The 122,703-nt window shown below is 37.7% G+C and overlaps 10 protein-coding genes and 6 pseudogenes across 12 annotated transcripts in view; 5 read left to right on the top strand and 11 right to left on the bottom strand.

The window, feature by feature from the left end:
* The first annotated feature begins 6,583 nt into the window (after positions 1–6,583).
* On the top strand, positions 6,584–11,752 carry LOC149017824 (4-hydroxy-3-methylbut-2-enyl diphosphate reductase, chloroplastic-like). Its single transcript, XM_089154231.1, has 10 exons — positions 6,584–6,998; positions 7,265–7,461; positions 8,288–8,467; positions 8,580–8,711; positions 8,826–8,900; positions 8,979–9,084; positions 9,170–9,264; positions 10,514–10,699; positions 10,826–10,912; positions 11,610–11,752. The coding sequence occupies exons 1-10, from the start codon at positions 6,728–6,730 to the stop codon at positions 11,673–11,675; spliced, it is 1,395 nt and encodes a 464-aa protein (XP_089010357.1). The 5' UTR covers positions 6,584–6,727; the 3' UTR covers positions 11,676–11,752.
* A 691-nt stretch (positions 11,753–12,443) lies between these two features.
* Positions 12,444–14,683, bottom strand: LOC149017823 (protein DETOXIFICATION 33-like; annotated as a pseudogene).
* A 1,023-nt stretch (positions 14,684–15,706) lies between these two features.
* Positions 15,707–23,216, bottom strand: LOC149017822 (cytochrome c biogenesis protein family). 2 transcript variants are annotated; one of them, XM_089152151.1, is made up of 8 exons: positions 22,737–23,216; positions 20,409–20,628; positions 20,209–20,320; positions 17,448–17,720; positions 17,046–17,311; positions 16,776–16,932; positions 16,432–16,515; positions 15,707–16,290 (listed from the first exon to the last, which is right to left on the bottom strand). In XM_089152151.1, the coding sequence occupies exons 1-8, from the start codon at positions 23,152–23,154 to the stop codon at positions 16,135–16,137; spliced, it is 1,686 nt and encodes a 561-aa protein (XP_089008277.1). In that variant the 5' UTR covers positions 23,155–23,216; the 3' UTR covers positions 15,707–16,134. The 2 variants fall into 2 exon arrangements, with proteins under 2 accessions (XP_089008277.1, XP_089008278.1); XM_089152152.1 differs by lacking the exon at positions 17,448–17,720.
* Positions 23,217–25,993: 2,777 nt separating this feature from the next.
* Positions 25,994–30,174, bottom strand: LOC149017821 (Zinc-binding dehydrogenase family protein). The gene is made up of 5 exons (XM_089152150.1): positions 29,812–30,174; positions 29,330–29,507; positions 28,111–28,277; positions 27,854–27,936; positions 25,994–26,884 (listed from the first exon to the last, which is right to left on the bottom strand). Exons 1-5 carry the CDS (start codon positions 30,031–30,033, stop codon positions 26,506–26,508), a joined length of 1,029 nt encoding a protein of 342 aa, XP_089008276.1. The 5' UTR covers positions 30,034–30,174; the 3' UTR covers positions 25,994–26,505.
* A 3,447-nt stretch (positions 30,175–33,621) lies between these two features.
* Positions 33,622–35,235, bottom strand: LOC149017820 (putative galacturonosyltransferase-like 1). The gene has a single exon (XM_089152149.1). The coding sequence runs from the start codon at positions 35,149–35,151 to the stop codon at positions 34,111–34,113; it is 1,041 nt and encodes a 346-aa protein (XP_089008275.1). The 5' UTR covers positions 35,152–35,235; the 3' UTR covers positions 33,622–34,110.
* Positions 35,236–48,856: 13,621 nt separating this feature from the next.
* On the bottom strand, positions 48,857–50,108 carry LOC149017819 (uncharacterized). Its single transcript, XM_089152148.1, has 2 exons — positions 49,988–50,108; positions 48,857–49,747 (listed from the first exon to the last, which is right to left on the bottom strand). Exon 2 carries the CDS (start codon positions 49,724–49,726, stop codon positions 49,037–49,039), a length of 690 nt encoding a protein of 229 aa, XP_089008274.1. The 5' UTR covers positions 49,727–49,747; positions 49,988–50,108; the 3' UTR covers positions 48,857–49,036.
* A 5,849-nt stretch (positions 50,109–55,957) lies between these two features.
* On the top strand, positions 55,958–57,372 carry LOC149017818 (fatty acid elongase 3-like pseudogene; annotated as a pseudogene).
* A 171-nt stretch (positions 57,373–57,543) lies between these two features.
* Positions 57,544–59,998, bottom strand: LOC149017817 (calcium uniporter protein 3, mitochondrial-like). Its single transcript, XM_089154230.1, has 2 exons — positions 59,271–59,998; positions 57,544–58,598 (listed from the first exon to the last, which is right to left on the bottom strand). Exons 1-2 carry the CDS (start codon positions 59,853–59,855, stop codon positions 58,176–58,178), a joined length of 1,008 nt encoding a protein of 335 aa, XP_089010356.1. The 5' UTR covers positions 59,856–59,998; the 3' UTR covers positions 57,544–58,175.
* A 1,724-nt stretch (positions 59,999–61,722) lies between these two features.
* Positions 61,723–69,186, bottom strand: EMB3111 (Tetratricopeptide repeat (TPR)-like superfamily protein). Its single transcript, XM_089152147.1, has 6 exons — positions 69,051–69,186; positions 67,479–68,327; positions 65,217–66,292; positions 64,805–64,943; positions 64,609–64,684; positions 61,723–62,754 (listed from the first exon to the last, which is right to left on the bottom strand). The coding sequence occupies exons 2-3, from the start codon at positions 68,248–68,250 to the stop codon at positions 65,289–65,291; spliced, it is 1,776 nt and encodes a 591-aa protein (XP_089008273.1). The 5' UTR covers positions 68,251–68,327; positions 69,051–69,186; the 3' UTR covers positions 61,723–62,754; positions 64,609–64,684; positions 64,805–64,943; positions 65,217–65,288.
* A 2,847-nt stretch (positions 69,187–72,033) lies between these two features.
* LOC149017815 (glutathione transferase GST 23-like) lies at positions 72,034–73,318 on the top strand (annotated as a pseudogene).
* A 4,951-nt stretch (positions 73,319–78,269) lies between these two features.
* LOC149017814 (glutathione transferase GST 23-like) lies at positions 78,270–79,816 on the top strand. Its single transcript, XM_089154229.1, has 2 exons — positions 78,270–78,628; positions 79,225–79,816. The coding sequence occupies exons 1-2, from the start codon at positions 78,320–78,322 to the stop codon at positions 79,585–79,587; spliced, it is 672 nt and encodes a 223-aa protein (XP_089010355.1). The 5' UTR covers positions 78,270–78,319; the 3' UTR covers positions 79,588–79,816.
* A 3,720-nt stretch (positions 79,817–83,536) lies between these two features.
* On the bottom strand, positions 83,537–84,212 carry LOC149017813 (cell division control protein 2 homolog D pseudogene; annotated as a pseudogene).
* Positions 84,213–91,912: 7,700 nt separating this feature from the next.
* Positions 91,913–96,949, bottom strand: LOC149017812 (histone deacetylase complex subunit). Its single transcript, XM_089152146.1, has 6 exons — positions 96,501–96,949; positions 94,621–94,747; positions 93,931–94,070; positions 93,742–93,804; positions 93,541–93,609; positions 91,913–93,007 (listed from the first exon to the last, which is right to left on the bottom strand). The coding sequence occupies exons 1-6, from the start codon at positions 96,699–96,701 to the stop codon at positions 92,936–92,938; spliced, it is 672 nt and encodes a 223-aa protein (XP_089008272.1). The 5' UTR covers positions 96,702–96,949; the 3' UTR covers positions 91,913–92,935.
* A 3,897-nt stretch (positions 96,950–100,846) lies between these two features.
* On the bottom strand, positions 100,847–113,071 carry LOC149017811 (UPF0496 protein At4g34320-like; annotated as a pseudogene). The gene is made up of 2 exons (XR_016173136.1): positions 112,062–113,071; positions 100,847–101,902 (listed from the first exon to the last, which is right to left on the bottom strand). The product of XR_016173136.1 is annotated as a UPF0496 protein At4g34320-like (transcript).
* Positions 113,072–113,174: 103 nt separating this feature from the next.
* Positions 113,175–114,132, top strand: LOC149017810 (UPF0496 protein At4g34320 pseudogene; annotated as a pseudogene).
* An 8,116-nt stretch (positions 114,133–122,248) lies between these two features.
* Positions 122,249–122,703, bottom strand: part of LOC149017809 (UPF0496 protein 1-like) — a 10,651-nt gene continuing 10,196 nt past the window's right edge. Inside the window, exon 3 of the mRNA XM_089152143.1 lies at positions 122,249–122,636. The gene's annotated coding sequence lies outside the window, so the exon portion shown is untranslated. The remainder of the gene's footprint in view (positions 122,637–122,703) is intronic.

Genomic DNA, 122,703 nt, shown 5'->3' with positions numbered 1-122,703 from the left:
CGTATGCATATTTGACCCAACCGATACGATACATTTCGATACGTCTCTTCATTGAATCACACTAAAATACATTAGTCAAAGCGATACAATACTCGATAACGGACGATACGTCTCTTAAAATCACCTTACCGATACGATACTCGATACCGATACTTTAAACCTTGCTCTTGTGCTTCTTAAGAGGCCCGCCCGCCCTAAGAACGTGGCTCTGTTTGTCTACAATGAAAAAGGTTCTAATAACCTGCTTTGCTTTGATCATAGTTTATTTCTCCATTTCTCTACTTTTCCTCCACCAACTCACTCACTCAGAAACGACGACTAATTCTTTTCTGCACTCATTTATCACTTCACGTTCACTTCTTTATATGATGAAGCTAAATTTTTTGACAAGAGCCTAATGAAACGGAAGAACAGTGAGAATTTGATGAGAAATACCTGACTGACGTTCTTACCTTCTCAACCAAAACAGAGTTCTTCAGTGGAGCAAGAAAAGAGAGATATTGCTAAGTCTGCATCCCACAGGTCTCCTTAAATAGAGTAGAGTCCGTGTGTCTTCTACTTATTTTAGTTTAGTTTAGTTTAGTGGTTGATGTTGTAAAATTATTTTTTGATGTTCGGACTTCGGAAAGTCGCTCGAGATTATCCAAAAATGATGTCACAAGTGGTGATTGCATATAAAACCTTTAAAGTAATTCATTTTGTTTGGAAACTGCTACATGGAAAGCTCCCCACACCCGCTCTTTTATCTGAAAGAGGGTGTAGAATCAATGATATTTGCTCACTCTGTTCACAAGAAAGGGCCACTACTAATCATATCTTTCTTCATTGTCACTTTGCCAAACAGGTATGGTCAAAGCTCAGAATTTGTTGGTGGAATCAATCCACAAATCTTATAGATCAGATTTCTCAGTGGTTAAATTTAGCAAGAAGAAACAATTCAGCATTGGAGGCACTCATACAACACTTACTCATGCTGTGGCACATTTGGATGGCTTTCAATAATGCTGTTTACTCTAGACCAGTGAGTAATCCATATCATATATGGAGATCTGCTCGATCAACAGCTGCAGAGCATCTAGCCCTTCATCAGCATAGCAAATCAAGAAAAGAGTTCAAAAGCATTAAATGGAGTGCACCTCCTTTGCATTACATCAAAATCAATGTTGATGGATCTGCAATCAGCAAGGGTTCCAACAGCTTCCAGTCAGGATTTGGTGGTATTGCTCGTGATCACTTGGGTCACACTCTCTTCACCTTCTTCTGTAAAGGAGGAAACTCACAAGCCATTCAAATGGAAGCTGCTGCAATTCGAGAAGGTCTAAAGCTGGCTATCTCTCTCAATCTAAAGCGAGTAATTATTGAAAGTGACAATGAAGCTGTTGTTAATCTGATTAACAAGAAGTCGGAGACTCCACCTTGGAAGATCAGTCATTATATACATGATATCTTCAGCCTTTCCTCTCTGTTTGATGTTTTAATTGTAAATCATACTCATAGAGAAGGCAACTCTGTAGCTGATAGATTAGCTTCTTATGCTGCTGCTTCTCAGGCATCTTATTTTTCGCTCTCTCCCCCCCCTTTCGTTCTTTGGCTTTTGCACTTTGATGTAATTGGTACTTTGTATCCCAGGGGCTTCTCTTTTAAATGAATAAAGCTCTTCACCAAAAAAATGTAACAAGTGATTGCATATAAAGCCTTTAATTAATTTAAACCCAACTTTAAGTCTATGTCACAACTCATGTGACAAGTGAAGAAACATACCTGACCCTGACCCTGACCTGCGTGAAGAAAGAAAGTTGTCGGTGGAAACTTACTCAATTATTTATAAATCTTATAAAATAAATATTTTTTATGTGACAAGTGAAGAAATTTTACAGAAGACCCCAGAGTGAAGAGAATCTGGATCCTCACCCCGTCAAACGTGGGGCCCACGGGTAAAATTAAAAAATTTTTTTGTGTTTTTTCAAAAAGTGTTTTCACCGTGGGCCCCACTGCTTTGTGTGGTCAGAAACCATCGGAGGAGCTGATCCGGACTCGAGTGAAGAAAGTGGTGGGACTGTGGGAGGGAACTTTCTCAATTTTAAAGTTAATTTTAAATCATATATTATTGATGGGACTGACGAGTGAACAAAAACATTAAAGACCCGTTGGGAAGTGAAGAAAATGAAGAAAGAGGTTGGGAACTTTCTTAATTTTAAGTCTTTAGCAACTTTCCTAAATTCAAAATCATCTTCTGTATTTTTCATTAAATTCAATGTAAATCATGTAAATAATGATGTCACTGACAATCACACTTTAAAAACGCGTGATTGCAACATTTGAACTAGCCACATGAAGGAGCAAATTTGATTTCCAACTTCTAATTTCCATCCAAATACTCAACCTATTCGAACCTTTGGCTGCTAGTGCATCATAATTCATAAGCAGGGCTAACAGAGAATTGACTCGTTTTGGATTAGGACCACATCACCATATCATTGCCTGCTGCTGAACTATGGAATGTACAAACTTCAATTTGTCCCCTAATGTTACTGGGAATGTATTCTTCAATTATATTTTACCCAGTAACTTCATTCTCATTAAAGTAATCCCTTACTTTATCCCATAGCATATGTTGAGGAAGTGACTGTTTTTCCACCAATCGCTCCAGAGGTTCGTCCTTACCCAACCAAACATTCCTCCAAAATATTGTGTTTCTACCGTTCCCAATAGAAGTATGACAAAGGGATCACATATCAATTGCCTCCTTGTAGAGAGCTCTCCAGAGAGGGAGTCATTGATAGAGGTTTTGAAAGGAAATGATCAACGGCGTGACCCATATTTATCCTTTAACAGAGAAGCCCATAAGGAATCTTGTCGAAAATAGCCACAGCCTAATTTACACATAAAAGCTCTATTCATTAGATCCAGCCTTTTGAACCCCAAACCACTTTCGTTTTTTGGAGAGCAAATGCAGTCCCAGTTAAGTTAACTGGATGGGTCTTTCTTTTTTGAGGGGTATCAAGCCAAATGAACGAGCGAGGTTCTCTCTATATCATCAGCATCCCTTTAGATCCAGTCGGTTTCTGTCCTTTAAATTGGGTTAGTTCATATTATTTTGTTCAAAACTACTACTTAAACCACCAAACAATGGTGTATTTTACTATTTTATCAACAACTAAAATCAACTTCTTCAAAAATAAAAAAATAAACCAAAAGTGAACTGTAAACAACCGTTTCTGAATAATTTTAAGTTTTCAACGTCCATTCTTCTATAGATACAAAAAAAAAAAAAAAAAAAAAAAAAAAACGGTGACTTATCCTCTCTTCAACTTACTGGGAAAACATAAAGAGAAAATTATTAGAAAGCCAATTAAATAACAAGTCGCAGTCAAGCAATTATGGAAAAAAAGAAGAAGCAATTAAGTATGGTGGCTCATTAAGCCTGGGAGATCAATATATTTTATGTTTCCTATAGCAATTTTCAAATAAGGAAACTAGTCAACAGAAACACCTTAAAGACAGAGTCCGGATCAGCTCCCCCGACAGGTTCCTGACCACACAAAACAGTGGGGCCCAGGTGAAAAATACTTTTTGGAAAAAATTAAAAAAAAAACTTTTATTTCATCTGTGGGCCCCACTGTTTTGTGTGGTCAGGAACCCGATGGGGTGAGGATCCAAATTCTTAAAGACAAACCCAACGCCAAAAACCTTATCAAAAAATTTTAGCTTCATCCATAAATAAGTGAAACAGAAGTGAAAAATGAGAAGAAAAAAGAATCACCTGTTTGCCAATGGTGAACTTATTTGAGTTGGTAGAGGGAAATCAAAGCAATGAGAGAAACCAATTTTGTAAGGGATTTCATAAACTTCAGGTGACATGTATTTCCTTTCTCAGTGAGTTTTATAAACTTATGTGCTGACAATTTGAATATGCTTTGCTTGGATTTTCATTGATGGCTTTCAACCTTTTCAAGCTATGTCTTAGTAATTTTGTTTCACAGGAAATCGACCTGAATGTGCTTTGCTTGGATTTCATGGATTGCTTTTGGATTCATAGATGCCTTGCCCTTTGGTAAGGTTTGTTTTCACATAGAAATGTATTAGAAAAATGAGAAATCGATTTTTACTTTTAAGATTTGTTTTCACATAGAAATGTCTAACTAAATAAAACTAATTAAATAAATAAATAACTATAATCAAACGTGAATTGTAATAACCGTGTCTGAAATCTGAATACATTTCTTCAAGGAACGATTTCTCGTTCGTTTCGCCTTGGTTCCCGGGCGGCAAACTGGGAGAAACGGCGAAATATCGCCGAAATTTCGGCGATATTTCGCCACCAGGTTTGCATCGAATTCAGAGATAATATGAAGGCGGTGGTTTTGGAGGCGTTATTCACTCACAAGAAATTCCAAAATTCAATAAATAATCTTACCATCTTTAACAATTTCTTCCATATAAGTTGAAATCCAGAGTAGTATTTCTCTAACCCTGCATTTCGGATTGCAGAGAAGAAGAAGAATGGAGAGAACAGGTCATAATCTTTCAATCGATCCAAAGAGTCGATTATGTTCCAAGACAAAGACTTACTATAGCCTTAGATCGCCGGTTCCACTTCCGCCGCAGAATCAGCCTCTCTCCACCGCTGCTCACGCTTTATCTGTGCTTAGAATCACCAATTCATCACCGGAAACCACTACTGTACTCATCGATGCAGCTACAGGTCGCCGTCTCTCTCATTCTGAATTCCTTCGACGAGTCAAAGCCCTTTCTATTAATCTTCAAACTCTCCGGAGGAGATACCGCCTTCATATTACCTCCGAATTCAATTATATTTATCGCCGAATATCGCCGAGTTATCGGCGATATCTCGGCATATATCGCCGAAATCTCGGCGATATAATGTACAAGTCGTTTCGCCCCCTGGTTTCTTTTTTCGCCAGGGGGCGAAACTGAATTTCGCCGAAATTTCTTTCCATGCATTTCTTGACTTTAAAAGGCAAAAACTTATCCTCCCTTCAATTAGTGATTTACTAGGGAAACGTAAAAGAGAAAATGATCTGGAAGCCAAATAAAGAACAAGTCCATCTGTGGAAGAAGCAGTGTCAATTGTTTCTTCTCCTTCCTCTCCAAAGAATCAAGTTCTAAGAATGGAAAATAAAATCCTATTTGGATATGAAACACAAACTAAAAAATTGCCTACAATAAAAATTAGGATGGAAAGCTGACAAGAGAGCAAATAATTAAGTTCAAGGAATGGAAAAAGAATCAAATTCAAATATGAAACATGGACTAAGAGAGTTGTGACTTGCAAGTAACAAAATTAGAATGGAAAACTGACACAGGGGAAATTTGGCTTTAGCCAGTCGTGACAACTAACTACCGTTCTCCCTCTTCTCAATTTTTGCTATTAACTATCTGTGTACATTCCACACACACCACCCCCCCCTCCAAAAAAAAAAAAATCCTACTTTCTGATTTTGTTTCTCAAGCACCTTTTTCGTTAGAATTCCAATGAAATGCTGTAATTTTTTGTTTTACTTCTTTTTCTTTTATTGGGTTCTAAGATATACTTTGATGTTGAAGAAATTAGCTGATGAGAATAATAATAATAATAAAAAGGATTGAAAAAGTCGTCACCTTTTTTTGTTGATATAGTAAAATTTCTTGTCATTTTTGAGGAGATTGGAAGAAGAAATTAGACAAAAATATTGATTTCATGTTTGAAAAGATACAAGATAGCTTGGGATTTAAGAAATAAGTTTAAACCAAGTAATGTGAATTGACTATAATTTAAAAGAGAAAAACCAACTGAATTGCCAAAGCAGAGTTGTTCTAGTGATGAAACCAAAACCAATTCCTCTTAATGAAGAGGTCGTGAGTTTGATTCTTATTGAGGCATATTAATATTTCCATTCCTGGCTTAATCCCGAAGGGTGGTTAAGTTGACAAAGACCAACGCTTCAACATAGGAGGTTAAAGTTCGAATCCCTTCGGAGCCGAGGGCGAGAAGCCCCTTTCTCTTGACGATGTAGTGAGTCCGGATCAGCTCCCCGACGGCTTTACCACCATAAAAACAGGGGGCCCGGTGGTGGGGTGATGAGAGGATTTTTTTTATTTTTTACAGGTGAGCCCCACCAAATTTGTGGTGGAAAAGCTGCCGGGGAGCTCCCCATCAGTGGTGATGATCCGAATTCCGATGTAGTCGTGGGCCGAATCAACGATTCAATTTCTAATCAGCCCATGCTTTCCACGGTTTTTTTTTTTTTTTTTAATGATGTTATGAAATGAAAGCCACGCTTTACACGATATTTGAAAATTGATTTATGTCCAGTGGAGAAAACACAAAAAGGAAACTTGCTCTTACCGAAGTGAAGACAACAACGACACGAAACGTGGGTATTTTCAATTTCTAATTCCGCGCAAGTGGTAGATTAGGTTAACTGAAAATGACTTCATAAAGTAATAACTGATTTATATATATAATCCATTGCTGAGTTGTCAATTCCTTATTTGTCCATTATAATGATTTTCCTTTTACCAAAAAATAATTATAATGATTTTCCCTCTAACATTTCAAGGAAGAAAGCAATTTAAAAAAAATGATCTGCTCTAATCTCATGTGCTAGAGCTGCTCACTAGTTCAAAGAAGAAGAAGGTTAGCGCTAAGAGAGATGACTCTGTAGTTTATTTTGAATAATTCTCCATTTTCAGATAATTCTCGCGGAGTAATATCTAGAATCAAATGGCGGTTTCTCTGCAACTCTGCTGTTTTTCAAAGGGTACTAACTTCTCCTTGCCGGAGAATCGGTCTGGCGTTCTTACTAGTTTCAAATTTCGGAAACCTTTGTCCGTCCGGTGCAGCAGTGGCGAGTCTTCGGAACTGAAAACTGGCGTGGAATCGGAATTTGATGCCAAGGTGTTCCGCAAGAACCTTACCAGGAGCAAAAACTACAACCGCAAGGGCTTCGGTCACAAAGAAGAAACCCTCCAGCTCATGGATCTCGAGTATACCAGTATGTTCCGTACCCTACTGCTTTTCTTTACTGTTCTAGTTATTCTCTCGTATGGATAAGATCATAGGTATAAGAAAGTAGTTGTGCGCTAGATGAAGTGTATCTGTGGTTCTTTTTCTTTTCTTTTTTTCCACCGAGAAAAAAAGTTGTCCAAAGTCACCATGCCTGTGGGGAACTTCTGGGTTCCCTGTTTCCTTCATTTTTTCATGTCTGATTTTGATGGCAATTGTGGCTTCTAATTCGACGTCCCTGTTGAGGAATTTCAGGTGATGTGATAAAGAAGCTAAAAGACAGTGGGAATCAATATACGTGGGGTAATGTCACGATCAGACTCGCTGAATCATATGGATTTTGCTGGGGTGTCGAAAGGGCTGTCCAGATTGCCTATGAAGCTAGGAAACAATTCCCTGATGAGAAAATTTGGATTACCAATGAGATTATTCACAACCCAACTGTTAATAAGGTACGTTAACCGCAGTTTCCCAGCTCTGTTCAAGGCTTGTAACTACGTGGAATTTTATTTCGCTTTTGTTAGATATGCTCTTATTTTTTGGACCACCAAGTTGGCTTCCAAAACTGAATTCTGAAAACATGCTTCTACCATTAGTTACCATAAATCTACCGCCTTCAAACAGAATTCCTATTGCTACCTTGCTTAGGTACAGAAGACTATGACCAATGTATTCTGGCACAAAGATTCTAACAACAAACTCTGGAACACTTGGAATTGGCTGTCTGTCAATTCCTCTTGTTCAATGATCTTAGGATACTTAATTCTATAAGGTTGTTATTCTAAATTTTTTTTTGGTATGCATGATGCTTAAGAGACTTTGCTTGCAATAGAAGTAGGGAACATTACACAATTCTTTTTCTTCTTTTTTTTTAAAGTTCATCTATTTGATATGAATTTACTTTCAGAATCTGTACTCATTCAAATTTGGAGTGGACAAGAAGTTACTGCCATATGAGGCACCTTTTATCCCCTTTTAGTATTCAACTAGTATTTTAAACAAGTTCTGTTTTTTTTTCAAAAGGTGATTGAAGTAATTCCTTTTACATCCTCTCTTTTTCTTATTTATTTATTTTTTTTTTTTGGGGGGGGGGAATTATTTTCCACTGATGCCATGGCACATGCAATTTTAGAGTATTTCTATTTGAGGTCCCTACAAATGGTGGACTAAAGACATTATGAAACTAATCATATCACATTTGCTTAGTAGATATACTTTCTTGAAGTGGCCTATTTATCTTTTCCTTGACGTTATAAAGCCTTTTAATTTATGGTGCAGAGGTTAGGGGAACTGCAAGTTAAGGATATTCCACTTGCAGATGGTAAGAAGCAGTTTGATGTTATTGATAAGGGTGATGTTGTGATATTGCCTGCTTTTGGAGCTGCAGTTGATGAAATGCTGGTTTTGACTGAGAAAAATGTGCAAATAGTTGACACAACTTGCCCATGGGTTACCAAGGTACTAGTTTGAAAATTTTGTCTGGGACAATGTTAATTACTTGGAATTTAAGATCCACAATTATTCATGTTCCCTTCTTTTTATGTTTACTCACTCTAATGTAATGTTTAAGGTCTGGAATACTGTTGAGAAGCATAAGAAGGGTGAATATACTTCAATAATACATGGTAAATATTCACATGAAGAAACTATCGCCACTGCATCTTTTGCAGGGAAATACGTCATCGTGAAGAACATGGCAGAGGTATAATTGTTCATGTTGAACTCATTTTTCCTGGATATCTTGGCTAATTTATTCACATAGACATTTATGTTTACACCTGGAATTTTAACTGTTTGGTGATCTCTTGAAAACCAGGCGATGTACGTATGTGATTATATTCTTGGGGGTCAACTTGATGGTTCTAGCTCAACAAAAGAGGAGTTTCTGGAGGTAGAAATAGAGCAATAGCTCACTTTCCTGATGATATCTTGGAACTTGGGGTTAAGCTAATTATTAGTATCTTTCCAGAAATTCAGATTTTCAGTTTCCATGGGGTTTGATCCAGACACTGATCTTGTAAAAGTAGGCATTGCAAACCAGACTACGATGCTCAAAGGAGAAACAGAAGAAATGGGTGAGTGCACCTAGCGTATGGCATTGTTTAAAAGTAAATTGTTATCTGTGATATATATAGGTTTTGATTTTGTGTAATATCCTAGGAAAATTGGTTGAGAAGACTATGATGCGCAAGTATGGAGTAGAAAATATCAATGAGCACTTCATAAGCTTCAATACAATTTGTGATGCCACCCAGGTACTTGTCTCCTAATGCTCTACTAGTTATAGCCTTGCAACAGATTTATTAGTCAGAGCATACCATGTTTTTATTTTTGACAACAATTTTGTTGTGACATGATCAGCTTTTATAATTTAAAATGGTATATCTGTCATGTCCAACTTGGCATGTCATTTGGAAAACAAGTAGTAAGTGCCATATCTTGTCTTGAAGAAAGTGATTTTTCTGAAGGGAAATAATAGAATCATTTTCTTGTGTGTGTTGGGGGGAGGGGGTTTGGTTATGGGGGTTTTGGGAACTTTGGGTAATTGAGGTTAATTAATTGAAGGAACTATAAACCAAAGAAAAAAGTAAGAACGACCATCTGGAAAACATCTTGATATGAAACTGACTTTTGTTATAGTGGATCTTAATCTCGTACTTCCTAGGATGAAGAATTTTTGTCGTTAAGGCAATCTCAGGTTTCATGCAAATTTAATAAACTTGGAAGAACTTTGTGTGTTGACCTGTGGAAACTTATGAGCTATGTGCTAAGTAAATGTGCACTGTTACATTTGTTGCTGCATAAAATATTAGGAGTTTCAGCATTAATTAAACAGGAAAATTTCCAGATTATTCATGATTCAGTGGCATTGCTGTAGTTTACATTTTGACATCAGATGAGCATGAAATGATATATAAGGTACCAATCTGTTTTAAGTGTAGGATAAAATGGGCCAGCACTTAGATATATTTTTTATTTTCTAAATTACAAGGATGTGTTTCTTAATTGATTGCATGCCCTTTCTACCAGATCTTTACCTTTTCCTTCCATATCCTTTTTCAAATTCTTGCTGGTCTCCTATTAATCTGCCATGCATTTTCTGAAGTATCATCCTATGTTTATTGTAGCTTATTGATTGGTGGCCAGCCCTATATATCAAGGATTATCTCAGTCAGGCCATCGTTTAGCTGACTGAGCTGATTGGAAGTTTGATCTTCCATGGTGATCCCACCATTCTAACTTAAGTAGTATCTTGTTTAGCTACAATACCTAGATGGACTAGAATTCATGCTTTCTGGAACAGTCAAAATGACTAATCTAGATGTGCCTTTGTATCAGAGTTTTTAAATTCCTGCCTAGAGGCCACCATTCCAACTAGAAGATGTAAATCCCCCCCTACACCCCCCCCCCCCAAAAAAAAAAAAAATCTCTCCATCTCCAACAAAACTGCCTCATCTGCAACATTGGACTGAAAGTCTCCTTCTTTCTCTTAAATAATTCCAGGAGCGACAAGATGCGATGTACAAGTTAGTGGATGATGAACTTGATCTAATTCTAGTAATTGGTGGATGGAACTCCAGCAACACTTCCCATCTACAAGAGATAGCAGAAGCCCGAGGAATTCCATCTTATTGGATTGACAGTGAGCAAAGAATAGGACCAGGAAACAGAATAAGTTACAGATTGAATGTAAGTTCTTACAGCGGGGAATGTTAACAGACTGAACCCTAATTGTTATGAACTCCTTTTACTTCTTGATGTTCATGTTGTCTGTTCACTTAATCTTCTATATTTTTAACAAAAACTTGTTAATAGCACGGGGAGTTGGTTGAGAAAGAAAACTGGCTACCGGAGGGTCCCATCAAAATTGGTGTCACGTCAGGTGCTTCAACTCCAGACAAGGTAATTCTCGTAAACATGGTATATCTGTTCTTCAGAGTATTTGACTTAGCCAAAGAATTCCTGGACATGAATGGAGGCATCCTCTTTTCCTTTTCTCTTACCTCTACAAATGTCTGTTTCTGTCCCTGTCCATGGTCAATTTGTTGCATTCTTTTTCTTTTTTTTTTTTCCCCAGTTGGGGGGGGGGGGGGGGACAGAGCTTTTAATTGGGAGGTTTAAACCATACTTCATTAATAAATCTATTAGTTGCTGTATGATTTGCATGTGCTTCTACCCCATCTTGTAGAGTCTTAAGTTATGTGAGAGGTAGGGTCTGAGTGGTTAGTGAATTAGGCAAAACTTGAGATCATTTACTGAAGCATCTGGTGACCTCTCCTCTTCTTCTTTTTTTTTTTTTTTTTTTTTTTGGGGGGGGGGGGGGGGGAAGGGCTGTCAATATAACTCTCCACTTCTAGCTATCCCAGGAAATTATTGTTAATTTTTTGAGGTAGGGGTGCCTGCGGCCATTTTGGGTAAAATATTATTGACAGATTGTCAATCTAACCTGTTGAGACAACATCTCCTAAACAAATGACTGTATCTGACTAATGTCTTCTTACCAAAATGTAATTTCCTTCCTTTCTTTTCTTGTTGTGGTTAAGCTTCAGCATGACTTATAAACTGTATTTCTGAATCCTTCGTTGCTTGATTTGGCCAGGCTGTTGAGGATGTTCTTATGAAGGTCTTTGATTACAAACGTGAAGAAGCCTCGCAGTTGGCATAATCTCAACTCTGTACCATTTTTGTTAATTACCTCATTGATGTAAATACCTGATACTGTGTTTCTATTTTCATCTTCTTTTTTTTTTTTTTTTTTTTTTTTTTTTGGGGGGGGGGGGGGGGGGGGGGGAGTGCAGTCAGGTTGACATGTAGAATTTATGGCAATCAGAGTTAAGCTGTAAGTTGAGAATTTTTAAACTCTGACAATGATCTTATAGTAGATGATTTTCATGCAATTAAGACCATCAAGTTCCAGAGTTACTTCTAAATTTATCACCGTTCTGAGACTGGATCTCCGCATTGATGAAATTGATTCCATGTTTTGGGACCCTTTTCTGTTCACCGTGTGCCTGGAGGCACCCCTTCTTCTTCCCTCTTGATCAGGCACCCTCATATAGTTGTAGTTGCATTTATCATTACAAGGAATTTCATCGTTGCTGTTAACTGATCACCCTTGGGAGGAGTACATCGAGGGGAGAAATTCTTCTATGTACAAATGTGCTCTTTTTTTGAATGAGCAACCCATGCATATTCATCCATCAAGAGAAGCTAAACAAGGTTAAGTACTGAAATAACAAAAGTTCTCTTAAAATTGTTAAGAATTTGCTTTGATTTTCCTCATTCATGCTAGGTCAGAAATCTGACTATCTGAGTTGTGTGTCACACTGATCTCTAATACTATGCTAGAAGTTCTAGTAAACCGTGCATAGAAACGTTCATTAAGTCAAATAACTTGTTTGACAGTTTGATTATATATATTAGAGCACTTAAATATTTCCCTCAGAATCATAATCTTTAGGGTTTGCCAAATCAATGTTCGACCTCCATCCCTGTTTTTCTACCTTTGGTATTCTTTTGCGTATTCCAGTTGATTCTGTACTATGCATTCCTGTCAAATTTCTGGGCTTTTGCCCTCAATTGATGACTCTCATCAGCTTTCTTGAGGTTCTGATGGGCCACCCACTGCTGTGACACGCTGCTTTGCTTGCAAAGCCTGCAGTAGAATAAATCCATTATTCTTTTATCTGCACATGGAAATGTTTACCAACTAATGCTTTTAAGTTTTGGGTGTTGATTTACACATGCTCTTTCAAAAAGGATTAATGAATCAAGCTATTCTACCTGCTCTTAGCATGTAAATAATGGCATTCCTATCAGACTTGCCAATGAGCTACATGAACTTACCTCTTTATACCAGTTGGTTCGACCCAACATGAACAGAAAAATAAAAGTCTGAAGAAGATTGTCTGCTTATATCCCGAACCATATGCCCTATGTAAGGATTCAGTCAACACAAAAGTGAATTGCTATCAATGCTGCACTGGTTTGATGATTTTAGTTGTGCCATCACTGTTCCTGTTGGTACCTGAACCCCAAAATTGAAATTGTAACCCAGTAAGGTACCAACAGGAAGTCCAAAAGCATAGTAGCACCAATATTTATGAAGGTCATTGATGACTGCCAACCTGCACCTACTGCAACCCCTGCAAATCCATGGAATTCCTCAGCCAAGATCATTGAACTGATGGAAGCATTAAGAAAAGGATAAGAAAATCTCCTGTGTCTGAAAGATTCACCATGGATGACAGGTTGGATGCTGTTAAGCAGAATGGTTGCAGCCAGAGGGTATGCAAGCATGGATGTCGCCCTTATGACTACAGGCTTATCCGTGAACAGCCGAGGGAAGTTCCCCGTGGTGGCCAGAATCGAAGCTGTAAAAAAATTCCAAACGATGATGGTATTGCTATAGCTACAATTACTGAGAACTTTGCAGCTCTTGGGTGTTGTGCTCCAAGTTCATTGGAGATCCGCACGCTGAAATTCAGGGAAACAAATGATGAAATGGGAATATTACACAGAAAGAACAAGGAGTCACTAATGCCTACTTTGAGTGAGTTGTATCTCACTTTCAGCTATGATCAGAAAGGAAAACATACTAACCTGACAGCAGCACTGATTCCCAGATTAACCTGCAATTTCTGGATTCTTCAATCTGCCAATTCAGAAGTATAATTGCTGTATAATACCAGAGCTCCAAGCTGACAGTAACGAATTGTATAAGCAAGAGCAAGATTCAATATGACTTCAGTATCAATTAGTGCCGGGTTGGTTGCTACTTACCATAGCATGATGGCTGAAGCGAGAAACAGTTTCAGAAAGGCTGCCAAGGGTTGGAATGCATAAAGGAAAAGCCAGTCCATGATTCTGGAAAGTACCCAGAAACCATATATACCATCTGTGCCAAAACAATCAACCACCATGTAATGTCTCCAGCAATGGCAGCTCCAACCATTCCATGCCCAAGTTTTTTCACAAGAACCCAGCTCAGTAACACATGCAAGGCCAAACCATCGAAATAACAGAGTCAGGTGTGGGCGAATAATTGAGGGATCGCCCATATGTCGAGTACTTGCCTGCCACCTTTGCTATGTTTTTGCTCTGATGAAGTAGATTCAAAAGTGGCGAGGGATAAGCAGTATTGCTGTGACTCCAGTTATGATGTATGATCTTTGCAGATAAAGACTCCCATGCATGTTAATTTGCCCAGCACCAACAGCTTGACCGGAAAGTGTCTCTAAAGGACTTCCCACTCCTAGCTATTTCAACATATCATAACATCAGATGGCATTGAATGTCAAAGAAATGGGAAGAGAGAGAGAGATGTGGGTGCCCATTCAAGTAAACAAGAACTGCAGATTAAAATTGTCCAAACTCCAGAGAGAAGATCAGTGAACTGCTTATTAAGCACTTACCATAATCCCATAAACAAACCCTTCGAGGACATTCTGAACAAGAGAGACAGCAGAAAGCTTGACTTCCCCAAGGTGACCAACGAATGCAACTGTAAAAAATCCAATAGAGAACTGAGAAATTGAAGCTAGAATTGTAGGTGCTGCTATATGCCACACCTTCCTTGATTCTTCCCAGCTTTTGTTTGCGACTTTTGATCTCATCTCGCCACTCAGAATCTCCAAAATCCTTTTTCTCAAGCCCAATCCGTTTAGCCTCCATTGGAAAACTCTTTAATCTAACACAGGAGAATCAAATTGCAGTACTTCTATCTCTACTTGTCTTTGGTTTAAATAATGAACTCTTTCACAGCTTCTCATGGATTAATTGTATAGACGGATTGCGTGCATGTGTTGCATGGCATTGGATCCTTTTTACTAGGATTGGATTGATTATCTGGTTATCTAACTTTATTTTGTGTCTTTCCATATATCTGATAGAACAGGTATCTTGCTCAAACCAAGAATTTTTTGGTTTCCCATTTTATCCCTTCCCCTAAAAGACGCTTTCGATCTATTCATTGAATACTTGAGTTTATAGTTTTTTTTCTTTTTACTGATCTAAATGGGTATCTCTATCAGGTAGATAAGCCCCAGTACTCCTCGGTTTTTCAATCCTGTTAGAAACTTAACAAAGGAGAGTTCATCATGAAAACGAACCAGAAAGTGTCCAAATCCCTATGAAGGACTCTTAATATTTATCTAGCCAACAATTGAAACTTCTTCTATTTGAATGATTATAAATGATGCCAAGAAAAACTGAAAATGTAAGGTGGATTGAACTAAGATTAGAAGACATAAGGTAGAACCCCAAAAAAAAAAGACGTAGAATCTGCTTGCATGCATTTGCCTTCCCCAAAAATGGTCATAATTTCTCTCATAAATTAGGTTTTTAAATATTACTGCATTCATTGTTGTTTAAATTCTTTTCACATTGAACATATAACTATCTTAACAAGAGCATATACTGCTACCACTAGTCTTGTTTAGCATTGCCAACAAGGGAATTCAGAAAGTTCATTCATGCAGTGTTTGAGTAAGTGGTTATAACCTGAATTTGACTCCAGTGGCAAATAATCGAGCAAGAAAGAAAAAATTTAGTCATACAATAGGGTGGATCATCCATGAGGACAATTGTTCAAAAAATGCCTGTAGCTCATCAAATGACATATAAAAGAGCCCAACTCAGTCTTGTAGAGCTTACTGATTACTAAATTCAAAGCAACTATATCAAATAGGAGAGCAAGAATATCGAAAATTCTGATCAAACCCAATCAAAGTGAAGAAATTCTTATTCAACAAATGGAAACATTGAATATTCAATTTCCCATCAGACATGCCGTGATGACGAATTACATATCACTGTTATAAAAATAAAAATTAGAAACAAAAAAGGGAAAAAGAAAGTTCTCCATGCAAGCTCCAAATATCAATTCTTGGCAGTATATGTTACACACATGATGAGAAGGCCACGGAGATACAACGCATATGATGTATATTGACAGTAAATGGTTCTGTTTGAACAATTCAACATATAAGACAACTGGGAGAAGAGTTGATGCACATCGGAGGAAGGTGAATTGATTTGGGGTGATGCAGAGTGGTCAGCTCGCAATTCCAAAAATGAAAAATGTTTTGCACCGACTTGTCAGTCCTACTTCTGTTCTCACAAAGCTAGTGAATTTTGCTTTCAAGGTGTTTAAGAGGAGACGATTCTACAATTTCTGGAACCATATCAAGCAAGCGATTCATCTCTTCTGGAAATTCAACCTTTGCTCTGTTAGTCTTTCCTCCAATAACCACTGTGGTTCCATCTTGCAAGGCCCAAATCTTCAGAGTGATTTTTTTTTTTTTTTGGGGGGGGGGGGGGGGGGTGGAATGCAGTTAGTATAACAATATGATCAGACACTAGAGACATCAAAGTTATAAACATATACAACAAGAACCCATTATCAAATCCAAGTATTTTACCTGTGAATGAGACAAGAAACTGATGCAAGTTGTAAGCATCAAAAAGCCAAACCCAGCATAGACAACCGGCACTCCTGGATCAGTCTGATCAGAGGATGGGCAAAATTGGATAGGATGTTAAACTACAAAATAATAGTCTGCGAAGAGAAACCCATAGTAAATATAATCAAGGACTTAAAGATCAGCATTGCAAACAAGCTCATAACTGTTTGTCTGTATCCAATCCAGATCATTCTGGATTATTCCAGTCCCACAATGATATAGAGTGGGTAGTATGAATCCATACCAATCTTTTAAACTATGAATCTGAAAAACAGAACTAGATTAATTAGTAAAGACATCACCTTTAAATCAAGCCCACTACTCCCAATGGCATCTACGATTTCAATTTTTATACCATTCACATCAATTGGTAGCTTTGAGCCAGGGCGCCTTACTCCAACAAATTTTCCCTCTTGATCATATATAAATATTGACTGAAGATCTCGAGCTAACATTGATCTGGAAATTTTCAGCGGCAGGGAGACCCAAAAAAAAGAATGAAAATTCAAGGTTATGCTTTCCCTATTACAGTTTCTCAAAAGTAACAAAAAAATCACATTAATGGAACATACATTCCCTGCACATTAGGAGAATCTGCATCCCCAACTGGCAGGAAGGTCCCAAAGAGCTTTTTGTCTCCATTCAGTTTCAAAGGTGCCACAGCCAAATTGAAAGGTCCTTCACCATCCTTAAGTATCTGGAGTGCCGAAAACCCCCAGTCTGTCTGGTACATAGTGATCCCTCCATACCTTAATGGGTCATTGACACTAATTGTTTTCCTCAAAACCTCCTTCCCATCAAGGTCAAATAGTGAAAGATCAGTATAAAACTGTGACACCTGAAAGGAAACAAGACACCATGTCTTTAGCAGATGCTATGAAAAAACTGATGCAGGAGATGCCATCATTTTGCAACAAAGAAAACTTGAAAGCTCAAGGTTGAAGTTCTATAGGAAACTAAGAAATATTACTGACCTCCCCGCTTTCATAATAGTCCATGTAAAATCTATTCACATGGACTTCAGTATTAAAAGTTCGGGCAGGAGAAGAAAGGAACCCTGTTGGGTTCATTACATCTCCCAGAATGAAGTTAAGTCCCTGAGGAACAGTGACTGACCCTTTGAAACTCCCTGCAGCGCTGAGAGTCCCTCCAGACATTATCAATAGCATGGCCAAATGTACCCCAATTGGGGCCAAACGGCCTGCCAATCCCTTGAAGGCATATAAAGATGGTCCTTTCAAGAAAACCTACAGCAATCAAACCACAAGATAAATAGCCAGAGACACATTTAAATGACTAAATAAAATGATCACAGTCCAAAATTGACAAAATAAACTTATCCCAGGATGATTTAGATCATGAATACAGAGATGCCCTTTTCCTATTTTTTATTAACAGAGTTCACATAGCAGACGCTATTTAGTTGGGATAAGGTTGAGCTGCTGTTGTTGCTTTTTTTTGCTGGATCAGCCCAGGCAGAATCATGACTGGCTCATTTTTTGTCTGGTCCAGGCACAGGATCACCTTGGTAAGAGACCAAATTCAAATCAGGTGATTTTCTGAAATCTGTCCATTGGTTTCAATCCTAAAAGATGCTATACATAGTTGAAGCCATCAGGAATTGAACCCGAGACTTCACTTTCATGTATGACACTCCAACCATGAAGTAAATCTAAGGCCAAATGGATTTTACAAACTGTTATCCCAAACATTTTCAAAGGAGAAAACAGTTAAAGGGACCATTTTGTCAATTTACTCACAATTGTATACTTAATTTTCAATTTACTTCGTTTTCCATATTTTTCCCATTTAGTCATTTATAAACTTCAATTCATGGTTGATTTGTTTTTTCTGTTTCATTTTTTAGTCTTCCCTTTTTGCATGCTGAAGTTCTTTGGGACCCTCATGATGTGCATTCCCACTTAACATAATGGAGATAGTAATCTAATGTCTTAAAGAGTTGCCCTTCAATGTTCTCCAAAAGCAAGAAGGAGATGAGGTTTTGCACATCAAAGGTTCCAGCCTCAATGGCCTCTCCAGCAACGGAGAGCCTAGAGGGCCATCATTGCTGATCTCCAAGCCGGTTACACTCCCCACTCTGTTTCTCTACTTCTCTCCCTCTCCTTTCTTCTCCCCCTCTACTTCTCCTCCTCTCCTCTTCTCTATTTGTAAAAAATTAAGAATAATAATAATAATAAAATAAGATATGCTCATTTTTGGGGTTGTGTTTCTTGCATGTCGAGGACTCTAGACTTTGATGGCATCTCCAGCCTCCAAGCCAATCCAAATTCAGATTCGGATCTAAATTCCTCCCTATGTTTCTCTTCCTCTTTCGCTCTCCTTTCTCCTCCCTCTCTGCTTCTCCTCCTCTCCCATTCTCTGTTCATTCAAAATAAAACAGCCGTTTTGGGGTTCTGTTATAGCATGTTGAGGGTTCAAGTACTCAATGGCATCTCAAGCAATGGCAGTGAATCAAGAGGACCACCATTGCTAATCTCTCTGAATCAGATTTGAACTCAAATCCGGATATGAACTCCTCCCTCGGGTTCACCTTTTCTTCCCCCTCTCTGCTTCTTTTCCTCTCCCCTTCTCTATCATCCTTCACCTCCCCCTCCCTTTCTCCCCTGCACCTCTACTTTCTTTCCTTCTCTGTTCTTCTGGTTCGCCCTTTGCTTCTCTCCCTCTCCTCCCTCCTTCTCCGCCTCTTCCAAATCCTATGGCTTCCCCCTTCAAGTTCTCGTTTCTGTCTGAGGGCAATGGGAAAAGCTTCCGTCAAGTGTTGAGGTTTGTTGGGACTGGTTGGTGATTCTTCCTTTTCTCTTGCCCTCTTTCTCAATCTCTCTCTCTTCCTTTCTTCCTCGTCTCATTCTCTTCCCTCTACCTTTGCTTCTTTTCCTCCCCTGGCCGTCCGTGTTGGAATTGGTGGAATCTGCCGCTCCACCGCTGGCTCACGTTGTCTTCCCTACTGTTGCTGCAACTATAGGCAATCCTGCAATACCCTAATGTCCTCTGTGATAGTACATCGGTCCTTGCTGGGATGCCATGCGCATTGCTGCAACTAAGGGTCCCCTTCATTGTACAGGAAACTCCTTCAGTCTAGCTTGGTCTAGTTGCTAGTGTTGTGTATTTTGCTTTATTGTAAGGCAATGTGCCACATGTTATGCTGGTGTTGTGGTGGTGTTGTGCTTTTTTGCTTTGTTGAGCCCTGTTTTCACCTTTGTATTATTTTCACTCCCATTTGGTTTATGAATTTATTCATTCATCCCCCCCAAAAAAAATCCATCAAACAGAACAGGATACATTTTTATGCTCTCATGTTGTTTTAATAGATCAGCTTCTATACATATGTCAGTGGGGCTTGATCTCTAACCGTAAGTCCATATTATATGTCACATAATGATTATATTTAAGTGGATCAACATATAATTGTCACTGTAGCATGCCATAAATGCAAATTAGACAGGTTTCCTTTCAACCAAATGTGCTAATACTAGCCGCACACATTCACATTTCAATGTTAGTTAGTTGATCTGATATATACGAAGTAGTGAGAAATTTGCTTAACTTGGCAAGCAAATCTGCATTAGTAGCCTTTAAATACTCCAACACATAGGGGTAACTTGATTCAAATTCGAGTTAAAAGAGTCAAAGGTAGGCCAAGAATGATTCTATGAGATGTGGAGAGGAGAGACATGAAAACACACACACACCAACAAAAAAAAAAAAAAAGAATACCTCATATCCAGCACCCATTAAAATTACTCCTAGATCATGCACAGATGCTCGGGGCAGAGTATCTGCAAATTCCTGTTTGAGGATAGCTTCAGCGGAATGCGAGAAAGACCATCTGCAGATATTGATTTATTCTTGTTAACTAAAGGCTTCTCCAAGTGGACCAGCTGAAGACATGATGAGATATGCAGAGGGAACAGGACCTTCGTGCAACCTTAACTAAGGGGATCTGTGTTGTGTAAGTGCAGGCCATAAGTGATGCAGCAAGTAAAATCAACATTCCGAGGAAAACAGGAGATGAGAACATGTGGTCGAACCCAAGCCCAAGAATCCATCTCCAAGTGAAAAATCCAAAGACAGGATTGTCTTCAGGGTACTTCTGGAAATAATAAGCTGGGGCCTCACCTTGGTCAATGGCAGTTCCTGCAGAACAAAAATAAACATAATTCCATTCATTTAAGGCAGTAAAATTCAGGCCACATGTAAGGGTGCAATTTTGGGACCAAACCAAACCAGCCCGTTTAGGCCTGAATAAAACCAAACCCAGGCTTATTGGACGAGGTATGGGCTAAGGGTAAAAAAGTTGATTGGTTTCGGGCTGGTTCATTCCAACTTGTTAGTGGCCCATTAGCCCGAGCTGAATGGACTGAACCACTACCCGGGCCAAAGCGTTAATTATACCCAAACTGTTATGATGCGTTATAATTACCTAGGGTTTTTAGTTTTTAAAATTATTGGAGTTAACATCACTATTAATCTTTTTTTGTCAGTAATGAAGGACATATGGACTCTTATTATTTATTTCCAAGTTGTGAAGTGTGGAAGTATAAGTTTGTCCCAGATTTTTGTTTGATAAGAAGTATTTTTGGAACAGATTCTCTTTATAGAACTTATGGAATATGTGAAAAAGGCTGGATATTATGGAACTATAAACTGTGTTGAAACAGTAGCTTTTTATGTTTCCATATTGATATCTCATTTGTTTTTTTAATAGAATTTTGAGTTTATTTTACTATTTAAGGAGTTAAAAGAAGTCAAAGAGTTTGACTTGTTTGGACCTTAAGCCTAAGAGGCAAGATTCAAGACCAATATAATTTTTATTTGAACTAGACTATAACGGTTTGATAGGAGTTGGTAATGATCAACCTGAACCCAAAGTGCACCCCAAACTGAAGCCACAATTTTGCTAATGGCCCATGTTTGGGCCTGATGCTATCAACTAAAAGCACTAAGCCTAAACGGAAACCGCCTCAGACCAAAGTTGACACCCCTAGCCACAGGCATCAGAGGATCAGACTAGGAACAGAAAAAGGAATGGTAAGTGCAAAATAAGAGCATTGATGTATGACCACAACAACAACAAAAAACTCAGCCTTATTCAAGCTCAACGTGGAGAGCTACATGGACCCAAAGAAAGAAACAATAGGGTTAAAAGACTCAAATAAAGAAACAAGATTTCTGAACCATTGAAGAAGCAACAAAATGTTATCACCAAGGAAGGATTACATTTTTGGTTTCAAAGTTTCAACACACTGTAATATCTTTAAGCAAAGCAAGGTCCAAGTTTTCTGATCATTTCCAAATTCAAATTACTTGAGTGCATTTACAGAAAGAAGGAAGCAAATATTTCCACATTAAGAAAAGGGAAATCCCAATGTACTAATTTAATTCTTTATAGATTTTATAGATGAGCCTCTGACAATCACAAGTACGTGCACATGTACTAATGTAGATAAATTATGGAGTTAAACTTATTTCCAAGAAAGAAAAAATTAGGGATTCAAGGAAATGATGAACCTTCAAGTGAAGACCTTCTGCTTTAAATATGCAAAATAAATTCTTAATTTCCATTGGTTCCCAATTCCCCAGACAAACGGATAGAAACTTCAAGATATGATGCAAGATGGGGAAAGGCAAGGTTTTCTTCAAGACTTGAAGAAGTACCAGTTCATCCCAAAATGGACCTGAACCCCTTCAACACAAGAAACGAAAGCTAAATGGATGATAAGAATACATGCAAACCAAAATTATCAGAAATAAGTCACTTATTTTCAAGCAGGATGGGGACTCTTACGTACAGAATAGAGAGAGGAAAGAAAGAAAAAAAAAAGACAAAAGGGAAATCAACCAAGAGAGGTTAGTAAATCCATTTCTTTCTTTTTCGTTCAATTCTCCAGTCTCCATCATTGATTTTGTCGCTTTTTTATATCTGTAAAGTACTGAGCTCAGTAACCATGGAAAACAGCTTTGCTGCGCTGCTCGAATTTTAAGCCCCAAAAAGAAAGAGAAGGAAAAGAAAAAAAAGAGGCAAAAACAGACGAAAACCCCAGTGAAGAAATATCAAAACCAAAGCTGACAAGGCCATACTTTAATAATCTAATGTTAGCCAATTTTGATGACAAATTGTGTTTCTCAGTCATGCGTTTCAGTGCAGAAAGACATATACAGAGATCCATGCAGAGAAAACTGGAAATTAGAAGCAAAACAAAGAAGCACAATGAAAAAAACCACTGGTAAGGAAAGGAGAATACCAAGAGCCATAAGAACTGCAATCACAAACATTTCACCAACAGCCAAAGGCAGATTAGAGAGAACTGTTAATAACCTCCTGGGCACACTTCTAACGAGCCCCATTATCGAAATTGTGCTCGAATTCCTGGATTTTGCCGGAATTTGCTTATTACCAGGGTCTTCTTCCGATAGAGTCGGTGCACCTTCTGAGAGGATGATTTTCTTGGAGATGGGCTTGTTGTTGCCATCTCTCAAAATTTTAAGCTTACAACAGATCCCGAGTGAGAGGCTTCTACTCCTGCAAGAAGTGTGAAGATGGGTGTTGAAGGAGAAGCGCCAACATTTGAAGGTCGATTGAAGAAGATGAGAATTGATGGCTTGGATCCCTGGTGTTAACTGTTTTGGGGTTTTGAAAAGGTTTAGACTCAGAATCTCCATGTCTATTCATCTCGAAAAAACCCCGCGGAAGATAATCTTCAGTTATACCAACGGTGAGGAGCGGGAAATGGCTGAGAACGGATAAGAAGATGAGATATTTTGCTTCGCCCTTTCAGCTCGCCGTGACTGGGTGGACCAGTTTGACTCCGGTTTAACTTTTAAACGTGTGGAAATGAATGGATCTTTGCAAACTCGGACCAGTTTAATTCCGGTTTAATATTCTATTTCACTCTTAAGAGCCTGTTTGGTTAAATGAATCCAGAGATTTCAAATTTCGATTCGTGACTCTGAGATTTGAGCATGTTTGGTTACATGAATCCAGAGATTTCAAATTTTGATTCATTGACTTTGAGATTTATACCCGTTTGGTAATGAAAATCTCTGAATTTATGAAATCTAAAGATTCATCCTTTTACACTAGAAACGTGAATCTGTAGATTTATAGGTATTGGGTGAAATCCAGAAGTTTCATTGCAATTATAAAGCGCTAAACATTTGCACATTAAAGTACATTAGTTTGAAATATGAACCCCTCTACACATGTTTGTGGAGCCTTTATAAGCGACCAGTTAAATCAGAGTGCTACAAACCAAACAAGTACAAAACGGTGTTAAGTTGATAACATGAGACCTAGGAAAACACTGAAAGCTCATCGGATCAAAAACCTAAACTGGCTAATGGTTTGGTTATGAATTCAGCTAAAACTAGATTGAACCAGCCGATTGATATCCACAAATTATGATATGCACTAATGCCACATTTTTTTTTTTTGGGGGTAGACACTAATGCCACATTCACCCTTATCTTGTTTTATCAACTATTACATGACTGTACTGCATGTGAAACTAATGAATCTTCACATGAAAATCATCTATAAAGACCATAAGATTGCCATTAGAAATGATGAGATCCTACAGCAAAACAATTTAAACCTACTACATGAAACAGAGTTCTGTTGATGCAACTTCTACCATTGATTAAAAAGAAAAAACAAACTTGTGATATCGGAGGAAACCAATAAGTAAGCATTAATTTTTCTTTCCTTTTCTCTATTGTTTTCCAATCAAGAACTCTATGTTTTCGAAATTCTAAAATTTATTAGGCTCGTATATGTATAGTCACCATAAATGATCTCACTCTTTTGGTATGTTATTCCGTTTTCAACTAATGAAAATGCAATGGGTGGGCAAATACCAGTAGTCAGGGGTGGACCCACCAAGGGGGCCGGGGCATGGCGGCTGGATTTTTAAATTTTTTATTTTTATATTAATTTTTTTTATTTTTTCAGTTTTTTCTCTACTCACCTATGAAATATTACCATTTGGCCTCTTCAATATTAATAACAATTTTTAAAGATAAAATAATGGGTATAAATGTCATCCTAGTTAAAACTAACTCTTCAATTCCTATTTATTAGATATTTAAAATGTTTGTTTCTAATTAGAAACTAACTCCTCAATCCCTATGTATTTTCTCTCATATATTCACATTCTTTTTTTTTTTCTTATTTATTCGGTTTCTTTCTTCCTATTATTCTTCCCTTTCTATAAACTGGGTTAAGAAAATTTGGAAAAAAATCTTCTCCACAATTAGGTACTCTTTTTCTTTTTTTAATTTATTTCTCATTTTTTTTGTTATTTTTTTTTTAATTTTATATTCTTTGTTTTTTTATTTCTTCATGTTCTTTTTGTTATAAGGAAAAGAGAATACCAAGAGCCATAAGAGCTGCAATCACAAACATTTCACCAATAACCAAAGGCAGATTAGAGAGAAATGATAATAACCTCTTCGGCACACTTCTAAAGTGCCCCATCATCGAAATGGTGCTCAAATTCGTCCACTTCTCCAGAAATTCCTTATTATCAGGGTTGTCTTTTGATAGAGTCAGTGCACCCTGTCTAAGAGAATTCTTGAAGATTGACTTATTGTTGCCATCTCTTGAAATTTTAAGTTTACGACAAATCCCGAGTGAGAGGCTTCTACTCCTGCAAGAAGTGTAAAGATGGGCGTTGAAAGAGAAGCAGTAACATTTGAAGCTCGATTGAAGAAGATGAGAATTGATGGCTAGGATCTCTGGTGTTCAGTTTAGACTCAGAATCTCCATGGCTACGCATTTCAGAAAAATCCCCGGGAGGAAAATCTTCAATTATATGATCAATCACCAATTGCACTCCATGGCTACGATTCTTGGTGTTGACCGTTTTGACTCCGGTTTAACTTTTAAACTTATGGAGGAAAATGGATCCATTTGGACCAGTTTGATTCCGGTTTAACATCCTATTGCACTCTCGAGAGAATGATGATACTACTATCACTTGCATCCATTTTAGCATCTCTCCCTTTATATTGTTACTCTTGAACTATATTACCCAGAGAGAAAAGGGGAGTGAGAGAAAAAGGGGAAAAAAAAGTAAAAGAAATAAAAAAACTTGAGCTCTCAAACCGGTTCAAGAGATCGACCACCTTGCTTTGAACCACCCCGAGAGAGGGGGAGTGAGAGAAAGAAAAAATAAAGTAAATGAAGTAAAAAACTTAAGCTCTCAAACCGGTTCAAGAGATCGACCACCTTGCTTTGAACCACCTATCAAACGGACGATTGCTCGGTTGAAATTTTGATCTCAACCATTGACAACAGTAGATGTGGCGTGTTTATATTCAAGTCTCCTCTCAAAAAGACATCCTTAGAGCATAAAATCTGACTTAAAACTTGAATTGATTTACATGTTCATTACTACGTGCCTAAAAGAGCTCGATCCCTGTTGTAAGAAAAAATAAATAAATAAAGAAGCAAATGCAGCCAGTTGGAGAAGGTTATCTACCATCAGCCTAAAAACTACATAGAGTGAGAGCCATTGAGTACAACAATTACAGAAGGGCGATGGTCTTGTGTGCTTAATGAAATCCAATTCAATACATAAATACTATATTAGACCAACCTTAGGTTAAAGAACTTGACTCAACTCATTCCATCAACTTTAAAACTTTTGTCACATTAGTCAAGTACCTAGCTCTGAACTCTAATGATGCCTAATATAATAATGCTTATCCTCGTTGAATAGCGAAATTACCATTTTGCCAATTAGAGGTCCAAAAATGGAATGGGCATTTGTAATGAGCGACGGTAGATTGCTTGGCAGTATTTCCGGAAATGGTACTGATCCTTAAATGATAGTGGTAATATGATGTCGATAAAAATTAAATATTTGATAACTTCTACTAACCAAAGCAACTTCTGGGATTTAACATATTGATTTCCTTATTCAAAATACCAAGCACCAAAGAACAGGGGAACACAGATGGATTCTGAGCCAAGACTTACCTGCAACATGATAAAGGTGAAATGAATGATAATTATTCATCAGTAACATGAACGACCTGCTTGCCAACATTTTTTCCAGAAAATAGACCAACAAGGGCAGCTGAAGCACTTTCTAAGCCTTCATTCATGTCTTCAATGTACACAATCTTGCCTTGCTTGTAGTCGCTAATAACTTTTTCCAAGAAGTTAGGGAATAAATGCAAGTAATCACTCTGTAAGAACCCTTTCATTGTTATGCGCTTTGTTATGAGCATATACAAATTGTGAATCCCCTTAGTTTCAGAGAGGCTTTGCTCGGATACCATTCCACAAACAGCAATGCGGCCATGAATCTTCATGTTGAGAAGTGCAGCATCAAGCATGGAACCCCCCACATTATCAAAATAGATGTCAATGCCTTGTGGGAAGTACCTGTTAGAAGAGATTACACAATAGTCAGGTGAACTAATGAATCATAAGTTCATTATTGGCTAAAGCATTCAGGATTCAATGTTTACAGTGACTTTAAGCAAGCTGTTCCATTGGTGCAGTTTCTAGAAAACGAATATAAATCATGATGAGTCAGTATTTCTTTGTGCAAGTCATTTAAATATTTAATGGCAATAAGAAAGAGAACAAAGGCAGCCAGTAACGACAGTGCCAAGTATGTCACCCCCCATTCAGAAATTCTATAGAAGAGTCAAGCCAATTAAAAGAAAAGCATTTGAAACTACTACATTATGCTTGGGGTTGGACAAATATTTGAGAATCCAACATGATCAAAACAATGTTTGCCTTCGCCTTTTAATTGTGTGGATCTCTGGACTAGATAGTTGAAAGACCTCCCAAATGGTCAACAAGTTCCGAGGCAACCAAGTGTTACTGGCATTAATAGATATAGTCACCTCAGAAGAGGAATACAATAATAGTGAGAAAGGATTCTTATGCTGCATATTGGCACAATAAATTCTTCTTAATAACAGAGAACCCAGAATGAGAAAGAATCAAAGAAAAGTAAAAACCAAATTCTAAGTCTCACAAAAGTCGGAAGCTAAGAAGGAATTGTAGCTGAAATTTCAGTTCACGACTGAAGGAATCCAAACTCAACAAGACATGGACCATGCAGCATCACCCTGGTTCAAGAAGGCAGACTGAGTAGACTATTCTGAGTAACATAGACCAAATACTCATAATACTCAAAATCTAATAAGTGTCTTCTAAGATTTGATTACACACCCATTCAGAGAAGTGCACGGTATTCTACAAGAATGAAACAAAGGTAACTGGGCACCAGACTCTAGGTTCACATACAAAGTCTCTACATCTACTTTGTTTAGACACAATCCACGGCATCACAAAATCATGGAATAAGAACCATTTCCCCGGAATCTTGTTACTAACCTTTTTAAAGCAGCATTAAAGTCTGACTCCTCTTTGTAGTTGAAAGCTTCATCAAATCCTAGTCTGTTTTTTAGAAGATCAACCTGAAGATAGAATAGGTTATTTTTCTTGTCAGCAAACTGAAGAACAGTCTGAACAGACTATATATGCATCATAAATAAAAGCTTCTAATCAATTCTGTAAAATAGTTTATTAGAGAATTTTCAAATTTTCAGTCCAACATAAAATTTAGAACTAAAGATAAAGAAAGATATTACTTTCTGCTTTGAGCCGGCACTTCCAACTACATAACAGCCATATAGCTTGGCAAGTTGGCCAACAAGCTGACCAACTGCTCCAGAAGCAGCAGATACAAAAACATGTTCTCCCTTCTTAGGTGAGCATACTTCGTAGAATCCTGCATAAGCAGTAAAACCAGGCATACCTGCATGCCAAACTTTTAGTTAGATGACAACCTCAGAAAGAACAAGGTTCACATTAAAGGTTAAATAAAATGGATGATTGGAAACCCTTATATAAATTGCCCTCTGTAAGGGCCTTTTCCATATTCTTCTACATATATATTGAACTTTACATAAAAATTGCATATGCTTCAACATTAAATCGCTATTTATGGCAACATGAAAATAGGTCATATCACCAACTCTGCGAAAGGAGTTCCTGGTAACATCTTAGTGTTGTTTTTGGACTTTGACCCTTACATGGTTGATTTGATGTAGACTGTTATGGAAGAGGACAGACAATGGATTACTACATGATGCTTAAATGCTCGCCTCCCAAATGGCAAAAATGGGCATTGACTCAACCTATTCAAATTAGCATACAGCAAACCAGAGAAAAATCTTTCATCAGTAACATACAGGACTTTACCCCTGACAGCCAAATCGGTAAATAACTGAAAAATCAAAATCCTTTTGAACTAACTCCTGAAAAGTTCAATCAAGAGTAACCTTGTAAGAACAAAGGGAACAAAAGTACAGAATAACAAGCTAAAAATGCATTTTCAGTTTTGATGGATTGATCAAGTTACATTTAAAACAAAACATTGTAGTTGAGCAATGTACTTGTGATTCTCTGATGCCTCATTACAAGCACTTATTTCTAAACATGCTAGAGATCTTTTCTAATTTCCCGAGTGCTTACAGCATTAGAAATCACAAGTTCAACACATGAACATGCTAACTAATTATGTTACAGACGTTCTAATATAAGATCCAAAGTTTACCCCCATCCAAGATCCAACTAGATGTAATTTTAGTTCCTAGAACTAGAAGCATGGAAGGAAACAAGAATATTAATTGAGAGCAAGTTAACATTTTTATTTCTTTTGGGGGGTAATCGAGAGCAGGTTAACATTACTACATAAAAGGAATGAGTATGAGAAGGCAAAAAGACAACAACATTGATATGACTTTATGATGCCAAAATGGAAACATTCTCGAGGTTTAAGTGATTGATCTAAGAGCAGTATCATACCTAAAAGACCAACATAATATGACAAGGGCATATCAGCCTGCTGAATTTTCCTCATTTGTTGAGTTCTCTGAATCAAACTGTACTCTTCCCAGCCAGTTATTCCTGAAACCAAATCGCCCACTTTGAAATTTGGGTTGTCCGAAGCTACTACTTTGGAGACACCAAATCCTTCGATGACCTTCATCACAGTTCAAAACACCAAAAGACCAACTATTACACAGACATACTTATCAGGAAACCCTTGTTACCAATGTTTTCACTAATAAAAGTAGAGGAAAATTATCTTTAGAGGAGACGAGTTCTCCATTGCAAATGTACTATTCAGTTACTCAAAAGCAGGGAAGAAGATTAATATGGAGCAGAACAGAGCAAAGGTTTCACAAAACTAGGTCAAAGAATAAGATAAAGAGTCTAGAAGTGCTTAGTGGGAATAAGACTGTCGCAATTTATTCCTACTAACGAGTAGTAGAGTGGAATCATACCGATCCAGGAACAAATGGAGGGATGTAAGATTCGTAATACTCTCGCATTCTTCCTCTCATGTAAGGATCACAGGAAAGATAGAGGTTCTTAAGAAGAACTGCTCCGGATCCTTGTGGAACCTCTAGTTTCATCATTCCTTCCTTGAGGCCCATGTCCGTCTCTTTCGGAATTCCCGTGATAAAATTGTTGAAGATGATTTGCTTGTTCCGAGCTTCTCCCATGGCTGCCAACCACAACTCCGTGTGTAAGAAACTGAGACAAGTGTAGAAGTAAGTGCAGTGGAAAGACCATTTATGGCTGACTGGTGGCGTGTTCACCAAACCGTCTTTGTGGTAGTTGTGGTTAGTACTGGCTGTCCATTTTCTGACCAGAAAGTCAGGTTACCTCAATTTTTGTAGTTTACTCTCCTCTCCTTAAACGGAACCCATCTCACAATCTCTCTCTCTCTCTCTCCTGCTCCAATATTTTTGCAGCTCTTGCATTAAAAAAAAGAAAAGGGCAAATTGTAGCTTAATTTCTTTTTCCTGTAACTTTATACGACAAGCTAACTTTTATACCAAAATAATTAGAAAGAAGAATCATACACACAAATTTATACGTACTTAAAGTTGAATTTTACGCAAAGAGTAGGTTTGGTGCAATTTGAGTTCTGCTAACTAACTGTTTATAGTATGAAAGAAAAATAACAGAAAAAAATAATTGAACATCCTCCGACAAAGGTTAAAAATTCATGCAAAGTAAAATTGTTATTGATCAATTTCTATTGAAAAACTAAAAATCATTCCACATTATTGAAAACTCACCTACCTTGTAAAAATCAATAATCTAGATAGTAAGTAGTAACATAGAAACAGTAAGTTCATTCCTCAAGCTCAATCGGATGGTCTTCCATAAACAAATCCTCATTAAATTTCATCTTGTGCTATGATTGACTATCTTGAAATTGAATTTTTGTTATGGGAGAATGTTGAATTTTTTTTTCTTTTCTTTCTTTCTATGAAATTTGTCTCTTTTTTGGATTGGTATCTAATTTGATATGCAAAAAAAAAAAAAAAAAAAAAAAATTTAATATCTCAAGATTAGACAAGTATTTATTCAATTTAAACAAGCTTAATACATTTAGTCGGACATTAGTACTTAATCCTTCTGATTGTCCCTTACAAATAATAAAATAACTATTTGATCTTTGAATTCATGCTCAATTTTTTCTGATTGTCTATACCAACTATCTAATGGTAGTATGATGATTCAAACAGTATATAATGTAAAACTATAAAACGAGTTGTAAAATTGATTAAGGGACAGCGGAACCGGATCAGAGCAAAAACCCGGGAAATCGAGAACGAGTCCCTACCAAACGGAACAAGATAGGGGGGGAACGGATCAAAGCTACAGCACACAAAACAAGCAACAAAAGTTTGGAGAATCAGTTCACACAAACTCTAATTTTAAATTATACCCATAGATTTGAAATCTATAAATTTGAAATCTCTAAAAGTAGGCCCTAAAATGGGTTGCGCTTCAGTTTCAAGCTGGTGTAGGCTTTGCTCCTCTAAGCTCAAACACCACCCATTAAGGTTCTATTCAGTGTTCATATAACGGGCCAGTGTGGTTCAAAGACAGGAGTCTGATTATCAAAGTTTTTTATAGGGCGCCTACTTAAGTGGACTAAATTACATGGCGCCCACTTTGCACTTTTTGTAAATTTGTCAATTATTCAAAGTTAAATTTTCTTTTAATTTGAAACTAAAATGACCAGTTTGCCCATAATGTGTTGGTAAATATATATTTTTTCTTTTATATTTAAGGATTTTAAGTTTTAAAATTTACAAAAAAAAAAAAAAAAAAAAACCTTTGACTCCTACTCAATTTCAAATGTTGGAATTTCTCCCACTTGTCGGGGAATTATTGCCCCTCCCCCACCTTTGCAGAAAATTGTTATGCTCACTACATTTACCGTGCTAAAGTGACTTATTGGGCAAGCCCCCATTAAAGGATACATAAGTTTATATCTTTCCCTAACTGCAATTTCCATTTTTAAATCTTCCATAACTTCGTGAAGCTTCCTTGTTTCTTCCAACAAGTCTGTCCCTGTCAACGAATGGGGTGACATATTATCAATGACGTCGGATACTTGTGATGAAAAGAATTTGACTTCCTCATTCTTATTTGCAAGTAGATCTTTGAGCAGACGATTCTTAGAATACAGAGCATGAAGTCGATCCCTATATATATATATATATATATATATATATATATATATATATATATATATATATATATATTATATATATATATATATATATATATATATATATATATATATATATATATATATATATATATATATATGGAATCTTCATAACTCACTGGCAATTTCTTTTTCTGTTTCAGGATACCATCCAGCTTTGAAATGGCCTCTGGGATCTTCTTCTTCAATGCATAGACTAAAGCAGCTTTATGCCAATTCAGAGATGTCAGCATCAAAATCAAGTGCAGAAATAACAGCGATGCAATCCGAAAACAAACGTAGACGATGCAATCCTAGATTAGAGGCCAGTCATTATTTTGAGAAAAAACACGAAGGCCCCAGGAGACACTAAGGCATAAGAAACCAAACAGAAAGAGTCATGGAGGGAATGGTTAATGAAGGCAAGACAAAAGACAAGAAAACGTTATTATTAGGGGGGGGGGGGGGGACTGCTCAGCTTTATTTGTTAGTGGCAGGGCAACCCCAACATGCCACCATGTTCCTCCTCATAAAACGGACAATTCACCACTAGCAGTATTTTTCTTTTTCCCATTTACTATTCAGCAATGCAAATATGTTCTAATCAAAGTTAATTTTCTTTTTTTTTTTTTTTCGGGATTGTTATTTGCAACAGCTTGCGTCCCAAAGTTAGATTGACGCGTTCAAAACAAATTGAACGATGTAAAAGAAACTATGGGGTATATATATAAATATAAAATTTATTTTTACATATAAAGATTCAAAATTTTTGAAAATTGAATACATGGTCAAATCATAACTGTTAGCAGTAGGTGGCAACCAGCGCAGCAAATAAAATTCTAGATTTTACCCACTAGGGTTCAATGTCAAGATGTGTGTTGTGCTATAAGCTTTCTGGTATGGTTATGGTTTTAAAAAGGCCCAGCCTGACCTGACTTTTTGTAGCCATAGTTCCAATTGGGTTGGGCTCCCTCCATAATCTCTAATCCACTTTTGTTAAAAGGATTTTATTCTATAAGTCTGTGTCTTTAAAACCCCAACCATGGATATTTCAATGGATCTTATTGTGGCTTTTCTCCTTGCCCTAACAAATGTTCACTTTACCAAAAAAACAAAACCAAATGTTCAAAATCAATAGAAAAAATCATGATTTCTTAAAAGAAAGTGGAAATAATTTTATATTTGTATTGCATCTTGCATGAAAAGAAACTGAACTGATGTTAAAGTATTTTGTCGTCAAATTCATAACTTGATGACGATGGAAGTTAGTCAGTCATCAATACACTTGTTGCACAAGATAAATTTTCTAGATTATATTGCCTTTCTTTGAAGTTTTAAGCAATTATATTGAGATCTAACAAGAATGTAATTATTTTGAGAAACTACAGTTTAATCAATTATTTAAATAATCTAATCATGCAAATTCAATCAAGACACAAGAATGACAATTCAATCTCTCCCAAAAAAGAAGAGAATTTAGTTGTATTTGTAACTTTTTCTATTTCATTTGACCTGCAAATCATAATTTGAGATCTTGGATAGAACATTAAACCAGTTGGATCTGAATGCATGTTACCAGCATAAAATGCTCCAAGCATGAGGCCAACCAGTTATTGCCCACCCAAATCATCTGGTTCGCATAGATCCCTGAAGCACATGGGAGCTGTTGCATCAATCTAAGCTTCAACACAAATAAGAATCAATTCAAAACAAAAATTTCCATGTATTATTCTCCATTTTAATTTTTATGTACAATAAACAAATTGAAAACGATAAAAGAATCATAATAACCCACAAGAAAGAACAACTCTCCTGCAATTATGGTTCTGTATTCAACAAGAAACAAACAATATTTGCAGAACCCAGGTTTTATTTCCCTTCTTGAGGTATATGGGTGATGTAGTTATAATCCTCTCCTCCTCTCCTCTGTTGCACAGACAAGAATCCTTCGAGATATACAAAGCTCTGATAATCTATTTAACATCCGTATATAATTATCTACAATGAATGTGAAGCGTGAACACCTCTCAATCACTCTGTTTCTGAGTCTCTGCTTCTGTTGCAGGAATCATGAATCAAGCGAAAAAGGGGTTTGCAAGAGATCGTAAGGTGCCCACAAGGCATCTAATGGGCAAGGTCGATTGGCATCGAGTCGAGCCCAAGGTTTACCCTTTCCGCTCCAATGCAAGAGACTCACCGGACCCGGATGCAGATCTCTACAGAGCCCTCTGAAATTGTCGCCACCAAGGCCGTGTTGGTTCCATCGATGATCTACCGGAGCAATATTCCCGGCAAAGACAAGCAAGAAAGGAGGCAAAGAACCCAATTCGTAAATCCTCATTCGCTTCTGTAGTTCCATCCATTCTTCAATCTTGGCTGTGTAGTCACCAGCTCGCCATCGCTCAAGATCGATAACCATCACCCCAGTGTTAAAATAGCAAGCTTTGCGACCAGAAAAGATTAAGGAGAGAGAAGGGTTGGACCAGAAGGCTGAGGTGAAGTAGGAGGTGAAGTTAGCATTGCAATATTCCGGCGCCGCAAGAACGCTTTCATCGCCGAGAGGAGTGGCGGCGAGGTCGGCGATGTCGTCAACCAAGAGAAGATCCGAGTCGAGATAAACAACGCGACGAACGCAGAGAGGGAGAAGCTTGGCGAGGTAGTTACGAGCATAGTTGAGTGGGCAATCGAGAGCGGCGCGAATGGAGGTGGAGATAAGGCCGGCGACGGCGGATTCATCGAAAGGGTAGACTTGGAATCTCAAATAGGGGAAGGAATTGGATATGGTGCGGCGGAGGTGGGCGGCGTCAGCGGTGGCGGAGGCGACGAAATGGAAGGCTACGTTTTGTGGGCAAGAAGAGTGTTGGAGAACTGACAAAATGGCTGCCATGGATCCTCTCAGGTAAGCTGCGTCAAGTGTCATTGCCACGTGGATGATGAGATCTGAATGCATTTCGGATCCTTCTGGGATCTTTGGGCATTCTGGGGAATTATAGAACTCAGGTGCTTCTCTAAATCGAGCAGCAGAAGCAGCAACACTGGTGACTAAGAAGCTTAGCACAAGATTCACAAGACAGAAAGTGTGATACCTGTACAGTGTTGATCTGGGCATGTTTCAGAAACACCTCTCCCCTCACCTTAAGCAATCACTGAGAGAGAGAGAAAGAAGAAAGGTTTGTAACTGAAGACAAGGAAGGAGATGAGTGTCTTTATAGAGACAGTGAAAGAGAGAGAAAGGGGGTTTGTCTTTGAATCCAAGTTCACCATGAAGGTGGGTGGCTCCAAATTTATTACAAACTTCTGAAAAAACAAATTTTTTTTTCCATGTCCAGTCAATTTTTAAAGGTGCCTATCATGTGTTTGATAGAATGCTTGATTGAGAAATTTAATTATAGATTAATCATTTTCTTTGTTTTAGAGAGAGTATTTTGATTTGGAAATGCAGGATTGAAAGAAAGGGAAGCATTTGGCTTAGAGAGTAAGGAAATAATAGGATAACAGAGAAGCAATATTCACCAACAAACAGTGATGAGTGACATACCAACATAGGAACGACGTGGCAACTGTCATTTCTTCTCTATTTTACGCAGATGATGCCTTATGATGAACAACATTAACATTACAAGAAAAAATTGCAGGAAAAAATATTTTGGGAATTGACTTAAGGTAATTTGGCATCAATTATATATTAGAAGAATCCAATATGTACCAAAAATGGCCCACCATTTTTGTTAATAGCCAGCTGATACATGTCATTTTTTTTGTAATTAATGGTGCTCACTTCCTTTATCAAACTCTCTGAACTTTATTATCCATTTTAATCACATCCAATTCCACCAACCAAAGTGGTAGATTACTTTTCACCCCATGTAGCTCTTCCTATATAGACACATGGCATTCGAGAATTCGATGATGTATTTGGATTCTCTACATGCAATCATACTATCTTTCTGTCCTTCTAGCCACTAGTTAAATGCAACATGAATTACTTAAATCTACACCATTCAATTTTGCATAAAACTACAACTGTAATGACTCAAAACAATGAACTTCATATGACCTGAGATGCTAAACCATGACAAATACTATTCAAAAAACATCGTAAATCACCATTACAGCATATATCGAAAAATGGGAGAAGAAGAGGAACTCGAGAAGCCTAGAATGGAACCAACAAAATGGAGCCATCGCACGATAACCCCTCTAAACCTAGAAAAACTAAATTAAATAATTTGGACCAAACCCAAATAATGGGAACTAAGTCAAGTTGATCTAAGCCAACACATTAAACCTATAATCAATAATCTATAAATTACAATCATTTGATGTGATGTTGGGACACATGGCACACATGGCACACATCTACAAAGAAATGGATCCATGATCCATTTTCCTTATCAGAAATGAAACTGATATTTGTCCGACATAGAAAATCACCCAATTCTAAAAGAATCTTAAATTTTAAAGAAGAAACACTAAGCTCCAACATATAGAGGTTACTGATGTCACAGTTCACCCGGTCCCTATAACCTTCCTGCATGCTTGCGAGCTTTCAATTCGAACAGTAGCTATTCAAAAATCTTTTCATTCATTAAAATCACTATGCACGTTTTCAATATGGATCTTAGCTACTCTAAATTGTGATGTTATATATTTTTTTTATTTATTTCATTTTTTTTAAAGAATATCTATTTATATCAGCATTCATTATTTTAAATATTTCTTATTCTGGCACCGGTGAAATATAATGAATTAATCTCATCAATAATACTAGCTACTTTATACGGTCATTGATCAATACATGTGCAGTAACATGCAGTTGGATATTATCCTATCATATCAGATGCTACATTTGCAGAAAACATTCATACCATTTGTTGCAATGATTATTTATTTTTCATTTTTTGGAGTGAAAAAAAAATGCAGCAACGGCAATCTTGCACTCACAGCTACGCAATGTTCAAAGTTTCGAATTCAACTATACAAGCATCAACCCTGTGCACTATTAGTATAAGCACTGGATCCATCAACGTGGTCTTATCGGTGGTCTAATATAATCTTATGATCTCACGTCTAAGTTAAAGAAACAGAAGGACGGAGAAGATTCAAGCCTAAACCATGGGACCCACCAAACTGCATGAAAACAGCCCTAATCTTGTTATGAACAAACAGATAAAAAAGAAAGTGAAATGATGAAGCGAATAATGAAGTAAAAAATGATAAGATCTATAATATGCAAAGGGTCGTATCAGGCCATGTGACCACCTTCTATTCAACACTTTCTCTTTAATAAAGGGGTCCCCCATGGCACATGTCTCCTTGTCTCCACGTTTAACTTCCCCTACTATTTATGATTGAGCATCAGATGATCAGATCAGATGGTTTAAAATTGGAAAACAAAAGTGGTCCAACCAAAAAGGCCACGTTCCATATTCTTTCTTCAATCCTAATAATTAGGGGTGTAAACAGATTATATTTAGATTTAATACCATATCCACATCTTATTATATCCAGTTAAATTCAGATAATAATCTGATAATTATTTTTTTAGGTAATTCTTCTAAATGGGCATAAATATCTATTTAAATATAAATTTTTAACAACTTAAATATCTTTACCATTTTATTTGTGAGATCAAGTTTGAAATTTAAGAATTTAAAAACTTCAGAGATTATTTTAGGGCCTGTTTGGTTACTTGACTCCAGAGATTTCAAATCTCTAAATTCATGAATCTGAGAATTATACCCGTTTGGTTGTAAAAATCTCTAGATTCATGAAATCTAGAGATTCACCTTTTTACACTAAAAACGTGAATCTGTAGATTTATGGGTAAAGGGTGAAATCCAGAGATTTCAAAAAAGCTATACATTTGCACATTCACAAAAATCACGTCGATCAAATAATTTTTTAGGATAAATCCACAAATTTCACTCCACAACCAAACATTTAATTTTAAAAATTATGACTCCATAAATTTGAAATCTATAGATTTGAAATCTCTAGATATTTGAAATCTTCAGACTCATATAACCAAACAAGCCCTTAATAAAATATCTAAACAAATAGTCACGTATTTCAAGTAAAATTATAAAAATAAAAAAATAAATCTAAATAAGTAATTTAATTGACGTGAAAACGAATTTCAAAGCAATTTTCAATTATTCATTTACACTCCAACTAATCATTTAGATTAGGTTTAAAAAATTCTTAGAAACCTCATAGCCTGAGTCAAATGACATTGCTCAGTCGAGTAAAATCTGTCACCTACTGCACCGCACCGCATGTCTTACGGCATGGACTTCTCTTTTTGAAGTGATCATTGCAATTTATTATTTCCAACCAAGTTGTTTGTCCATCTCTGTTTCTTGGTCAAAGAATTCATTATTACGGTACTTTGATGTCAGATTTGGGTCGTTTGATTAAATGTAAACGGTGCCAGAAACATCGCACCTTGCAGGGTTTGAAGCCAGGTAAAAGGCATGGCAAAAGAATTCCCACGGTAACGCTGCGGGGAAATATCTTGTTCAATGGAACAACTCATGTTGAGAAATGAGAATCAATGGTCAGATTGATTGTGTTGTGTGGTGCTGTTATGTGATCCACCAAGAATCATCTAAACAAATAATCTACTTCTTTGACGTCGTGGCCCAGTTCAAGCATTTGGTACTATCTGCTGGATATTCATCAGTTTTCAATGCTCTTAGACTGACTAACCCCTTCCAGGGACCTTGTGATCTATTTGTCAGTAAACTTCCAAGTCACAGCATAAGAAACTGACCCTCACCAATTTTCAAAAAAGGTATCTCTTCTGGGCATTCTCATCCTCTAGGAGGTTGCCAGTTGCCACAGGCCCCTCGCAACACATACGTATTTTATAATAGAAAAAGAAACACAAGCCCAAAATACAGGTATACCAACCAAGACAGATTTTCAAAGGTGATTCTATAAGGCCTTTTATACGGTGAAGTAACTTGGGAAAGCAAAAAATGGGTGCAAAGCACAAGCAGAGTCCCTAATATACAACTAAATCTCAGAAACAGATAAGGACACCAGAAAATGCACAAGTCAATGGTCACCTTTTGACCCCAAAAAAAAGGTCGACTCCAATGTTTCAACCAAGAGTGAATAAAAATAAAATGGAATCACCAAAACACGTCCAAGCCTGTGCCAGGACATACCGAGAGCCCCAGGACTAGTTATCTATAGAAACACTGAAAAGACCAACGAGGAAGTGAACAAAGCTATTCACTTGAGGCATGTGCTTTTTATTTTTGAAACCTCTGTATTTTCAAATATGAACAAACCAAGGATTTCCTCTGCACTGCTAATTGCTACATAGCTCTAATCTGTTTCTGCTTTACACTAAGCTCTTATAAGCTGCCCTAGCATCTGCCGTTTATGTGTAGTTTCAGATTCAGTTCTCAATTCTCCATTTTCATACCTGCTATTTTGAAAGGTCAGCCTTCTCTGTGCCTGTTATTTAAACTTGGATTCATAAATCCAGATTAGTGAACCATAAACTCATTCAGTTCTGCTGTATTTACAAATACTAGATTTATTCTTGTATTTATTAGTTCACTCAAATCTATAACTAATTACCAACTTTCCTTAAGACAGAACATCACATAACTGTTTACCCACAAGAAAATCAACCACAAGGTAAGACTAGAACCAGAACAGTTCTGATGATGTAACCCAATGTAAGGGCCAGTCTCAAGATCCTCTTAGGTGAACTAGCAGTACACTAAGGATTGAAACCCTCCTGTTCTAGGTCAGATCCTATTGGACAGCAGCTAACAACCCTTCAATGCACCCTGCAACTAAGGTTGTGTAACTAATTTAGGGTTTCATACCATGCAATCAAACCTTCTGATGTGGACAATTGTTTAGGGCAAACACAGGTGGCCAGCAACTAAATATGCCCAAAATTACCCTGCAACTAGGGTTAGAGGAAGTCTAAGGTTGTGGTCAGGTTGAGGGAATGGGGAATTAAGTTCAGCCAAGGGATTTTGTAATGGTTTTAGACTGAAAACAAAATCTGTTTTAGAGTATTCTAGCTTCAGTTTCAGTCCTAGGGTTAGGGTTTGTTGATGAGGATGAGTGGAGAGTCTTCTAGGGTTAAGGGTTGATGGGAAGCTGGTTCAGGTTCTGCCAGTAGGTTTTATGTGAGTAAATTAATAGAAATCTGCATCTGAAATTGTATTCTTAGAAGTTCAGTTTCAATTCTAGGGTTTGGTTCTCGGGAAGAACTTCAGAGATGAAATTCTAGGGTTCAGAGGTGGAAAGGTTGTTCTCATAAGGGAGAGGTTTTGGAGATGGGGATTTGAAGTTCTAGGTTTTTTAGGGTTTAGGGGGAATTCTTAGTGTGCCACAAGAGAGGAGAGAAAGCAGGAGGGGTTGGGTGGGAATGGAGGCTTACTTGTGTAGACAGAACCCTTGAACAAGTTCAGCAAATATGAAATCTTCCAAGGCTGCCACAGGGTGGAGAGTGAAGGAAATCTGGAAAATTGCAGAAAACTAGAAAAAATAACAGCTTTGGGCCCCCCTCCTTGGGAACCCAAGTCTACTCAAGTCTTCTTTCAATTCTTTACTCATTCAAATCTATAGTATTTACATGGGGGGTGGCTCTATTTATATTACAACTAAAGGAAATCATACTTGGACTCAAATAAGAAAACTACTTGGACTCGACAAGGGAATTCTATTTGAAGGGGAATTCCTTGTCACACTAAGATTCTACTCACAACTGAAAGAAGAATTATAATCAGAACTCCTACACAATTAGAGACTTGCAAAATTAAACTTCCTATTCTAGAAGGAATCCAATTGAGAATGGAATTCCAACTAGGACTCTTAACCACTTGTTCAATTGAAAACCAGAAGTAGATCCCAGCTCCTAAAATTATTCTGGATTTTTCAGGACCATTCTGGATTCCAAAGGGGATGGGGGAATGGCCCTTTAGCCCCTATAGGATTTGGCCACCCTGTAGGGCTGCCACTTGGAGTATGATTTGGGCCCAAATTCTGCATTGGCCTATGGTTGCCAATCCCGGTTAGATCATCTAATCCCAATGATATACATAACCATCAGGAAACAAGGAAGAGAACAACTGGAACTTGAATAATGGAACAATAAGTTGCCGAAGTAGCAAATGGGTTGAATACTTCCCTTGCCAACTAACTGAATATTTTTCCTGCAAGTAGGATGAATCCCAAATAGAAGATATGATCAAAATACAATGAAAGAGAAGATCAATCAGCCCTTACAATTTTCGGAACCCTAGATTTTCTTGGATCATTGATGGATTTGTTCTTGCAGGTTCAGCTGTTGAAGATGCACTTGGCAGTAAGGCTGTGATGCCGTAATCTTCAGAAACCGATGAACAATCTGCTGAAAGAAATCATAGCAACTTGGTACAACTCTTGAGAAAGATTGGACACAACACGGATTTGAAGTCCACAACGGGGTAAGGAAATGGGTATCTCACCCTAGGGCTCTCCCCTAATCCCTCTCAGATCCTCTCTCAGGATTTCAACAATGCATCAAAGTAAATTCTGGTTTCATTCATCTGTGGGTGACTATCAGTAGCTGTTACATATGTACAGTCTAATCGTTCAACAGAATTAGAAACTAAAGTCTAATTAGCATTCCCAATCTGGATTACAACTTGAATAGGAAACAAAATAGAAGTGTAATGCATAAAGCTTTCGACTCTATTCGGTGGGACTTCATCAGCAAAGCCCTATCAGCTATGGGCTTTCCTTCCCCCTTCATCCATTAGATTGAGACCTGCATCTCCTCCCCTCATTTCTCTATCATCACTAATGGTTCCCCGGCTGGTTTTTTCTCTTCTCGAGTTGGAATCCGACAAGGTTGCCCCCTCTCCCCTTACCTCTTCACCTTAGCTATGGAAGTCCTTTCTCACCTCATCCAATCCAAAACGGATCAATTACTCATCTCCCCTATTCCCAAATGCCGATCACTAAAGCTCACCCACCTTGCATTTGCCGATGACCTCATGATTTTCTCTAAGGCAGATCACTCTTCCATCTCTTCCATCCTGTCCTCCCTCTCCCTTTTTGAATCCCTCTCGGGTCTTAAAGTTAATCTTGAGAAATCCTCCATTTTTCTCACGGGTGTCTCGGATTCCTCCGGATCTTCTCTGACCTACCCGGGACTCCCCTCATCCCCGGTCGCCTCACTTGCCACCATTGCTCCCCCATGCTTGTCTATCCGGAAAAAGCCAAGCTTCCGAACGGTGCTTATCCGATCGTCCTCCATCTTCCTATCTTTATTGGTGTGGCATCTTCTCCTTCCCGCTCTGTCTCTCTCGGATTCCTCCCGAGCCTCATCCGGGCGCTCACCGGATCGCCTCGGATCTTTCCCGGCCCCTGCCACCATTGCTCCCCCATGCTTGATCATATCCGGAAAAAGCTTCAACTCTGGAAAAGCAAGCTCCTCTCGTTTGCTGGGAGAACGGTGCTTATCCGATCTGTCCTCCAATCTTCCTATCTTTATTGGTGTGGCATCTTCTCCCTTCCCGTCTCTGTCATCCACTCCCTGGAATCCATTTTCTGTGCTTTTCTTTGGAAGGGCCAAGAATCTTCCCGATTCCTCCACCCAATTAGCTGGATTTCCGTTTGTCGTCCTAAATCTGAAGGGGGCCTTGGATTCCGTCGAATCCGGGACATGAATATGGCCTGCCTCTTGAAACTCATATGGAAAATTGCCTCCAAACATGATTCCATTTGGGTCTCTTGGGTCTATTCATTCCTCCTCAAGTCTGACTCCATCTGGACTGTCTCTCTTCCCCCCAATCCCTCCTAGATTTGGAGGAAGCTCCTGCTTCTTCGCGATCGTGCCCTCCCTGCCATTTCTATCCTTGTCTCTTCTGGCTCCTCCACCTCCTTCTGGCTGGACCCCTGGCATCCGATGGGTATCTTATTCAATCTCCTTGGCCCTAGAACCGTGTAAAACTCCCATATCCCCAAAGCCACTCCCCTCTCCACTTTTATCTCCCATGGTAATTGGACCCCCCTCCCCCACCCTTATCTCACATAGGTTTGGATCTCCCTCCCCCCCCCTCCTCCCCTCCATAAGTGACCGCATTACTTGGCTCCACCCCCGTTGCACCTCCTTCTCCACTGCCTCTGCCTCTGCCTGGAACCTTCTGAGAGACCCCTACCCTCCCTTACCTTGGCCCCCCATTGTTTGGTTCAAAAACCATATCCCTCACCATGCCCTCACTCTTTGGAGAGCCCTTAACCTTGCCCTTCCAACCCAAGCATTTCTCATTAGCCGCCACATCCCCACCAACCCAAACTGCGCCAGTTGTTGGAATAGCTCAGAGGATATTGACCATCTTTTTTTCTGTTGCCCAATTTCCCGCTCTGTTTGGTCCCTTGCCACTGCCTCCATTTGGCCCGGATCGCGACATTCTCATTGCTTTGCTCGAGATTGGAATTGGATCCTGCGAAGCTATGCCGGTTCCACTATCTGCGACCTTGTGGGCAAACTTGTCTTTGCCGCCACTTTGCACCATCTTTGGTGGGAGCGTAATCTGAGGAGATGGACCTCCAAATCTAGATCCAGAGATATGATTTGGAATGCCATCTGTTTTGATGTTTCTTTGAGACTCGGTCTCTCCCCCACCCCCTGTTGTTGACTCTCCAAGAAATAGGGTGATTGTTAGTTCTTGGAACCTCTCAGCTTCTTTCCTTCCCCCCTCTTGACTGGGGTTCCCCCTCCCCCCTTATCCCTTTGTATGTTTTTCTTGTTCTTCAGTAATTTAATTATTATTCATCCAAAAAAAAAAATCTAACATCAGGAGCCCACGGTTTTACTGCCCATGTAGGGATCACCACACCTGCTGCTGTATTTTGTTAAGACATCCAAAATATCTGACAATTTTCCAAAAAGTTGCCACTTGTAGAAATCCTATACCCCTTGAAATTTCTGACCAAGCATTTTTCTGAGACAGATAAATTTGCACTGAAACAACCAGATGAAGGAATAGTAGTCATTCATCTGGTTGTTTGGGACAGGACTACAGACTGGAGATGTTACTGTTGCAATCATGGTTACAAAGTCCTGCTTTAGGATCACCATGCGCCCCAAAGGATAGTAAGTAATTTAATTTACTAACTTAGAGCCAATTTCATGAAAAAATGGAAGTTCGGATCACCTCTAGGGCAAGACAGCTGAATCAGGAACCCTGACCCTGCTCACAACAAGCAACTCATATGAACCCAAAAACTATTTGTTTTGGAGTTCATTCCCCAGATTACCATAACAGTGCAATAGCTCCTTTAATAAAGGAAAACAACATTGTAGAGACAACTTCTGTCCAGCAAATCATGTCAATCCCAAACACAGAATTATCACTATGAAGCACGACACTCCATCCGTTGGTCTGTTCCAGGATTAAAGTCCAAATGTTAAAGAAAAATGAAGATGAAGATTTTCTGAAAATTAAATAACAGAGAGAAATAAACAGAATCAATTCCAAGAAGCGTTTCTCATAAAATAAAAAAAAGGTTGTCTCAACCTCCTGACCAACAAAAACCAGCAATATGGAGTTCATTACAATCAGACCAGTCTCTGAACCAAGGGTCCAAATCTCAAAAGAATTTAGACTCTAATTCTATCAACCCAAAGCAATAGAAACTCCAACCAGCAAGCAATAGTCTTTTTCTTCTTCTTCTTCTTCTTTTTTTTTGAAAAAAAAAAATTTTCTGAAATTGAAGTTAACACTAGTTGCAAGTCAAGGTGGGATTGTAAATGAAAACCAGTCATCTAGAAGTTTTGTAAAACAAGAAAAACCACAGCTTTGATGTCACAATAATCCAAATCAGATCATGATCAAGTTATCAACCATCATGTTCTCCTGATGGTCACTAGCAAAAGATTTCTCTTCAGTGGGAAACAGAACGTGGAGTTTCACTACTGATCAATTCTTCAACTGCAATCTGATCCATCTTTGGAATATTTAATCATTATTGATGTGTGACACCTTATCATAGAAGGTGTTATTACTCACCAAGTTCCTGAGAAATTGTCTTCAAATTAAGATTTTATTTGCAATTTACAGAACCCACTGCTGATTGAAAGGAGTAATTCATACCATCCAATCTCAATAATGTAGTCAGTCTATAATAACAATGGCAGGATTGCAATTTATTGGACTGCAAAGTAAATAGAAGAAAACAAAGAAATCAGGGCAATATATGGCTAGCATAAGGGTAAACTAGGAAGCTAATAGAAAGAAAGAGAATGTAGAACCAGGACAGAAGGTAGGATGCATTTCCAGATAGAACAACAACTAAGTAATCAAGGATGGGTAACCGGCAAAGAGGATGAGTAAAAGCATAGGGACAAATCACAAGAACTGGAAGAGAGTTACCGTCTTCTTCAGTTAGATATAACCAGCAAGGAGGGGAAAAGCAAGTCAAGATATAACACAAAAAGGAGATCAACACAGGGTAGTAGAACGGAAATCACTTCAACGGGGAAAAAAAATTTAACTTGCTTGGCATCAATCAATCACACTTGAAATTTCAGCCAAAATGTCAATATATCAAGGAGACCTGTTGGTTGCTAGGTAATCAAATATCTGAAATTTCATCCAGGTGGTCATGCTGAAACTACGTCTGAATCTGGCTATGAAACTCACAGTGAAAAGGTATAACTATCAAGGGGGGAAGTGGAAAATCCTTTGGTCCTAACTTCAAAGGAGATCAATGATTACCAAAGGACTCAATAAACTTATACGAGGCTATACAGCAGCCAAGAAAACAGAGTTATGGTGTAATTATTTGAGGAACCGAAATAAAAGAAGAGAAGAAGAAGAACAACAAGAACAAAAGATGATGAAGAAAATCAAAGATTGCACATAGGATGAGAGGATGGTGACACAAACATGTCCCTACTACTCTTGTAACATAAACCAAAAAACTTCTTTATTCAATCTGAACTTCTTCAATTTTTTTTTTTTTTTTTTTTTTTTTTGGGTGGGGGTAGGATTCAATCTGAACTTGAATAGCTTACAACTTTGGACACAAATAAACAAATAAGGACCTCTAATTAACTAATACTGAGAATCGATATAAAATCCTAAATAAACTCTAAACTGACTCATGTTATCTTTTGTACAACCCTATACAAGAGACTAAGAGTCTAAGAATATCAATAGCAATAAAAGTGGTTACAAAAAAGTAACTAAAAATTCTAATTAATCCAGTTTTCGATAAAGCTAAATACCAAAACAAGATGCCCTCCCAGACCCAAAATTTTAACGGAACCAGGTTGTCTCTGTCTGGATACCGAAATGGTTTAGGTCAATCCATGGCAGTGCACCTGCACCAGTGGGGTTAGGGTTGCTGTGGGAACCAAACAGATGAGGGTAAGTATCTGGATTTTTTTTATTTGTGGAGGGTGGTTGGGGGGCGGGGGTTTACTGCTGTTGGTCATAGACAGAGAAGTAATGGAAAGAAGACAAACAAGGTGAGAGAAATTGATAGGGAAGAGAATGAGATGACTTGATGGGAAAGGAGATGATCCTTTGGCTCGGATACAAAATTTGTGGAGGGCCAGGTTGGGAAGGAGGAGAAATCTACGAGAAGGGGACTCAGAATTGCAAAAAGGGAAGGAGAGGGGAGGGGAGCGGAGAGAAAGCTCAGGCACAGCTGTTCAAACCACAATTCCAACTATTCCGTTATGTCCATTTATCACTGAAGATGGAGATCACATCATGTGTATACAGAAATAACAACCCTCTTAGCTATGAAGTTAAGAACAATTAAGAAACCAAATTTCCTGCATAGGCTAAATTCTAAAACAACAAAATCAAAAAAATAAATAAAGTACACTATTTCTAGATAACACAAATTGTAGATCAAAATCCTAAATTGAACCTGGTTCTCTCCATCTGGATATCCAACTAGGTTTGGGTCAGTGCAAAGCAGTGTATCTATATCGCTCCCTTTTCTCAAAATCAATTAAAACAAAACTCTAAGGATGCACGTGGAAAATAAATATGTATAAGGATGCAACAAAACTTACAGATTTTGCCTACAAAAACAAAAACAAGTTTGTTGAATGGCATTTTGGGCATTAATATGCCCATCGAGAATTAGCGCCCTAGCGCTAGCCGCTAGTTCTCAATGGGATAAAATCCCATTCGGAGTAGATTTCCTTCTGGGTGTTGGACTTCTAAAGTCCTATTTTGTTTTTATATTATTTCCTTACTTGTTTAGGATTGTAACTATACCTATAAATAAAGAATAAAGAGCAATGGAGTTTTTCACGATGAAAAGTGAAGCTCCACAAAGCATCACAGCTGGCTTCTCTCACTTTCTCTCCTCTTCTCCTCCTCTTTTCTTCTCAAACTTCCGCATCAATTTCAAAATCTAAGCGCTAAAATTAGCTTAGAAGGTATAGAATCCAACCCTGGAACAGGTGACGCAAAAGAATCGCAGCTGGTTTTTTTTTGGATAACATAAGCTGCCAGAAGATGAGAAACTAAACAACTTGGGTCTAGTTAACAGATACGGAGAACTAAATAAAATGGCCAGTTCCAACTGAAATTTATCTATTTGATTCAACATACATCACAATCTAACAATGATAAAACTACAAACTTCTTTCATTATCAATACTGAAGCAGGAACGTTCATTGCTAAGCCTTCACAATATAATGTAGATTTGGATCACATTCAGCAACTTGAGTCCATAAGAATATGTGCTAAAAAGGATATAGGGACCAGAGTCCAGGGACGGATGCTACTTCTGATTTGGTGGGCCCAATGGTCAGCTGGTCAAGATCAAGCTACAGAGAATATCTTTAATGACTCAGCTTTTTGTTTCAAGTCAAGAACAGCCACCAAGCTGATCTTGGTTAGAAGAGAATTTAGGAATTATCAACTCATAACTGGGGTAATCATCAATTTAGGATAGTATTCATCTTTTTAGTAGTTTTGTTATGTAATTAGGACACTCTTGATTATTAACCAATTAGAGATAGGATTTACTTTTTAAGTAGGAGTGTTTCTAGAAGATCTTAATGTAAGGGATTTGTTACAAAATGAAAGCAAGAGGCAACATACACAATCCGATATAAGAAATTCTTTGTGAAGGAGGGAAACCTGGGGTTAGATGCCCTGCTTCAAGATAGACTACCCATATTCATCTTCCCCAACCGAGAAAATTACTGCTTGTTTGTTTGCAGTTCTACTTCCGCATAAGAATTCACTTATTCAACAGAAGAGAACCTACTGTGCAGCTGCCATAGTTTCATATTTAGAAAAGCTTCATCTTGACCATATGGTTTAGGTTTCTTGGGGGGTTTTGCTGCTGAAACCATCACTCGATTGGATAGCCACATATTTATACTACTGTAAAGTTGGCTAAAAATTGGGAACTGGTTCTGCAAACAATGCCATTGACTACCTTCCTAAGTTGTAACCGTGTACTCAAAAACTCAAGATTACGGACAGCCATAATCATAAACTCATCACACCTAGGAGCGGAGGCCAAACTTGTAGAAGAAACTATTCTTTTCAAACTGCAAAGAGCTTCAAGACATCAATAAGTTCCTTCCTGATCCACTGAAAATGGAAGGAAAAAGATCAAGCGAAAAAAATGACAACTCGAGACAACACATCAAAGTGCACTTTGTCTGATACATTGTCCTTTGACAATGTGAGGCTTCTATACGAGCAAATGAGAGGGTTAGAAAAATCCAAACCACACCCCCCCCCCAAAAAAAAAAAAAAAAAAAAAAGTGATCAATAGGGGCCTTCAATACATTTAAGAGAAAAAATGTAAGATGTATTCAAGCATCTTTTGATGGCAGAAGTAACAAAAGCCACACGAGCACCAACAGAATATCATTGACAATGTCCTCACATGAAACTAAATCAAGCTTATGAATGTACAAGCATTTGACAGTAAATCCACGATGTCCATCATCAATTCGAATTCTGGCAGTCATTTTCATCTATGACCAAACTAAAGCAAGAATCACAAAGAAACCAACCATAAGAAATAGCATCTTCAAATAATAATCAGCCTGTTGTCCTTGACGCGTCGGTCGTGCAAAGCCATGCCCATGAACCCCATGAAATGAATTAGCAAATCCATAAGGAAAACCAGCAGCAGATCCATAGACGGTGGCATCCGGGAAACCATGCACTTGAAGATTAAACAGGGATGGAATCAGACCACCAAAGGCCGCATTAAGTGTGAAGTTTCCAAACCTTGCAGTCGCCATTGGTGGGAACCCCATGAAGCCCATGTTGCCCATCCCATGCTGTGGGAAATGATTATTGTCTGGTTGTGGAGCAGTTGCTGGCCTCTGCCCCGCGGGTCGATTGGGAATATTAACCCCAGGAATTGATTTGGATCTCGGATCGCTAGGTGCCTTTCCTCTTCCATAAAGAGGCACCAATTTCTCCTGCTGTATCAAAGCCTTACAAACTGGACACTCCTGAGAATGCGAGTGTATGTGGAGCCACTTGTAGAGACAAGGCCAACAGAAGAGGTGACCGCACAGAGTCACAATTGGTTCCTGCGCCAATTCCAAACAGATATTGCACTCAAAGTTACCAGCATCGTTGCTACCACCACTGCCTGAGCAAAAAGAGCTCTGGGGCGGCCTGTTTGCTGATTCTTCAAACCCACTTGCCATCTTCCAAGACTTACAAAAAGCCTGTAAATCACAGAAGCGCACAAATTAAAACCTAGAAGATAACAAAACCTATTGAGAGAGACGATCAATCAATTGGCGATCAAAAGGTTAAGCATCGAAAGAGAAACTGCTGCTAGGGTTTCTAGCTTGGACAAAAAGATTACACCATGGATCAATTTATATCAATCAAAAAACTGATCGAATTTGGGAAATTCAGGAAGAAACTCATCTGAAAAAGATATACATAAGGTAAGCGCGAACCTAGCGAGAGGTAGAACCGATCGAATTCAGAATCCGAAAGTCGTCTTCTCCGGTCACTGGTCTCCCTGGTGGAGGTGGAATATTAATTACTTTTGAAACTTCAACTCTTTTAACCAAAGAAGCAAGAAACTACTTCCAAGATTCGATGGCGTTACTGGCGCTTGTTTTGCATCCGTACGTGGGCAACCTGTCGCATCGTTTTTTTTTTTTTAACAAATTGCAAAGTCACCCAAAATGGCGGATTTAAAGCATTGATACCCACATTATGTTTGAAAAACACATAGACCCAATTCATTAAATGTTGTAGTCCATTCTGTTATTGACACCATTAGTCCACTGTTTTGTTTTTTAAATTTCAAAAATGCCCTTATAAAGAAAAAAATGGTCAAATATATTCTCTCTCTTCACTCGGCTTCCACCTTCGGACTCCCTCTTCGATAGAGAGATTTGGCGAGATCGAAATCTTCCGAGAAGAAATATCACAAAAGAAGAAACCCATCAGGCAACACGGGGCGAGATCGAAATCTTCCATCGAGGATTACGAAGATCCTTTGGCACTCTCCGTTGGAGGAATTCGCACCACTCTTCTCAAACTCATCAGCTCTCTCTGTTATCTATTCCATCGGAAAAAACTCTCCTACTTCCGAAGCTCAAAAATACAACGCTTCGATTCATTGTTGATCAAGCCACTTCAAGCATTCTGACTCAGATTTATCACTGGGTTCAGCAACTTATCACCCAATATAGAAAAACCCAAGCAGTGCCTTAGGTTTTCCCAGGCACTTGAGATGGCCAAGGCCAGAGTTGGCATCTTGTTTAATTCTGGCAAAGGGTATGCATTTATCAAATAATGTCTTCACGTTCTCTAACTGCATATGATTTCTTCAAGTTTCAAAATGTTCATCACTCTAATGAGTCTTCCAGGGATTGGCCCGATTTGTTGAAAACAGTCTCCGACTGGGTTGTAGAAATCTTAAAGGAATAAAGATTGCAGCAGATGCATCGATGGTTCTGCAGTTGGGCCTAGGAGAGCATGGAGCCGTGTCATGCTTTGGAAGCTTCGGAACCGTACAAGATAAAGATCTTTGATCTGGTCTAGAGTGAATGGTTTGAAGAGAAAGAAGATCAGACACGATCATCATCATATGGGTAATAAGCAACAAGGTTCAGAATTGAGCCGTGCCAATCGACTCCGACAACTAGTCCCTGGTGGTGAAGCCATGGATTTCTGCAATTTGCTTGATGAAACTGCTCATTATATAAAGTGTCTCAATATCCAAGTACAGGTCATGCGAAACATCGCTGATCTCTACTCTCCCGAGCCCGACTTTGCCTGATCCAGGTATATAAAGATATCAAGAAAGAGAGGCCCAGAATGGAAAAATATCGAATAAACTCACGACTTAGCCATGAAATTTTTGGCCGGAGTTGAAGAGGGTGTCGGCGGCGTTGCTGTCGAGCCAAAGGTGGAGAGCCGAGTGAAAAGAGAGAATACATTTGGCCATTTTTTTTCTCCATAAGGGCATTTTTGGAATTTAAGAAGAATAAAACAGTGGACTAATGGTTTCAATAACATAATGGACTACCATGTCATTATGTTATTGAATTGGGTGTGTGTGTTTTTCAAACATAAACTGGGGTGTCAATGCTTTAAAGCCGCCATTTTGGGGTGCTTGTGCAATTTGTTTTTTTTTTTTTTTTTTTAGTGGATAGATTATGTAATGGATACTTATGTAGGTATAGCCAATATAGGTTCTCTAGGTTAATAGTAAGCTCCGAATGGCCACCATCTCCCGAGTGGTCGAGGTCAAAATCTCGACAACTCATTTTGCTTAGTATATATTTTTTTATTGCACATAGGTATAGTTGAAAAAATAATATAACAAAAAAGAACACATAAATTGAGTGGTTGGGATTCATCCTCGACCATTGATTTCATCTTCACCATATGCAGTTCAATGCTAATGCGCAACACTCTAAAGGGTTGTTTGGTTTTACGAGTCTAAATATTTCAAATCTATGGAGTCATATTTCATAAAATTAACTGTTTGGTTAACTTGAATTTGTAGAAATTTCATTATGAAAAAACTATTTGGTCAATGTGATTTTTGTGAAATCTGCAAATATTTAGTACTTTTATAGTAGATTTCACCTCATACCCATAAATCTACAGATTCATGTTTTTAGTGTAAAGGGATAAATGTCTAGATTTCATGAATATAAAGAATTTTTACAATCAAACGGGAATAAATCTCGAATTCATGAATCAGACATTTAAAATCTTTGAATTCATATAACCAAACAAGCCATAAAGTAATCTTGGTAATTAAGGACACAAAAAGAAAGGTTCACAATAAAAGGTAAGAATTCTTTCTGACCATAGAAAATCTTGGTTGGACAATAAAAGGTAAGAATTCTGAGACCATAGAGACCCTACTGTTTAAGACGCCACCACTACCTAGACCTGTCTTTGATGTAGGTGTTTTGTCTTTTTTTGAGTAAATTGGCTTTTTACGAAGGAATGAAAAAGAAGAAAAACAAGGAGAGAAAATAATCCCTTGTTTTTCGAATTCTTGCTAAAAAGAAGGGAATTGGTTTTACACAGCCAAGACTTGAATGATGCGCACATCACCTACGCCAATTGTCAAGATTGAAATCTCGGTCAAGATTTTGATCTCAACAGTTTGCAATATAGTGCTACGCATTTAATGCGCAACACTAAAATTGAACCGGTCTTACACTCCATACCTCCACCTTGCTAGTGTCTTGAATTGAGACTTTCTTTTGAAAGGTGTAGAAAGGTCTGATGTAGTATTATCTAGATCCCAACTCCTAATTGACATCAAATATCACCTTTACCAAATTATATCAAATGATTATTTGAATTGATTTTCTTTTGATGGTAGATGATTAAATCGCTTACAAAAAAAAAATGAATAAATCGCAACATGCTAGGGAAAATATATCTCCAAATTAGGAGAAGTTATGTTAGGTTTTTTATTAAAATTTATATTAAGTTTCAAAATTAGTTTTTGCATTTCTTTTATTCTAACTGTTTTGTTAGTGTATTGGACCCATGAAGTAAGGATGTTATGAGGCACCCATGAGTAAAGAAGGCTCTTCATGACATTTATCATGGGTCTTAAAGGTCTTGATCATGGTGATGAAGTGGGCTTATTTGTAAGGTGAAATTTTGCTCAAATTCTAATTATTAACCTTTAATCTTTATTTCAACTTCATGGCCATTATTATGAGTGGGGTTAACGTTATTGAATGGATTAAATCAAATTCATACAAAAGAGGTGAATATGAGAATTAATTCTCCATTAGTGGGGAGGATAGGTCAAGGTAGTTTATTCCCATTAGTGGAGAAGGGACAAGCCCATTGATTCTCTCCCTTGTGAGGAATAAGTCATTGTAATTTAATGACCCAATTCATTGCCTTGAGAATCTCAAGGGGTATAAGGTATGGTTTGGGCTTATATAAATCCAACTCCTTCCTTGTATGTGGTGTGTAATAGAGACACTCCTCACACTTGTATTATTTGTTACTTATTGTTTTAAAAGTTTCTTCCTTTGAGTTTGTCTAAGTGTTGTGCTGTAGTTTTTGGCTGCCTGAAGGGACTAGAAGAACTACCTCATCTTTTAGTTGAAGGTTGTTTTATCTTAAAGGTGGTGGTGCGAAAAACCCTTGGTAGTAAGGTATATCAATTACCTTAAAAATAACACTTAAGATGTAATTCAACCTCGTTTATTGGTGATTCATTCGATTGCAACATCAAACTTTTAAAATTGGTTAAGGATCTCCATCTTTCAATTGTATTACAATTCCATTATTGTGTTTTTTGAATTTGTAATACAATTACCCTAACATGCTATACTAGCATTTTCTCTCTTTATCATTCTCTTCTTAGCAATCATTATCTTCTAAACATTTTATTTAAAGAAAAACTATGTGATTAACTAAAAATTGTTTTTAGGTTTTCTTTTATAAAAATAACAAATTATTTAGTTTTGTACATACAAATTCAGTTTTAACTAGTTTGATTAAATGAAACACTGTGTGAGTATTTTTATAAAGTGAAACCTAAAAGTAAGTAACCACATAAATTTTCTTTTATTTTATATGCATTTTAAATATGGTTGGTTGCAAGCAGAATGGAAAATAGAAATAAAAAAAAACTCTTTAAATATTAACATATTTCCAATTTCCTCATAACCAAACGATCCCTTCAGGTGTGTACATTTCCTTATGTTTAACTCAATGGAGGGGAAAAACGACAAACTAACAAAATTTTCAAGTTCAAAATTGAAGTTGGGGTTCATCCGGACCAAATTTGCGCGCACCTTGATTACATCCTCGGGGAGGAGATGCTTTCTGCAATGATTAAACCCATGACCTCTCCAATGAGAAGTATAAATGTCTACCACTCTATCGTATATAGGCAAACACGGGCAGATGATTATTTCCCTGACAATGGGCCGGAATATTTTAAAGCCCGGAGCCCATATAACAACTTATTTGTTGATTATAATACTCTCATAAGAATGGTTAATTAGATAATCATTCTTTCTAGCATTTTTATGCACATAGAAAACGTTCGCCTGACAACCCAAAAACTAAAAGTAAAAATTTACGCAGACAACGTTTACCAAACGTTTTAACTTTTCAAAACATGTTTTTAAACTAATTATGAAACACAAATCACGTTTACGGTGTGGTGACTCATGACTCAGATATCATTAATGATAACTTGGCTATAAAAATTATAAAGCCAAGATATGGACCCTAAGTGTGATTTATTGTGATGTAAGAGTTATGCATGCCCAATTATGGAACCGATTTTATGGTTTAATAATAATTATTTTCAATTGGCTGATGAGAAATTAAAACCAGCTGGAGATTAAATGTTTTAGTGTGTCTTTTTTTCCATTTTTAGATTGCAAGCTAGAGGATAGATAGAGAACAACAACATTGCAATCATAGAAATTATATTTGAAATATTTTTTCCATCCAAAATTAAGTAACTTTATATTGTGTGTTGTTGCTGAATCTGAATTGATTGCTGAAACGGTGGCCAATTGATCCTAAGAGGCAAAAAAAAAAAGGCCCCCCCACAAATTAGTAACTTTATATCGAATCTGAATTGATTAGATCGTGAAAATCGAGTTGTGCCTTGATCTACTAAGAAATCGAGCAAAAGTCAAAAAAATTTCGGGTCTCTCCATGACAACAACCTCGTGTTTTTGTCAATTGTTATAATATATGGTATGACTCATGATATTTTATAATCATCATTTTAGCAATTTTTTATTTTAAAAAAAAATCTAAGAAATAAACAAAACATTTCAGATTTGTGTGGAAAAAATCCAATGTATTTAATCCGACAAATCTCTAAAATTAATGTAAGTTTTGGGTATCATAATCATAATTACTTATAAATAACAGTAATGTTCCCTAATATTGAATCATTGATGATATCCGAAGGGCCAGGAAATCAAAGAACCTACACCTGCCAGTTGTCGCCATATGCCGACTGCAACCAAATGCCACCGGCCATTTATGGTAACCGGTAAAAATGTTGTTATTCTGTCACCGACTTCTCCAGAGGTTACCGGTACAAATTCTCGACTCTCCAGAGAAATCCCAATTTCCCAACGAACAAGGAAATCGGACGGTTAGGAACATCGCTTCAATTTTGGGTGGCCCCCAGATTCCCATCTAACTCAGAAAGCTCGCAAATTGGGGCGAGAGAAAAGGAGAGCAAGAACACCGTAACTACCAAACAGGGCTAAAATTCGGCACGAGACATGTTACACCGCACGCTCAACAGGAACCAGGAGCTTTTTGCTTTCTGATTCTGCAGCCAATCATAGCCTCCCACGTGTCATCTATTTTGATCATTAATTTGCTATTTAAGTGATTACCTAAGCATGGATTTTATATAATTCTTTCCTGCTTCTCTCTCTCAACCTCTCATATCTTCTGGGATCTTTCTCGGTCAAAACTGGGGAAGAAAACGGGAGATGTTGCAGGAGAGATTGGTTTGGATTTGATTTGGTCTGATCAGTGTTTTGAATACGGAGGCAGAAGCCAAGCTCCTTGCCTGAGAGTTGTGGAAATCCTTGTCGATTGGTTCCCGATTCGAAAATGGGAACCAACGCGATGCAACAACGACAACAATCACTCTCTTATTGGCTCTCGGAGCATCCATCGATCGTGAAGTTTCGATGGAGTCATTCCCAATCATGGGGATCGACATGGGTTTTTCTCTTCTCCTCCATAGCCGCCTACATCACCCTCTCTGTTTTCCTCCACAGCTTCTTGGCCCTGTGTCGCCGCCGTCGACCGGTGCCACTGGGTCCAATTCCGGCGATTCACAGTCTGTTTATGTCGCTTCTCTCCGTCGTCATATTCGTCGGGATTCTGGTCTCCACCGCCTCCGAGATACGTGACACACGGTGGTTCTGGCGGCGTTCCAAGACCCCTTTCCAGTGGCTCCTCTGTTTTCCGTTAGGGACTCGACCCAGTGGCCGTGTCTTCTTCTGGTCTTACATCTTCTACCTCTCTCGCTTCCTCCACTTGATTCGCACCTTCTTCACTATCCTTCGTCGTCGTAAGCTCACATCTTTTCAGCTCTTCAACCAATCCATTCTCCTCTGCATGTCCTTCCTCTGGCTCGAGTTCTCACAATCGTTCCAGGTCTTGGCTATCCTTTCCGCCACTCTGGTTTACTCGGTGGTGTATGGGTATCGATTCTGGACTGCAATTGGGCTTCCCAGTGCTTGCTTTCCATTCGTGTTGAATTGCCAAGTGATTTTGTTGGGTTGCAATTTGGTGTGGCATGTTGGGGTTCTCCTCTTGCATTTTGTCAAAGGTGGGTGTAATGGGATTGAGGCTTGGATCTTCAATTCTGTGTTCAATGGTGTCATTCTCCTGCTTTTCTTGAATTTCTACGTGAAGATGCATCTGAAGAAGAGAAAGATCGTTGCAGTGGTGGAAGATGACCCTTCGACGATTTATGGATGCTCTGATTGTAAAGCAAGAAGAGAGATGGAGAAAACCGGAGGCAAGAAAGATCTCTGATGTGGTCCGCTCCGGTTTGGTTCGGTTCGATTTGGTTCACCATTAATATCTTTTAACCATGTAACTTTTTATTTGGCCAAAATTTTAACAATGTAATTTTAATTGTTCATCACAGATGGAGAAAGGGGAGGACCCTCATTTTTTTTTTTTTGTAGATAATCTGAGATAGTTATATAGTGCAACACTTTTGGTGATCAAGGCTGTAATAGAGAAAATTTGATATCTATTTTTTTAACTCCATTCTATGTTATTTTTTAATTGTCTGGTAAGTCCATCCAGATACTGAAAGTCAAGGCCTCAAGGGTAAATATATTTCATTATTATTAATTTTTAATAGTTATTTTATATTTGTATGTTACAAAATTATTATATGATCAATTAGTTATTTGATATTTGTTCAAGAGTTATTCTGGTTTGTAGTTTAGCTGAGAATAATGATCTTTAAAACACATTCATTCTTACTATATTTGGATGGAAGAGTGGAGTATTAACATTTGTTGGTAAAAAAATTAGAGAAAAACTATTTATTCTTTATTGCAGTTCAATCAGTTATTGATGAAGTTTTTAAAAATATAAGGTTCAGTCAAAAGGAGTTGAAAGAATTTTGTACCAAATATATCTCTCAACCTCAATCGAGAGAGAGCAAGTAAGATTAGAGTCAACTCTTTCAAAGAATACGGGGTTTTGGGTTTTGGGTTTTAAATGCTCTTTCTAATTTTATCTCTTGGAGATCAAAATCTTTAATCTTTATAAGGATATGTACATCCCAATTATATTGCAATTTATTTATTTCACATGTTTGCAAGGAATTCTAGTACAACTATTCTAAATTACAAAATCGTAATTATGAAACGGTTTTTCACTTGTATGGTAACTACCTAACTTTACAAAGTACTTACATATTTATTATAGTATTTGAAAAAGAAAAAAAAAATGGTTTTCAACCCCTTTTCCCCCTAAAGGCTGAGTTTGGATCAAAGCACACTTAGAGATAATTTAGTGGGGGCTTTCAGACAATCTGAAGCCAATTAAACTTTTAATGATGCAAAGCTGATGCTTCAACCAAAAGTCTTTACAGAAAGAATTAATGTAGGTTCAGATTCAGTTGGACCACAAGGTTGAGCAAGATCTACGGAGCTCACCAAACCTTTCAATGTCAAAATTCTTATTCTTCATCAGGCGCTTCTGCTTGACATTAAAACGGCTCTCGTAGAACCCTTGGAAAGAAGGGTCCTTGGAAGTCCTCATGTAGAAGGCGAAACCTGCCATGAAGTAGATGGAGGTTACGTAGAAACAGATTGGCTCCATCACATCCCAGTTTAGCTCCCAAAATGTAAGCCTCATGAATGCCAAAGTCTGGATGATGAGGAAACCCATTCCAGTCCATAACTCCTTTCGAACCAACGCATCTGCTTGTCGGTCGATTGCCGTTTTCTCCTTCTCCATTGCTTCTAGTTCTTTTCTTCTGAGATCGTTCGAGTGTTCCATGGATCGAGAAATTATGGCTTCTAATTCTTCTGTTACCTGTAAATATCCACAACAAAAACCGGGGAACATTTGGGTAACTCTCTCCAGCGGCCACAAGCCACAACAATTTCTTTCTAACTAGGCCAAATCAAAACCAAACCAAACAAAATAAAGCACAGTATCCTAAATTGAATAAATCACTTTCAAGTTTTTCTTTTCCCGCGCTCCTCCTCCATCTCAAAACTGTTTATATCTATATGATTATCTTTTAACTATTTTTGGTTTCCTAAAGTGAGTGAAATGGGGGGACGAATGTTGGGGAAAAAAAGAGAAACTTCAAGAGTAGTTTTGGTCTTTTTCATCTCCTAGGGTCACAATCTCAAACATGTAACCTCAATACACGTTTGTTTGGATCTGGCCGAAATGGCGTAAGGTTTGTTTCCTGTTCAAAAAGAGACATGACAAAAACTATCAGATCTCGGTATTTCTAGAGTTTAAAAGAAAAGAAGATATAGCAAAATCGAAAATTGAATTTCATTCATCGCTTCACGTGTTTGTTTGGTTACTTCTTAGGTATTCCTTCTTTCTTTATTTCTTTCCAAAACCCTTAGCTTTTCTTTCAAAGTTCAATTGAGGGATACCTGTAAGTTTAGGTCGATGATTTTCACAACAAGATCAAAAAGCTAAAAGAGATGGAAAAGCAGAAGAACAAATGAAACAATCTTTTACCTGATCCGGTTGGAGGAACACAATGTTTCCTAAGACAATGACGGCTCCAGATTCATCAAGAATCTTTGCGGACTCCAATGCCTGATCATGACTCAAGCAACCATCGGAGCAGATTTGAACAAACTCTGGATATGAGATGGTTTTCTTAGGAATCCTTCTCAACTTTGTTTTCAAAGTCTCCAAACGGGACAACCTCAACAACTTTCTCGTATCGTCAACCGAAATTTGGAATAGAATATCCGATCTAGTAACCGGAGGATTGAGTTCATCCAATCGGAGACGATCATTACTAGATTTCAACCCTTTCAACTTTTCCGTCAATCTGTTATCAAGAGACAAAGACCATCGCTCCTTCGTTGCCATCGACGACGCGACCATCGCTCCTTTATGCAATAATCTTCGCAAAAATCCATCTCTATCGGTACCTGATCCGCGACGAAAATCTCGATGAAACAACGTTTTTGCAGGATCCGGAGGGAATAACGAGGGTTCAGATGACAGATACGAAAGAGAAGGATGTGGAGAATGTGATGAAAGGTAAATTGCGTTGAAGAGACGCTGTGCTAGGGTTTTACGAAACGGCATTATCGAACAGAAGAAGGAAGAAGGGAATGTAGATATTAGCAAGAACAAAAATAAATAAAAATAAAAAATATAAATTACTGATTCACACCATCACACCGCTCTGGTGAACGATGAGCTGCGATCCTTTTATAGCTCCCATAAGAGAGGAGTAATCGTGAGGAGTAAAATAGCAAAATCTCGTTCCTTTTGATAGTCGAACTTGGGAGGTGCTGAGGTGGAGGTTGAATATGGAAAAGACGAAACGGCCCTTCACCGTCCACTCCTGTAATAGTGTTGTTTGGTTCTATCCGTTGGGGCTAAGGAAACAACATACGCAAGAGAGTAGGAGTGTGTTTCATGTATAATTCTCACACGTGTCCACGTATCCAATTATTAAGGACCGTTTGATGCCAAGGATGTTTTGACCTCATTCGTCCTTGGCGTTGTCATTGAAGGATATTGTTTTTATAGGAGTATAATTGTCATTTTACATTTACTCAATTTGTCCTACATTAATCAATTATATTATACAGGATGTAGTGATGACGCGGACTCTTTAATCTTATCCTAAACGAATCAAATGAGACGTTGCACATCTTTCCTTATAGCTTTTAAACACCATTAGAAGGGGATAATTGTAATTTTATAAAGAACATAATTTCATTAGTAATTGATAAACCAGAGTTTGAGTGAGAGATAAACTCTTTAGTTTAAAATTTAAATTATATTTCACTTGGCTACTTAAGAGTTGGTATTCAGTTTAAGTTTGTTTTCCTGTATATCTCAACTTCTTATTCATGTAATTGATTACTATATAAATACAATACTCAAACTAATGTGAAGACTTGAGCATTCAAAACCTAATATTAGAATTGCTTTTAGTAATTAAGATATAGTACAAGTAGTAACCCTAAATATTCACAATTATAGGTTGTTTTGGGGATTTGAAAATGTAAAAGTGCCATGTCATCAATTGACAACGGAATTTAATGGCAAGGAGCATTAATAATTTCAAGTAAAATCAAAGGTTGCATTAGTAATTCTAGAAATTATTACAAATATGATAGTAAATAAGCTATAGATCAAGAGGGGATCATTAATTATCCCATTTAAAAATATTCCTCATGGGATTGTTTAGGATCTAACAACGTGGTGGGCGGCGTTCACCTCATAGAAGAGTACGTTAATTGTAAATCCTAATGTTATATATAAATACTAGGTAAAAGCAACTGTTTGAATATTCCAAATTGTAATACGTCTAAATAATCCTATGCTTAACCCTTAATTCCTAAAAAGAACATCAAACATGACACGCCACCATGCAACATGGGGATCAAAGGGAAAGTTTGAGATAAGGGGTGTTAGTTAGCTTCCACAAAAGCAAGAAGGTTGCGTTCCTTCTTTTACTTGTACTTACTTTCCTCGCCTGCTCCATTGCAGACACTTTGTGGAATTTATTATGTTATCAGTCATTGGACAAAGAGAAAACACTACTGTATGTCTTGGTTCATAGAAGGTTGCAGGAATCAAATCACTAACATTACCAACCTTTAATGGCTAAGGAACCTTTCTCCCGTGCTTTTGACCAGCTTCACTACTGATAATGACTTGAGAGTGAAACATCTCATCTGGGTTTCCTAAGTTGAACCATAATTAGGCAGTTCCTATGGTCAAAATTTAAAGGTGGAGCTTTAAGGGGTAGTGGCTTGAACCGAATTCGAACAAATGGTGTTTGGTTAGCCAAGAGAAGAGAACACCAACGGTACAAGGAAGTGATAAAAGCAAATTAGTGAGTGGTCTAATGGATTGAACAATTAGAACCCATGATCAAGGAATGAAAAAGAGTCTACATTATGGCCACAAAATGTTGTACCTTTGGCCTTTGTTTGGCCTAGATGGATGACAAGAATCTAATCATGGAGTTTAGTATTAGAAGTTGGTGGCTGAAGCTAAGGTTGAAGGTAAGGTAAAGTCTGTTTTTGCTCATCTTTTGTTTTTATCAGTGACATCAGAAAGAGAAATTCAGTGGTGATGAAAGTAGAGCTTTATGTGTTTTTTTTTCTAATTGGTGAGTAAGAGGAGAAATCGAAGTGGAACTCAAGAGTTGCAGGGAGGAAATAAAGAGAAATTTACAATCACAAAACTATGTCATTCAAGCAAACTCAAATTTTCATTCACTCTAATGTGTCAACATGCATCTTCTGTTAACCTTTGAAATTGAAGCAAACTCTCCTCTGCAATTGAGTTATAGCCAGAGACTGGCCTTGAGCCTGAATTGCAAGCAATTATCTCTCTGGCCGTGTCCAAACTGGTTTCTGTTCAGTAATTGCTGAAGGGCATCCCCATCAGACGAGAGTCATGTAGCCAGACCTAAGGGTTTTCTGGCAATCTTCATAAGTGAAATGTATACAAATATACAACCCAGATAGATAACTATCTTTAGAATTACAGCAACCCTACATGTTGAATGAGATCTGTAAGCCAGTTTAGGATATGATGGTGGCACAGCAAATGAGTTTCTAGATATGTCTATAATCATATGATTACAAAACTTCTTATTTTCCTTGTTAAAATATCTACATTGCACATCCCTTCCCTTTGGCTGCAGCCAGAGACTACAAGTTCAAACTAGAAGAGATCTGATACCATGTCCTCGACAGTATGGGCATCAAAGTATTGTGATCTTTCTTTATCAACTCCACTGGGCGGGCAGAACGGCTGACTTCCATCAACCTTTGTGGATCATATCATCGGCACCTGAACCACTGGTGAGCCAGCAAATAAACAGAACCCTAATAACATCCTTCCACCAGCTCCAAGTTAATATCTCACTTGTTCTGGCCCCATTTTCATTAAAGCCAATTCACAGGTACAAGTTACGCAGGACTCCATGCCAAAAGAGGTAGCACAATAATATAGCCTGTAAAACAAAACAAGAAGATTTATTTACTCACTACATGGTTGGGCATCCAAATAAAACATCCATCCAGAGCTAATAACTTTGAAGTCACATGTTGATATGCAATTACCATAACCTCCAATTCAACTCATTAATAGCTGGCTGAAAGAAAAAGATGAAATTGCTCTTCTTGACCAAATGGGTAAAAAGGCCAAATTAATCCACCCACAAGATCATATATGCAATCAATATTTCTGAACGATCTCTATTTCTCTCCACAATTTTGGGAGTTCTGTTTTTCTTTATTTTTTTCTCCCTCCCCCAGAAGAGATCATTATCAAATATGATCCTGGCTAAGGTGATCTCTTCCCTCTGACCTACCGTAGCTAATGACATCTGCTGATCTTTGGTAAGATGCTAAATTCTTGGAGTTACATTCTAGAACCTAATTTGATGCCAGCAAATAGAGTCAAAATCATTTGGAATGAAAAATTCTTTCTTTGACATCAAAATAAATGAAAACTTTACTGAACTCTTGGTTTTTAGCAATATGTTACCATATTAAAATCTATGAAACTATCAATGAGAAAACCTCCAGCATTAGAAAGTTATCATAAAAAAATCCATTTTTAGTTCTTGAGTTCTGGGTTGACCTTTTATCCTTGTCAATTCTGATTTTTAACAATTTTTGTTCGATTCAAATTGGGAGGTATTTTCTTGTTCATGAAAAATATCTTATACACATCAGACATAAATAAGCATTTGTCTGGGCTCCAGTCAACATCCAAGAACAAATATCATTAGAGTAGGGTCAGAAGACAGAATCATAAGTGCCACTTTGATGTTTTTTCTTTTCTTCTCTTGGGTGAAAATAGTTCATGAACTGTGGTTAGAAGGTGAAAAGCAGGCAGCCTACAAAGAATCAGAACCATCTCTGGGCCTTGAAGCCAAGTCCTCCAACTGGCTGGGAGAAAAGCCTGCTTTCAACCAATTCGGTGCTGGATATGCAACATGTTGACTCAGGCAACCAACTTGACAATATGTTCGCTACACACACACACACACACAAAAGAGAACCATAAGGGGGAGCTAGAGTCCTTGTCATGTTGATAGAGTTGATTCAAATGCCATTCATGTTGAGTTTATCTTATATATAATTTGAACCCAAGTACAATTCCTAATTTAATATACGTAAGGGACCTTGGCCACGCTATCAGTGGTTCTGAATGCTATTGTGGCTCTAGGATCTCAGTTGTCAAAGTGTTACCTAGATGTCAACGTGCTTTGTTTGACTTGGGAGCCTTAGTCGTATAGCCGGTGCAGTGGACAATGTACACACCTAATTGGTGTCACCTTATATTTTAACCCTCTCCAGCACCCCTGGTTTGCCTTAGTGCAGCAACAACTATGTCTAGGATTCTCTCCTATCATGGTCTTTCTCTTTTCTCTTCTGTCTAGGATTCTCTCCTTTCATGGTCTTTCTCTTTTCTCTTCTGTCTAGGATTCTCTCCTTTCATGGTCTTTATCTTTTCTCTTCTTCTTTCTCCCTCCTTTTATCTCATGGAACCAGTTCTTGGTTCTTAGAATCTCTGCTGCTACCAAAAAATAATGGCAGAAATATTTCTAGAACTGATTTTAAGTCCAATTACTGGACAAGATAAGCAAATATAATTTGGTTGAGTCAAATCATTTGGCAGACAGCAAACTTTCAACGGGAAAATAATAGGGAAATGATTGATTACTCAACGGATGAAAAAAGTAAACAAATTAAAGTTTGAAAGAAACACCATGGACAAGTCATTCATCTCTAAATGCATGTTTTGTGACAAAAAGGTAGGGAGACTGTCACATGCTAGGGTTGGCGTGATAACTCACCTTCAGCCACTCAAACACAAGGGAAACCTTAAACAGCTCTTCCCCATCAAGTATCAGAAAATGGAAACATGAAGATCTGTGAAATAAAAACAAGGAAAATAGCTGATAAAGGGGCCAGTAACTTGGAATCGAAACTTTATAAAGTATTACAAAATAGATCCAAATATTGAAGGGGAAAAGAAGATGTCGAACATACTCTCTTGAAGGGGTTTACAGGCCTACCGTTTAGGCTTTTCATTCTTCTAGCATATCATATCATACCAGAGACATGCAAGATTGAATCATGTATCAACCATACGCAGTTGATACCTTTTTTCCAGTATCATATTAGTACCCTAAAAACAAGATACACATTGGTTAGTATTGGAGAATATGTTAAGATACTTAAAACATCGCCTCCAAGTGTATTCAAGTGGCTACCAAGGGTAATAAATTCACAAGTTTAGTATGCTTCACCAAATGAATCCTCCTAGCTAAACCCACTCCAAGTTCATCAAGCAGATTTCAAATGAGAGAAAAAGAAAAACATATCCTGCTACCCATAATAAGAGCACCCCCCCCCCCCACCCCACCCAAAAAAAAAAAAAAAAATAAAAGCAGCCACTTACTTTCTTGAAGCACATAGATGATAAGCCAGACTAACCCAATTTCGACATTATGATGGACCTTTAACAGTTACTTTAAATGACTATACCCTTGCCAAACAAAAGTTCACAAAAGCTTGCATTCACTGGAAGCCTATAATTTGAATTGCTATCATATCGCATCTTCTTCATGGCTTTTCTGTAAATTTCAGCTTCTTGGACTCTGCCAGATTCCTCAAGACCAATTGCCAACACATTGTATGTCCCTAAAGACGCACAGATCCCTTTATTTTTCATAGTCTCATATACTTCAAGTCCCTTGTTGACATCTCCACAACTAAAGTAGGCTTTCATTAAAGCAGTGTAAGTAACTAAATTCTGGTCATTAGGCAATGAATGGAAAATCTTTGCAGCAGCTGCAGACATTTTAGCAGAGCCAAATTGGTTAATCAATAGTGAAACCAAATATGTTCCAGTAAGAACCTTGATGCCAATCAACTGTTCAACAATCTCCACGGCATTCAGATACGACTTTGTTCTGATAAAGAAGCCTATCAAGGCCAGGTATGCAGCTCTCTCAACTTCTAACCCCATCTTTAAACTGTATCTGAAGGCCAACAAAGCACTAGTAGGCTTATGATTGGCACAACTCGCATGTATTATGGCAGAAACAACCACAGGATCAAATTGGATATTCTTACAGATAATCTCTTTAAGTAAGTACTCAACAGCAACAAAGTTTTGCTTGGCTAAGAGGCTTATAGCAAGGCCTGTATCAATAAATGAGTTTTCATCAAACACAGTTGCTTCTGACTCAAATGTCTGGTCATTTTCAGGTCTTACAAAGGAGAGGTGTGGATTAACTTCCCTCAAGAGCTTGGTAGCTTCACCAGCATTTTCTAGAGTTCTTAGTGCCTCCAAATAGACAGGGAGACGGAGGACCATGGAATTCTCTTTCATGTAAAGAAGGATTTGGGCCATTGCCCCTGTCTCCCCTGCAACGGAACATTTTTGCACTAAAATATTGCAAGTTGCCTTATCAGGTCGCACCCCAGCTTCTTGCATTTTGTACAAAATTTCAAGAACTGCTTCGAATTTTCCTGGCACCAGTCAAGTGGAAAAAACATGAGTATCCTAGCCATAATTCCGAAAAAGTACAAGTAGCTACCATACCAAGCCCAGCTAGGAAACTAAATTGCTTCAATTGCAAAAAGTATTAAGATGAACTAGCATCTCTTAAGTACAAAAACAATGATAGAATCTCACGTTGCCTGGAAACCTTATACCCCATGGGCATGACATGATGAGTATGCGACATGTATCCGACACCAATCCAACAGCATGACACTAGGACCATGGTGCTAAATATCCCTCCAAATCCATCAATAATAGATACATGTCATATCTTTAAGATACGGATCTGACATGCAGATGACATGGTACCATAAAAAAATTGGTAAAATATGTCCTCTATATGTAACCAATTGAATGCACTTCCCTTGCACTCTTTTATCCTTTTTGTACATGATATATTTACATATGCAACTTATTAATAGTGTTTTCACCTTAATGAGACACATATCTATGAACTTTAATAATGATATGTAACTTACTAATAGTGTTTTCACCTATTTAAACTGTCACCTTGGACTCTGGGGGAAAATAGAAGTGCAGAGGCCTAAAAGCCTTATTCAGATGAAGTCCCAAACTAGAATTGTCTCCAATAATCACCCCCCCCCAAATCTTAGTCTCCAATAATTTATCACTACTGCAGATTTATCTACACACTGCTGCAGATTTGTCTACACATAAAACTGCATCTAGATTAGGTGTTTCCCAAACCATGCCACATATTCTCTTTTTCTTTTCTGCTGATGCTATTGAGATGGTTACAGAGAATCACAACCAGAAGAGTTATGCATTACTTCATTATGTAAGTTCTCCTTGACTTACCAATATCATTTCTGGATAGAGAGCATGGGTCCCTGGGTATCCCAAAAAAAATCCCTAGTTGAATGCACGCAATGAATGGTATTCAAGGTCCACGAGGTAAAAAATAAAAAATAGCCCAAGTGATTAGAAACCGATTACTACCCTGACATGATTCTCCCTGGTAAGTAAAATATTGAATTGAGACGAAGCAATAAAACCATCCACCAGTCATTTCATTTGGAAGCATAAATTAAGGTTGTTTTACATGGAACAAGCAGAATTACAAGTAGCATTACAAATAAAATACAATGACAGTAAAGAAGGCAAAGAATGTACATTACAATGCACACTCACCAGTGCTAGCAAGGTACTCCATTAAGACAGTATAAGTGTGACAATTTGGTGAACACCCTGACTGCAGCATTTCCTTGTAAATATCACTGGCCTCCTTTGGTCTGTTATTATCAAAAAGAACCTTCATCAAGGCAGTATAAGAAACAACTGTGGGATGACAACCTACAGCTTTCATCTCCTCCCACATCTTCAGTGACCCATTAACATCCCCATCTTTAGAAAGCCAGTGCAAGAGTGAAGTGTATGTAACTGCATCTTTCTTTATACCTTTTTCTTGCATCTGCTGAAAGACGAACATCATTGATGAAATCCTCCCAGCTTCTCCAAAGATGTCCAGCATTGTTGTGTAAGTATACTGGTCGTGCTTAAAACCTTTTAAACAAGAAGCCCAATTGAAAAATAGCCAAGCCTTCTCCATTGGTGGATGTGTTTTTAGAACTTGGTTTATTGTGTATGAATCCCACCTTAAAGTGAGATTTTCAAGCTGTTCCTGAGCACAATCCCATGTTGAATACCTTAAAATTTTGGATATATTCACAATGGTATCCCTCATATAAACCTTTGGGTTATTATCTTCTACAGAGTCTCTAGATTTGGCAGATTTCCCTGCTTTCTTTCCCCTCACCATTTGAACAAATTTCTTATACTTAGACTTATGAAGGGAATGCATTCCTTTACAAGATCTGCTGCAACATTTCAAAGGCCCAGAATAATATATACAAAAATGCACACATTTACCAACAAGTCCACGGAAGCCACAATGACCTAACATAAGTATTTGCTCAAACTCCTTGAGTTCTTGTACACAGAGACAACGTGAGCTCCTTGAAGACAAAATCAACACTATCCCTGTAGTATAGAATATGTAAATGCAATTTAACAGTCATAAGTCTTTGCCTATTCAACTCTACCTTAAACAAAGGAATAACAAAGGATATACTGTATTGAAACAAAAATTAATTCACAAAGGCAAAATAATAATAATAGATTTGCCTTCAGGCACTTTTTGGGTAGTGCTGAGCTTCTGAGGACACCTTATCAATATGATATTCTACTCACATGTCAAAGTTTCAGCTTTGATAAGCTTTTATCGAAAGAAACAGAACAAAAAATTGTGGCCATTAACAATAGTAGGACCAATTTTATTTTTCATGATAGTAAACGTTTGCCGCTTGGACCTGAAGGTCCCCTGCTCCCAAGTTAAACTTTACCCAAAACAGAATAGACCAGTAGGAAATCCAGTGCAAAACTATATTTTTTTTCTAGAAAGAAATGCATGGCTGAAAATATAAGAGAACATGCCAATTACACTGTCTTATCACTCTTCCATGCTGAAACATGGTCTTCTGCAACTTTTCTTCTCTTTTAAATCTCTGAGATGTAAAATGCCCATACGTGCAAATTGAAGATGGGATTTAGAAGATGAAGACAAAAATGAATTGAATGAATCGTGGGTGGTACCTAAAAATGTTTTACTTCCCAATACTATAAACTACCACCGAATTAGACTAATAAAATGTAAAACAACAAACTAATCGAGAATCAGAAAATATAATAAGAGCGATGTCTAACCTTGAAATGCGCAGTTCCGTGTTTCCTTCTGAGTTGTTCCTCTCTTCTTCTATCACAATCGTTCAAATCAGTTTCTTTTTCGTTTTCGTCACCCTCAACTCCTCGGCGCTGGTTTGAGAGTTGTGGGAATGTTGGAGCGAACACAGCAATGGCAGGGTTACTGGAATATTTGGATTGCTTTTAAACCGGACCGTCAATGACCCGGAAAAGGTTTAAATCCCTGGCTTGACCGATTGAACCGAAAAACCGCAACCCAAAAAAACACTCCATTTTTTGAGTCCCGATAATGGACCGCTATCAACTTCAAATTACAGGAGGCCCACAAGATTAGGGTGATGAATATATATTTTTAAATATTTTATAATTTTAACTTGTGGTTGAAAAAAAGTCCATGGAGCACAGAGTCCGGAATCTAGACTGTCATTTTACCACAAAAAAAACAAAAATAAAAATAAAATGTCCACACTTAACATTTAACTTCAATTTAATTGATATTAATCATCCCAATTAAACCTTCATAACGTTTGATATTGCAAAAGAAATGTAGTTTACATAATCTCATTCAATTACAGCTTTTGGTCACAAGAAATTGGACTCTTTAGAGAAACAAATGTCAAGGAAAAATTAGTCATTTTACATTAAAGTAGAATAAGCGAAGTTTAATACATGATTGACTTCTCTAATCTCATAGAGTATGTAAGGGACATTGATTACACTAAAATGCAGGACCGGCTCACAAGAAACTGATGATAAATATGTATTTTGAAGGAAGGGTGCGGAGGGAGGTGAAGGTGAGAGGAATTAGAACGCCCCAGGTGCATCAGTATGTAGAGGTTAATTGGGTTTTCCGTGTGATGGAGGTGGAGGTGAGAGGAAATAGAACGCCCCAGTTGCAGTAGATTCTAGAGGTTTACTGGGTTTTGTCTGTGATGGAGGTGGAGGTGAAAGGAAATAGAATGCCCCAGGTGCAGTAGGTTTTAGAGGTTTAATGGGTTTTGCATGTGGAGGTGGAGGGGAGAGGAAATAGAACGCCCGGTGCAGTAGATTCTAGAGGTTTATTGAATTTTGCTTGTGATGGAGGTGGAGGTGAGAGGAAATAGAACGCCCCAGGTGCAGCAGATTCTAGAGGTTTACTGGGTTTTGCCTGTGATGGAGGTGGAGGTGAGAGGAAATAAAACGCCCAGTGCCTCAGGTTTTAGAGGTTTAATGGGTTTTGCATGTGGAGGTGGAGGGGAGAGGAAATAGAACGCCCCAGGTGCAGCAGATTCTAGATGTTTATTGGGTTTTGCTTGTGATGGAGGTGGAGGTGAGAGGAAATAGAATGCCCCAGGTGCAGCAGATTCTAGAGGTTTATTGGATTTTGGATGTGATGGAGGTGGAGGTGAGAGGAAATAGAACGCCCCAGGTGCAGCAGGTTTTAGAGGTTTAATGGATTTTGCATGCGATGGAGGTGGGGGTGAGAGGAAATAGAATGCCCCAGGTGCAGCAGGTTCTAGAGGTTTAATGGGTTTTGCATGCGATGGAGGTGGGGGTGAGAGGAAATAGAATGCCCCAGGTGCAGCAGGTTCTAGAGGTTTAATGGGTTTTGCATGTGATGGAGGTGGAGGTGAGAAGAAATAGAATGCCCCAAGTGCAGCAGGTTGTAGAGGTTTTTCGAGCCCTCCATGTTTATGATCTGGGGGATTAACCAAGGTCGGACGGATGCAAAAAAGCATTGAAAACTGAAGAAAAAGGATGAGAAAGAGAAATTGAAGACCACACTTCCCCATCATTGTAAGGTAAGGTTTTATCTTTGATGCCTCTGCAAATGGGAAGGGGAGAGAGAGATGTATTTATAGAGTTGTAAAGTGGAGAAAATAGGAATTTGTGGTTCTATTAATATATCCAATTTCACCACTTCACAACCGCCACCAACACTAATCCACTAATGCAATTCTTCTTTTCTATCAATAGGTAACCTATAGAGTCAAGAAACAGTTCCAGCTCACAAGATTCTCGTAACAATTTTAAAGAATGAGTTTAGCAAAGAAATACAAGCTTTCATCTTCTATTTAATTATTAGACCTTAGCACATAAACATAATGTATAAGCTAAAGTCTTAGGCGAAGCTTTGTCCTGAATGACATTTACAGTTATTTGATCTCAAGAAGTCCAACAGTATCAGTAGCATCTCTGTTCTCCTCCTTTGACTTCGCTTGAGAATCTGCGATTTCTTGAAACATTTCGATAAAACTTTTGCAATCTGCAACACAAGAAGAAAAGCCATGTTAAATAATCAATGAAAAGAAAATAATATTCTATAAACCAAACAAAGCCAGAGAATTCACCATGATAAAATCATTGTATTCATTATTTTGACATCAAGAGGTGCAAGTGCAAATATTTCTAGAGAACGCCTTATAGCCTCACATAATGCAAAAAGCAAACTAGCTAAAAACAATTAACTTGATCCATTGCACAAACTAGCGTCGTCATTAACCACGTCAAAATCGGTCCAACAATTGGTTTGAAACCTCGTTGAGCCGAACCAAAATATCGGTTTTACTTCACTTAAAACAACCACAATACACATGAGTTTAATCAACGGTTACTCGGCTTCATTGCCACCGTTCGTAGCTCAATGCCGTGCTTCAAAATTGAAATATGACAACTGCATTGGAGTCTAAAGAATCAGGTCAATCCAAAAACTGCTGACTTTTGTCAATGCAGGGTTGTTAGAGTGGTAAGATCCATACTTCTCAGTGGGGAAGTCATGGGTTTGACTCTTGCGGACGACAAGCATCCCCTTGAGGATGTAATCAAGGTGCGCGCAAGTTTGAAGTGCATGAACCTTATCCAATCCAAACTCCCAGTGCATGAACCTATCCATCTTTATCTTACACTTTCAAGGAATTTGCATGCTTTTCCTATCCTGAATCTCTATAAATTGATGAAGGGAGAGAGACAAAGATTAATAAAACGGATTCACAAAAGGGTTTTGGAGATGGGAAAGGTGAAGTTGCTTGGGACTCTTGCTAGCCTTCCTAGCCGTAGGATTGAATGGTCTTTAAAGATCAAAAGTGTAGAATATGAGTACATAGAAGAAGACCTAGCAAACAAAAACTCCCTTCTTCTGCAATCTAACCCGATTCACAAGAAGGTTCCTGTCCTCATCCATGATGAGAAACCTATTGCAGAATCACTTGTTATCCTTGAGTACATCGATGATACTTGGGAAGGGTATCCTTTACTGCCTGCAGATCCCTATCAAAGAGCTATGGCTCGTTTCTGGGCTAAATTTGCAGATGAGAAGGCAATATATTACTCGTGTAGCTCTTCTTCTTCCATGGATAATTTTTAGTTATTGTTTTTACTGGTTAGGATGAAGAGATTCATCTGAACACCATTGTTCAATTCCATTTACATATGTGATGCTTATTGATCTTTAGCTACTCGATCTTGCTGAAATTGAAAATAAAATTAAAGGAAGTTAGAGTTGGAGAAGCTTGATGAGAAATCAATTAAGCTAAATTAATCAGTTGATGTTCTAGTAGATGAAAATTGACTACGGAATTAGAGTTGGAGCTGCAGTGGGAATAAGTGATAGGAGATTTGGGATGGGAAAAGCACAGAGAAAGGAGTTCAACATATGTCGTTCAACCCTTGCCAACGACATATGTTGAACTCCTTTCTTGTGTGTTTTTTTTCCAACCCCAAATCTCTTATAAGGTATTCCCACTCCAATTGCAACTCCAGCTCTAACTCTTAATTTGGGATTCATTTTCATCTACTAGAACCTCAACTGATTAAACAATAATATGTCTGTTTCTTGGAAGAATCTACAAGGATTTAGGGAGAATAGAAGCTAGCTTAAGGATAGTGTTCATTTTTAATTATTCAAGTGTTGCTGTGATGAGTGTAGGCTTTGGTAGGTGTATGGCAAGCATGTTGTGCCCAGGGAGAGGAACAGGAGAAAGCTGTAGAGTCTGCACTAGAGAAGCTGAGGATTCTGGAGAAGCAGGTTGAAGGGAAGAAATTCTTTGGAGGAGAGAAGATTGGATATATATCTAGATATGGTAATGGGTTGGATACCTTTATGGCTCAATGCCTTAGAAGAAGTCGGAGGAATGAAAATACTTGATGCTGAGACTCTTCCTTTACTCCATGAATGGTCTCAGAATTTCATCGAAGTTCCTGTTATCAAAGAAAACCTACCACCCAAAGAGAGTGTTGTCAGTTACTTCCAGTTTGGCCGAAACTACATGCTTTTATTGGGAGCCAAAAAATGATGCTTTTCATTGTTCTATTTATGCTTTCTTTTCTTTTCTTTTTTCCTTCTTTTTTGCTCTATTTATGCTTTCATTTTCTGTAAGAGAATGCTAATAAATTATCAGTCAATTTTCTATATAATTAGTAGAAATTTTTTGAGAGAAGAAGAGATGGGTTCTCTTGATACAATTGAGAGGGATTTACAAGGAACAACTTAATGCTATTTACAGGGATGTAGAGGCTAAAGAAGCTACAATGGTTGAGATGGGATCACATAAGCATTTGAAGCTTGCCAAACTCAGAACAGCAAATGGGTTCGTGAGTTCTTCATCATCACTTGAGCACCAACACTATCGTCACCATAACTGAGTAGTAAACCATCACTGCAACTCTAAAACCCAAATCTTCTCTGCTCCTTTATTCTTCTCGCTGCTTTGATATTTCCCAGATTTTTTTCCTGAAAAATTTGCCTTTCAATGTTTACTGAATAAAATAATATTTAGGAGAATGTAGTTTTGAAATCTAAGAATATTGCTTTTCGAATTCCATTTAACGATTAGAGGAGGATTTTTATTAGTTTTGTCAACTATTACATTACATCTTTTTATCTTTATCCGAATCAACGTGGAACAGATACAAAAGATGAGAAGGAATGAGAGAGACCAGATCAAACCAAACCGACTATCAGGAAGAAGACATGGAGGAAACAATATTGATCGACGCCGGAGGGGCTCACTTCACTCTGCATGATGAAAAGTTAAAGGTTTGTTCTCGAATTTCATCTGAAGATTCGCCACATGAGGATATTGAACCCACCGGAAGTAGAAGAGAGCTTCAGATTAGCACGCGAGAAGGCCGTCGTCCCATGAAAGAAACTAAAGAGAAAACTGTGGGGAAGGAAGACGTTGAAGAAGATTTGAGTATTTCAGGTTTTAACAATAAAATTAATGGAATGTAATTTGAGATTTACTGTAAAATACTTATTTATTAAGGGTACTTTGGGTTTTTAAGAAGATGTTTAAAGTAAATAAAGGGTTTGATAAGAGGGGAGGTAAGTGATATTATTCAATTAAAAAGGGTTTAAGTGCCATTTGATTAACTATGAGAGGAGGTAAGTGATATTTACTAAATTTTCTAAATTTTCATTTTGAAACTCCTCTCCATTCTTTTCACCTTATTCTTTCTCTTACGTTATTTACAATAAGACGTGTTTGGCTAATTAGGCAACACTAAGCTGCCTATGCATTTTGTTTTCTTTGCTCTTTTTTTGTTTTAGTGGCGTAGTTCAAAAGGTAAAACAAAAACAAAAAAACCAAAACGGGTGATCAAGATTGACAGAATTAATCCATACAAAAGGCAACTTAGTGTTACATTAATAAACACGGGGGCCCGTCGGATTTTATCAGCAACCCGCGAACACAACAACAAAAAAAGAGAGAACCACCGGGAGGGAACCAACGAACCGGACAAAACACCCAAGGAGCCAAACCACCAGACCAAGCACGAGAAGACGGCACCAAGACCAACCAAAAAAAAGCACCAAGACCGAAACAACGCGACACCCCGCACCCCGGAACAGAGAGAAGTACCCCGAACACCAAGAGGAGAAAGCCGAGGAGGAACCGAGGCCCACCCCCCGCCACAGGACGGCGCCGCCCCCGGGAACTCTGCCGGGCGACCGAGCCACACGACGCCAACCCACCAAAGAAGAGGACAGGCCGGCAACACCGCGGCAGACGGGACACGGGCAACGGACGGCATCACGGGCAAGGGCGCCCGCCCCCCCCCAAACCAAGAAGAGTAGGAACCCTTTGGAAGAAAAAAAAGCGGACCATATGGCGGGCCACGGCAGAAAACAACAATTACTGTGCTAGTGATTGCGGTGAGATATGCAACAAGAATAAGCCCCCGCGGGCAGTGCATTAGCACCCCGCAAAATCCTAATAACACACACTAGAATCCACAGAAATATTTTTACTTTGCCAACCGGTAAAAAAAAAAAAAAAAGTTTATCTCTTCTTTTTTCCTTCTTTCTTTCTTTCTTTCTTTTTTTATTTTTCTTTTTCTTTTCTTTCTTTCCCTTTTTTTTCTTTTTCTTTCTTTTTTTCTTACTTCTCTTCTCTCTCTTCTTTTTCTTTTCTTTTTTTCTTTTTTTTTTCCCTTTTTTTCCTTTTTGGGTTTTCAACGCCTTCCCCTTTCCTTCCTGTTTCTCTTTTCTCTTTTGCTTTCTAAGGTTTTCAATAGACCCGCTGATCTATTCGATTCTTTTCTCTTTGTTCTTACCACCCTACATTCCTGCTTATTACTGAAAATTCTATCATTGGTGTGTTTTCCTCTATGCTTTATATTTTGACTTTGGTATATTTTGCAAAAAAAAAAAAAAAAAAAAAAAGTAACTAATCTGTAAAATAGCTTTTTTCTGAAAAAGCATTACTTTTTTACAAAATAAATTTTCTTGTAAGTTTTAAAACTTCTGTTACAAAAACAAAATAATGTCCAGACTCTAGAACACTAACTTCAATTTAATTCGATATTAATCCGTAATCTTTAATAAAAGTCTCCATCATCTCAACTAAATCTTTATAAAGGGTTGTTATAATATTCGATGGCACTTGCCCATTATAGCCTATTATGTATTTGTGAAATAAAAAAAAGTCAATTAACAAGCAAAATACTATAAAAGAAATACTGTAGATTACATAATCTAATCAATTATAGCTTTTGGTCACAAGAAATTGGACTCTTTAGAGAAACAATGTCAAGGAAAAATTAGTCATTTTACGTTAAAATAAAATAAGTGAAGTTTAATACATGATTGACTTTGCTAATCTCATAGAGTATGTGAGGGAAATCGATTACACACAAATGCATAACTGGTTCACAAGAAGTTGATGACAAATATGTACTTTTAATAACGGTGGTGCGCGGATGGAGGCGGAGGTGAGAGGAAATAGAACGCCCCAAGTGCAGCAGGATGTAGAGGTTTATTGGGTTTTGCCTGTGATGGAGGTGGAGGTGAGAGGAAATAGAACGCCCCAGGTGCAGCAGATTCTAGAGGTTTATTGGGTTTTGCTTGTGATGGAGGTGGAGGTGAGAGGAAATAGAACTCCCCAGTTGCAGCAGATTCTAGAGGTTTACTGGGTTTTGCCTGTGATGGAGGTGGAGGTGAGAGGAAATAGAACGCCCCAGGTGCAGCAGGTTTTAGAGGTTTAATGGGTTTTGCATGTGGAGGTGGAGGGGAGAGGAAATAGAACGCCCCAAGTGCAACAGGTTTTAGAGGTTTAATGGATTTTGCATGCGATGGAGGTGGGGGTGAGAGGAAATAGAATGCCCCAGGTGCACCAGGTTCTAGAGGTTTAATGGGTTTTGCATGTGATGGAGGTGGAGGTGAGAGGAAATAGAACGCCTCAGGTGCACCAGATTCTAGAGGTTTATTGGGTTTTGGTTGTGATGGAGGTGGAGGTGAGAGGAAATAGAACGCCCCAGGTGCAGCAGATTCTAGAGGTTTATTGGGTTTTGGTTGTGATGGAGGTGGAGGTGAGAGGAAATAGAACGCCTCAGGTGCAGCAGATTTTAGAGGTTTAATGGATTTTGCATGCGATGGAGGTGGGGGTGAGAGGAAGTAGAATGCCCCAGGTGCAGCAGGTTCTAGAGGTTTAATGGGTTTCTCAATGGGTTTTGGATGTGATGGAGGTGGAGGTGAGAAGAAATAGAATGCCCCAGGTGCAGCAGGTTCTAGAGGTTTATCAAGCCCTCCATGCTTATGAACTGGGGGATTAACCAAGGTCGGACGGATGCAAAAGAGCATTGAAAACTGAAGAAAAAGGATGAGAAAGAGAAATTGAAGACCACACTTCCCCATCATTGTAAGGTAAGGTTCTATCCTTGATGCCTCTACAAATGGGAAGGGGAGAGAGAGATGTATTTATAGAGTTGTAAGGTGGAGAAAATAGGAGTTTGTGGTTCTATTAATATACCCAATTTCATCACTTCACAACCACCACCAACACTAATCCACTAATGCAGTTCTTTTTTTCTATCAATAGGTAACCTATAGAGTCAGGAAACAGTTCTAGCTCACAAGATTCTCGTAACCATTTTAAAGAACAAGTTTAGCAAAGAAATACATGCTTTCATCTTCTATTTAATTATTCGACCTTAGCACATAAACATAATGTATAAGCTAAAGTCCTAGGCGAAGCTTTGTCTTGAATGACATTTACAGTTATTTGATCTCAATTAAGAAGTCCAGCAGTATCAGTAGCGTCTTTGTTCTCTCCTGGATCCTTTGGCTTCGCTTGAGATTATGCAATTTCTTGAAACATTTTCACAAAACTTTTGCAATCTGCAACATTGGAAGAAGGAAACCCACATCAATAATCAATGAAAAGAAAATAATATTTTATAAACCAAACAAATCCAGAGAACTCACCATGATAAAATCATTGTATTCATTATTACGACATGGAGAAGTAGAAGTGCAAATAAGAAGAGTTTCATTTTTCCTTCCATTTGGCATTTTTAATTTCCACTGAAACTTTCGGTTTGTTGTGTAAAATGGGTCCAGCAATTGGTTTGAACATTGTTGAGCCGAATCAAAATACCGGTTTTACTTCACTTAAATCAACCACAATACAAAATGGGTTTAATCAATGGTTACTGGATTTTGGACCACGTGATTTCATCGCCACTGTTGGCAGCTTAGTGTTGTGCTTTAAAATTGAAATAAGACAGCTACACTGGAGTCTAAAGAATCAGGTCAACTCAAGAAACTGCTGACTTTTGAAACCAATCAAAATGGATTCAAATACAAGTTTTTTTATTTTATCTTTTGGTAAAGCAAGTACAAGTTTGAAGTGCATGCACCTTCTCCAATCCAAGCTCCCAGTGCATGAACCTATCCATGTTAATTACTTACACTTTCAAGGAATTTGCATGCTTTACTTATCCTGAATCTCTATAAATTGATGAAGGGAGAGAGAGAAAGATTAATAATACAGGTTCGCAAAAGGGTTTTGGAGATGGGAAAGGTGAAGTTGCTTGGGACTCTTGCTAGCCTTCCAAGCCGTAGGATTGAATGGGCTTTAAAGATCAAAGGTGTAGAATATGAGTACATAGAAGAAGACCTAGCAAACAAAAGCTCCCTTCTTCTGCAATCTAATCCGATTCATAAGAAGGTTCCTGTCCTCATCCATGATGAGAAAACTATTGCAGAATCGCTTGTTATCCTTGAGTACATCGATGATACTTGGGAAGGGTATCCTTTACTGCCTGCAGATCCTTATCAGAGAGCTATGGCTCGTTTCTGGGCTCAATTTGCAGATGAGAAGGTAATATATTACTAGTGTAGCTCTTCTTCTTCCATGGATCATTTTTAGTTATTGTTTTACTGGTTAGGATGAAGAGAGATTCATCTGAACACCATTGTTCAATTTTCATTTACATGTATGATGCTTATTGATCTTTAGTTACTCGATCTTGCTGAAATTGAAAATAAAATTAAAGGAAGTTAAGAGTTGGAGAAGCTTGATGAGAAATCAATTAAGCTAAATTAATCAGTTGATGTTCTAGTAGATGAAAATTGGCTACAGAATTAGAGTTGGAGCTGGAGTAGGAATACGTGATAGGAGATTTGGGATGGGAAAAACACAGAGAAAGGAGTTCAACCCTTGCCAGCGACATATGTTGAACTCCTTTCTTTGTGTTTTTTTCCAACCCACATCTCTTATAAGGTATTCCCACTCCAATTGCAACTCCAGCTCTTTAACTCTTAATTTGGGATTCATTTTCAACTACTAGAACCTCAATCGATTAAACAATAATATAGCTGTTCCTTGGGAGATTCTACAGGGTTTAGGGAGAATAGAAGCTAGCTTAAGGGCAGTGTTCATTTTTAACTATTCATGTGTTGCTGTGATGTGTGTAGGCTTTGGTAGGTGTATGGCAAGCATGTTGTGCCCAGGGAGAGGAACAACAGAAAGCTGTAGAGTCTGCACTAGAGAAGCTGAGGATTCTGGAGAAGCAGGTTGAAGGGAAGAAATTCTTTGGAGGAGAGAAGATTAGATATCTAGATATGGTAATGGGTTGGATACCTTTATGGCTCAATGCCTTAGAAGAAGTTGGAGGAATGAAACTACTTGATGCTGAGACTCTTCCTTTACTCCATGAATGGTCTCAGAATTTCATCGAAGTTCCTCTTATCAAAGAAAACCTACCACCCAAAGAGAACGTTGTCAGTTACTTCCAGTTTGGCCGAAACTACATGCTTTCATTGGGAGCCAAAAAATGATGCTTTTCATTGCTCTATTTATGCTTTCATTTTCTGTAAGAGAATGCTAATAAATTATCTATCAGCCAATTTTCTATATAATTAGTAGAAATTTCTTGCGAAAGGTTAAAGTTCGGGTTTACCAAGTACTTGAAAGTCCTTCCTGCGATGTTACCCTTTTGAATATGAACCCCATCCACTGTTCAGGGAAAACTTGGTCAAAATTCTTATGCATGAGATCTGAACTTCAGAAATCAAAACGCACTTGGGATACAAAATATATCATAAGAATGTATATATTAAACACAACCATGTACGTATAAGAAAAGGTTTTTCTTTGATCTAGGCTATGGGATTTTCCATGTATGATGTTTAGAAATCTTATTATGCACTAGCGCAGCTGTTAGATTTTGCTCCATTAATGCAACACAAAACGAATGTTGAGACCATGGACCGAAATGTCCGGCAACACAGGCAACATGGGCGATATTTTGGTTGGATTAATGTGTTGTAAAACACAAGGGAGACAAGTAATCAATGTGTGATAGATAGGGATAGGTCTTTTACGTTTTGCCTTTAATTAATGTAATATAAAAACAAAAAAAGGAAAGAGACTTTAATTTTCACAGGTTTCAAAATCAGACTTTAACTCTCACGAATTTCAAAATCCAATTTTCCATAAAACCAATCGCATGCCCACGCACGCCCTATTCAGCTATTTCAGAAGCACTTTTGCACCTCTCTAGTCTGCCTTCATCTTTTTCATCTTCTTCACTTCTGCTTCATCTCCAAATCGTGAAAGTCGCCGGAGGTTTGAAGAAAAGTTTGAATAACTCCAAAGAGCAAGCAAGGTGAAGTGGAATCAAGTCATTGAAGCACCTACTTGCATGAAAATGAACACAGAAGGAGAATCTACTCATTCCACCGATCGACAGTTCGCGCAGTTCAAATCTTTGTTTCTGCAACTCCTTTAGTCAATTTCTACCTCTAATAATTTGTTTTCAAACCAAATATCGTGAAGTTTCGAGCGACTTTCGCTGGTTCGTGGGAGAATTGACGACTTTCCCGCAATCTTTCACCAATTAAATGAATTTATTGTGTCACTAGGGGGTTTCGTGTCGCCCCCAGCGACACCTCGAAATATTGCCGACACACGGTACCGTGGTTAAAACTTGTTGAGGAATCTGCACAAACACTTGAACAGTTGTTGTAATTACAATACTTCTTTAGAGTTGAAACATACCAGAGGCTAGAGGGTATTTTTTTTTAAGGTATTTAGACACCCGAAATTGTGCAATACAGGTTCTAATTGTGTCTTCACCCCAAGGTCAATTAGCCCAAACCTTTAAAGTGGCACCCAGAAAGGTTACTTAAGGTGTAATCAGGCCATGTTCACTACTTAACGGTTCTAATTGTGTCTTCACCCCAAGGTCAATTAGCTCAAACCTTTAAAGTGGCACCCCAGAAAGGTTACTTAAGGTGTAATCAAGCCATGTTCACTACTTAACAGAATAGCAACAGTTAGAGAGAGAAAGAAAGAGGAGGAAATTTGGTGTATAAAAATGAATTCAAAAATAGGTTTGTATAGAGTCTCAAAGACTGTGGGTGAAAGGGTAAGATCACCTCTCTTTGTGAAGGTACCTATTCAGCTCAATCCCTATAGGAAAGTACCTATCCAACTGACTTCCCTAAGAAAAGTACCTCTTTAATGGCATCTCCAAGTTTTCACCCAGCAGTGGGCTTTCCGGATTAGGGCTCATGACAAAAAGGGCCTTCCGGATCAAGGCCTATGACCCACGTTCCAAGTCATATAGAATTATTAATATTAATTAATATATATCTGTATAATTATGGCTGCATCACAACAGAGTATAGGCTTGGTTCGCATCGCATAGGGATCGAATAATATTACATAGATCCTTACTATATATAAATGAAATAATCAACTCCTCTCAGCCCGATGTGAGACTAAAGTTTTCATTATAAAAACCATAGGATAAAAGACACGATTAAAACATATATTTATATAAAAATATATAAAATAACATTAATTAAGTTTTAAAAATATTTGCAACAATCAACTTTCTGTATATCTATCCATGGATGAAAAAAAGAAACGTTTGAAAATTTGGATTTGAAGGATACAATCCCAACAATACAAAAGATTGAAAGCTGGATGTGAAACTATTTGAAAGAAAAACCATAGTGGGTCTTGGAGTGTTCATTGTGCCTTTTGAGGGAGAATATGATAGAGAACCATCACGAAATCTTTTTTCCAATAGAGAACCATCACGAGACCTAGATCTATCAAATTTTAGAACTTCTATTTAGAGAGAATGGTGAATTGTAACTTGAGCTCGAAGCAATGAGTCGCACATGATCCCTACAGTGTGCCCACAAATCCAACTCCTTCTTGGGTTACTCCTTTGCAGCTTCTCTTCTCTTTTGAATCTCTGATGTGTAAAATACTTATATGTTCAAATTGAAGATGGGATTGGGAAGATGAAGATAAACAATGAATTGAATGAATCATGAATTGTACATAATAATATTTTAATTCCTAATACCATAATCCAATTAAACCAATAAAATTAACAACACCTTACTATGGCCGTTTTCTGCATAAATTTTTTTCTAATATTTTTTTTATTAAATATGCAATGAAATTCATTTTAGATTAAAATAAAAAAAAATTAAATTGTTTGGTAAGTAATCTGTAAAATAGCTTTTTTTGCTGAAAAGGCATTATTTTTTTACAAAATAAATTTTCTTGTAAGTTTTAAAAATTCTGTTAGTGAAAAGATATATAAATCGTCTTTTACTAATTGTAAGTTATTCATAATAGTTATTCATAAATTTAATACCAAACAACACAAAATATCCTCATAGGCCTATCAATCATATGTCATGCTAAGTAATAATAAGAAAACATTAATACTTACCAAAAACCAACTCCTAATAACAGTAAAGAAACTAATAAAGACAAGCTCTCAAAAGTCACAAGAAAACTTCAAAAAAGATGCACTCTACATATATCACCCGGCTTCCTTGGATCTGAGGGAAACCTTTGAACCAGAACAACCCCCCCCCCCCCCCCCCCCCAAAAAAAAAAAATAACAATAATATGAGGCAACCAAGGTTTAAAGTGTCGTTCCATATCGTATCGTATCAGCCAATGCATATTGGTATTCCAAGCCTGCGATACAATACAGGCCGATACGCATCTAAATTTTTGTTTTTCCAAATCATCTCTCGCGTCTCTCATCGTTTAGGCCAATACGTGTCGATACAATATGATACACAAATGATACATACCCATAAGTATAAATCCAATTTAAAAGAAGGAAAAGCCTGGTCTCGTGACGAGCTGCAAACTCTTGCATTTCTTACTATTTGTCACGAGCTTGCCCATTAACATTGGATCTTATACATTGGGAGAAATTTCCTAAATTTGCACATCCCTGAAACTTAGAGAAACTTAATGTTCAGACTGAAGAATATGTTATGTCAAAGAGAATAGCTTCTAAACCCCTTAAGCCTTGGACATACACTAAAAGATGTGTTTAGCACCAATTTGAGCGAAGATGTGAGGTGAAACCTTAAATTTTTGAAGGCATGAACTCCTTCAAAGCAATCTGCAAGCCATGTGACTAGCAATTGCAAGATAATGGGTTGAACATACAAGGTTTCAATTGAAAGATGATTTTCATTTTCCTTATTTATCTAAGATAGAGTATATTGTTTTCTATTTAAATTAGATTACTTTCATATGTATTTTGATAATTTTTATTCTATTATTCAACCTATCTTTGGTACGATACGATATGAACCTATACGCAATACTTTAAACCCTGGAGGCAACCCATTGGAGTCATTTGAAATTTTTTTATTTATTTTTTAAAGTTCAAAGATAATACGTCAGTGTCTTTTCAACCAGGTTGTTGATATACGGTATACCTCCCATGAAGTACTAGTTTAACACAGTGAGCCTAATAATGCTTGAGGAAAGCAAAATACATATTAGCAGGTCCTGCTTTAAGAGGAATGTGGACAGGCAAAAAGCTGTGAAATCTTGGACATATGTTTTATCAAGATCATTAAAGTATGGATCTCAATAGTTTTCTTGGCAGAAATCAGCTTTGAGGGTTCATACTACAACATTTGCGAGAGAAGATCTAATCCATTAGAATCTAGATTAAGAACCACTGATGCCAGATTTTTCAGCTCCATTGAGACACTCATGCCAGTTCAATAATATTGCTTATTCCTAGCCAAACTTCTTCATTTGGATTACCCATTAACCAGAAAATATGAAACAGTTCTTGCAGTTCAGAATCTCTAGGAAACAACGCTTGATTAGTGACCAGTTCAGCAAAAATGACTCTCCACAAACCACACAGCCACTGGTGTTGAGTAATGTGTGGCTCCAAGAAGCACTTCAGGAGCTTTATATCAGAGGGTCAACATCTGTTTGTGTACTTCTTGAGTGGAACAATGACTACTCGAGCGAATCCAAGGTTTGTTATTTTAAGCGTCATTGTTTTATGATCCATTAGAAGATTGTGAAGCTTCAGATCCCTATGTAATACTACATGACAATGGTAGAAATTAAAAAAAAAAAAATGTAATATAACCATTAGAGTCATTGAGTCACATGTCTTTAACAACAATCGCAAAAACAAATGAAAGTGATTTTCATGTAAAAATCAAAAATCGGTGGAGCCTTGGTTTTTGACTTTTGATTATGTTTCCAACTTTTTTAAATAGAAATAGATTGTATAAATTGTACTAAACACTGTAATTTCTATTTATTTAGATAAAAATAAAAAATGCAAAAATCATGTCAAATACTGTCTAAGTGAGAATCAAAAAAGATAATAAAGTGATGTTTTACCTTGAAATGTGCAGTTCTGTGTTTCGTTTTGAATTGTTCGTCTCTTCTTCTATAACATTCCTTAAATCAATTCTCTTTTGATTTAGTTATCCTCAACTTCAGATCCAGATCATCCTGATGAGCACTTTTTCTTTTCTTTTTATTTATTTAAGTAGGATCCAAATCATCTCTTTGAAATAGAAAAATATCGTCAACTCAGAGCTGTTCTAGTGGTTGAAACCAACACCTCTTAGTGAAAATGACTTGGGTTTGACTCTCGCTGAGGCATATTAATATCCCCATCCCCTGGCTTAATAAAGTCCCTTTGTACAAAAAAAAAAATAAAAAGAAAAAAATCTTCTGTGTTATACACATCTCTTTACTGTGCACAGCAGTACGTACACCAGTACATGACGACATGTGTATTATACCAAATAAAAGAATGAAATTAATTAACTACCTTAAATAAGGAAGAAAAAGAAGAAGAAAAAAACATTTGTTATACATGCTTCTCTATCTGTCTTTATCGACTTTTACAGCAACAGAAGCAAATCACACGCCAAGACATTACTGGAATGTTGGAAGACCTACACAAGCTAATGACAAATTCCTAGAATGGTTAGTACAGATTATGTAAGGGAAAATTTTCCACCTAGATCTTCCAAGTTCATATCCACTCTTATCCCTTACCAAAAAAAAATGAAAATTCACTCTTATCTCAAATCAAATCTTCCCAAGTTTCAGAAGACTCTTATTTCAAGTCAACAATCTGAAACTTAGACCTAATCATATCCTTCTGTCCATAATGAAAAATAAAATAAAATACTCAAAAGAGGAAAATCTCCAACAAAAAAGTTCCTTTTTGCTGTAAATGAACCCCATCCATAGCAGGATCCTTGTCCATAATGAGAAACCTATACATGAATCAGCCCTCGTTCCTTAGTAAATTGACAAGTTTGGGAAGGAGAAATCCCCTTTCTTACCCTCTGATCCTTACCAGCGAGCTCATGCCAGGTATTCTGTGATAATGAGACTGAAGAAATACGCTAGTAAATTATATACATGTAAGGAATATTCTGATGGACCCTGAAACAGTGATACATGGTTTATTTTCTCTTAATGGCGGGAAATTATTTCCTTCAAATGTTAGTTAATAACTTAATATGATTCTGATATTCCAAAGGGAACCATGGTTTGCTTTTGTGCCAGATTTTGAATTATTCTCTAGTCGACAATGAAATTTTCCCTCAGGAAATTCAGTTAATTTTTGTTATCTCAATTCATGCTCCGTTGTTCTATGGTGAATGTTGCAAAATGTACAGTTGAGGAATAGCAAAGAAGAAGAAACCAAGAGATGGAGGAGGAGAACCAATGGAGGAAAGAGAGTGAGAGGGAAGAAGATGAAGTTCAATAGTCTCAAACGAGAGGGAGAAATCATGTGAATTTCAGGTTTTAAAACCCCTTTTTTTATAGAATGGGCATAAAAATGGGTTTTCTCCACTTAGAAACCAATCCTTTAATCTCAGGACTCTATTTAGCTTATTACACGTGTCACTACTATTCTGCTGCTCCGTTGCGCACAGCAAAGGATTTTTTTTCTGGCTGAAATATTCGTGTGTATATTATTAAGCAACTTGTACATATAAACATAAATACACAAATCAGGAAAATAACCTCCTTAGAATGAAAATATTACAATAAAATGAGAGATCTATCAAGAATAGAAAATTTACAACAAGAAAAATAATTATAATATAATATTATAAATAAGAGATCTATGTAGATTAAAATATTATAATAGGAAACTCAAAACAAATACCCCCCCGCGGAAGGAAGTCATAAGGGAAAATGCAAGATATACAATTAAAAGAGCAAAAACAGGAGAAGACCCCCCCCCGCCACGGAAAAAAAAAAAAAAAAACAAGAAAAAAAAAAAACCCCTCCCCCCCCCAAACCCTGGCCCTCAACATTCTGACCCCGATCGACACCTTCACTCAAAGACCCTCGTTACACAAAAGGAAAGAAAAGAAAGAGGAACAAAAGTGGACAATCTAGCAAGTTATAAGTACTCCACCAAAAAATAAAAATGTCTGATTATAATAATGGGATGGTGAGATGAACAAAAAATTATTAAAAATGTTCAATTTTTAGATTATGTGAATATTACAAATCTCTATGAAAACTTACAAAGCTTGAAAGGTTGCCTCTGGGGTTTTGGAAAATTTTATTACTATGAAATTCTTGATGGATAGCATTCATGTTTCTTATGCATGGGGAGAACCTTAGTCCAATCTAATTCAGATGGACATGAACCTTACAAGGTTCGCAGCCAAACATCTAATCAATTCCTAATATTATAGATCAAACTATGATGGTTTGAACTCCTGAAAAGGGATGAGAAGAAGGGCTTGTTTATGCTTTGGTTGAGAATAGAGGATTCTAAGCTATCTCACCTATGATTTCCTGTAGAAATACGGTAAGCTTTTCAAAACTAGTGACTAACATAGATGGAAGAATGAAACCAAACGTCTAATTTAAAAATAAGAGAACAAAATGCTTTAACAAGTTGCCAAATGAATTGGAATACCCTTTAAATTAATTAAATAGCCTTCTAATGCATGTATCAAGGCTTCTTTATTATCATCATTACATTATTCATTGATCCCAAATCCAACTGTTTCTCATATATGGTGTTGCATGTTCTTCAGTGGATTGCCTTAGTATAGCTTCTACAGCTTTTGGAACAAGAAGTCACGCACCCTTCTAATTTCACCTCATCTGCAATACAAAGAATTACAAGTTATCTCACTGTGTCAAGCAATAATATATGTGTGTTGTGTGTGTGGAGAGAGAGAGACCATTCATGTAGTTGGAGCAAGAAGATTGGGCACAATTGCTGGGGCAAAGGAAATTTTTTTCAAAATTATGCGAAGCTTTAGACCCCGTTATACAGCTATAACAAGGAGATATGCATGCGAGAATTTCATGCTTGACCAGTAGGCATTGGATGCACTCAGAGCATTTCTTCAGGTCACCGAAGAAATTACATTGTGAGGAAGCCACAAATGACATAACTAAAAACACCAATAAAATTGCTCTCATCTTTCTTGTACCCTCCATAGCTAGTCTCTCTTTTTACTTAAAATAAGGCCTTACTTTGTCATCCAGTTTCATCATGTTGATTGAATTTATAATCCAAAATACACTTATTGGTTGTTAAATATAGATTTAACTTAAATAAGAAAAAAAAATTCTCTACTGTGCACCACCACAAGAAGAATTCCTAGAATGGTTATTACAGATTATGTAAGGGAAAAATTTCCACCAAGATCTTCCAAGTTCCAATTCACTCTTATCTCTTACCAAAAGAAAATATATATCCACTCTTATCTCAAATCAAATCTTCCAAGTTTCAGAACACTTTCATTTCATGTCAACCCTTGAGGCTCAGACCTAATCATATCCTTCTATCTATATAAAAATTTAAAAAAAAAATTACTAAAAGAGGAAAATCTCCAACAAAAGATAAGTTCTTTTTTTGCTGCAAATGAACCCAATCAGTAACGTGATTCTTGGATTGGTCCATAACGAGAAACCCATCTGTGAATCAGCCTTCATTCCTTAATAAATTGAATAGTTTGGGAAGGAGAAATCGCCTTTCTTACCCTCTGATCCTTACCAGCTAGCTCATGCCAGGCATTCTGTGAATAATGAGATTGAAGAACTAGTAAATCATTTGCATGTACAGAAATTCTGATTAACCTTGAAACGGTGATATATTGTTTAGGTTCTCTTAATGGTAGGAAATGATTTCCTTCAATTATTAGTTAATGTGAATCTGATAGGAACCATGGTTTGCTTCTGTACCAGATTTAGAATGACTCTCAGGTCGAAAGTGATATTTTCATCAGGAAATTCTGCCCTCTATTTAGCAAATTACACGTCAAACTGCGGTGTTGCACTTCTATGCACAAGAGGAATTTTTTTCTGAAAATAAAAAATAGGTAACCTATTGATAGTCATCTCCCCTGATGAGCACTTTGTTCCTTACACTTTTTAACCACCAAATCACATGGGCCCATAAATGAAAAATGATTAAGGGCCTGTTTGGTTACATGAGTCTGGAGATTTCAAACCTATGGAGTCATAATTTTTAAAATTAAATGTTTGGTTGTGGAATGAAATTTGTGGATTCATCCTAAAAAACTATTTGATTATCGTGATTTTTGTGAATGTGCAAATGTATAGCTTTTTTGAAATCTCTGGATTTCACCCCTTACCCATAAATCTACATATTCACGTTTTTAGTGTAAAAAGGTGAATCTCTAGATTTCATGAATCTGGAGATTTTTATAACCAAACGGGTATAATTCTCAGATTCATGAATCCAGAGATTTGAAATCTCTAGATTCAAATAACCAAACAGCCCTAAAAGAATAAGGAGATGGACCCACAATGATATCCTATGCCCCCCCCTAATATTGGGGGTCAACAAGAGGGGAGCACAAAGTGCTTCCCATCAGGTCGCTGATCTGGACTCCTCAACTCTTCAGGGCAAGTTTGAGAGTTGTGAGAATATTGGGGAGAATGCAACAATGGCAGGGTTCCTAGAATATTTGGATTCTTTTTAAATCGGACCATCAATGACCCGGAAACCGTTCAAAACTCTGGCTTGACCGATTGAACTGGCAAATCGCAACCTAAGAAAACAAACCCATCAGCCATTGACATAGCACTCAAGGTCTGCAATCTAGACCATCATTTTACCAAAAACAAAATAATGTCTCTAGAACATTAGCTTCACTTTAATGCAATATTAATCCTTAGTCTTTAATTAAAGCCTCCATCGTATCGACTTAAAATTTTTTTTTTTTTTTTTTTGTACAAAGGACTTTATTAAGCCGGGGATGGAGATATTAATATACCTCAGCGAGAGTCGAACCAAAACCAAAACCAACCACTAGAACAGCTCTACGTTGGCTATCGACTTAAACTTTTTTTTTTTTTTTTTTGTACAAAGGGGCTTTATTAAGCCGGGGATGGGAATATTAATATGCCTCAGCGAGAGTTCAACCCACGACCTCTTCACTGAGAAATGTAGGTTTCAACCACTAGAACAGCTCTGCGTTGGCACCTGCCCATTATAGCCTATTTTGTATTTGTGAAATAAAGAATTCAGTCAACAAGCAAAATATTGCAAAAGAAATATTGTAGATTACATTATCTAATCAATTACAGCTTTTGGTCACAAGAAATTGGACTCTTTAGAGAAACAATGTCAAGGAAAAATTAGTCATTTTACATTAAAATAAAATAAGCGAAGTTTAATACATGATTGACTTTGCTAATCTCATAAGAGTATGTAAGGGACATCGATTACACTCAAATGCAGGACCGGCTCACAAGAAACTGATGATAAATATGTATTTTGAAGGAGGGGTGCGGAGGGAGGTGAAGGTGAGAGGAAATAGAACGCCCCATGTGCATCAGTATGTAGAGGTTAATTGGGTTTTCCGTGTGATGGAGGTGGAGGTGAGAGGAAATAGAACGCCCCTGGTGCAGCAGATTCTAGAGGTTTATTAGGTTTTGCCTGTGATGGAGGTGGAGGTGAGAGGAAATAGAACGCCCTAGTTGCAGCAGATTCTAGAGGTTTACTAGGTTTTGCCTGTGATGGAGGTGGAGGTGAGAGGAAATAGAACGCCCCAGGTGCAGCAGGTTTTAGAGGTTTAATGGGTTTTGCATGTGGAGGTGGAGGTGAGAGGAAATAAAACGCCCAAGGTGCAGCAGGTTGTAGAGGTTTAATGGGTTTTGCATGTGGAGGTGGAGGGGAGAGGAAATAGAACGCCCCAGGTGCAGCAGGTTGTAGAGGTTAATTGGGTTTTCCGTGTGATGGAGGTGGAGGTGAGAGGAAATAGAACGCCCCTGGTGCAACAGATTCTAGAGGTTATTAGGTTTTGCCCGTGATGGAGGTGGAGGTGAGAGGAAATAGAACGCCCTAGTTGCAGCAGATTCTAGAGGTTTACTAGGTTTTGCCCGTGATGGAGGTGGAGGTGAGAGGAAAAGAAGCCCGTGCAGCAGGTTTTAGAGGTTTAATGGGTTTTGCATGTGGAGGTGGAGGTGAGAGGAAATAAACGCCCAAGGTGCAGCAGGTTGTAGAGGTTTAATGGGTTTTGCATGTGGAGGTGGAGGGGAGAGGAAATGCGAGCAGGTTGTAGAGGTTAATTGGGTTTTCCGTGTGATGGAGGTGGAGGTGAGAGGAAATAGAACGCCCCTGGTGCAACAGATTCTAGAGGTTTATTAGGTTTTGCCTGTGATGGAGGTGGAGGTGAGAGGAAATAGAACGCCCTAGTTGCAGCAGATTCTAGAGGTTTACTAGGTTTTGCCTGTGATGGAGGTGGAGGTGAGAGGAAATAGAACGCCCCAGGTGCAGCAGGTTTTAGAGGTTTAATGGGTTTTGCATGTGGAGGTGGAGGTGAGAGGAAATAAAACGCCCAAGGTGCAGCAGGTTGTAGAGGTTTAATGGGTTTTGCATGTGGAGGTGGAGGGGAGAGGAAATAGAACGCCCCAGGTGCAGCAGGTTGTAGAGGTTTAATGGGTTTTGCATGTGGAGGTGGAGGGGAGAGGAAATAGAATGCCCCAGGTGCAGCAGGTTCTAGAGGTTTATTGAGTTTTGCATTTGATGGAGGTGGGGGAGAGAGGAAATAGAATGCCCCAAGTGCAACAGGTTGTAGAGGTTTATCGACTCCTACATGTGGTGGTGGTGGTGGAGGAGGTGGTACAAGTGGTGTGGTGGTGAGGGTTAGGGGTATGAACTGGGGTGTTAAGTATGGTGGGACGGATGCAGAAGAGCATGGGAAACTGAAGAGAAAGCATGAGAAAGAGAAATAGAACACACTTCCCCATCATTGTTAACAAGGTTCTATCCTGGATATCCCTGCAAGTGGGGAGGGAGAGGACCTATTTATAAAGTTTGAATGGAGGAAATAGTAAGTTTGTAGTTTTATTAATATACCGAATTTCACCTCTCCACAACCAACACCACCACTAACCCACTAATGTAATTTTATTTATTTTTCTATCAATAGGTAACCTATAAAGAGGATTGACTTTCAAAATCATGCACAAGAAAAGAGCCGAATTGAGATCTTCTATGGTTGAGGATAATGTTATAAACTGACATTTCTCTACCACATATTCAATCCACCTTTGACAAACTGTACCTCCCTAATGTGTATGTTGACAGTAAGGAAACCCACCTTTGACAAACTGCATCTCCCCAATATGCATGATGATGGAGCAAAAGTATGACACAACACCCGCCCTTAAGGGTAGAGGAACCAGGCTAAAGAAGCCCTATACTAGAAGTACCTGTTTCTCTCTCTCTCTCTCTCTTTTTTTTTTTTTTTTTTGGGGGGGGGGGGGGGGGGGTTTGAACAGATGATGTTTAATCCCTTTCCCTTCATCGAAGATAAACAATCGAAATCAACTTTCTGTCAATGAAAAAAGAACACTTAAATCATTGGATTTGAAGGATACAATCCCAACAATAAGAGAGATTAAAAGCTGGACGGCAAAGTATTTGAAAGAGAACCCAAAGTGGGTCTTGGAGTGCTCATTGTACCTTTTGACTAGGGAGGATATTATAGAGAACCACCCCGAAATTTTCCTCGAGATCCCACCACTCAAATTTTTTTCTTTTCATTGGAGGTCCCTTTTCATATGTTCTCTCTCCAGAGTTCTGGCTGGCTCTATGTAATCTATCACTGGCTTGTCCAAATCTGAATGATCTATCAGACCACTTAATTTGTTAGAAAAGCTAGCACCATTGACTATTAAGCCTTTCTTTTTCTTAATCTAACACTTTATTCATCTTTGCTTGAATGCTAATTATAAAGTGTTGAGAAACACTCCCTGCTCACTGTTTCTACACATGTAATACAACCCATCATTGATTCACCTACCATTGTTGAACTCAACAAAATATTTTATTTCAATCGATAGAGTGAAACAAAAGAAGAAAGAAACTGGCAATACCATCTGGTTTCTAAAAGCAGAAGCCAATAGAATCCAAAAACAAACTGCTCTTCAACATACCATTTTAACAGCTAGAATTGCTAAAAAGGGGTAAGAACCTGCAATACGACCTCAGAATACACAGTTACCACTTCATTTCCACATTTACCTGTTAGATGCTTAAAAAGAGGACTAGAAATATACATTAAAATAACCCAGTTTCCAAAAGAGTCGATACAGCACTAAGGCTAGTGTATTTGGGCACACAAACTTCTTAAGTTCACCATTACATATCTACATACTGGGACTACTTGAACTCAGATATAAGTCAAACTACCCAACTCACTAAGAAAATGAGAAAGGAATAACAAGCCAGAGGATAAATATGTTACAAGAAATTACTACATACTATATAGGAAGAGGGCATGATGCTAGTTTTTGTTAGTGTCGTCAACAAAATGACAAGTCTCCATGGGATCAAGGTCAGTTGCAGACAGTCTTCAGTCTCTTCGCAGCCTTGACGAACCCAACAAGTACCTGCAACTCATCCAATTGCTTTCCAGAACAAAGAGAAGCAATTGGCATTCACATGTTAGAAGTCCCTTTTGCAAGCCCTCACAGAACATAATATTACGTTCCTAAAGCAAAGTTTGGCAAATAAAAGACCATAGCTACCCAAGGGTCATCCACTACTTTTTTTCTTTTTCTGTTTCTAGAGATGGGGTCCATGAAGTGACAAGTCATCTTTTTCACTTCAAAGTTCCAATTAATGAATGAAGAAGATCACCACTTAAAGGACTCAACCTTCATTTCATCCATCAGAAGATAGCAAACATTAAAAGCAGACCTTTGGTTGCTTAAAAGTTAAGACAACAGATTCAGAATCAATTGCACACACATCCAAGCCTATCTTAATAAAAACATACTCTGATGTAGTTAATTTGATCAAATGCTAACACTAAACCCTAGCCACCCATTTTAATATTAATTAAATTATAAAATATACATATTTAGAAGTCAATATTGTCCAAGACGAGTTACCTAAAATTGCTCAGAAATGAAAATTTTCTGAGGTTTTAGAATGGTACCTGGGACATAAAATGCCTCTGAACAACATCAATCAACTGCTCCTTTGATGGGTTGGGAATGGCATCCACCTTGAAAACAGAAATATTAGTTTAGAATAAACATGCTGCTGTCACTAAGAGCAATCAATATCATTTTCTTTCCTATCATATCAATTATTGTGAGTGCCAACATATTTAACATTATATGAAAATTTGGCTCACAAGGTTGAAATGTCTCCAATATCTCCATAATGCAGCCATTTCTAGCTTACTGAGGTCAACCTTCTGCAAATAATATAACCAAAAACGTTTAAAAATAGCCATAACAACAGTAGATTAATTTACTGAAACTGATAAACCTTGAACCTCATATAGGGTAGAAAGGCAAAGTGTTACATGATCATCGCATACCGTGGCATTCTGGGCTAGTGAAACAGATCCTTTAGATTGTGAATCACTGGAAAAAGACCGGCTAATAGACTTCTGAGATGACCCACCAGACTTCTGTGACCGATGCCTGGGTCTATGAGATTTCTGAGTGTCATCAGATGCTGAAAGAGGGAGCAAAAAGAGGGCATAACAGTGATTAAAAAAGTAAAGGTACCAAAAGATGGGCCAACCAACTTTAGTAAATAGTAAAAAGGAACAAAATAAAGGAGACTGGGAGAATCCTATGTAACAAGCACAATTTCTTCCATCCAAAGTAAGTTCTGCAAGACAACCATCGTTGTAATGACAACTGCAATAGAAGAACGACAAAATTCTAAGACCACTAACTTTTACCATCGTCACTATACCCTTCAGGTCCCCCCCCCCACTCTTTTCTTGAAGTGAATTTTGTTTGAGCCCTTATCCTCTTGAAAAACTAAAAACATGAACATAATCCAGACAGAATTTTGTGATACCTTAAACTAGACCATTAGCATCCGAGATATACACACACATAAGAGGAAAAAGCTCATATTTCTACAAACACTATATCCAGGTGTTTTGTTTATGAACCTGGGCCATCCATCAAAGAGCCTAGTAATTATATGGCAATCAACTGAAGCCAAAAAAAGAATATGAAAATGTATGTTTTTAAAAGTTAAGTATGCTCACCCATATCTGAACCATTCCACTGCATGTTTTCACATTCGAGTTCATCATCATCCTCGTGACCAGTTGGAGCTTCAATAACACTAAGGGCGTTTCTTTGTAACTTCACTTCTATACCATTTGTAAGCACCTGCAGTTTGTGAATTACAGTAACATCAAGAATAGCCCAAAAGAACCCAAACAATGGCAAAGAAGTACGTTTTCTAGACATCAACAAATTCCAATTAAATATTGAAGCATTTTGAACAATAAAATATGAGATAGATGGTAGACACGGAGACTGGACATAAGACTAGATGGTAGACACAGAGACTGGACATAAGAATAGATACTTGAAACATAAAATAAAAAATAAAAACGGATATTCAGTACTCCACATTGTTTACAGGTTAGTGAGATTAAATAAAATGGAGATCACCAAATTAAGACATAAATATCCCAGGCATGGAGACAAATAAAAAAATTAATCTGTTTTTCTAGTTAAAATTTACAGCTTGTGGTAGACAAGCAAATGGTTAGACTAAGCAGGATGCCACCATGCTAGAGACACCATGCTAGAGACTTCAAAAGAACTCATATATTCGGACCATGTAGATGGTCATGCATTCAAACACAAGAAATAATTCAGGTAAAGACATGAGGCCCAACAATGCTCAACCATTTCTCACACGTTCACAGTGGCACTAAACTTAGAACCACACTTCCAAAATGGATTGTAGTATGAACCATTCACAAAGAAAGAGTAGACTGCCCCCAAGAAACAAATGGGATACAGGTGAATTTATGAACCACAAAACCAAACTCAATATCTATTTATACAAAACAAGTACTGTACAAAAACATTAAGCTGTTGCCCATGAGAAAAATAATATCTCAGACATATAACAGGTAAAAAACCTTATAAATAGTACCAAAAAACTTATTAAATTCCATCCATACGCCAAGAGAAATACAAAATACAAACCTTCGATTGTAATTCAAAACATTAATGAAAGTATATCAAGCTTGAAGGAAGTAGCATGCAAAGAACTTAAAATCAGTAAGTCAAATCTCAAACCCATTGAATCATTGTACATTTCCACAATCTGCAGAAGGACCGGTAAAACCAAAATATAACACACCAGCATTCCATGTAACTCATTTCAACCACAAAACGAAAAAATGCAAAACCAACCGATCGAGAAATGAAAGGAAAAAGCTTAAAAATTATCCAATAGGAACATCGTAAGATCCTGAATCAACAGTCAACTAACAAAAGAATGAATAATCAGAAATTTAGTCCGAAAAATAATATCATTATTATTGGATGAAACTCAACTCAACTCACAAGAACAACTATTAATAGTTCAGAAAATTATAGTTAAAGTTAAAATAGGAAATTCAGTAAGACTTGATACGGACTCCTAACAAATTTGCTCCCTTGGGAAGAACAAAAATTTTTAATTTAAAAAAGAAATCCGCCAGATCCACATAATGGAAAACATGCAATTCAAAGCCATTACAGAAGAAGTCATGAAGATTGAATCCAAAAGAGTAAATATTTAAAAACATATCTAATTCGTCCAAAAAATAAATTAAAAAAAAAACTCAAAAAGAAAGCAAAATTACAAATTTATCGTAATTGGATAAAATAGAACAAAGGATAGCAATACAAAATTCACCCGTAAATTACAAGAGAAGTAAGCATCTAATCCTTATAAATAACTATTATCAGTAGTAAAGAAAACCAAATAGCAGATATTCAAAACCAGACACAACCTAGTATCCCACATTGCTAAAAGCACATAAAATGAAAACCTAAATGCATACTTGCAATGATTTACCAGAGAAAGGGAAGAAAGAAAGAAAAAAAAAAAAAAAAAAGAATTCCTCATAGAAGTTACCAGCCAATGCCACCCGCCAAGGCCAACAGCTTTCTTCACCACGCCTTGAAGACCAACTAGCACGGATTTCGTTCGATTGTTACCAGTGACAACGACTTTAGTGTGACGAGGGAGCACAGATAGCTCCTCTTCACTACTCTCTCCGCAACTCTGCAACTGTGAAAATCTGCCATTAACAGAACTCTCAACTGCTTCTAACATTTCCACTCCCCGAGTAAATGAATTCTCAGAGAACGAAAAAGGAAAATGAATCCGATGAATCGATAATCAGAAAACTGTTCTGCATGATATCATAAGATCATGCATTGGAAAACCTGCAATCGAACTCATCGAGCATCGGAATATCCGAAACCTCAAAGAAGATTAGGAAATCTACAGGACAAAAAAACACAGATAGAAGAGAGAGAGAAAGAGAGAAAAAGAGGGAAAGAGTTAAAAGAGCAGGAAATGAGAAAAAACCGTGGGGTTGTGGTTCTTCACTTTCTCCTTTGTTGCTCTGAATCCCGACGACCTCATTTCAGCCAATGAGGAACCGCCACGTATCTTCCTAATGCTGCGCTCCGAGCTTAGCGTGTTAGTGTGTTACAAACTTACAATACCACTAGCGGTGAGGTCTTTGGTGAGTTTACAAGTTGCTTTGACCGTTTGACTAGTGGCTCTCCAAAGACGGAAACACCCTTGTGGACAAGAATAGCCCCTAGTAAATAGATACTCTCAATGGAATAGTGGGGGTAGTTGGGACTATTCAAGACGTTACTATTAATTAATATTATTGTCACCTACCATATCTAGTCTAGATTTTAAAAGTTAAACAGGTTTTAGAGAAAAGGAAAGGGGTGTGCCTGTAATTTCAACGTGCATTTAAAGGTTACAGCTGGAAAACGGCAAAGAAGAAAAGCCAAAAACGAGAAGAAAAGGCGGAAAGGGGGAAGAAATGGAAAAAGAAACGGAAAAGGAAACGTCAAGAGCCGTAACGCCCGTATCGGGTACCGGGATTTCGTCGACGAAGAGTGGGCCCCACATAAGGGAAGGTGTGTCTGTGTCTTTATCTGCCATTAGAGCCCATCAATGTGGTTTGTGTGGTCTTATACGACAAACGGGCCCACACTTTTTTTTTTTCCAACCCAACAATAATAAAAATATCTAGCTGTCTTCTAATTCGGTTTCCCGCCATTACTAGATAATAACAACCGTTGATTCTACTAAGGGAAGGCATCGACCGTCAACTCAGCGCACAGGGCAAATCCACCGTTGGATTTCAAAAGTTGTTACGGGGATTGATTGACCTTTACTCTCCTGTGTTGATGATTGGATAGGAATCAATAACTTTCAACGGTGTTGATCCAATTTAAAATCGGACGGTGGATGTTTCTCCGCCGTCTTGAGCAAGAACAGTAAATCTGTCACGTGATAAAAAAGGGGGAGGGGCCGGGAGACGAGAAACCGGTCTGACCCGGGGAGAAGACGCCGAGGAAAAGGGGAGGGGGGAACGAGATCAAAAGCCAAGCACACAAACAGCGACAAAAAAGGAGAAAGCCACACCAAAACAATATAAATTATAACCCAGAGCAGAGAAGAAGACCGGACCGCAAGGGAATATTTTATAGGGAAGACGAAAACCAATAAGGCCAACATCAGGACTAAGCTAAAACGTTAAAAGACCGAGAGTAAAAAGCCGGACAACAAACGCCCCGTGACGCCGCAACGACAACCTAGAAGAAATGCTAGTCTTCGGTGTTGTGAGTAAAGAGAAGCTTATAATTTCTTCTATATTAGATTTGGCTTCAGTCTCCCCAACTAGTTGTTAATGTAACTGATAGTGATAGTGTTTCTTGTAATAACAGTAGTAGCAGGGATTTAACTATGATAACTTTTGTAATTGTATTTTCCTTTTTCATTAATAAAATAATATTATACTAAAAATAGTTTGTATTTATATAAATTTTATTAAAAGATTTTGTTGTTTAAAAGTTTTAATGACTAGGTTATTAGAAAACATTTTTGAATGGTCAACAAACAAATCTTCTTGAAAATGACATGATTTATAAATGTATCTTCGAAATCATCACTTGGATGATCTTCTTATCCTATATAAAGAGAGAATGTATCATTGATTTCTTTAATAATTGAAGAATATTTGGAAGACAATCTTTATAGATTGTTATCCTTTTTTATTTTCTTTTTTTGGATAATATATTGAGTGCATGCAATTATTTGTGTTCTAGTAGTCCAATATTTGTGAAAAAAAAATTTAAAGCAAACAGAGGCAGCAAGTATTGATTGTAGACAATCCTTACTTTTCTATAAAGAAACAACTTAGGGGAGCCCACAGTGGAAAGATCTCCATGGAATCGAGGATGGCGTGATAAGCAATTTTCAAAAATTCTCAACTCAGACTCCCTCAATATCTAGTACATGTCTAGTCCAGGACAATTAAGATATTCAAACCTAGTGCAAAAGAGCTTGCTAAATACTTGTCAATCTTACAAATTAATTTGCAATGACTTTGTTTGTTTGTGTTGTCTCTTCTTTTTTTTTTTTTTTTTGGGTGAGGAATACATTATTTATTAGAAAGCGGACATGCCCCTATGGATAATACAACCTAACGAGTCTAAAAGGAGAGGCCATATCGAATAAATTGGGAAAGAGAAAGATAGATAGTAGTCCTGCGTTAACGCTGCCTCTTTGGCTATTATATTTGTTGGACAATTCGCTTCCGATGAATATAGGAGAAACAAATCCTTACAAAAGCAACCATTTTGTCACGGACATCATTAAGGATGTGATACTACACTTTACAAGTCGTGGATGTTGTGAGCATATCCACTAGCGCTTGGTTGTCACTTTCTATAAACACATGTGCAAATGACAAATTAGCACACCAATGGAGGGATTTTCTAATGGCTAGAGCTTTGGCCACTATAGAGTCCTTGATAGCCAAATCCTTCTCCAAATGCAAATATGAACCAACCTTGAGCATCGCAAGCTATTCTAACAAAACCAAAGAGATTTTTCTCTAGAAAGGATGAGCCATCAACATTTACCTTTTATTTAAGTATGCTTTGAAGTACCCATCGTATATAATAAGCTAGCGTATGTCTCGGTTTTGAACTCTGTACACTTTCGACAATGAAGAATCTCCAGGATCTCTCTATGATAACTGCTACTTACGCCGGCATGGGGAGTGCGGGGATTACCAATCAAAGTAGTGTAAAAGCGCCACAATTGCCAAAAAGTGATAATAATTCTCAAACTAAGTGCCTTGTGAGTGTTTGAGTGGGAATATTGTTGTAGGAGTGTCCTCAAATGAGACTGGAGGCACACTGTCTAGTTCATGTTTGGGAGAGCTAACTCACTCTGTACTTTCAAGGTAAACTAGCACTACAAAAAAATGTTCTTTGCTGTACCATCATGTTACTTGCATTGCAATGACTTAGTTGTAGGATAAGAAACACCATCTTTTTTTTTGCCCTAGAACACCACCTACAATCTTAGGGACATAACTTCTATCACCACTTAATCCGATATTTTATCTATTTAGGAATTCTAGCATGACATATTTGATAGTTATCAACATAATCAAAAGAGTCTAAACTAACTAAACTAAACATGCTATCTTTAGTTGGAATTTTATCTCGACCATTCATTTTCTTGTAGATATATGACATGTGTCCCAACATCACATCAAATTGTTGAAATCCATTTTATAACTCACATCAAACTTTTAAATGATATGACTTATAACTAAACATCAACCTTAAGAAATATATTAAACACCATTAAGAATGCATCGTTTTGTGGTAACCTAGTTCCAGCATTAGTAGTTGTTTAATATAAAATATAAGTAATACTGTGATTAGAATTTAATTCACCTAATTTTCCTTGGTTAGTTAGGACTTTTAAATAAGTAATGTATAAATATCTGATGATGCGATGGATGCCAAACCGAAAGATATATAACAACCCACAGGGCCACAACCCCATCACTCACATGACTATACTGTCATTTTCTCACTTTGAATTAAATTCTAGAAGTAATGTGTCTTGTCTTCATGTCTTTTGTGATAGATATAAAAGAGAGTATTAGTGGATGGTTGGATCAATTTCAACAAGGACAATTAGTGGAGCCCACAACCCCATAACATATATCACTAAAATGACCCAACATGAAGAAAGGTACAAGGACTCCCATGAACCTAACCTGCCACTTCTTATGAAGCTAAAACAGGTTCTACCCTAGGGCTAGGTTTGCAGTTGGGGCCTAGAAGGTACCCTTAGCATTGAAGGACACATCGGTGTGATCTCGTTGTTGTAAAGACCAACCTTCACCATGGAAAATGTTACATAACTCATTTTAGGGTCTTAAACGTTTTTAGATGAATGTTTTTCGATGTTGGAACGTTAGAGAGGTCTTATTCAGAACTTAGGAATTTTTTCGAAATAACCGGTTGCAACAGAGTGAGTATAGATAAGAGCATGGGTGTCACACGGATTATGGGACAGCCCATGTTAAGGGATGATGGGACCAAAGTTAGGTCAACCGCTTCATCCCCACCACATTTTCAAAGCTTTAATGTGATGGACAGTTGGCATGCTTTTATTGGATAATATCATTCAATTTTAAAACTTACATATATTATAATAAAATACCAATATTAAGGGCAGATCTTAACAAAAGAATCACAGATCACATTTATACCTTGAGCTTAACACTTTCAGATCCTTCTTTCTTTTTTTCTTTTCTTTTTTTAAGAAAAAAGAGGGAATACCCCAACTTATGAATTCGATCCATGCAAGCGTTAGCCTTATGAACTACCAGCGCAAGCACAGACCCTATTGGTGTAACCTTCCGAAGGCCTGGTATAATCCACAGAAGCAAAAAATAATACCATACCCAGATCAAAGAGCACACAACTGTTCAATACGAAAAACAAAATAGCAAAAAGAATTTGAAACTGAGACATGGAAACTACCAAACGACTTGGGAGTAGCTTGAGATCACTAGATCACCACTCCGGTGGTAAATGCTACTGTTGAACACAACCATACAATACACTGGTTTCCTGTCCCCACCTCCTGGTGACACTGCCACTTCCGCTCAGCTGGGAATTAGAAGAAGACATTCTGTCGCAGAAGAAATGCAATGTCTACACGTTAACTACGCCGCAATTGCAGACCATGGCATCCTCTGTTTGCTCTCCCAACTCTCTTATGATCCAGTCTCACTTCTCAGATTTCACCCAACAAAGGAAAAGGGTCTCACTTCTCAGATACCCGTCCATGTTTGGTAACCAACACATTTTCATTGGAATTGGTGTCTAATGCTTCCCAGATACAGTGACAGACCACCTAACTGGCTTAAATCACTCGACACCCGTGCTGCTGCTATCTCATTACAAAGCCTGAAGAATGAAATTCAACACAAACAAGATTCAAGAAAAAAGTTAAGGTGACCCACCACCATCAACCCACATGCAACTTCCTAATTAAATAGATGATATAAGAACTACTAAAAAAGCTTCTTCTTTTTTTGGGTGATGGGGCTTCTATGCTTTGACTTTGTGGGATAAAGATGACCCTTACTCCAATCCAGTTCAACTGAGTGGCACCTGCACTTGCACTGCTGAAGGTATTCATATGACCTGGACATTAACCTATGATATCCACACAAGCTTTATCAAATCAGGTCAGATGAGAAACTGTGATTGGTTCCACTCAATCCATTGACATTCTCAATGACTGTTGCTTTGTCCTTTCCCTGAACTATATGATTTAACACTGAAAGCATCTTAAGAATGCCCAACAAATAATTCAAAGAAATGCCTGGAGCTGCACATTCAATGAACATCCCATATCATCATAACGATGATGACTAGAAATGAACTTGAAATGGGATACAGATGTGCTATGTAAGAAAAGTTGGACTCAAAATCAACTTGAAATGAAGTTCCCTATATGCTTTGACACTAGTTGCATCCTTAATTAGAACCTCATTTCAAAAGTCTATATCAGATACTATTTAGTAATTAATCCAATAATTAATCCGTGCTGAAACATCATCAAAATAGTAAGATAATCATGATATCTCTCAACATTCAAAAGCGCATGACAAACTTTGTTCAGACTGAAAAATTTATCTATAATCAAAATCCATGGTTCCAAAGGTTCTCTGTCATCACCTTTTTTGGGTTAAAAACTAGTGCAACAAATTGAAGCATGCTTAGATGACAAGGTCTGATCAGTTAATGGTTGACTGTATGTAAGACAGCAGTAAAGCAATAAACCATGCATAAGAAATATTGTTGGTGCCATGCTCATTACTTTGAGCACCTTAGTTTATACAATGAAGTCTAAGCTTTTACCTTTTATGGTCCTCTAATCCAATTGCCATGATCCTAGATAAACCTTTTTCTGTTCAATTACCACTATTTGCCACAGGTTATTCTCAAAAATATGAAACCAGCTCATTTATTTTTTTCCGGTCCAAAATCTTTGTAAAAGAACAAATGTTGTACTGGTGGAGTGCAGCAAAAATTATGACCTAACAAAGTTGCCTCTGAAGTTGAAAACTACAAAATCGTAGTTGGACCTGAAAAATGCAGCCTCAGCTGTCTGGGCTATCCAAATTTCTACAACAATCCTTTCATTTTTTAAAGGTAAACGATCTTATGTATTAATAAGTGAAAATAAAAAAGGATTACAACGGCACTGTTAACGCTACATGACTAACAAAATCTGAACCTATGTTGTCCAGATTCATCCCTGCTCAACTCAAGAATCATGGTCTCAGGCCAATCCAACCCAGGAGAAGACACTCGTTGCTTTACCTCTGAGTTTGCCAAGTAATCACCCAACACATTTGTCTCCCTAAAACAATGTGATAACCTTCAATCCATGGAATTTCTTGTTTCTGTATTGAAATCAGTGGCCACCAAATAAAACTCAATCCAAACCTTGTCCATCCTAAGGTTCCTGGCTCATAGTTGGTACACAACCTGAGATGCACATGAAAGTGAGACACAATCTTGGCTGTAGCATCATGAATCAAACCTCCTGCACCTCCCTTACCTGGGTTCCCAATACTATCTCAGTTTCAATTTATACCACCCTTGTGGAGGTTGATTCCCGCAAACCTCCTCCGGCCGAGGCTACCTATGCACCACAAGCTCTATACCCACCCAACCTTCTGGCTACAATAAGATCTTCTTGACACATTTGTGCCACTTTACATGGTTCCAGTTGCAGCTCTCTCTTGATGTCCCACATCAACCATTCAATTGTTTTAAATTTTCCCTCAAACCTTCGTAAATTATGTTCCATCCATACTGTATATATGACTAGAACAAAACATCTCAGCCATACCTTCTCTAAATTACCCTTATCCCTCCACCATTTAATATATTCCTCCAACAGATCCTTCTCCACCCACCTGATGTCAAAAAATGCCAAAACCCTCTTCCAAATCTCTGTTGTCGTTTCACATGTCTACAACAAGCACCAAGATATAAATAAATAAATAAACAAATAAATGAAGTTGCTGTTCAGAACTTTCTGAAACTTACAAGAAATTGATCACCAAACTATTATTCGATTAATGTTGCTGTCATGTTGATACTTGGTTGACCTTCTTTAGATTTTTGCACTAGATGGGCTATGGATGCCCATTTCGAAATAAAATAATCTTCGCTTCCAATTTTGTTTCTCCAATAGAAAAAGAAGTGGTTCCAACAGTACATTCTGCTCGCAGGGAGCAGAAAGTGAACACAAATGTTCTTTTTCCCCTCAATAATATAAAATAGTCCCTTTATAATGTAAAATAGTCACCATACAAACCACAGCCCCAGTGAATCACTGGTTCAGAGAATTTTAAGTTTCTTGTATGAAACTCAACCATAATTAACAGACAGATACGTCTAGAAAGAAAGAAAGAAGCAGGAAGTAGGGTACACCCAAAAAATAAGGTTCAAACAACAATCAATAACTGAGAAGTGAAGATGTTTGACACCTTAACTTGGTTTCCATATAGCAGAAACAATTGCGACCAACTGAAATGGAATCAACATCAAGTATATTTAAGGAAGATTTCCCAGATGGTCAGATTTTATAAAAGATTTATTTTTAAAAAAGTTGCACTTAAATGGATCCTATTTTTGAAAATAATTACCAAATCCCAAATTTTGTAATAATTTTTCCCGCCCAACTAATATTCAACCATGAACTCCCAAATTACCCTCTAGTCCATGGGATGCAAAACCATACATTCTCACTTTGTGTATACAAAAGTTCAGTCGAAGGTCAACATTCAATTATTCCCTTCTTTCAATATCTATTTAGTTCCTATTCAATAGGAGGGGAACTAGAAATGGTAGCCGAAAATCAATAGGGCCATGGTTCTTCAATATATTGATGCTTCTATATACCAATCTTCCACGCAGTTTATGAATAATGATGAATGCAGGTTCCTATTTTCTCTCACTCATTTCTCAATAATTCAATTAGCACATAGAGCCAATATTGCAGTTCACTCAAAAGAAACTCCATTATTCCTAATATTTTGTATGCCCGTATTATTTTATTTATAATAAGAGTTAAAAGCCCACGTGTATATGTACTAGTAAAAATTAAAGATCAACCACAACTCACAAGAGATATTAAATGTGAGTGCATTTGACAAAGTGTCATTTGGCAAGTGGGGCCTTGGGGGTATAATCTTGTTTGGCAAAATTTGGTGAGTTGCATAGCTTTTTGGGGGGAGATTTTTTTAGTTAGGCCCTTTGGTGTGCGTTGTTGTGAACAGGTACATTTCATGTGAAGGGGCAGGTTGCATTGGTGGGAGGGTATTTTGGTCTTCTGAAAGATTTGCCATCACTGGGTTGTGTTTTGACTTTTATACAGTAGTATGATATGATTATGTAATCAGTATTTTTAATTGAAAGAGATAGATCTGGTTGTGAAGATGGGTGTCGGCTTGAACTCTATTGTTCATAAACAACCTCAAATGCCTATCCGGATTTCCCTTTTTGAACTTTCACATCTCAGGAATTTGATAGCCTGAAGGAAGGGAAAGAATCAGACAATGACACATATCTTCAAGAGAGAGGGTCAGAGGCGTAGGCTCTTTTATGAGGTCACTAATCATCCTCTTCAAGTTGGATGCAATCATCCAAGCAAGGCTCCCCTGAGGTGGTAGGATATTTAGGATCAGTTTTAGTCAGCTTAAATTACCAGGATCCTAGTATGATCAGTTTTAGTTTGTTTTAAATTGCTAAGAGTCCTACCATAGTAGTTTTCTGATTGAAGTATGTCTCTTTATTATTTAAGCACTTGTAGTCAGCTTATTGAGCATGGAATAAAAACGATGACTTGAAGCTTAGCTTTCTAAGCTTTAGCACTTGTAGTCAGTTTTAAATTCTCTCTCTCTCTTCTCTTCTCTTCTTCTTCTTATAAGTGTTCTCCGTTTTCCCCTTCTTCAAGACCGATTCTTCCAAAGTTTCCCCTTCTTCCCCCTATATTTGTATCCTTCTTTTTTCTTTTTTCTGTCCCCCATTACATACCACATGCAGGAATAAAACATCCTGTAAGAAAGTCTACCACACGGTGATTTCAAGAGCGTTTTAGTCTTCATATGTTATTGTTTAAGGTTTATGTGTTGGTGTACATGAACCAAAGGAGTAAGTGCAATCTCGACTATTGGTAAGTTGTTATAAATCTTACTGTTATGGGTGAGGGAGTATCTTTTCTGCCTCAAAAACAGGTAATCTCCCTCTCTTCCTCTTGTTGTTCTTCTTCTTGCTGTTTACTGTTTACTGTTGTTACTACTTCACATCATACCAGAGTAGGGCTAACTAAGCTTCTTCTCTAGTTAATACTGCTTTGGGAGTTGATACGGGAGTCATGCACATTTGCAGCAATATTGCAGCCTTGTTTCTGTTCTCGATTGATCATGAGATCTGAACATGAAGAACAAAGATAATTTATACATCAATTGTAGACCTCTCTGATTTTCTAAGTTTCTCGAGTCAAATGATCTGCAATTACTGTTATTAAGATCTGATCGTGAAACTCTCGACAAAGGACCTGCTGTTGCTGTTCTTGAGATTTGTGCAAGACATCTCTTTTCCTCTATGTCAGTTTCAATTCTTGAAAACTCAACTTTGTCTGAACTCTTAGACTACCATTATCTATCTTCTAAATAAGTGGCAATTTTTCCCTTGAGGCTGAACACAACATTAACTTTGGCTGCATTCCCCCATTTGCTCCCCAAGTACAAACCAGTCAATGATGTGACCGGCACTGCATCTAGGTTGGGGTAGGCGAGAATACTCATCCTGCCCAGACAGCCTCATTCAAAACTTACTGGTAGTTGCTGTGCTTGGGAATGATAATGACCGTAAGCCCAGGATTGGGTGTTAGATACCTTCTACTAGAGCCTGAACCAACAGCTTGCTGCTCATTTTCAAGTTTCAAGAAACGTGAGCATGCAAATACCTACATTTCAAGCATGATAAAATAGAAATACAGATTTTCCTCCTCCAGCATGTTGACTTTGTTGGTCTCCTTGACCGTTTTCTCTTGACAGAAGCGAGTTCCTTTTAGAGAAGGAGAATTGGTGTAGTGGCTTTAGAGTTCTTCGACCAATACTTCCAGCTTTGGAAACCAAAACCTAAATAAACTGAGTCAATGTAGGATTCTGGTCTAGTAAACTCTGTAATGATTTGGCCTGTAGCTTTTTCTTTTATTTCTTTCATGCTATAATGTTTTGCTTTGAATAGGTAATATAGGAAAGAATTGAGTTAGTTTACGTTTTACATTCCAGTTAGGAGTCTTTGTTTGCGTTTCTTATTATGTTTGCACTCAACTAACTCCATTTTTAATGTAAAGAAACAATTTTGAGTACAATGTGGCATGTGCACGACTGTGGTCATGGAACTAGCCTATCTCCTCCACCACTCTGAGTTTCGATCTAAGTTACCTATTGGTTCTCATATAGATTATTTATAATCTGCCCCCATCTTCTCATTGAAGATTGGATGCTTGTCTTCTTATTGAAAATGTGTCATTGTGGATTTCTTATATGCGTGGAATTCATCTAGCTTAAGATTTCTGTGTTTACCTGAAGCACATAGTGATAATTTCTTCATCCTTGATGCTATTTTCAGTTTCTGCAATAGTTTTTGACATTTTTGGCCTATAGTAATGATTTTTCTATCGCCGACTATTGGAATTTTCTGGACTGCGACAAATACTTTCTGCCGCTCATACCGTTATCCTGATTTCTTCTTCATGAACATTTTTTCCTCCATTCTTGTTGATGGTGGCTCACATGCTTGTGTGGTACTACAAGTAGAGGTTTCTCCATTTTGTAGTTCTTCTGTCAGAGCTGGGAAAGGATGATGTTTCCCAAAGAATTAAAATAGGGTGGATGAAGTGGAGACTTACGCCTGGGGTCTTGTGTGATCGACGTATTCCATGAAAGCTTAAAGGAAAATTCTATAGGACTGTCATTCAACCAGCTATGATATACGGTGCAGAGTGTTGGACTGTTAAAAAGAATTATATAGATAAACTCAGTATAACAAAAATGAAGATGCTAAGATTGATGAGTGGCAAAACTAGGAAGGATAAGATAAGGAACGATCATATTAGAGTTGGTCCAGGAGTTGCTCCCATAAGTGATAAGCTTCGAGAAAGTCATTTAAGGTGGCACAGTCATGTTCAACGGAAACCTATAAATGCCCATGTACGGAGAAGTGATATAATCCAGATTGAAAGAGCTAGAAGAGTTAGGGGCAGACCTAAAATAACCTTAAGAGAAGTGGTGATAAATGATATGCATAGCTTATGCCTTGTATCTAACATGACCTCAAACAAAACTGATTGAAAGGCAAGAATCCATTTAACCAACCCCATTTAGTTGGGACAAGACTTATTGTTGTTGTTGTTGTTTGCTGTTTTGCAGTCCATTGCTTTATCAAAGTTATCTGTTAAAATATGTACCACAAAGGGTAATCTGTCTTTCTAAGTCTCTTTACTTTTACAGTTCACTTTACTTAGGCTGCAACCTGCAAGTAAGATCTTATTCGAATGATTCTTTCTTTTCTTCTCTCTTGCTTTCTATGATCTTTCTACTGTTGGCTGGTTATAGAATTCAGACTTCTAACAATATCTAGTCAAGTCTGGATCTGATGGTTGATTCCCATTTTATTTTTTTCTAAGCTGAATCACATACATTTCCAACACCCCAGTTGGAGTTTTAAAAAATTAAGTCCACAATGTCTAACATGAGGTACTTTTTAGGGGTACTTTAGTCTTTATGTTTCTGTTCCAGATCTACTTTTTTGGGGTAAAAAGTTCTAGATCTATTTAATCAAAGGGGTATTGTTAACCTAAATAGCTATGCTGGCATAATTCTTATCGATACCAGGGGAATTTCTCCTTCTAAGTGGTAGAGTCCCTGCCTAACTCCAGTTGTCCTACGAGTCTATCAACATCATCTTCTCCCTTGTTCTTGTTGTTGCAGGTTACTTCTGTCCAACTTTGTCACAACTTTGACAATATCGTTCAACTTTTTCCCCCCTCTGCCCATGAGGGTAATGGAAAACATAACGTAAAGACAAAAATGGAAAGCAGCATCCTACTACTAGGCGCTTCTGCAAGAGTTTCTGTTAGAACATACACCAAGAAATAACAAACGAATGAGAAACAAAACAAGGCAATACAGAAGTTTTAATGTGGTTCACAGACCAAAGCAGTGTACTATGTCCACAGGTGAGCCGAAGAAATTTCACTATGTAATGGAAGAAGATTGCAAAGGAGATCTCTCAGTAACAGCCCAAATGACGTTACAAAACTCACCCAAAACCTAAATAAAAAACCGTCAAATCTGACTCTTAATTTACAAAACGTAAGGCGAATAAATAGTGCTCCAAATGGATAAAAGAATCAACCCACTGGCCAAAATGGTTGTTAAAGCGATAGAGGGCTTCCAAGGCACTAAAGCAACAAAGCGTAAAGCGATGACTAAGCAGTCAAAGCTTTCTAGAGTGAATTTTTTATATAAAAAATTACATAAAATTCCTAGCATTTAAGTATGAGACATTTTGCAAACTTAATGAAAAGTTCATTCATATAATCAGTATATTTGATTGAAAAATGTAACATAGTCACTAACTTTAAATATAACAACATTAAAGTCACAAATCAAAGTTCAAAGTTGAACAACCAAATTATGAAAACAACTAAGCAACCCTTCTGGGAGACAAAAAGTAACTCAGACACCTGCTGAATAAATAACTTAGGCATTATGCATTCACTTCCAGTTGATAACCAAGAAAAGTAACATAACAAAAAAAGTCAATATCAGAATCTCAGAGAATAAATTCTATTTCCTAATCATAGATATGTGATATTGGGTTTATCGTTGGTAACCAAAGATGTGATATACTGATATTGGGTTTACCATAGAAGTATTAGTTCAGAATCTCAAAGAAGAAAACAGAAAAATTGCAAAAAAAATGGTGCCAATAAAGCGGTGGTTGGGCATCCAAAGCGCCCGCTTGGACGCTATAGGCAACAGAGTGACTGCTTTATTGACATAAAAAAAAGCAACGATCGCTTTGACTGGGCAGGGTCCACCCAGACGCCTTGACAACCATGGGCTAGATCATACAACACCATGGGCTCAAGCCCTCTACTCCCATTACAAATCTCAGAAAACAGGTCACTTGGTTCACCACCAAGGTAAATGAGCGTGGATCAATACTCTGAGTCAGGTACAAGAAATTGAGGTGCACATAATAGTTTTCTCTTCCATTCAAGTTATACGCCAGGTTCTTCGGACACCATACAACATTCAACTATTCCAAATTGGGGCCTTTGCAGCTGAGATCTGAAGGAAACCTGACAACTGGAATTAAACTTTTTGGACAGTAAGATTGATAGATTAATTGGAAACCCAGGAAAACAGACTGGCCTGAACATGTAATCTCTAGAAAAGTAGCGTCATAAAAGTAAATCTCAATCTGCCACCGGTAGAGAACCCCGCAAAACTCCCCGTCAACCTATTACCCCCATTTTGCAAAGCAATCTGCTACTCATTAGCAGAGCTAGGCTTCCTATCAAATGATCAGTTCATTATAGAAGCAGTTACTCTGATGCACCTAATGACATGCAAAGCTCCAAAGAATCCGCCAGTGTACACTCATCCAAGCAATGAGCTGGCTGAATCTCCTCCTACAATGAGAGCCCAGAAGCCTGAAACTAGCTATATCATCCAACATGTCCCCAACTAGATAGAAAGCCTTGATCAATCAAAACTAATTCCATCATAGATGCTAGATGAAATCCCATCAAAAGGATTTAGTAAATGGTTCTATGGACACTGAACAAGTGCCTCACTACCCAATCCTAACCCTGAGACAAGGAAAAGTAGCTTGTGACCACAGTAAAAGGATTTCTAAAACACTACACTATGCAGTGAAATTCTAACAAGGGAAGAACATGACTATTTGTAAAGGAAAAAAGAGCTCCCCTTTACAACTTGCTTAAAGCTATCTTGAATGGAACTAGTTTACAGATTGAATTTTGGAGACCGTGCCATGGATACGGCAATAGGGTCAAAACGAACCCATGCCACAGAACCAGGCCTGTGGCTAGTGGACCAGACATTCACAATCTATAAAATTTGATATCCATCTTGAACTTAGAAAAGCATCAATAAGAGCCAACCAGAATCCACATGTCACATAGTCAGAAATGATATCAAAGAGCGAGTTCATTAAAAGCTTTGAGTACAAGATTTTCACCATAGTCCGAAAGAACTCTTATATCAGATCTTTCATCTTACACTAAGGTGCTGGGAACTTGTGATTGAGTGAATGGTAAAGTTGGATAATGATTATTCTACTTGTTCTCACACAAACTAAAAAACACAAAGATGCTACCTATTTACAGAAGTGACCCCTCATCATCATTCAACTGCACACTGACATCTTTGGCATTATATTTCTTTTGAATAGACTATTCGCTTATGTTGATTTGTGACCATCTGTAGGCAATAAAAGTTGCACTACCATGACAGTAACACAATAGTGTGAAGAATGGCTGTTTGCTGCAATCAAGGTATAATTAAGATAGCAACCAAAGAGGTTTAATTCTTGATAATGGAGTAACAATGTCTAGTACCCCCCCCCCCCAGAGAGAGGGTGAATTTTAGTCCATAATTTCATTATAGAAAGGAGAATCACATCAACAAATCTATAACCGGTGATCTGCAAACGTGTGGCATATAAACATTTTCTGTGAATCAGAATAATACCAACAATAGTTGACCAGAAATTTCTTCACACTTTCACCCACCCCCCCCCCCCCAAGGAAAAAACAACCCAAAGAAAAGCTGAAAATTTAACCTAAAAACTGAAACTATCAATTCTTTTCACTTAGATTCACCACCAAATAAGGAGCCATTCCAATGAAAACATGAAGTTAACAATTGTTGCAGAAAAATACATAAGAGAATGAAAATTACAAAGTCACTGGAAGAAAACAGTGAGCAGAGCATACCAACATGTTTCATCAGTTGTTGGGATGTTTAATTATCTTTAGTAGAACAACTGTCCTTGCCCTATGTACATCTCGGTTGCACTTGTTAGCCTATTCGCTCAAATCTTCAAGGTTTTGCATAAAACCCACCAACTTCTTCTTGATCTTCTCCACCTCAATCTTCACTGCCTCCTCTTGCCTTAGTGTAAAATCACCATTCTTCATCAGAGTCAAGATCTTTATTTCTAAGCGCTCAACCAGAAGCCGGATACTCTCCAAGTCCTTGATTGCAATGCACGTGCCAACTAGCATTGAGCTCATTACTTCCTTTTGTCCTTTCAATGCGTTCTCACAGTCTGCCACAGTGACGCAAAACCACTCCCATTATTCTTACAAGGATTGAAGTCATTGTTGCCACGGCAGCAACAACTACAGGTGCTGCAATTGCAACAGCTACCACCGAACAAATAAGGATGACAGTAAAGATAATGTTTGAAACCTTCCTCCATGTCTTGCTAATGTCAGCTTCTTATCAAGTTTATTTTTTTGGATGTGTAATTTCTTTAACATCAATAACTAATTCTTATAAACCATCTAGAAGTGTTGGATGAATTTATCTACGACTGGGTTTCTAGCAGCCTTGAAAATTTTCAGTTCCTCAAGCATCGCCAAGTACCTGTTTTCTTTTAACTCATCCTCCTTTTCAAATTGTTGCAACGCAACATGAAGCACCAATTAGCTATCATAGGTTTTCTTGAGGCACTTATCCAAGGAATTGTAGAATTCTAACTCTTTTTTTAAACTATTATCTTATTAATACTCGACAAGTCCCTAGAGTTCTGCAATTTTCTACATATCTCTTCGACAATCTAGGATGACTCTGAGTCTCTGACTACTGGTTGGTCCATCTCAAGGAGGTTTTCTATGACTTCTCTCAGTGAGTCCAAGAAGAGTACTCGAACCTCCACTATAGAGGCAATAGAGTTGATGACACGATTATTCTGGATCTGCAAAATGTAATCAAAGGCCTGTCATCTAAATGTAATCCAACGAGTAGCTTCTCAGTTTTCAATGTCAAGATTTTAAAGGTTACTCGTCTAATTGCTCTCTTTTTTTCCTTCTCATTTTTCTCCTTTCAAGCCTCCTTGTCCCATCATTCGTCTCAATACCAATGTGCAATACACTTCTAATGCAGGCTCAATCTGGATTTACAGTCCCTTGATTACATTTTGCAAACCAAGACTAACAGTGTGATCAACTACGTTGCCTCTAGAGCGGAAGTTCGGGCACTATACTTAGACTCACTGATAGAAGTTACAGAAAACCTGCTTGAGATGGACCAGCAAGTCATCAAAGTCATCCTAGATTGTCAAGAAGACATGGAAAACTACAAAAACTCGTGGGACTTGTCTAGTATTACTTCGATAACAGTTTAAAAACCTTAGATTTCTGCAATTACTTGAATGAGTGCCTAAAGAAAGCTCGTGACAACCAATTGATCCTTCATTTTGCATTGCGACAATTCAAAAAGGAGGATGGGTTGAAGTAGAAGTATTTGGCAACGTGAGAGGAACTGAAGAATTTCAAGGCTGCTGAAAGCCCATTCATGGATGAATTCATCCAGCAATTCCAAACAGTTTACAAAAATCAGTTGTTGATGCTAAAGAAGTTACAAATCCGAAAGAATAAACTTGATAAGAAGTTGAAATTAGCAAAGACATGGTGGAAAGTTTCACACATTATCCTTGCAGCAACTTTTGCTAACATCCTTATTTTTTTGATGGTACCTGCTACAATTGCAGCACCTCTAGTTGTTGCTGCCATGACCACAGTGACTTCAGTCCTTATAAGAGCAATGGGCCAGTGGTTTGATTCACTGTGGAATGGCTATGAGAATGAACTGAAAGGACAAAAGGAAGTAATTAGCTCAATGCAGGCTGGCACATATATTGCAATCAAGGACCTCGATAGTATCCGAGTTCTGCACTTGGAAATAAAGATCCAGACTGTAACAAAGAATGATGACGTGAAAGAGCATGAGACACAAATAGACAACAAGAGAAAAAGAGGGATCTTCAACCTGAAACGATGAAAAAGTCAAAGAGGTTGGAAATCAAATAAAAAATCAGGATCTTTAACCTAAAACAATGACAAAAGCAAAGATATTTTTTTATCAAATAAAATCGAAGAGATTGGAGATCAAAATAAGAAAATTAGGATCTTTAACCTGAAACAAATAAAAAAAATCAAAGAGATATGGTTGTGATGGTGGATGTATTTTGGGTTACGGTTTGGATTTCTTGTTCTTGGCACCATTGGGTTATTAAGGGCTCATTAGGTGAATTTGATTGTTATTATGTAAATTTAAAAAGTTTTTTTTAACCCAAATAACCAAAATGCAAAACTAACTTTTGTTTTTAGATGTCGGATGAAAAGTGACATGTTTCAGATCTATATGCCTGAGGGAGATATTCGCACAAACACAAAAATAATGACAGGGATCTCTCTATTGTGCACATAACTGAATGCAACCTCCCTCCAACCCCAATAATCATACTTAAGATAGCTAGCTGCCTAGAACCTAAGTGGTTTAAATAAACCCTGGTACGCACAAGGTTGTCATGGATTGGTGCATGTGAATAAACTCTCTATGTTTGGGCTTATGGAGATGCATGTGAAAGAATATAATTTTGAAGGGATCTCTCGTCAATTCAGGCATAGATGGAATACTCACAACTATAGTGCCTCTTTGAATGGTGAGATTTGGATTCAATGGTGCAAGGATGATGTTGAGGTCCAATTGACCATTGTAACAAATCAGCTGATTCACACCAAGGTCATCCTTAAATGAACCTAACAGCAATACTTGGTTACTTTTATTTATAAGGCAAGCTTCAACCTTGACCAAGGACCTTTATGGGCTAATCTCAAGCGCATTGCCTCTTCTTCATCCCTCCCCTGGCTCCTTTTAGGATACTTTAATGCTTATAAAGACCATTTGAAGGATGGTGGTGCGTTTCATAGGTGTCCCAAGTTACAGTCTATGTGTAATTGCATCAAGGATTGTGATTTAGTTGAACCTCGACGATCAGGGAATTTTTTCACCTAAACAAGGTATGATCACATCGTCTCTAAGATCAATCATGTTCTTGTCAGTACCCTATGGAGCACCTCTTTTCCCTCGTCTGCTCTCATCTTTTAGAACCGGGGAGTTTCTAATCACATGCCCATAGTGGTTAGCCTCGGATCGCTGCCGCCACCCCGCAGTAAGCAGATTTACTCTTGCAATTACTGGGCTGAAAGTGCTGATTCCGCTCCTCTTGTCCAGTGTGTTTGGCAACAACAGGTGGCTGGATCCCCTCTTTTTACCTTATAGCAAGCATTGGAGTCGTGTGGTTTTCTCGGATCTTGATGGCTAGATTGAGGGTGCCAATTGTCAGTTGGATGTCACCCAATCTCTACTTCAAAGTGTTCCACATCATGATGCTCTTCTTGAGAGGAAGAGATATGAGCTCCAGCTCCTTCAAAGGCTCGTCAATGCCAAAGAATCTCAATCCTAGTAGAAATTCAGGGCCACTTGGCTCCGCAAACGGGGATGGCAATACTATGTTTTCTTATAGATCTCTACGGAACCGTAGGGCTAAAAACCGGATTGCAGGCATTCAAGATGCTAATGGACAATGGCCTGCCGATGATAATGACAAGTTTGATGAGTAGGCCGTTCATAGTGGATGAGACCAAAAATGTTATCATGTCAGCAAATGGGGACCGTGCCCTAGGTATGGACTAATTTACTGCTGTCTTTTTAAGAAAACCTGTGACATTACCAATGCAACTGTTTTCCATGCCATTTTAGATTTTTTTCAAAACATTGTGGATGCCTAATGAATTGAAGCATTCTCACCTTACCTTAATTCCAAAAGGCTAGGTTAAGAAATCCTTTAGTGACTACCATCCGATTACTGTGAGTAGTCAAGTGTACAAGTTTATTGCAAAACTCCTTGCCAATCGCATCAAGTTAGTTCTTCATAAAATGGTGGGATTGAATTAGAACGCCTTTCCAGAGGGTCGTCAAATCTCAGACAACATTCTTCTTTGCAACGAAGTTGTCGATGATTATCACCTCCATAAGGGTCCGGCTCATTTTGCTACGAAGATCGACCTTCGTAAGGCATATGACTCCATTCAATGAAGTTACTTGTTCACCTTGTTGTGTAAACTCAATTTTCCTGCTACTTCTATAAGTTGGATGTCACATCTGTTGTTGATCCTAGCTTCGTCAATTTCCTTAATAGAACGCAGTTGTCACGGTTTTGCGCCAATCAAGATCTTCAATAGGGTGCCCAACATCCCCCATCTTGTTTCACATTGTTTTACAGGTGTTTACAGATTCTCTTGGCTGTCGCGGCCCAAGGAGAGTTTGACTACCACTAGCATTGCAAGGAACCATGTATAACGTATATTTGTTTCGCTAGCAATTTATCTATCTTAGGTCTGGCCAATGAGGAAATTGTCAGCTTATATCAATTATTTGTCGCGCATTCTAGTTAGTTGGAGCTGGCGATTAACAAAGAGAAATTGCATGTTTATTTCTCAAATGATACCACAGAGATGGTTGGATACACAGATTGGGCTTTAGATATGCACATGGTGAGTTTACTATTAGATATCTTGGTGTTCCCCTCTCTTCAAAAAGATTACAGAACCATGATTTTATGCCTTCAATCAAGAAGATTGAGAAGCGCTTGAGTTGTTGCTAGCATAAAACTCTTTCTTATGGTGGGTGCCTAACTCTCGTTTGATCAGTGCTCATGGGAGTTGTAGCTTACAAGTTTAAGTCTATGCTTTACCGAAGGGCATTCACAACCATCTTGAGTCTTTATTTCCTAAATTTCTTTGGAAAGGCTCATTTGAAACCGGCACTTACAAGGTTTCATGGTTGGTTGTTTGTAGACCGGTGGAGGAGGGAGTGTTGGGACTGCACAAGCTAGGTGATTGGAACAACGCTGCATTGATTTGGCATGTTTGGCACCTCGTTACCCGTACAACCTCATGTTGGTGCTATTATGAGGTGAAAAGATGACTTCCGTTGGATTCCATTTGGCCCATGCAGGTTCCAAATGATTGTTCTCCAACTCTTAAGGCAATTATTTAGCTTCACACAGTGGCACGGAGGCATACCCGAATACTTATCAAAGATGGTACCCGGATGATGCTTTGGCATGACCTGTGGTTGCTAATCAAGTGATCTATTGATGGAGGCGTTAGGAAGGAAGCATCATGACAATGTTGCTTTATTGCAAACAGTTGATGGCCAATGGTATAATCCTCATCAGGATTGTATCTTTCAAAGGCAATGGCATTTAGTTAAGGAGTAGAAAGTTGGCAGCAGCCTCATGGGATACCCCTATGGAGGTTATTCTTCAGATGGAAAATTCAAAAATAAAGAGCACGTATGATGCGGTGAGACAGGTGGCTCCAAAGGTGGAGTCGTGGCATTTAATACGGCAATCAAAGGCTCCTTTACATTATTGTTTCACAACGGGTTGGCAGCCCATTCACGCCTACCAATGACTACAATGCTTAATCAATAGGGCCTTATTAATGACCCCAATGTGTTTTTTGTGAAGCAAGTATGGAAACATTGGATCAAATTTTCTTAGTTTGCCCTCATTCCAAGTGGTTATGTAAGGAAATTCTTTGGCCGAATGGATTTCCTTATTTCCCTAAGGCTGCGTTTGTTTGCTGGAATAAAGGTGGGGTGGGAAAAAAGGGGTGGGAAAATTCTTGAAAAATGTGTAAATTTCTTACTTTTCCTTTAAATCCTAAAATGGTAAAGTGTTTGGTTGCTTGGGGTGGGAAAGTGGGAAACAAGGTTCCTTGAATCAAGGAACCTTGTCTGCTGATGTGGCAGTTCAACTTTTCCACCCCATGCTATTTTAAAACCCCACATATTTGGTGGGATTTTGTGGGAAAGTTGGGAAAAGTAAAAAAGTGGGACCCACCTGATCACTTTTCCACAAAACCCTTTCCTTTCCTTTTCTTCTCCCTCACCCCACTACATGTGGGACCCACATGTTTTTTTTTCCCACCCCTTTTTTCCCACCCCACCTTTGTAAACAAACGCAGCCTAAGGCAAGTTGGGATGAGGAGATGTGTTGGCAGCAAACCATTTTAATAGGGAAAGCTCGATGGCCTAATCAGAAGGTTCAGCTTCTGTTTCCATATTTATAGGATTTGGTGTGAACGGAATAATCATCTCTTCAGAAATAAATCTGAGACCTCCATTGGGGTCCTTTGACCGGACGTTGGCAATACTTGTGCACACTTTTCCAATCCTCCCGCTTGTGTTCCTGATACGGAACCTAGCAGAGACTGGACATAAGAATATAAGTCTTCAAATAAAACAAGGAAATAAAAACTAAAGTTGAAGACACTTCAGACTAACAGGAGACCAAATATTCAGTACTCCACCTTTTTTAAAGTTTAGTGAGATTAAGTAAAATGGACATCACCAAATTAACACATAAATATCCCAGGCATGGGAGACAAACAAAAAACAAATTAATTTGGCTTTTCTAGTTGAAATCTACAGCTCGTGGTAAACAAACAAATTGTTTGTTAGACTAGGCAAGATGCCACCACGCTAGAGACTTGAAAAGAACTCATTCTAATATTAGGACCATGTAGATGGTTATGCATTCAACACAACAAATAATTCATGTAAAGATACAAGGCCCAAAAATGCTCAACCATTTCTTGCACGTTCACAATGGCCCTAAACTTAGCAAAACACCTCCGATTGTAGTATGAACTATTCACCATGAAAGAGTAGACTAACCCAGAGACATTAATGTGATACAGGTGAATACAAACCACAAAAACCAAACTTAAAGCAATTTATATAAAAGAAGTACAGTGCAAAACATTAAATTGTTGCCTATGACACAAATAAATAGCTCCAACATATAACAAGTAAAAAAGCTTATAAATAGCCAAAAAAACTTAATTCCATCTTTGTGCCACGAGAAATATAAACCTTAACTTGCAATTCAAAACATTGATGGAAGTATATCAAGCTTGAAGGAAGTAGCACGCAAAGAACTTAAAATCAGAAGTCAAATCTCAAACTCATTGAATCATTGTACATTTTCACAATCTGCAAAAGGAAAGACCGGTAGAATAAAAAATATAACCCACCAGCATTTCATGTAACTCATTTCGACAAAATAAGAAATGTAAAACCAACTGTATGAGAAATCAAAGGGAAAAGCTTAAAAATTATCCTATAGGAACATCGTAAGATCCTGAACCAACAGTCAAATAACAAAGAATGATTAATCAGAAAATTAGTCCCAAAAAAGAACATCATTATTATCAGATGAATTCAACAAACAAGAATAATTATTTATAGTCCAGAAAATTATAGTCAAACGTCAAATAGGTAATTCAGTAAGACTTAATACAGACTCCTAACAGATTTGCTCCCTTCTAATAAAAAAAATAAAAAAATCCACCAGATCCACAGAAGAAGTCATGAAGATTTAATCCAAAAGAGGAAATTTTAAAAAAAATATACATATAATTCGTCCAATACGAAAACTCAAAAGGAACTAAAAATTACAAATTTATCGTAAGTGGATAACAAATAAATGAAACAAAGGGTAGCAATACAAAATTCACCCGTCAATTACAAGATAAGCAAGCATCTAATCCACATAAGTAACTATTATCAGTAGTAAGGAAAACCAACAAGCATTTATTCAAAATCAGACGCTATCCCACATTGATAAAAACACAAAAAATAAAAACCTAAATGGCATACTTGCAAGTTCCCATTACCAAAAAAATAGAATTCATCATAGAATTTACCAGCCAATGCCATCCGCCAAGGCCAACAGCTTTCTTCACCACGCCTTGAAGACCAACTAGCACGGATTTCGTTCGATTGTTACCAGTGACAACGACTTTAGTGTGACGAGGGTGCACAGATAGCGCCTCTTCACTACTCTTTCCACAACTCTGCAACTGTGAAAATCTGCCATTAACAGAACTCTCAACTGCCTCTAAAATTTCCACTCCCAAGTAAATGAATTCTCAGCGAACAAAAAAAAAACAAAATGAATCCGATGAATCGGTAATCAGAAAACTACTCTGCATAAATCATAAGATCATGCATTAGAGAACCTATAATCGAACTCTTCGGTCATCGGAATATCCGAAACCTCAAAGACAATTAGGAAATTTACAGGACAAAAAACTCAGATAGGAAAGAGAGAAAGAGAGAGAGAGAGAGAGAGAGAGAGAGAGAGAGAGAGAAACCCACTAATAAATAGTTCCTCGCAATGGAATAGTGGGGATTGCTTAGACTATGTAAGACTCCGGAATTGACCGAATACTATTAACACCTGCCGTGTCTAGTCCATTTTACGAAAGAGGAGAGGGGTGTGAGTGTAATTTCACATCCATTAAAGGTGACAGCTGGAACACTACGTATGCATTTGCTAACGTTTCTGCTTCTCATGCAAACCCATTTTTTAACGTTTTTGTGCTTAAAAGAACGTTTTTTTTTGTTAGGAAATGCGTGTTTGATAAATATGTACTGAAAATATTTTCAAAACGTTATTTTAGAATAAGTTGGTGTTTGATAAATTCCTTCTAAGGTTTCAATTGGGATCAATTTTATCACATTCGTTTCTATTATTTGATAAAAATATTTTTGTGATGTATTATAAATTGGTGTTCTTTAGACCACTTTTTTGACCGAGTATCTCGCCACGACCAAATAGGCCGTTACTTCCTTAACTATTTACGCTTTACCTGACCTGTGTGTTTCTCGGGCTCGCCACATCATCATGTAGTCACATCACCACTACATGATCCCTCTCTAGCTTTGAATTAAATTCCATAGTAATCCCCTTAAGAATGCCTACTCTCTGAACTACATGATTTGCCACTGAGAGAACATCTTAAGAATACCTACACAAATAATTCGAAGATATGCCTGGAGCTAGCTACACATTCAATTCATACCATCATAACAATGAAGACTAGATCAAAACATATGGTAAGAGAATTTGGGGTCCCACATCAACTTGAAATGAAGTTATGCTATGTTCCTTGACACTATTAACATCCTTGATTTGAACCTAATTTTCATTACCCCCAAAAAATAAACAAAATAAACCTAATTTTAGAAGTTTGCATTAGATACTACCACTACTCCAATGTAGTAATCCAATAACCAATTTGTGCTGAAACATCATCAGAACAGTAAAATAATCACGATACCTCTCAACGTTCAAAAGTGACTGATTATTTCTGTTTAGACTGAAAAAGATTAGTCTATAATCAAAATTCATGGTTCCAAAGGTTCTCTGTCATCACCTATTTTGGGTTGTTGAAGGGTAGTACAACAAATTGAAGCATGTTTTGGCAACAAGGTCTGATCAGATTACTGTTGCCTGTATGTAAGACAGTGGTAGAGCAATAAACCATGCATAACAAAGATTGTTGGTGCCATGATCATTAGTTTGAGCACCTTGCTCAGCTTTATATGTTGAATTCTAAACTTTTACCTTTATGGTCCTCTAATCCAATTAGCTATGATTCTAAGATATGCCTTTTCTCTGTACAACTAAACTAGATAGTGGGTTGGGTATTTGGTGCTGTTGGTTACCATTGGTCATCACTGGTTGCCACAAATTCTTCTCAAAATTAAAAAACCAGCTCATCTATTTTTTCCAGGTCTAAGATCTTGGTAAAAGAACAAATGCTGTACAGCTGGAGTGCACAGCAAAAATAAAGATTAAACAGAGTTGCTTGTGAAGTTGAAAACTACATAATCATAGTTGGATCAGGAAAATGCAGGCTTAGCTGTCTGGGCTATCCAATTTCTACAATAAACATTAAGATACCAATGAATAAATTAAGTTGCTGGTTCAGAACTGGCTGAAACTTACTGGAAATTAATCACTGAAACTATTATTTGATTGATGCTGCTGTTTTGTTGATACTTGGTAGATCATCTTTGGAATCTTGCACTCGACAAGCTACGAATGCCCCTTTCGAAATTAAATTATCTTCCCATCCAATTTTGTATATCCAAAAGAAGAAAAAAAGGGGGGGGGGGGGGGGGCAGGTTTCCACAGTACTCTGCATGCAAGAAGGTGAAACTGGAAGACTCAAATGCCTTCCCCCCCCCCCCCCTTTACAATGTGAATCAGTGACCATCCAAAGCACAATCCCAATGAATTATTCGTTCAGAGAACTTTCAGTTTCTTGTATGAAACTCAACCATAATTGACAGACAGATAAGTCTAGAAAGAAAGAAAGAAGCAGTAAGTAGGTAGACCATAGACCCAAAAAAACAAGGACCAAACAACAACTGAGAACTGAGAAGTGAAGATATTTGTCACCTTAATGTGGCTTTCCATATAGCAGAAATAATTGGGACTAACTAAAATCTAATCAACACCAAGTATATATAGCTGGCAGACAAAGTCTTCAGGCGAAGTCCAACCATTGCAATAGAAGAGCAGACTAACACAAATGGCTCTTGTTACACTATCGCTGCCTCTGGGAATTCTGGGAGTCCTGCTAGGAACAATTCAATGTTATTATCATAGTGATAATGAAGGAACAAGCCTTATCCCATCTAAAT

The sequence above is a fragment of the Hakea prostrata genome, chromosome 4 (assembly GCF_041222555.1).
Source record: "Hakea prostrata isolate BN-2017 chromosome 4, UWA_Hpros_2, whole genome shotgun sequence".
NCBI lineage: Eukaryota > Viridiplantae > Streptophyta > Magnoliopsida > Proteales > Proteaceae > Hakea > Hakea prostrata.
Note: the sequence above shows the minus strand (reverse complement) of the source record. Positions and strands in the feature narration are given on the sequence as shown.

Bases quoted from the DNA above. Each gene is read 5' to 3' on its own strand.
- LOC149017822 (XM_089152151.1), bottom strand. From the start codon at position 23,154: ATGGAGATTCTGAGTCTAAACCTTTTCAAAACCCCAAAACAGTTAACA. The intron at 20,629-22,736 runs GTATTCTCCTTT...TTTGTTCTGCAG, and splicing joins TGCAGTTCTTATGGCTCTTG to GAACTGCCATTGACCAAGGT. The intron at 17,312-17,447 runs GTCAGTAATATT...GTTTCCTTTCAG, and splicing joins ACTATTATGAAAGCGGGGAG to GTGTCACAGTTTTATACTGA.
- EMB3111 (XM_089152147.1), bottom strand. From the start codon at position 68,250: ATGTTAGGTCATTGTGGCTTCCGTGGACTTGTTGGTAAATGTGTGCAT. The intron at 66,293-67,478 runs GTGAGTGTGCAT...GACTGGTGCCAG, and splicing joins GGAGTACCTTGCTAGCACTG to GAAAATTCGAAGCAGTTCTT.
- LOC149017820 (XM_089152149.1), bottom strand. From the start codon at position 35,151: ATGCCCAGATCAACACTGTACAGGTATCACACTTTCTGTCTTGTGAAT.
- LOC149017819 (XM_089152148.1), bottom strand. From the start codon at position 49,726: ATGGCAAGTGGGTTTGAAGAATCAGCAAACAGGCCGCCCCAGAGCTCT.
- LOC149017814 (XM_089154229.1), top strand. From the start codon at position 78,320: ATGGGAAAGGTGAAGTTGCTTGGGACTCTTGCTAGCCTTCCAAGCCGT. The intron at 78,629-79,224 runs GTAATATATTAC...TGATGTGTGTAG, and splicing joins CTCAATTTGCAGATGAGAAG to GCTTTGGTAGGTGTATGGCA.
- LOC149017821 (XM_089152150.1), bottom strand. From the start codon at position 30,033: ATGGGAGAAGCTCGGAACAAGCAAATCATCTTCAACAATTTTATCACG. The intron at 27,937-28,110 runs GTAATATCTTTC...TTCTATCTTCAG, and splicing joins GTGCCGGCTCAAAGCAGAAA to GTTGATCTTCTAAAAAACAG. The intron at 26,885-27,853 runs GTTAGTAACAAG...CTCTTCTAACAG, and splicing joins TTTAATGCTGCTTTAAAAAG to GTACTTCCCACAAGGCATTG.
- LOC149017824 (XM_089154231.1), top strand. From the start codon at position 6,728: ATGGCGGTTTCTCTGCAACTCTGCTGTTTTTCAAAGGGTACTAACTTC. The intron at 8,901-8,978 runs GTAGAAATAGAG...GTATCTTTCCAG, and splicing joins CAAAAGAGGAGTTTCTGGAG to AAATTCAGATTTTCAGTTTC. The intron at 10,700-10,825 runs GTAAGTTCTTAC...ACTTGTTAATAG, and splicing joins GAATAAGTTACAGATTGAAT to CACGGGGAGTTGGTTGAGAA.
- LOC149017812 (XM_089152146.1), bottom strand. From the start codon at position 96,701: ATGTTAGAAGCAGTTGAGAGTTCTGTTAATGGCAGATTTTCACAGTTG. The intron at 94,748-96,500 runs GTAACTTCTATG...CACAAACTGCAG, and splicing joins TTGGCGGGTGGCATTGGCTG to GTGCTTACAAATGGTATAGA. The intron at 93,805-93,930 runs GTATGCGATGAT...TATTATTTGCAG, and splicing joins CACTAGCCCAGAATGCCACG to AAGGTTGACCTCAGTAAGCT.
- LOC149017817 (XM_089154230.1), bottom strand. From the start codon at position 59,855: ATGCCGTTTCGTAAAACCCTAGCACAGCGTCTCTTCAACGCAATTTAC. The intron at 58,599-59,270 runs GTAAAAGATTGT...GGATATTTACAG, and splicing joins TGTTCCTCCAACCGGATCAG to GTAACAGAAGAATTAGAAGC.